Below are 121,896 nucleotides of genomic sequence, written 5' to 3' on the forward strand. Positions count from 1 at the left end.
TGGTGTGCTAGAGATCAGTGTTGGGGCTTCAACTTTTTACTATTTATATAAATGGCTTGAATGAAAGCACTGAAGGTATGGTTGCAAAATTTGCTGATGACACAGATTGGTAGGAAATTAAAGAGACATAATGAGGTTACTGAGGGACATGGATAGGTTAAGTAAGTGGGCAAAGATCTGGCAAATGGAGTATAACGTGGGAAAATGTGAAATGATCTATTTTGGCAGGAAGACTAAATAAGAAACTTATCTAAATGATGAGAAATTACAGAGTTCTGAGATTCAGAGAGACCTGACTTGGGCCTCTTTGAATCTCGGTGCATGAATCACTAAAGGCTGAATTCTGGTACAGCAGGTAATTAGGGAAGCAAATAGATTGCAGTTATTTATTGCAAGTTGAATTGATGACAGAAGTAGAGGTAATCCTTCAGTTGTACAGAGAAATGGTGAGACCACATGTAGAGTACAGCGTGCAGTATTGGTCATCCTATTTAAGGAAGGATGTAAACAGATTAGAAACAGTTGAGAGAAGGTTCATTGGACCAGTGGTTTTGAAGCGGTGTGCTACAGAATGCGGGTGTGCCATGAGATGTGTACTGTAGCTATGGGGTAGACTCCAAGCCCAGGCTGAGGAAATTCAATCAGAGCAATGTCTCAGTGTATCTTTCAATCTTCGCTTTTACCTTGATTTTTGTTTCCCAGAACTGCTGCTCTGCCTTTTCTTTAAAGTGCAGTTTCCCAGCAGCCATATCAGATTCCTGGCAACCAGGGGCAAATCACAAAAAGGTAGTAATCCTGGCAGAGAGAGAGCACAGGACAGAATGCTGTGGTGTGGAGGAGAGGATCAGATGGTAAGCCAAAATTTGCTCGGGGATCCAAGAGAGTCTCCTCCTACTGTCCCATAAACAATGCTCTGCATGACTTGGCTGGTCCGGTACCCCACCTTTTAGGTGCCAGGTTTCCCGCAGCCTCAAAAAGCCATTAAATTTACCACATTTAAAGGCAAGACATGCCATCCCTTACAATGGAGGCAGTTTCCCAGCATTATCAAACTCCAGAAAATCTGGATTTAAGGTGATCCCTTATTGCCCAGCAATGACTAGCTTTACATGGGTGGTGACTCTGGAATTCTCTGCCCATTGAAGTGGTGGAGGCTACCTTGTTGAATATATTTAAGTCACGGGTAGATAGATTTCTGATAGACAAGGGAATTAAGGGTTATGGGGAGAAAGCGGGAAAGTGGAACTGATCCACTTCAGATCAGCCATGATCTTATTGAATGGCGAGGCAGGCTCAAAGGGCTAGATGGCCTACTCCTGCTTCTCTTTCTTATGTTCTTACATACTGTATCTCATCCCTGGTGGCAACAGGATGAAAACTTGCATATATTCACAGAATAGTGGCAAAGCCTTTGCTTTACAGTCAATATGTGCCTTCATATACAAAAGAACACCATGGTAGATGATTGTGTTACAAAGGACAGTTCAGTACAGGAACAAGTCTGTACCCACACAGATGCCTCTCTGATGTTTTTTTGCCTCTGTGGTCCATATCCCTCTAATCCCTGCCTATTCATATATTTATCCAGATGCTTCTTGTACATTGTTATAGAATCTGCTTCCCCCACCTCCTCCAGCAGTAGGTTCCAGGGATTCAACAGCCTCTCTGTGGAAAAGCTTGCACCTTGCAGCTCTTTTAAACTTTCCCACTTTTGCTTTCAACCTACGCCCCTGAATAGTTGACCCTTCAGCCCTGGGGGAAAGATAATTAAAGTCAATTAAATAAATTCTTCTACCGCTTGCTGAAGTCTGAGCACAACCTTTCGGGGCCTCAGGTGCGGCTCTGAATTTTTTCATATATTGCAATTCTTTCTTACATGATTTCACCTTGTAAAATTGACTTTGAGACTTCCAGTCTACCCTTGCGATTTGAGACCTCATTGATGCAGGAGTCAGATTGATTGATATTTTCTTTCTGCTGGTTGTGAAACCCATGCATTGTGGAATTGATTCCCAGATTATTTGTGCCGACTGCTCCTGTCATCCCCTCAAACCTGGCTCACCATCCAGCAACTTCCCTCTTGCTGGCCAGACCTTCCAGTGACTGATAGACTCATGGATCTTTCCTGGGAATGAACACCCCATCCCATTATTGTCAATTGGATATACAACAAACTGGACTTTAAACTCCACAACGTGTGGGGAAAGCCAGATTTTCTGTCCAAAACTCTGGTTCTTGCCGACCTAGGTCACCAGCACCTGATAATATTCAGACTGTTGTCTCAGGTGAAGCCCTCTAATCGATTCTTCCATGAATTAAAAGGCTCTACACACAGCGGCAGCTCCACTAGCCTGGTAAGTTGTTGTTTACTGAGCCACATTTAACTCTGAACCATTGAATTTTAATTATACATTGTGAACCTCTCTAGCAAGTCTGTAATCGTAGTAAACGTAACATTTATGGGGCAATCGATTCAGCTGAAAGAGAAAGTGGATGTGCTGTGGAATTGCCTGTCTCATTGAAGTGAGCAGTGTTACTGAAAATGTTGGGAACTGTGGATCTAGACTAATATCAGGAATAGGTGCAAGACTTTTAAAGGAAGTTTGGTCAGATTAGATTTGTTTTCATTGCAGCTTGAAAGAGTAGGAGGGAACTTGAGTCAAATGTTCAAAATCTGAGTGTTTTAAAAATTAATTAATTCTTACAGGACATGTCAGCACTTATTGTCCATTCCTAACTGCCCTCCATTTGCGAGGGCATTTGAGAGTCAGCCGCATTATTGTGGGCCAGATCAGATAAGGATGGCAGATTTCCTTCCCTAAAGGACATTAGTAAATCAGGTGGGGTTTTCCAACAATCCACAGTGGTTTCATGGCCGTCATTAGACTTCTAATTCCAGATTTTTAGTGAATTAATATTTCACCACCTGCTGTGGTGGGATTCAAACCAGGTCCCCAGAGCATTAAACTGGGTCTCTGTATTGCTAGTTCACTGATAATTCCACTGTGCCCTGCCTCCCCATGAGGTTGGGTGGAGAGCACATTTCCTCTTTGTTAAAGTCTTGTGGGAGAATGTGTGTGATCACTGTTTCAAAATAAGGGTTGCTGATTTAAGATGGAGATGAGAATATTTTTTTCTAAAGGTTGTGATTCTTTGGAACTCCCCCTCAAAAGGGTGTCGAAGCAGAGTCTTTGAATATTTTTTAAGATAGAGTGAGATTCTTGATTTAACAAGGAGGCAAAAGGTTATTGGGGATAGTCAGGAATGTGAGACTGAAACAAAAACAGAAAATGCTGGAAAATCTCTGGTCTGACAGCATCCGTGGAGAGAGAATAGAGCCAACATTTCCAGTCTGGATGATCCTTCATCAGAGCCCCAGCCCATCCCTACTCAAAACATGGGGGCAATTCTCCCCAGAGTGCTGAACTGGTGAGAAAACTGGTTGAGGTCACAACTGTTTTTTCAATGGGAGTTCAGACGCGAATCTCCACACCTTGTGGCAATGCAGAGTTCATAATCGTGAATATCATTAAAAGCTCAGGGGTGGGGCTTACTCACGCCAGAGTCTGACAGTTCTGGAACTCTGCACGTGTGCAGTGGCCTCAAATTGTCAGACTCCCCATTTACTGGGCAGCTCAATCACTGGCCAGCCCAGGACCCTCACAGTGTTACCCCTCGAGCCCTCCCCACTACTGGATTCTGGCCCCCACAAGCATTCCCAGGCCAGCCCCGACCCCCGCCTCCTATCCGAAGTGCCACAATATCTAGCCCTCCACATCCAGCAGTGGTGATCTCACCCCCCCTCCCCTGCTCTGGATGGGAGGCAGATCCCCAACCCACTCACTGGCCTCCCTCCAGCCCAGACCAATCCTTGTGCAGTGTGGCAGTGGGACCCCCATAGCCATCAATTGCTCCCTAGGTCCTGCCCACAATAGGGCCCACCCCCCCTTGGCACTGCCTGATGGGCACAGTGCCAAGGTGCCCTCTGGGCATGGGCATTTTGCCCTTTGGGCAGTGCTGGGGGCACAGGCTGGCACTGCCAAGGTGCCCATGCCCAGAGGGCAACCACCCCTTTGCCACCCAACCCCCTGAGGGGGTCCCGGATTGTCCCCCCTTCAGTCTGGTAGGGTCTCCTGCTAGTTTGCCAAACGTGGAAGCTACTCTAAACCTACTGCAGTGAAATATTCCTGGCAAGGTGGGAGAGGCTATCAGGCCTGGCAAGATCTGTGCGAGGCCCGATAATCAGATTTAAAATACATTTTAAACAGATTTAAATCACATACCTCTCTTCCCGCTGGTTTCCAGACTGCGTCTGTTCTCTGGCTGTGGGAGATGCACTTGCATCAGAAATGCGTGCACAAATCCCGTGAGATGGTCGACATGCAATTCTCCCATGATGTGCCAAAAAGCATGCGCGTCACGATGGGAGAATCTCCCCCTTTGATTCTATTCTCTCCCCACAGATGTTGTCAAACCTGCTGAGATTTTCCAACATTTTCTGGTTTTGCTTCAGATTCCAGCATCTGCAGTATTTTGCCTTTATAATCATAGGCTTAAAGTTATAGTCTGATCAGCAAAGATCTCATTGAATGGCAGAGTAGACTCAAAAGGCCCCCTAAATCACGTACCTTGTGATGCATTGAGTATATTGAGGGATGTCATAACATTATAATTTTTAATATTGTTAGTTTGATTCATGAATGAATTTCCACAAATTCTGCTTCATAACCTCTTAATTGTGAATATCATCTTTAAACTATTCTGAGGATGGGCAATCATGCTGAATTTTCCATCCTTTTTAAAGATGGATCAGGATATGAGACCACAAACATTAGATGTTGCTGTGTTGTCCAATACACTTGCCACCAGCAATAAATGGCTAACTGTGAATCCAGAAACACAATTTTTTTGATTGGTAAATTGAAAATGCATAATTAACACTCCTGTTGGATATAATATCTCAATACTCATATAGGCTTGGTGTAAGCATATACACTTGAATCATTTTGTACATTTGTTGATATAACAAGGCGAAAAGCAAGTGTATGAGTGCTTTTAAATTATTGTATGTGTTTTATTTACTAATGCAATGTGAAACACACTTGTTTGGAATGTCTGAATGCATGTAAGGCATTTTTGTCTATAATTGGTGAATGTTGCTAGATTGGTTTTGCAATAGCCATATCTGTGGCTCTCAGAAATTTCAACTTGGTACACCAACAGCAGCACATATTTTTAGTGCAAGGTTGTCCTCTGGTGGTGAAATAAGAAAACAGCATCATGGATTTCAAAAAGTCTATGAAAACCACTTGCATTTTGAAAATGCTTTTCACTATCAGAACTTCCTCAAAGCACTTTGTAGCCGATGAAATATTTTGAAGTGAATAGCAGTGTTTGACATGCTTTGCTATGATAAAGCTAAGTTGCGTCAGGTTACCTGGCGTTGGTTCATGCTAACAAAAGCATTGTAATGTAGATGAAATTGTCAGCGCTACATCAGAACGCTTATACTCAAATTAGTTTCTTTCAAATGGCTGCGTTGAGGGAATGTTTGGTGGCACAGTGGTTAGCACTGCTGCCTAACAACACCAGGGACCTGGGTTCAATTCTGGCTTTGGGTGACTGTCTTTGTAGAGTCTCCACGCTCTCCCCATGTCTGTGTGGGGTTTCCTCCAGGTGATTGTGTTTCCTTCCACAGTCCGAAAGATGTGCTGGTTGTGGGATTGGTTATGCTAAATTACCCCTTAGTGTCTGAAGATGTGTAAGTTAGGGGGAATTAGCCATGGCAAATGTGTGAGGCTACAGGGATAGAGCCTGGGTGGAATGCTGTGTTGGACAGTAGATGCAGGCATGATGGGCTGAATGGCCTCCTCCTTCGCTGTAGGGATTCTGTTTTTATAGCTGTTATGTAATTCTTATTGAATGGATTGTTAATGGAATGAAATGGATTAAAACATTATTTGTCTATTAGTGGAAGGAAAGGGTCAGATCTGCTGACAATTTGTTAGAATATTTTTTAATGTTGTTAGTTCATGGGTAAAATTACATTTTGTGTTGTGAGTTCAAGGTGCTATTCCCAATGTGCCATCTGTCTGGGTAACTACAGCTTCAGCGGAAGCAATGAGGAGGTGGACTTTGAAAGGCTGCCAGGGTCCCACACCTTGACAGGTTTATTCCTGATGTCCTGACGAGAATGATACTGGAACTTGGAAGCTGAACTGTGAGCACAGGTTGACTTGCCTTTTATCTCTGAGTATAGGGATTGAGGATGATCCTATCAATGTGCTTAAAATATTAAAGGGTAGATCAGAGTTAGGTGCTGTCTGATAGAGTGATTGTTCTCAATTATTGATAACAAGACATTGCATAAGTGAGATCTATGAGCAAAGCATAAGGCAAATTGAAAATCCATTTAAACGTGTGCAAAGGGTGAAACTTCAGGTCAGGGGATTGAAGTCAAGAGCCATATTGATATTGCAACACAGCAGCAGCATCATTCTGTAATCTTTCCTAATTTTTGGAACCAGACTCCTATGTTAGTTGCTGCTCTGCCAGCAGCAGTGACTGTACCTGCAATTATCACTTGAATAGCAGTGCACTCTTTCTAAGTACCAGGAAGTGATTATAAAGACTTCAGCCCATTTTGCTATTGTAAATGCATTCAGTTTAATTCTTCCACTTCCAGGTGGGTAATATTAATACTTTTATTTTTGGGAACTATGGTCCATTACCAAGCTGCTGATAGCAAGCCACAAGCGCATGTCGATTAGAGCTGAGCTTCAAGACCTGCCTGCTCCTTTTATTAGAAATGAAGCAATACTTTTGTTTGTAGTATTCAGTCAGTATAGAAAACATTTTTGTGCATGGACCATATAGGCAGGGCCAAACACCCTGAAATCACTACTGGCCCCATCCCACCTTTGGGTTTTTTTTTTAAACGTTGGCAATCAGAATTAATGGGACAAATGACACTGCTTTTGATGACACACCAAAAAGGTGATGTCTGGTGCTATGTTTAGTCAGTTCCTCCTGTTTTCAGTGTTGAAAACCTGATTTTGCATTTGTTAACACTTGCTGAAAACTTGCCAATGAAACATTTATTGCTGCTCATGCCTATGATGCTTTCCACAACCAAGGGCCAATCAAGTTGTGTAACATCAGGTGAGTGACAGGGTTGAAGGTTCTGGCCTGTTCTCTCCTGTAGTTCATGTGCACGATGTGGAGATGCTGGTACTGGATTGGGGTAAACACAGTAACCTGTTGGACTTTAACCTGGTGTTGTGAGACTTCTTACTGTGTTCGTGTGCATGTCAGAGACCTATGTTATGGACCAGGCTGTGGGCCACCTGGAAGACCTTTGCAGACCAGGCTGTCAAAAGGATTTGACTACAACGGTTCTTGATGATCAATTTTATGAGATCGGCACTGCAAAATTTAGAGTGGGCAGTCTGAAATTCACCAGTGCTGAAGGCAGTTGAAAGGATTTAAATTTTAAACTATCCCCTTCCTTATAACTTAGTGAGAAAATGTTTGTGGGAGAGATTATCCTGGTTTCAGTGGACATTGTGTGGAATAGCAGTGTTTGATGTGCTTTGCTATGATAAAGCTAACTTGCATCAGGTTAACTGGCGTTCGTTCGTGCTAACAAAGGAATTTTAGCAAATACCTCTCGCGCCTCAGTAAGAATAAAGATTGACAGAAAAAAATATAGATTTAGGAAAGTTGTGATTGCTTAAGAACCCTTCGATGTATCTTTGCTTCCATTAAGTCAAGGGCTGGAATCAGTCAAAGAACTTCAGATGTTGGAAATCGGAAATAAGAAGTGTTAGAAATATGCAGCAAGTCTGGCAGCATGTGTGGAGAGAGAAATGGAATTAGCACTGAGTTAGTTAGGTACAGAGATGTCAGGGCTAAGTTTTTCACTGAGGGTGGTGGGTGCGTGGAATCGGTTGCCGGCAGTGGCGGTGGAGATGGATTTGATGGGGTCTTTTAAGAGACTTTTGGAAAAGTACATGGATGTTAGTAAGATAGAGGGTTATAGGTAAGCCTAGTAGGTAGTGACACATTTGGTGCAACTTGTGGGCCGAAGGGCCTGTTTGTGTTGTAGCTTTTCTATGTTTTCTATGTTTCAAATATTACTTCCTCAAATCATTCGACCCAATGCTAATTTGGTTTCTCTCCCCACAAAATGCTGCCAGACAGGTGACCAGCGCTTTTTCATTTCAGATTTAGTGGTTTATATTTTGCTGTCAAAATAATGAGGGGGTTGTACCACAAATGATGCAGCAAGCTCAGGCAAGGGGCAGTGTGTGTTTCTTATTCAAACATGGATGTCAAGAGTTTTGCCAGTTTACTGTCAGCTCTCGTTTCTTTTGATCCTATAAATATTTTGAGGAAAAGACACCTTGTTAATTGCCCCATGAAATGCTGCAAAGTTCCTGCAGATGCACACTGGATCTGGACTAAACTCATTCCAGTCGTCATTTCAACTCAAAGTATGACATTACTGATTCTCTGGCAATTAAAATTAACTGTTACAAATGTGGAACTTCTTTCCTTCAGGTAATTATTATTGGGGATCTTAAGAAATTAATATCTTTGAGTTGTTTTAAAATTCATTTGTGGGACATGGATGTCACTGGCTAGCATTTATTGCCCATCCCAAGGTGAACTGAGTGAATTGCTAGGCAATTTTAGAGGGTATTTGAGATCACATTGGAGTCACATGTAGGCCAAAACAGCTAAAGTTGACAGATTTCTTTCCCTCAAGGATATTAGTGAACTGGATGGGTTTTTTTTTGACAATCTACAATGGTTTCATCATTAAGATTCTTAATTCCAAATTTCTTTATTGAATTCAAATTCCACCATCTGCCATGTGGGATTCGAACCTGAATCCCCAGAACATTAGCTGAGTTTCTGGATTAATAGTCTAGAGGTAATACCTTTGTCTGCCTCAATCTAATCTTACATTAGACATTTGTGTTCCTAGTTTGACAATTAATTCACCCACTAATTTAAAACCTCTTCTAGGTCCCTATGCTGGTAATTTTTGTCATGTTTCAGTTTGTGATACAGTTGCTTTCCCAATTTCCTTTGCTGCAAAGTTATCTGTTTGCACTGAAAACAAATTGACAAATCTAAGTGTGCACCAGGTTAGCCTAACTAACAGTCAACACCATTTGATCTGCTGCAGCTAATGATGTCCCAACATTGATTTCTTCCCTGTTTCAATGTGAATTGAATAACTTTTTTGTTTCGGTCTTCACGGAGGAGGACGTGAATAATTTGCCAGATGTTAGCGATGGAAAGATGGTAGGAGTGGAGGGCCTGAATGACATTATTGTTACTAGAGAGGCAGTGCTCGAAAGACTGGAGGGACTGATTGTGGACAAGTCCCCCAGGACCGGATGGAATGCATCCAAGGGTTCTGAAAGAAATGGCGGAGGTGATAGTGGATGCCTTGATGATTATTTTCCAAACATCGCTGGATTCCGGGGAAGTGCCGGAAGATTGGAAAACGGCTAATGTTACGCTGTTGTTTAAGAAGGGTGGCAGGCAAAAGGCAGGGAATTATAGGCCGGTTAGTTTAACGTCTGTTGTAGGTAAAATGTTAGAATCCGTGATCAAGGAGAAAATAGCGAGGCAGCTTGAGGAGAATTGTTTGATAGAGCAGACGCAGCACGGTTTTGTTAAGGGGAAGTCGTGTCTGACAAATTTATTGGAGTTCTATGAGGATGTGTCTAGGGCGGTGGATGTGGTCTTTCTTGATTTTCAGAAGCGTTTGATAAGGTGCTGCACAAGAGGTTATTACAGAAGGTCAGGGGACATGGAGTTGGGGGTAGGGTGTTAGCGTGGATAGGGGATTGGCTGTCAAATAGGAGGCAGAGAGTGGGGGTCAATGGGTGCTATTCGGATTGGCGGTTGGTGACTAGTGGAGTGCCCCAGGGGTCGGTGCTGGGGCCTCAGCTTTTTACCATTTATATAGATGATCTGGAGGAGGGAACCAAGTGTATGGTGTCGAAATTTGCTGATGACACCAAGATTGGTGGAACGGCAAATTGTGCGGAGGGTGTGGAAAGTTTGCAGAAGGATCTAGATAGGCTGGGCGAATGGGCCAGGAACTGGCAAATGGAATTTAATGTTGGCAACTGTGAAGTTGTCCACTTTGGTAGGAAGGACTATTACTTACATGGCGAAAAACTGCAGCATGCAATGGTGCAGAGGGACCTCGGGGTCCTTGTGCATGAGTCACAAAAACCCAGCCTGCAGGTGGTCAGGAAGGCGAATGGGATGCTGGCCTTCAAAGCAAGGGGGATTGAATATAAAAGTAGGGAGGTCTTGCTGCAACTGTACAGGGCACTGGTGAGGCCGCAGCTGGAGTACTGTGTGCAGTTTTGGTCGCCGCACTTACGCAAGGATATTTTGGCCTTGGAGGGAGTGCAGAGGAGGTTTACTAGGCTGATACCGGAGTTGAGGGGGTTGAACAATGAGGAGAGGCTGAATAAACTAGGCTTGTACTCGTTAGACTTTAGTAGAATGAGGGGAGATCTCATTGAGACATATAAGATGATGAATGGGATGGATAGGATAAAGTTGGAGAGGCTCTTCCTGCTCAGAAAGGAGAGTAGGACTAGAGGGCACAGCCTCAAGATAAAGGGGGGGGACAGTTTAGAACAGAGTTGAGGAGGAACTTCTTCAATCTCTGGAATTCTCTGCCCGTTGAAGTGGTGGAGGCTGCCTCACTAAATATATTTAAGATGCGGGTTGATAGGTTTTTAATAGGCAAGGGGATTAAGGGTTATGGGGAGAGGGCAGGAAGGTGGAACTGAGCCGCAACAGATCAGCCATGATCTTATTGAATGGCAGGGCAGGCTCGAGGGGCTAGATGGCCTACTCCTCCTATTTCTTATGAATCCTTTATTGTTCACAAACACCATTTTGTGATTTAACATCTCACACTCAGGCATCTGATAAAGACTAGATTTTCCACAGGAGGAGAAAGGAAAAATGTTTGTAAATGAGAGGTGGGCTGGAGCAAGGTTTTTTTAAAAAAAATTCAATGTTCTGAAGATTGGCTATTGGTCATTAAGAAGTCTCAATACCAGGTTAAAGTCCAACAGGTTTACTTGGTAGCACAAGCTTTCAGAACACTGCTCCTTCATTATCAACACCTTTAACCTGGTGTTGTGAGATTTCTTACTATGCACACCCCAATCCAACGCTGTTATCTCCACATCATTGTTCATGACCATAGGGGAGGAAAGTGAATCCACATTAGACTGTAATAAACATTTTAAAGACCACATTTCTTAAAAGGTAGAATGTTTTATTTATAGATTAGTTAATACACCATCACCTTTGAGATGTAGTTCACCAGGGCAACACAACAACATAGGGTAGGTGACATGGTGTATTGCGTTGAGGAATATTTTCTCCTGCATCCCCATGTCATCCACTCTAATATTTCTTGTTTAAATTATTATGTAGTTTTTGCCAGTTCTGGCAATATGGCATTGAGCTGAGCAGCTAACCCTTTCACTCTCCACAGATGCCACCAGACCCACTAGTTATTTCCAGCATTTTGTTTTTAACACTAATGTGTGGTGTGGTGTGGTAACCTTTCCCCACTTCCCCTGATGGAACAGCTTCTTAATGAAGGTTGGCACAAATTTGAATACTAAACAAACACAGTATGCTTTTAAAATAAAAACAAAATGCTAGAAATACTTCTGTGGCCACAAACTAGGGTTGTCCAAGAGTGAAGGGGAGATTGCCCAAAACATTTAGGCCTGTGAAGATTTTTTTAAATCCTCAATTTCCCCACAATGATAGCATATATAACAAAAATACATATATAATTAATGTCTTTAACTTAATAGCTGATGCATATGTGCAAGACAAAAATCAAAATGGCACATGATGCAAGCAGGCATTGTAACTTAAGATTTCAAAAAGATACTCAGCTGGTGTACTATAAATCTTAAACTCCTTGAGAGATTATATGGTGAAAATATTAATAGTGCTCAGCTAGTTTTTCCTTTGCAGTCGTAATACAAATGTTTCAGAAACTGAGACTTTGGGATGACAATCTTTAAATTTCACATTAAATAATGCTATTTTTTTACTGATCACAGATAACCCCTCATCGGAATGAGGGGCATTTAGATCTGACGTTACAAGGAGACACTTTTTCGAAGAGTTACAGCACGGGAGCCATCATGTCTGTGCTAGCTCTCCATGTCAGCAATGCCGTTCCCCCACCATCTCCCCATAGCCCTGCACATTTTTTTTGTACTCATATTAAAATCACATGTATGTTTATGGAAAGAATGATAATTTGATGAAAAAGTTGTAGAACGTAAATGTTCACAGCAACTTCAACAATATATATATATATGTTGATTTCCTCACAGAACACACACACTTAAAAATGAAAGGCCGCTCCAGGCAGCAATGGGAAATCTTCAGGCAGCAGAGCGTGAACTCGACATGTCGGGCAGGTACTATTCTCTCTCAGCCATTGTTTGATGCACTGTAGAATATCATAAAATTCTTTAGGACATTGATTATTCTACTAATTTCACATTAGCACAAAAAATTGTTTTTAACATAGTAAGAAGTCTCACAACAACAAGTTAAAGTTCAACAGGTTCATTTCGTAGCACAAGCTCTCGGAGCACTGCTCCTTCATCAGGTGAATGGAGAGCTTAACATAATAAACAGCCCAGGGTGCTTTGCAGGAGTACATTATGGGGCAAAATTTGACACCCTAGCCACAAAGCAGATAGTCAAAGATGTAGGTTTTAAGCACTGTCTTAAAAGGAGAAAAGAGCTTGGGGTCGTGGCTGCCCATGGTGGAGCAATAAGAAGTTGGCATGCTGAAAGAGGTCAGCATGAGATGAGTGCAGATATCTTGGACAGCAGGGAGGGTTTGATTTGGGGCTGGAGGAGACAGAAGGTGAAACCATTAATGGACATGAAACAAGCAATGCTTTGATTTTAATATAGGTCAGTGAACCATAGGAGGCATAGGTGAATGGGACTTCATACAAAAAAGTTTATGGGTCAACATTGCAAGAAATAAACTATTTCTACATTCATTAAGTGCTACAACTGATCACTATGCAGGCAAGTAACAGGCAACAAAAGTTTGAGGTTGGATCATTAAATTTACAATATAATTTGATTAAACAATCTCTTCAGTCACCATTCTTTAAGATCAAGGAACTATTGGACACTAATATAGCTTTGCAGAACGATCCCCTTCTTCCTTTGTCATTCTCCCTTACCTGATTGTAAAAGCAGACCTGGAGTCTGGTTTTCCCCTTCTCTGAAGATGAGCTGCCCTCATCTTGACCACAAACCTACCATCTGGAGAAATTGCAGCAATCGCCCCATTTCTAACCCAACTCACCTGCATTTTCCAGAACTAACGGAGTGGTAAATTTTGCCTTGACATTAATAAATGGCAGCTTTCTAATTACAACATTGTAGCAATTCTTAAAAGAGTATCACACAATATGGACATGAAGGGAGAATCTAGCCTTTTATTGCTTTGTCATTTGTGAGGGGTCTTGCTGTGCATAAACTGGCTGCCACATTTCCTGCATTAAACAGTGACCTCAAAAGCACCTTTGTGACTGTAAGGCACCATTGAAATTCATGCCTGTTATTCATTTTAGATATCAATTACCTTTTCTCTTGAATGATATTTTTATTGTATTAGTAGCTAGTTTCTGCTTTGACCCAGTGCAGAAATGGTCTGGCTGGGTGATCTTTCAACGCTGTTCTTCCTTTCAATCTTGTCATTACCATTTCTGAATGACAAAAATGAGATTAATTGACAGCAATGCTTACCAATTCATGAAAGTGATGTTTGCACTGAAGTACACACGTAGTGTCTGGTGTTAAATCCTCATGACAAATAATACATGGCTCGTCATCAAATGTCTACGATGAGAAATAAGGAAAACTTTTCAACAACCAGCCTTACCAATTACAAACAATCATCTTTACTGCACTTCATTAGCTCTGCTGTGTTCCTTTCCTCATTCTTTCTCTTCACCCAATGCTCCCCCTCCACCAGTTTAGATGCATCTTGCTCAGGGCGACTTCAACATTCTGTCCTATTTGAATGTTCAAAACCGTGAGCTAGAGTTTATTTTTAATGGTCAGAATTTACTGGAATCTAGCATTTCAGGGTATGCCAAGTTAAATCAGTCCCTGTCCTCATCACCTCAAAGATGATTCTTGATCACAGCAGTTGGAGATACAAACAGGTAATAGTGCATTGCGGGGGGAGGGGGTGGAGAACAGGGCATCTGGGACCTTGATGAACCAATGAGATTAACACTGCTGTTAAAGGAATGAGTGAGCTCCCACAATGGTTACAGCACAGAAGATCCACACTGGCTCTCTGCAAGAAGAATCCAGCTATTCTCTCACCAGCCCTGCAACCTTTTCTCTTCAAATAATTATCTAATTCCCCTTTGATAGCCATAAATGATCAGCTTATATCATGCTCTCAGTTAGTGCATTCCAGATCATAACCATGCACTGCATAAAAACTGTTGTCATGTCCATATAAGGTTCTTTGGCTGATCACAAATCGGTGTCTGCTGCTTCTTATTATGTCTGCAAATCAGAATGGTTACTCTGGATGGATGGACCCTTCATAATGTTGAACTTTTATCAAATCTCCTCTGCTCTGAGAACAAACTCAGCTTCTCCAATCTCTCACCCATGGAACTATTCTAGTAAACCTTTATTATCCTCAATACATCCTTCCTAATGTGTGATGCTGAGAATTGGACACAATACTCCATTTATAAGGGGTCATTCCAATTTCTCTCTTGAAGCCTCTCTTTATAAAGAAAACAAAATACAAAAATGCTGGAAACACTTGAGTTAAAATTTCAGGCTGCTGACCTTTCAGCGTTTGCAATAAGGGGTCATCGACCTGATATCTTAGGGGCTTCCCTCTCCACACATGCTGCATTTTGTATCTCTATTTATAACATCCCAGGATCTTTTAAAGAATTTTCTCAACCTGCCCAGCCTTCTTCAACTAGGTATACCCCAAGGTCTCTGTTCCTGAACCTTCTTTAGAATTTATCTTTAGTTTGTATTGCCCTCCTCATTTTTCCTACTAAAATGTGTCACTTTGCACTTCTCTGCATTAAATTTTACTTGCCACATGGTCACCCTTTTCATCTTCTTGCCGCCTCAGTTTCTTAAAACTCACGTCAACAACAGATTTTGAAACGCTGACCTATACACTTAAGTCCAAATGATTAATATACGTGATGAGAAGTGGTTGCCACTAGTGACCTCGGGGAACGCTGCTGTATATTTTCCTCCTGTCTATAAAAGCCATTCGCCACAGCCTTGTTTGCTGTTGCTCAGCCACTTTCATATCCAGGTTCATATCCACTGCTCCTCTCGTCCATGGATCTCAGCTTTACTGGCAAGTCAATTATTGGTACTTCCTTTTAGAAGTCCATCTATGTCACACCAGCCTCATTGAAAAAAATTATTTTCCTTAATTAATCCACATTGGCCAGGCCACTATTTTGACCAGCTTTATCGTTTCCAAAGCCTACCTTCCACTGAGGTTAAATTAACTGGCATGTTGTTGCTGATTTTAATCGTCTCATTATTTTTTGAACAAAGGTATAAATCATGGAATTTCACCCATCCTCAGACACTGCTGTATTAAAGCAGGGTTGGAAGATTACAGCCAATAACGCCACAATTCCCAACCCTTACTTCCCTCAGCTGCCCAGGATCATTCCATCCAAACCTACTACTATATTTATTTTCAAGTACAACTGGCTGTTCCCATACCTCTTCATCAATTTTTAACCTATCCAGTATCTCAACCACCTTCTCCACTGGCATTTTGCCAGCTTCTTCATTGGTAAAGAAGATGCCTAGTATCCATTTGGAAACATAGCCGTGCCCACCATATCCATGCACAGATCTCCCTTTTGGTTCCCAATCAATCCTAACCCTCTTCTTAGCACTCATCTAATGTTCAAAAGACTTTTGGATGCCCTTTTATGTTAACTGCTCATCTATCTTCTGTTTCTGCTCCTCTCCTTTTCATTTTTTAAATTCAGACTGGTTCTCACTTGTGTTGTTTGAGTAACTCTCCCTCTCTTTCACCATTCACAGAGAGCTGTGATTTTTGTTGCCCTGCCTTTCCCCTCATAGGTCAATACCCAGAATATACTCAAACCATTTCTTTAAAGACCACCCATTGTTCAATTACATTTTTGACGGCTCAGAGGAACATAAGAACTATGAGCAGGAGTTTTACAATGAGTTTTACTCATCTTACATTCCAATTTACCTGTGCCAGATCTGTTCTAAACCCACTTATACTGGCACTTAAGTGTGCGCTGAATCAGGTACAGAAAGAGAAATGACGAGAACAGAAGAAAAGAGACAGACATAAAAGGTAGGATTTTTAAATTTGATATTGTCAAATCGCCAACAATTCAAACCTGAAGGAATGAAACTCCACACTTTGAATTATGTGGGCAAGAAGGGTTGATTTGTCATTAACAATTACAATGTTGCTATCAGGATACCTTTGGTGAGTTTAACGGGCAACTTTTGTGAAAATGCAACAATTTCAAAAAAATGAGATGTTATTTTCAAAAAGCAGCAAATCAGCAGGAAACACACGTTGATTTGTAATCCACGCAGTATCTTCCTGTCTCACATTGCTAGTCAATTTGCACATTAACAACTTTGTGCTTCGTTCACACTGTTGTTTTTTCAAAGTTTGGGCAAGATTTTGATAGACTTTGATTCAGTGTGTCAGGGGTCTGTTGTCTTTTCTTATCCCTACCATTATAGTGGAAGGTAGTGAAAAATATACTTGATTGTCACTTACTGCAGGATTGCTTCCATGCCACTGTGAGGCAGTCTGAACTGTGACAGATTTCCAAGGTTGTGCACGGATGTTTCCAGCAGCTGGGGGAGTATTTGGTCTCGAGCTCTCACTCAATGCTCCAGCTGGAGCAGCAAAACCAGAGGCTGGCCTTGGGGAAGCCAGGACTGCAGTCTGTTGAATGTTGGAAGATGGAATCTGTAAGGGCAGGGTAGGGAAAAACAAACATACAACCACCATTAAATCTGTTAAATGCTCTTCATTAAAAATAAGAAATTCTGACAACACTATCTAATTTTGATTTCACTAAACTATCATACATACATTCAGGTTACAATCTCTAAATAGTATTGCAGAATTAAGTTTAATATTTTTCATTGAGTTTATTAATATTTGCCTTCTCTTGCCTAAAACTTACAAGTGAACAGGTTTAGGAAGGGAAATTTCAGAGCCTATCAAATTTTGAATAATAACGTTCCTATGAAACAGCTACAGATATTTTATTATGCTAAAGGTGCCATAGCAATGCAAGCTGTTTTAGCTTTAGAATGATCTGTTACGAATGCCACCCTGTGGATCACAGCACAACTTTATATACCATGCAATATTTCTCCAAGAATCGTGGAGACCAGTGCAGCGACCCTGCTGCAAACCAGCTGAGATTACGGGTGACCCAGTAGCCCAGTGGTTAGCATTTCTGCCTCACAGCGCCAGGGTTCTGGGTTTGATTTCTGGCTTGGGTCACTATGTGGAGCTTGCATGTTCTCCCCGTCTGCATGGGTTTCTTCCGGGCGCTCCAGTTTCCTTCCACAGTCCGAAAGACATGCTAATTAGGTGCACTGATCCAAACAGGTGCTGACATGTAGCGCCTAGGGGAATTTCACTATAACTTCATTGCAGTGTTAATGTAATCCTTACTTGTGACTAATAAATAAAAACTTTATTATCCCCTCCAATGGCTGAAAGTAAAAGTAATGTTGCGATTTATGTTTCGCCTCAGTTAAAACAATACTGAGCACAGCTTTTCCACTGAAGGTGACATTTCAAAAGTTGCTGACAGGCTTTGGAGGAACACGAGCACAATGTCTTCGGCGCTCACCTTTGTAGTTTAAGGAGTTTCAGATCAAATTCAAATCCTCCTACAATGGCAGAGTTTTCTGAAATGGGCACTCTCTGGGAAGTGTCTAAGGTGTTGGAATATAAACTGACATCAGCTGCTGCTACAGCAGCCATTGTGTAATGGAACTGAGCGTTGGAGTGAATGGAGGGAGATTACTGAAGCAATGTCGAGCAATCAACTATCAATAGTGACTTGGGGACTCTTGGATTATGGCTGATCATCAAGCACCTATCTATTCTAATCCTGTTTTCCAGCATTTTGTCCATAACCTTGTATGCTACAGCATTTCAAGTGCTCCTCTCAATGCTTCTTAACTGTTGAGGCTTCCTGCTTCTACCACCCTCTAAATCTCCTGCCCTTACCTTAAATCTATGCTCCCTGGTTATTGACCCCGTTTATCTATGTCCCCTCATATTTGTACACATCAATCAGGTCCTCCTTCAGCTTCTTCTGCTCTAAGGAAAATAACCCCAGCCAAACCAGCCTCTCTTCATTGCTGGAAACACTCCAGCCCAGGCAGCATCCTGGTTTATCTCCTCTGCACCCTTTCTAGTGCAATCATATGCTTCCTGTAGCGTGGTGACCAGAACTGCCACACAGCTCTAGTTGTGGCCTCGTGAGCATTTCAGACAGCTCCATCATAACCTCCCTGCTTTTATAGTCAGTGCCTCGGCTAATAAAAGCAAGTTTCTCATATGCCTTCTTAACATTATTTACCTGTCCTGCTGTCTTCAGGGATCTTTAGGCATCTGTGCTTCCTAGGGTCCTACCATTCATTGTGTACTCCCTTGCCTTGTTAGTCCTCCCAAAGTGCATCACCTCTCACTTTTCAGGGTTAAATTCCATCTGTCACTGTTCTGCCCATCTCTATTATCCTGTAAATTAAGGCTTTCCTCACTATTTAACACACCATCAATTTTCCTGCCATCTGCAAAATTACTGATCATAGCCCCCATATTCACATCCAGATCATAAGTACACTGCAAACAACAAGAGACCAGCACTTATCCCAGTCACCCTTTGCCTCCTGTCACTAAGCCAATTTTGGATCCAATTTACCAAATTGCCCTGAATCCTAGGGATCTTACTTTCCTGACCAGCCTCCATGCGGGATCTTGTCAAAATCCTACTGAAGTCCAATTAACTGCCCTGCCTTCATCTACACACCTAATCACTTCCTTGAAAAATTCAAATAAATTAGTTAGATGTGAACACCCCCCCCCCCCCCCAAAACAAAGCCAAACCCTCGATTAATCCCTGTCTCTCAAAGTGGAGATTAATTACGTCCCTCAGCATTCTTTCCAATAATTTCCCTATCACTGATTTAATACTTAATGGCCTGTAATTCCTGGTTTATCTGTCTTCCCTTCTTGAATAATAGTACCACATTAGCCATCTGCCAGTCCTCTGGCACCTCTCCTGTGGCCTGAGATGATTTGAAAATGGTATGGATGGCATTCAAACTTTTATCTCACCACATTCTTGTTCCATACACACTACAGGAATAAACCTTTAAACTACACAGACCCCTTCTCCATCCTGTTCAACAGTAACGAGGTGCAAGATAGGAATCAACATTTAACATTTGTACGATACACAGTGCGAAACTCTCACCCTTTTGTCTTGATGATCCAAGATGAGTTCTGCCACTCTGTTGATTATTTCATCGTATACTAATCCAGAAAGGGAACCACCGTTTGCATTCCGGACTTCTTTAATGAAGTTTGTCAGACTGGCCCTAAAGAGCAGAATCCAGTATTGGTTACAAAACACTTATTGCTGACCTTATTTATTACTGCACTGCTAAAACCCAGCATACTTTGATTAGCTTTAAACTAACCCAGCTCAGGATAACGGAAATGTTCATGGAAGATCATGTAAACTTTAACTGTGATTAATTTGGCCTCATCCTCACCTTGTATGATGGGGGAACATGGTCACAAGACGGTTCATGATTTTATCAAAGCTGTTCTTGGGTTGCTGTGATGTTGTATTCACAGGTTGGCTTGTAAGAGGCTGAATATCAGCAGAGGTTGTATATTCAGGTAGTAAAGGTTTTGCTGATCTATTACTTATTGGTAACCAGGCAGACTGATGTTTTGCCAAAGACGTGTCATGTTGAATTTGGTTTGCAGAAGACATGTTTTGAAAACTAGGTGTCACAGGTAGAGCTTTAGGCTTTACTTTAGCAGTTCCTTGGGCTGCTTGCATTAGAGAAGGTAGAGGTTTGTGCGTTGTACCAGCTTGTGGAATGGATGGAGTCTCACTTGTAGAAGGGAAAGATGCTATAATAGCAGGATCAACAAAGCTTCCATTCTTCAGTATTATCTGAAATAAATGGCAACAAGATCAAAATTTTTTTTTCTGTATACTATGTTGTTTTCTTTCCAAACTCAGTTGCTTAAGTGGTACATTACTTTATCCACAAGCAGATAGTCAAACACATATTTGGATGCATCACCCAAGATACTTGCTTCCACTTGCAAACATGATTTATGTCATTTAGCTCCCTTTACTGTTGCTGAAACTCATTCAGTCTTTTGATATTTCCAGGCTTTTTAAATGTCCTCTGTGACTTCCTAGGCACTGCCCCACATAATAAATTCTAACTCGCCCTGAACTCTACTACTTATATCCTGCCTCGATTTGTGCTCACTCTCTGGTGCCGCAATTTCAAAATTCTTGTCCCATCTTCAAATCCCTACAGGGCATCATTTCATCCTTGCCACTACAACTTCTCTTAGATTCCTTCATTCCTGGCCACATTCTTTATTCTAACTTGTAGGAGGTGCATTGGCCTAGTGGTACTTTTACTTGATTATGAACCCAGAAACTCAGCTAATGTTCTGGGGACCTAGTTTCAAATCCCGCCACAGCAGACGGTGGAATTTGAATTCAAAACAAAAAAGATCTGGAATTATGAATCTACTGGTGACTATGAAACCATTATCAATTATCAGAAAAACTCATATGGTTCACTAATCTCCTTTTAGGGAACAAAATCTGCTGTCCTTATCTGATCTAGTCTACATGTGACTCTATGGTTTTGTTTGATCAATGTTCAATTCTATCTAATTTGAATTACCTGAAGTATAATTGAAGTCTGATTTAAGCTCTTTGACAGAATGCATCTGTATGGTTTCAAAAATGTAAGCTTGTGTGGAAAAAAGATTTATTTAAATACTTACATTAGAATTTGGCCATGCTGGAAGGCTTGGAATATTCACCATTGGAAGGCTGTTTAGCTGTGTTCCATCTTTCACCAGAGTCATCTGATTATGAAAGAGTATCTGTAAAATTTGAATACTTTGTTTTATTGCTCAAGCTTGAGTTTTCAAACCCTTTTTTGCAAAACATGCTGCTGACAAACACCATAAACACATCCAGAAAATGTGTGGTCTCAGGTCAGTGCAGCATGTCGAGAGAATGTGAACATTATTTGGTACCCAAATGAAAGAAGCACATAAAGACAGCTGACTCCAGAATCATCCCATCTTTGATATTAGGCTGTAAGACTTAGAAGCAAAATTAGACCACTCGGCCATTAAGTTATTCAATGTGTCAGGTAATCTATAGAATTTTAGATAGATTTTTTTAACATTGTCTTTCTCCACAACAAAGACAAAACTTAAAAGTTAAAGTTAGTAAAATGGGCACTGCTCCAATTCATAAGGTGAGGAGTGATTTAGCAAAAGTGGACTGGAAACTACTACTTCAAGATAAATAAGTATCAGAACACTGTGGTTGCCCCCTCAGCAACAAATATACCATGTTGCATACTGTTGAGGGGGCGACCTACTAGTGGTAAGCCAGGCTGACCAGATCTCCAGCACTGAATCCATTTCTGTGCCTCAGAAGGGAAGGTGGAAGAGCAGGAGAGCAATAGTAATTGGGGACGCGATGGTTAGAGGGACAGATAGGAGGTTCTGTGGCAGCAAAAGAAACTCATGGTTGGTACGTTGCCTCCCAGGTGCAAGAGTCCATGATGTCTCGGACCGTTTTTCAGGACCCTTAAGGGGGAAGGGGATCAGTCGCAGGTCGTGGCGCACATTGGTACCAACAATGTAGGTAGGAGAAGGGATGGGGATCTAAAACAGGAATTTAGGGAGCTAGGATGGAAACTGAGCCAGGACAAAGCAGGTTGTCATCTCTGGTTTGTTGCCGGTGCCACGTGCTAGTGGATTGAGGAATAGGGAGAGAGTGCAGATTAACATGTGGCTGCAAGAACGGTGTAGGAGAGAGGACTTCATTTACATGGATAATTGAAGCACCTTCTGGGGAAGGTGGGACCTGTACAAACAGGACGGTTTGCACCTGAACCAGAGGGGTAGCAATATCCTGGGAGGGAAATTTGCTACAGCTCTTCGGGGGAGGGGGGTTTAAACTAATTTGTCAGGGGGATGAGAAAATGAGCTGTAGTCCAATACTGTGTGTCCTTGATAGGTATGTCCCTGGCAGGCAAGGAGGGAGGAAATGGCCGAGTGAGGGAACCATAGTTCACAAAGGAGGTTGAATGTCTTGTCAAGAGGAAAAAGGAAGTGAATGTAAGAATGAAAAAACAAGGTTCAGTTGGATCGCTTGAGGGTTACAAGGTAGCTAGGAATGAGTTTAAAAAAGGGCTTAGGTGAGCTAGGAGGGGGCTTGAGAAGTCCTTGGTGGGTCAGATAAAGGAAAACACCAAGGCTTTTCACTCTTATGTGAGAAATAAATGAATAACCAGGGTGATGTTAGGGCCAGTCAAGGATAGTAGTGGGAACTTGTGCATGGAGTCAGAAGAGGTAGGTGAGGTGTTGAAAGAATACTTTTCTTCAGTGTTCACTAAGGAGAGGGGCCATGTTTTTGGGGATGAGATGTGACACAGGCTGATAGGATGGAGGAGGTAGATGTTCTAAGGGAAAACGTATTAGCAATTTTGAAAAACCTGAGGGTCGATAAGTCCCCTGAGCCAGATGGAACACATCCTAGGTTACTTTGGGAGGCAAGAGATGAGATTGTGGAGAGTTTAACTTTGATCTTTGGATCCTCACTATCAACGGGGATTGTGCCAGAGGACTGGAGAGTGGTGAATGTTGTTCATCTGTTCAAGGAAAGAAATAGGAAAGACCTTGATAATTATAGGCCAGTTAGTCTTACTTCGGTGGTCGGTAAGTTAAATGAAAAGGATCCGAGAGATAGGATTTATGACCATTTGGAAAGGTACAGCTTAATCCAGAATAGTTAGCACGGTTTCATGAGGGGTAAGTCCTGCCTCACAAATTTGATTGAATTCTTTGAGGAGTTAAGTAAGTGTGTAGATGAAGGTAGAACAGTTGATGTCGTATACATGGATTTTAGTAAGGCATTTAATAAAGTTCCCCATGGTATGCTCATGAAGAAAGTGAGGAGGTGTGGGATAGAAGGAAATTTGGCCAATTGGATAAGTAACTGGCTGTCTCAGAGGACAGAGGGTAATGATGGAGGGAAAATTTTCAGACTGGAGGCCAGTTGCCAGCGGTGTACCACAGGGATCAGTGCGGGGTCCTCTGCTACTTGTGATTTTTATCAATGACTTGGAAGAGGGGGCTGAAGGGTGGGTCAGTAAATTTGCTGATGACACCAAGATTGGTGGAGTAGTGGATGAGGTGGAGGGCTTTTGTAGGCTGCAAAGCGACATTGATAGGATGCAGAGCTGAGCAGAAAAGTGGCAGATGGAGTTTAACCCTGATAGGTGCGAGGTGATTCATTTTGTTAAAACAAACTTGAATGCGGATTACAGGGTCAACGGCAGGGTTCTGAGGAATGTGGAGGAACAGAGAGATCTTGGGGTTCATATCCACAGATCTCAGAAGGTTGCCACTCAAGTGGATAGAGCCGTGAAGAAGCATTTATTAACAGGGGGTTTGAGTTTAAGAGCCATGGGGTTATGCTGCAACTATACCAGACCTTGGTGAGACCACGTTTGGAATATTGCGTGCAGTTCTGGTCACCTCATTGTAAGAAGGATGTGGAAGCATTGGACAGAGTGCAGAGGAGATTTACAAGGAGGCTATCTGGTTTGGAGGATAGGTCTTATGAGGAAAGGTTGAGGGAGCTGGGGCTTTTCTCTTTGGAGTGGAGGAGGATGAGAGGCAACTTAGAGGTTTATAAGATGATGAGGGGATAGATAGTCTCTGCACATCCACTCTATCTCCTCGGGTGGATGGTAGTTGTTACTAGAGTGCATAATGATAAGATTCATGGTAGGAGATATAGGTGGGATATCCGAGATAGATTCTTCACTCAGAGAGTAGTTGGGATGTGGAATGCACTGCCTGCTGTGATAGACACTTTAAGAACTTTCAAGCGGGTATTGGATAGGCACATGGAGCATACCAGAGTGGCTCACCTTGATCTTGGTTTTGGACTTAGCTCGGCACAACAGAGGGCCTGTACTGTGCTGTACTGTTCTATGTTCTAACAGTGGGAAGTAATCAAGGGGTGGAGGGGTGGGGGGAGGATTCAAAAAATTGGGAGAAAACATGTTCCTGCAAAAAAAAGGGTGGAGTGGCTAAATCTAGGGCCCCCTATATGTCAAGGTGCTGGTTGAGGAGCTCACAGGATAAGTTTTCTTTTTATGCTTTATGTCAGACAGTGAACGAAATGCCAAGAGGACAAGAGAAAGGAGGGTTGAAATCAAAAGGGAAATCAGAAAAGCAAAGAAAGGGCATGAAAGAATACTGACAAGCAAAATCAAGGAGAACCCAAAGATGTTTCATCAATACATTGAGAAAGGAAAACTAAACAAAGAGCAGGGCCAAAGTCCATAAAAGTTACTGATGTATGGTGATAAAGAATATGGTTCTTAATCCTTTGTGAGAGGGACAATACAGACATTGTAACTGGGGACAAATATGAAGGATTGGATGTGATAAACATGGAGATAGGGGAAATATCAAGTGGATTAGCATCCTTGAATCATAGAATCCCTTCAATGCAGATGGAGGCCATTCAACCCATCAAATCTGCACTGGCTCTCTGACAGAGCATTTTACCCACACCCACCTCCCTTGCTCCATTCCCTTAACTCCATGCATTGGTCCACTAATCCCCCTAACCTACACATCTTGAGACACTAAGGGGCAATTTAGCATGACCTAACCTGCACATCTTTAGACTGTGGAAGGAAATCAGAGCACTCAGAGGAAACCCACACAGACATGGGGAGAACATGCAGACTCCACACAGACAATGACCCAAGGCCAGAACTGAACCCGAGTGTCTGGTGCTGTGAGGCAGCAGTGCTAACTGGATAAATCATCAGTGGATAAATCACCAGGGCCAGATAAAATGTATCCCAAGTTCTTAAAGAAACCAGGGAGGAAACTGTACAGGTTATGGCCATCATTTTCCGATCCTCATTAGATATAGGTGAGGTGATGAACGATTGCTAATGTTGTACTTTATTTAAACAGGGAGCAAGGGGTAGATTGAATAATTGCACACCAGTCCACTTGACCTCGGTAGTGGCAAAAATACTGGAATCAATTCTGAGATTCTGGATAAACCGTCATTTAGAAGGCACAGATTAATCAAGGGTCATCAACATGGATTGGTTAAGAGAAGGTTGTGTCTGACTAATTTGATTACTTTCTTGAAGAGGTAACAGGGAGAATTGATGAGGATAGTGCAGTTGATGTTGTCTGCATGGATTTTAGCAAGGCTTTTACTGGTTAAAAAAATAAAAGCCCATGGAATCCATGGGTGTAGCACTCTAGATACAAAATTGGGTCAGTGGCAGGAAACAAACGGTAATGTTTTTGTGACTGGACAGTCTTTTCCAGTAGGCTTCTGCAGCTCAGCACTAGGTCCCCTGATTTTTATAGTACATATTAAATGATTTGGACTTAATCCGAAGGGGAACATCTTGAAGTTTGCAGATTACAAAAATTGGCTGTGAAATAGATAGCAAGGAGGACGATCTTAATAGATTGGTAAGAACATAGAATGGTAAGGTGGGCAGAAAAATAGCAATTAGAATTTAACACAGAGAAATATGAGGTTATGTATTTAGGGAGGTCAAACAAAGCAAAGGATTACACAATAAAGGGGATACCGAGAGATGTAGAGGAAGTAGGAACCTTCGAGCGAATGTCCACAGATCCCTGAAGGTAGTAGGACAAGGTTAAGAAAGCATTTGCAATCCTATTTATTAGGCATAAAATATAAAAGCAGGGAGGTTTTGCTGGAACTACATAAAACATTTGTTAGGCCACAACTTGAGTACTGTGGGCAGATCTGGTCACTTTAGTGCAATTATATCCTTTCTATTAGAGAGAGGGTACAGAGGAGATTTAAGAGGATGTTTCCAGGACTGGAAAATTGCAGCTGAGGAAAGGATGGGTAGGCTGGGCTGTTCTCCTTGGAACAGAGGCAGCAGATGAGAATTGATCGAGATGCCCAAAATTGAGAGACATATGGGAATCATCTATTTATTTAGCAGAGAGCTCAGTGACAAGATTTAAAGTGATTGCTAGATAGATTACAGTGGAGATGAAGAAAAGAATTTTCACCCTGAGGTGGTAGAGGTCTGGAACTCTGCCTGAAAGGGTAGTTGGGGCAGAAACCAAATACTGGAAAGTTGAATTTAGGCTGGGTGCTTTTTTTTTGGTTGCAGCAGCCACGATAGATGCTGTTAACTTTCCACAATGCTAAACCCAGTAAACATTCTTTTTCAATTAGCTATTTTGTTTTGGCAATGGTGTTGATGAAGGTAGCAGTACACCCTGGAACAGAAGGCAATTGCCACACAATTGTGCCAAATCCAAAACAAACTCACCTCAGTTTGACGGATTTGCTGCTTGATTGCAGATAGAAAAGACTCCCAAGATGAAATTGAGCTCTGCAGTTGTGGCATGGCTGAGATGGAGCTGCTGCATAAAGACAGACTATTCAGATATCAGAAGATCTTTCTTAGAAATGCAAGCACTGTTGCTTTAACACTTACACTGATACGGGTCTTGTCAGGCCTTTCCTTCAAGCTCATTATTTGTGTGCACATCTTTGTCATATTTTGGGAATATGTTTCTCACTGGAAAGAATTATACTTTGATCCCTGCATATATTAATTTCATGATGTAGTTATTTATGGCAGAGCTGAATTTATAACCCACTCTTAATTGCCTGTGAAGAGCCCTCTTTGCAAAGCATTTTTAAATCCAAATGATTTACTAGTCTAACTCAGGGGGTGTTAAGTCATACCCAGATTAAGACATGAATGATTGTGGTGAATAATAATGAGGTGTTTGGAAAAAAAATATACAAAAACATGGTCATATACAAACAAAAGTTGTCATTGTCTTCTGATGTGAGTCGACAAGTTACCAAATTTAGTGATTTTAATTTTCATTTTGTGTTACCAGAATGGAATTTAAACTCTCCACCACTGAGCTCCCAGTACCACTGCCAGCGAGCTAATGTGCCCTTGAAACTGGCACATGTTAGACAAGGTCAAGATGAGGGTCAAATGTAGTAAGGACACAAAAATAACTACGTGGAGTTGCAAAACAGGGCAAGAACAGGGAGTGCAAATGGATCAAATTTGATTATACCAAAAAGAGTACACGGCTAATGAATTTGGAAGAGATAGCCTAGAAATTAATAAATGGGCTTAATAAAATACTTAAATGGACAGGACAATGGTAGATAAAACGGAATGGATACAAGATTGGATGTGCTGCACAGCAAAGCACAAGGCAAGAGATCTAGGAGTTTTAACAGAATCAACATGCTCAACTAGTGCAGAAGAAGTGTCATTTCCACATTCAAGGTCAACATCTATTAAACAAATAGACCTCTGAAATGTCCTGCACATTTCCCACATTTCTGCTCTCATCCCTGCCCCGGAGAACCACATTAACACTCTCTTGTCCTCACCTCCCACCCCACTGGCCTCTGTATTCAACGTCTTTTCTGGCCAATTCTGTTACCTCCAGCGTGATGCTATCTTTCAGTTGGGACCATTCCATCGTGATCCATTGCTCAGTCACCCCCAAGACACCACTTTTCCATGAAAATACAGGAGATGGCAGACCTGCCCTTTTGCTTCCTCTCTCATCATCCAAGGCCTCAAACATTCCTCCCAGGTGAAGCTGTGATTTAAGAATGCTTTTTCAATCTAGTTTACTGCATTCCTTGCCCACAGTGTGGTCTCCTCTACACTGCCAAGACTAAGCACACATTGTTTCATGTAATACTGTGCAAGGTTACTAATTAACCCTGCCTCATTGCACAATGACCTACAAGGAGTCAAGGGTTATAGCTGACAGACAGGAAAGTGGAGTCAAGGTCACAATCAGATCAGCCATGTCACCGAATGGTGGAGCAGAATTAAAGGGCTGAACAGCATACTCCTACTTTTATTTCTTATTCATGAGTTTGTTGTTCATCATACTGAATTTATAAATTATCTAACATGCATTCTATGAACTAATCCTGTATACTGTTACAAATCTGATTAGGCCAATCTATGTGAAGATTAAAGACATCCATGATTACCATATTACCCTTCTTACAATGCACTTCTAATTTCTTGATTTATACTCTGCTCTTCACTATGCTGTTAACAGGCTTATAAACAACTTCTTCCAGTGTTTGTTGCCCTTTTTTCTTTTAATTGGTAACTTCTGGTAATTTGAATTGGCTTTTTTTTAAATTAGAAGTAAAGTCCAATCATGAGCTGGTCCCCACATGAGGGACAAACAAGATCCAAGCTGACAAGACAAGAGCTTACGTTCCAACTTGGGCTCAAGATCCAAACTGACAGGATGGGGCATTGCACCCCCTCCCGGGCTTGATCTAATGCTTCATCTTAGCCAAAATGCCAAGATGGCTTTGAAAAATTGCATCAAGTAAAGCCTCAGTTTAACCCTATTGACTACCTGGAGCCTTTACTCCACCCCAGCCAGGGCAAACCACAATCGCAGGTGTCAGCACACACCGCCAGTGCAATAGGCTAGCCTCGTCCCTGCCTTATCATGATTTCACCCCTGCCAGGTATTCTACATTTTGATTTTCTGAACTAAGCTCCTTTCTCATTACTGCCTTTAGCCCATCTTTGATTATCATGGTGACCCCTCTTTTCCCATTTTTTTTTTTAACCTCTTCTAAATGTAAAAATCTTGCAATATTTAATCAGTCTTGATGAGCAAAAAACAGTTTTGACAGTTTGGTTCTTTTTTCAGCAACACTAAACTCTGTGCTGCCAAGTGAATACTTGAATAATTATTTCCCAAAACTGGTCACTTTGCAACCAAATCTCTGTATTGGCTAATTAATCAAAACCATTTATTTCTATCCGTGATATTCATTCACTTTTTGATTGTGAATTATTTTTTAAATTATAAGTAGGATAAATTAAGTATTTGTTTAAAGTGCAGCCCAAGTGCCCCTCCTTGTTGCTGTGACATCACATTGCAAGGTGAAAATCCAGTATTTGTTTAACAACCGAATGCCAGAGTAATTGGGGAACTTGAGGATTTTGTTTGCCTGGATAAAGAGAAATGGTCTAAAAGGCCTTCCTTACCGCTAATTAACTTGTGCGAAACTGGCACCAGGTGGCAGGGGTAGCCCCTAACCAGAGCACTATAGATCAGACTACACCAGTCTCACCTGGCAGCAGCAGCTTTCATTTTATCCAGAAAACCTTTTGCATCTTCAGCTGCTCTGTAATGGAAAAACAACTGTGTATTCCGCCAGCTTTCCAGTGCAGACACCTAAGCAAAGATGAGGGAGAGATAATATAATTAATATAAATGAGGGGTCAAAAACTGTAGAAGTGTAACAGGTACTGCTTCAATTGAATAAAGATTTCAGTTGCCTTTAAGAACAAAACACCAACTTCCATAAAAGAATAATAAGACAAACTTCAAAACTATGTTCAAGATGTGGTCAAATTATTTTCAGGTTCTTGCTAATTAAAGATCATCCTTTGTTCCCAACTTCAATAATAACGTCTGAATGAAACTAGGTCCTGTGAGGATTGCCAACATTTGTTGAGATTGAACAAAAGAACTGTAATGTTTGAACTGAAGATCTATATTGGCTCCTCCGATAACTTAATGGACAAATACAATATGGAGCAGGTTTGAACTCTGGAGATCAAGGCGAACCTGGTTCAGACTCTGATTTATTGTGAGTTAAGTACATTGAGGGCACTGCAACTAATTTTGCTGAAAATGGAGATTGTTGGGGAAAGCAGCAAATCAGTTCTTCACATAGAAATATTCCTGGCTGAAAGACAGGGTAGAGAGGACTGGGTTCATAACGTTAAATGAGAAAAGGCGGCAATGGTATGGGAAGAGAGAAAGATCCCACTGGGCAAACTGCAATTCTTAAATTATTAAACCATAGAAAATAGAAAATTTACAGCTCAGAAACAGGCCTTTTGGCCCTTCTTGTCTGTGCTGAACCATTTTTTGCCTGGTCCCACTGACCTGCACTTGGACCATAGCCCTCCACACCCCTCTCATCCATGAACCTGTCCAAGTTTTTCTTAAATGTTAAGTGACCCCGCATTTACCACTTTATCCGGCAGCTCATTCCACACTCCCACCACTCTCTGCGTGAAGAAGCTCCCCCTAATATTCCCTTTAAACTTTTCTCTTTTCACCCTTAACCCATGCCCTCTGGTTTTTTTTCTCCCCTAGCCTCAGTGGAAAAAGCCTGCTTGCATTCACTCTATCTATACCCATCAAAATCTTATACACCTCTATCAAATCTCCCCTCGTTCTTCTACGCTCCAGGGAATAAAGTCCTAACCTATTCAATCTCTCTCTGTAACTTAGCTTCTTAAGTCCCGGCAACATCCTCGTGAACCTTCTCTGCACTCCTTCAATCTTATTTACATCCTTCCTGTAACTAGGTGACCAGAACTGTACACAATACTCTAAATTCAGCCTCACCAATGCCTTATATAACCTTACCATAACACTCCAACTTTTATACTCAATACTCTGATTTATAAAGGCCAGTGTACAAAAAGCACATTTTATGACCCTATCCACCTGTGACGTCACTTTTAGGGAATTCTGTACCTGTATTCCCAGGTCTCTCTGTTCAACTACACTCTTCAGAGTCCTACCATTTACCCTGTACCTTCTACTTTTGTTTATCCTTCCAAAGTGCAATACCTCAAATTTGTCTGCGTTAAATTCCATTGCTGAACTGCAGGCAAAGTAAAATTGCCATAGTCCTAGATAACCACAGGCTGCTCGCCCCTTTGAGGGGGGGAGAGCCAACTGGTGGTGATTTTAATCTGAGGATCACCACACTTCAGGCGAAGGGCAAGGTTGAGAAGGCAGGGCCTTCATGCTGAACAGCAAGCAGGTGGAAGTGCTACTCAGGCACTGCTGTGTCCTCTTTTCAAGACATGGTACAAATTTAGTTATCAAGGAAGGTTGAAAGGCTGAATGAATACTGCTGAAAGTCAAATGAATCTGGCTTCAAGTGCAGTGGTTAGTCAGTTAAGCTGCTCATTTGTCCTCATCTACCTCTCCCACATGAATGGGTTGTTGAAGTCCACTGTCCAGACTTGCACTAGGAAACAGTACCAGTGGGTTCCTGGGGCTGTGCAGGCACAAATCACTGGCTTCAGCAGAGGAGTAAAAACCAGATAAAATTGAAAATTATCTTTAAATCTCTACCTCTGCATCATTGGCTCTTTTCTTAGTATCTTGGTATACATCTTCACTCTTCTTAATGGCATCTTCCAGTTTTTTCTTTTCCCTCAATGACTGATTACTAAGGATTCAGCAAATATAATCATGGTTTTTAAGTGACAAACGAAAGTTCAAGCATTTTCTATTAGAACTTATTTTTATATACATGTTGGGTAACAAAACACACATTTCAATAAATTTTTGTTAGAAGTCCAAAAATAGGCTTGCCTCATTTCCTTAAATTCTTGAGACCGCTTTTCATAAAGTTGTTCATTTGCCTGAATATGCTCAGTGTGCCTTCAGGAGAAATAAGGAAAAGGACATTATAAGTTTAAGAAAAACATCAGGCTTGTTCCAATAGCAGCATAGGACACAAATTAGTTTCTCCCTCACGAGTTTTGGGTCATGAAGCGGACCACTTCTAAGCGGCACCAAATAAGTGGCCGACCAGACAGAAGTCTGTTAATCAAAGAAAGACAAGTGCTGAAAGAGTGTAAAAACGGGAGAGAATCATGTCCATTTTTTGGGCAGGCTCCCAGATGCAATCGTTTGGCACTTAAAAAAAGAGGTAAAATGCAATTTTCATCAGTAGGGAGAGTGAGTGGAGCCTATTCATGCTAGGAGGTCGGTTGCTGAGCTGCAAGGATGCCATTGTGTAGGTAGCCCGATCTGCCAGTGGCACTGTGTAGAAGATCTGTCACTCCCCCACTGGGCATCACATACATTCCTCCTCCTCTTCCACACCACCCCGCCACCCCCGCCCCCCCCCCCCCCCAAACCAGACAAAAAACTTGGCGCAAATCCAATTTTTTTGTCTCTCGCATGATCTTACAAGCTCGTCATGCTGATCAACCAGTGTAGCAAACCAGTAAGATCGCTTCCATAGTGATCTGAACATCTGCATCAAGTCTAAACCTCCTCTGGATTTTCCTGCCATTGACTGCTGAACAGACCAAGGGATAAATTTTCCCATTCCACCCACCGTGGGAATCTTTTGGGTCGGGGCAGACCATGCAAAGGTCCACTAACCTTGGGCGGAATTTTCCGGTTTTGGGGCGTATGCGGCTGGAAAATAAAGTTTGTTAGTCACAAGTAAGGCTTATATTAATACTGCAATTAAGTTACTGTGAAATACCCTTAGTTGTTCCACTTTGGCACCTAGAACATAGAACATAGAACATTACAGCGCAGAACAGGCCCTTCGGCCCATGATGTTGCGCCGACCAGTTAAAAAACAATGACCCTCTAACCTAAACCAATCCCTTTCCATCCATAAACCTGTTCAGATCAATGTAACTAACCAGCACGTCTTTCAAATTGTTGGAGGGAACTGGAACACCTGGGAGGACATCCACACAGACAGTGACCCAAGCTGGGAATCGAACCTGGGCCCCTGACGCTGTGAGGCAGCAGTGCTAACCACTGTGCCACCCCAAGTCTCCGTATATAAATCTCATCTCATTACATCATTATTATAGGAATTCTGCAATTCTTTTTTCAGCTGGCTGAACCTGCTGGAACTAAAACAGTTCTGTGAAGGATGCTCACCGAACTCTTTCTGGGTTCTGGCAATCACGTGGACTGACATTCATTTCTGCAGTTCCTTTTGTCATTCATAGTTGTAAAAACTCCTCTTCTAATCTTATTGTGAGCTTATTTGTGTGTGCGCAAGAAGGTGCAATTGTTTCCCTGGGCTCAATGTATGAATAAACTATACTTCTGATGTGACCCTAAATGAAGTTTACTGCAAGTTACTTTAAAGATGGACCACGCAGAAGGTTTGGGGGAAACATGCCACAACTGCTTTCAAAATTAACACAACCTTGGTTTATGGTGAGAAAATAAGGGAGTTCAGATTTGCCTCTCCCCTGTCCATAACATTATTATTTCAAAGGCCTACGGAAAATAATTCCATCTTCCTCTTTAAGATCTTCTATTTATATCTTTACTTTTAATGATGTCTTGTGAGGCATTTTGAAGAGCTGACAAAGATAATTGCTGAGGGAAGAGCTGTGGATGTAGTTTATGTGGACTTAAGTAAGGTGTTTGACATAGTCCCACATAGCCGACTGGTACCAAAACTAAAATCACATGAGATTCGGGGTGGACTGGCTAGATGGATACAGAACTGACTTGGTTACAGAAGGCACAGAGTAGCTGTGGAAGAGTTTTTCAGAATGGAAGTCGGTAGCTAGTGGTGTTCTACAGGTATCAGTGGTGAACCTCTTGTTTGTGATACATGTAAATGAACTGGAAGAAAATGTGGGTGGTCTGATTAGTAAGTTTACAGATTGATGGAGTTACTGATAGTGCCAGGGATTGTCAGAGGATACAATAGCATAAATATAGATTGGAAACTTGGGCACAGAAATGGCAGATAGAATTTTACCTGGACAAACGCGAGGTGATACATTTTGGAGAATCAAATTTAGGTGCATATTGTACTGTAAATGGCAGAAATTTTAGGAACATTAACATCCAGAGGGATCTGGGCAAGTAGGTCTATAGTTTCCTAAAATGGTAACGCAGGTGGCCAAGGTGATTAAGGCGGCATCTGGCACGCTTGCCTTCATCAGCTGGGGTATTGAGTGCAAGAGTTGGGAAATTATGTTGCAGCCATATAAAACCTTGATTAGGCTGCATTTGGAGTATTGCATGCTGTTCTGGTCACCACATTACCAGAAGGACATGGAAGCTTTGGAGAGAGTGCAAAGAACGTTAATCAGGGTGTTGCCTGGTCTCAAGGGTGTTGACTATGAGAAGAGGTTTAATAAATTAGGATTGTTTTCACTGGAAAAATGGAGGTTGAGGGGAGACCTGATAGAGATCTACAAAATTATGAGAGGCATAGACAGGGTAGATAATCAGAGGCATTTTCCAAGGGTAGAAGTGTCAGTTACAAGGGTGCACAGTTCAAGGTAAGAGGGGGAAAGATTAAGGGAGATGTGCGGGAGAAGTTTGTCATGTGGAAAGTGGTAGGTGCCTGCAACTTGCTGCCACAGGAGGTGGTGGAAGCAGACACACCAACAACATTTAAGAGGCATCTAGATGGGTACATAAATAAGGGGGAATAGAGGGATAAGGACCGAGTAAGGGCAGAAAATTTTGTTTAGTTCAGTTAGGGAATCATGATTGGCACAGGATTGGAGGTCAGAAGGGCTGTTCCTGTGCTGTACTTTTCTTTGTGGCAATCAAGCATTATTCAGATTTCCGAGGCTTAATCATTACAGATAAAAAGAATGTCTTGAAACAACAAAGGACACTCAGTCCAACAATTCTGTTCATTGCACTTAATGCAATTCAATATAATTTCGCTCGGCTCCACAAAGAGATCTAATTGACCCTCGAAATACTGTAATATCCATTGTAATAACTTTCTCTGAAAAATTCTTCAAATGTGTTACTCTTTCCATTAAGACCTTCTGCCCGACTATCAATCTTAGATTTAATTTTTAAACTTATTTCTGATGAGACTAGAACGTTTCACTTTAGTGAATAATTTGCTTGAAGCAACTTTGTAATTCATTTCAATCGTTTTGAAGATTTTTTATTAGATCTAAATGCTTGTGTGGAAGACTAAATGGGTTATCCTCATCTAGAAAGTTTGAAAGCTACAAAATGAAGGGCTCTTCCCTCTTAATGCTGGGAGAGAATACCAGTTTCAATCAAATGCGCAATTTGTTCATGCAGGTACGGATAAATCAGCTAACTTCATTATGCCACAAATTGACATAATGCTGGCAATTATTCTCACAATGTAAATATTGGATCCAGATTACTTACATTTGATTCAGATCAGCAAGAGATTTAACTTTTGATTTGAGTATCTTTAAGTTTTCATTGTTTTCTCGCTTTTCTTGTTGACTCTTCTTGATTTCACTCTCCAAGTCTTGGCGTAGCAAGTCAAGCTCAGATTTTAGCAACTGTGGAGAGATTTTATAAATGAACACATTTCCAAAATGCTTTGACTACCAAGTGCTTTAAATTGACACGTGACACATAACAGTTCAATCTATGGGCAAAACTTTTATACTTTGCTATTTGACTCCTCATGGTGCTGCACACAAGGGTAGACTTTAACCACTATGTGAGTGTAACATGGGTGACAACAAATTTACAGCTCACTTTTAATTGCTTAGCCATTTTTAAATTTCTGCTGACTTTAATAGTAACAAAAATTGGGAGACATAAAAGCAGGTTGCTTTATATGATCATGTTTAAAAGCTACCTCAGGGAATCAAGATCTATAGCCAGGCTTGAGGTAAATAATGTCAAAGGCAGAGGGATATTTTCAGCCCAGTCTGCAGATATAATTCAGACCCCAATATTCAAATGACCCATGATCACTTCTGATGCAATTTTGGGCAGCATGGTGGCACTGCTACCTTGCAGCACCAGGGATCTGGGTTTGATTCCTGGCTGGGTCACTGTCTGTGTGGAGTCTGCATGTTCTTCCCATGTTTGCATGGGTTTCCTTCCACAGTTCGAAAGATGTGCTGATTGGGTGCATTGGCCATGCTAAATTCACCCTCAGTGTATCCGAACAGGCTCTGGAATGTGGCAGCTTGGGGATTTTCACAGTAATTTCAATGCAGTGTTAATATCAGCATTGTGACACTAACAAATAAACTTGAAAACTTATTTTAAGCTAAAATTGAACCTAAAAGAAAGGACAATTTAAAAAACAGAAATAAAACTCATTAGTCTCATTTCTATTTCCTAAATTCAGCACAGGTCAAGGAGCTGAGATGCAAAACTGAGGCATCATGATGATACAGCAGGCAGGAAGCAGCAACTTTGTTTACTGTGAGAAGTTTACAGAGTTTCCAGCATAGATTTGCTAATGATGTGACTGCAGATCTGACTTTTAATCTCCAAATTCTACGTGGAAAAATTCTGCAAGTACCTCATTTTTTTCTGTGAATTCGGACATCTTTTCTTCAAGTGCAGTAATTTCATTTTTGCTGCGAACTACAAGCTGATTGTACTTTTCTTCTGCTTCTTGCAACTGTTTCTGCAGCACGTTATACTCTTTTTCAATCCGCAAAATATCACCCTATTGATGACACCAAGCAACAAAGTATTAGATCTATTATCAAGATTATTTAACAGTTCACAGGGTATATTATTGGAATCTTGCAACTTGTAGTTACACTCACCTCAAGCTCAAGAGATCATGGTTTCAGTTAAGCCTTACCCAGAGACTTGAGCTATCATCCAGGCTAATACTTCAGTGTGGTACTGAGGCAGTGCTACTGTCAGAGAGTTTGCCTTTAGATGATGCATTAAACCAATAAACGGAATGTAGATTTCAGACCACAATCAGATCAGGCAAGATCGCACTGAATCATAGAATCCCTACAGTACAGGAGGACGACATTCGGTCCATTGAGTCTGTACCAACCACAATCCCACCCAGGCTCTATTCCCGTAACTCCACATATTTACCCTGCTAATCCCCCTGACACTCGGATCAATTTTAGCATGGCCAATCAACCTAATCTGCACATCTTTGGACTGAATGGTGGAGCAGGTTCAAGGGGTTGAATGGCCTATCCCTGCTTCTAATTCATACGCTCATTTAGACCGAAAGAAAAATCTCTTACAGCCATTTGAAAAGCAGGGTTTTTCCCTCAACTAACACCAACAAAACAGGTTATCTAGGCCTTTGTCACATTGCTATTTCTGAGATCACGTTCATCTGCAAATTGGCCATGATCAGAAGCTTTTGGAATTGTCCAAATCTGTGAAAAGAAACTATATAAATGCAAATTTTTCTCATTACTCACCTGTTGATTTTCAAATGGTTGAAAAGGATCAGTATTGATTTTGACATTACATAAAGATTCCTGATGAACCTGCAACAAAATCAGACAAAATAATTTTCAGAAATTGCCAAACTCCATCAAAACCCTATTAGAAAATTTTTCCCTAATTTCCATCCAACCAACGTTGGCTAAAAACGATTAATTTATTTCCTGGGGCTTCAAAACTGTGGAATTCCTGACTTCTCTCAATCTGCAGGATTTTAAAATTCAAGATTTACAACAGCACATCACCATTTCTTGATTTCATTCATGTTTTCTCCTACTCAAGCTCAATGGCATGACCAATGTTGGTTCGGCAATATTTAGAAAGTATAATCTCTGCCTCTGGAAGTGGTGGAACTGGGGTCACTGGATATTTTTAAGGCAGAGGTAAATTGATTCCCTTGCCGATCAAGAATCTTAAGGTTATTGGAGGTAGATGGGAAACTAGAACTCGAACCACAGGCAGATCTGCCATGAACTTATTGTAAAAAGTCTGACAACACCAGGTTTTAGTCCAACCAACTTATTTGATAGTAAACGCTCAAGCTTTCGGGGTTAGTTCCTTCGTCAGGTGAATGGAGAGTTCTGGCCTCAGACAGAGCATATAAAGCACAGACTGTTTAGAGATTACTGATTAGAATGCAAATCCTTACACCTAACCTGCTGTTCAAGACCTGAAGTGGCTGACAATGTGAGTGGAAGGAGCACTGATCACAGGTTACAGAGATGTGTATTGTCTCCAGACAGTACAGTAAGTGAGGTTTTGCAAACCCAGGCAAGTCACAGGGGTTACAGATAGTGCGACATGAACCCAAGATCCCTGTTGAGACCGTCCTCATGTGTGCGGAACTTGGCTATTATTGGACTTCGGAGCAGGCTCAAGAGGCCAAATGGCCTACTTCTGTTCCGCTTTCATATGTATGCATGCATGCATGTATGGCACAGAGACAGGCCACTTGACCCAATAAATCCATATCAGTATTCATGTTGTGCATCAGCCTCAACCTATTCTGTTTCATCTAACACCATCAGCACATCCTTCTTTTCTTTTCTCCATTGTGGTTATCTAGCTTATCCTGAATGCATCAATATAGTTTACTTCAAATATTCCTAATGGTAATAAGTTCCACATTCTAATCACTCTGGGTAAAGGAGTTTCTCTTGAATTTTCTATTAACCCTACCTATTAACTCTATTCCTGTCCATCCTTTAGTTCATGACTTCTTGTTTGTTCTGCTTTCATTTACAAATGGAAATATCTTCTCTATGTGTACTCCATTCTTCTCTATATGTCCTTTCATAATCTTAAAATCCTCCATCAGACTAGCCCTCAGTCTTCTCATTTTTAGAGAAAAGTATTATAGTCTGTGCAGTCTTTCTGATGGATACTGCTGTTATGGTACCATTCTAGTAATTTTTTTTGTCCTTTTCCAGAGACACTATGCCCTGTTCATAATACGAATGCAAAAGTCGCTATGCAAGGTATCTCAAGCGTGGTCTAACCAAAGTTCTATACAAGCTTAACATAACTCTACTGCTTTTCAATTCCATCCTTCTAATCATGAACTCCAGCACTTAAAAAAAATGGCTTTATAAACTTGCAATGCTATTTTTAGTCAATTCAATAAATGTCTGCAGATCCTCTCTATCATTTAGACGTTTTCCAAGTAGCAAATAGCCTCCTTATTCCACTGAGCAAAATATACTGCGTCACTCGTGGTGCTGAAGCAAGAAGCCAGCATCATGAGACATATTGATCTGCATACAGCGTATTAGCTATTAAAAAAGATAAATGTTCTTTTCATTTGGGAAGGTATGTATTTAAACTAAAGATTTCTAATCTTTGCTTATTGCTGATTGCCTTTGCATTTGGAGCCAGTCTTATTTCTCTTCTGTGTACAATGTCCAAAATTTTTTTTTTGTATTAAGGTGACCTGAACTAACCAATGCACTTCAAATAAAGGCTTACCAACTTTCAAGCAGACTTCTGTAGACATCTAGGGGTGAATTACATGAGAAAAATTCGAAGTGTTCAGCTAGCATGAACACAGGCGAGTTTCAGACCTGTTTTTTGGGCAAGTCTTTACTCCCAATCTTATGGATTTAGACATTGAGAAATGGGCTAGGCTGTTTCCAGCCACTAGAGGTGGTGAGGGGGGGAGAGGGGGCTTAATTTGCCCCTCGACTTGCTATAACCGCAGAGGGAGCTACTGTGCATGTGCAAGTCTCTGTAGTTAATAACATGTAAATCACCATTTAAATAAATTTAAATATGTTCAGCCTCTTGCCAGAAGTGGCCGAGAGGCTGATTGTGCCGGATATTCGGTATTGATAAGTTTGCGGGAGCCAAGAAATCAGCTGCATACCTGATTTCTCAGATCTCAGGAGTGATTTTACTGGCTCACCCTGTGCATCGTAGAGCGAGTCAGTAAAATTACGACTAGTTTCTTAACTGTTTTATCATTACCTAGATGATGTAAATTACTGTCACCCTTCCTATTTACTTCATCAAGTACTTAATGAATGATCCAGTCGACATTTTATTTAAGTTGCTATGTTTGTCCAATTGCACTGCTCATTTAACTCCCAGCCACCACCATCTCCCCCTTGCCCCCACCTCCACCAACCTCCTATCAGTCCTCTCACCACACACATTGGTCTCAATAAAGTCAGTGAAGTTGCTATAGCCATGATATGTAATGGCATCTCCCTGTAGATAATAGATAGTCAGGGGGAGATATAATTATAATTAGTAATAGGCCCAATTCTGCCTTTCTCCTGTAAACGTCTAGGAAATGTTGGCTCCAGAATTATAACGAAGTGATCAGTATTTGATTTCTGTTCTATATTATAATCATTTATTTTGGAATACCAAGTTAGAACTCAACAGGGATTTTATCACTATTCCTAAAAATAACGTTTGAAAAAAAAAAGCAACATGATTAAAACCAAAAACAAAATAAAATGCACTGCTTAAAAATTAGGCTTTCTTTCAGAGTAATTATCTTATTGGCCCTGGATCTGGTATAGAAATGGGATGTTTATTTTCTTACCCCTACCCCTCATTTCTCTTTTAATGAACGCTGACTGATGATTTCAGAATAAATAAGATCATTGTTATTTAGGCTGACATATCAATTCCCAACATTCCCTTTTCTCCCAAGTGTTTGTAAGTGGTTGAACCAGAACAGGCACAGTAACCCATGACAAAATCTACAAATGATTCTCCTTACCTGTACTGCAATAGTCCTTAATAATGGACCTCGTTTATTTTCACACTTATTGTTACTTGTATTATGGGACTTCTTGGTGCTTATCTTGTTCGATACACCTTTAGCATCTTCAGGCTTAAAACTGCTGTGAGGCGTTTCTTCAAGTGCACCCACTACTATTGTATTAGCACTGGTAGATGAAAGTCTCATATTTTCCATTCCATTTGTCATGAGGTTAAGTTCACCATCAGAATTGAGGGAATTAAACTGATAATTGTAATTAGTAATAGGAGGATTTGACAAAGCAAGTATTCCTTGCTGTATATCAGAATGCATAGGACTAGATGATACATCACTATAGAATGTTGGATTGAAAATTGATGAAGATTGAGAGGCACAAGCAACAGCACTTAAGTAACACTCTGCCAATGAATCATTAGTCTTCAACTTATTATCCAATACGCTGCTGTCTGAGTTATGACTACCTAGTATGGATTCATCAGAGTATGGATTAATATTCATATACATATTATCTGTTGAAATATTAATTCCTAGTTCAGTATCGTAATGTAAATGCTGATTAAGATTTTGTGTTTCATTTAGTGAGTTTGTAACTGATGGACACGATAAAGATGATGGATGAAGAGATACAGGTTTAAATTCTTTAGCAGTAGGATTGAGATGAGCGACTGGGCGCAAGTTTGCACTAGAAACTTCATCGGAGTTGTTCTTGGATTCCTCGTTGCCTATGGACGCTGCGTTTTCATTTAAAGGCAAGTTCTTCAACTGTACTGCATGCTTCATCAGTCCTATCAGACTGTTGATCACCACAAACCGTAGTGATTCCATAAGGAACGATTTCAAACCACCTGCATTTCGCACCAACTCTTGAGCCTCTGGTGGGAAGTTTTCAAACTCGCCAACTAACATCGGGTCGTCAATTTCCATTGGACCATGCTCATTCAGAATTTGGGCAAAGTAACTAGGAGAAATGAGAACGGGGGTTTTGGGGGTGGGGAGGGAGAAAAGATGCAGGAAAATAAGCCATCATAGTACTGCTATACATGAAGCATTAATGCTGGTCAAGTGCTATTAGCATAAAGATCTGCTTTACAAATGACAAAAAGCTGAAAATACTGGAACTGCATTAAGTTGCCAAAAAGTAGGGTACTGTTTCAATGGGAATCCATTAGAACCCAGCCCCAACTATTTTAGTTTTGTATTAACTGATCAATTGTGCACTTCTGGTATTTTCTAGTTTGTTTTAGATTTTCAACATTTCATGCTTTCATTCCCCTATTTATTTAGCACTACAATCTAAATACACATCATAACATATCCTATGTTGTTCTCAAATGGAGACTTGTAGGATGCAAACACGATCTAATGTACGAACTTTATAACTTAAAATAGATTAATTGTATTCTTTTTAGGATATACATTAAGAAGTTGAGAAACAAGACCCGGTGCTGCAGTGAAGCAAACCAATGAATATCCTTTTGTATCTAGCATCAATTAAATAGATAATGTTAGAGTATTACATTGACCACTGAATGAGAATTGTTTGCCACTCATTTCAAGTGTTATTAACTATTTATTTTAGATGCTGCAGCCAGTGCTCAATTTGCAGAATTCAAATTACTTTTACAAAAGTAAGCTAGTTTAATGCATTTCTTTGTAATTTTAAAGGTATTCTTTTCCTTATTGCATGGAGTCCTGTTGAGGTATTGTTCCATGTGTATTGAATGCCCTTCACTACCTCACCATGATCATAGACTATAGAATCCTTACAGTTCAGAAGGGGGCCATTTGGCCCATCCAATCTGCAACGAGTCTTAACTAGCTTTACCCTGTAACTACATATTTACCCCACTAATCTTCCTAATCTACACATGTTGGGTCACTAAGGGGCGATTTATCATGGCCACGTAACCTGCACATGTTTGGAGTATGGGAGGAAACCAAAGCACCCAGAGGAAACTCACGCAACATGCGGCCTGATTTTACCATCATATTGCGCCCGTTTTTGGGCGCAAAAACTAGGTGAAACCAGGTGTGAGGTGAGTAGTGTGATCCATGCCAGCTTCCTCGCTGGTTCCCACTTCACCAAGGTATGAAAATGGCCGCTATTGGGACTGCATCCAAAACGGGCAGGACGGCCAATTGCATGCAGTTAAATTGACTTAACGGACTGCATGCCCTACCGTACCAGCACTTCCCCCCTTTAGCATCACGTTCGCCCATCCGGAATCAGTGTGAAATGGACATGCTACACAAAAGTCTGATTCAGACGCTCCATCAGTGAGAGTTAGTGAGGAGGTAAGTGCCAAGCATCCGAGTGAAGGGCGGGTGGTGTGAAATGGTGGGTCCAACAGTGCTCTGCTTAAGATTGGTGGAGGAAGAGGAAAGGTGGGTCCACTGCACTCTGCCTGTGATTAGTGGGGGGGAAGAGACCCGCGAACAATCTGGGTGGTGGGTGAGTGGGGGTATAAAGGGGGTCAGTGGTGTTGTGGGGATGGGAAAATATTTGTGGGGAGCAGGGGAGGCATTATCCGGACCAGGAGCGTGTGATAGGGGAGCAGTGTTCTATAATTTATTTCTGCGCATCTGCAGTTGGAGGCACCAATTGGAGCTGCAGGGTTTTGGCAGCTCACAGGCTTGTGCAGTGTGATTCGGATTCACTGATATTTTTGCAGGCGGAGTGCGCATGGGGGAGCCTTAGAATAGGTCTAAAAGTCGGATCTGAAATACTCCCAGTTTCAAGTCCGCTCAGTATTTGGAATCAAAATGGTAAAGCGAGGCCATAGAAAATGTGTAAACTCCACACAGTCACCGGAATTGAACTGGAGTCTTGGCAAACGAATATGAAACAGATATTTGACAGGGCCAACCTTTGACCCAACATTCGTACTTAAACACGTTACAGCAGATGCTGCTGGAGAACAATCGACATGGGATTAGCCAGAACTTTATAAAGAACTTTTTCACACAAAGCATGAACTCTTTCCTCAAAAAGCTCTGGAAATTGAGTCAACTGAAATTTCTAAGTTACTTATAATAATGCAGAACATACTAATATGGATTTTGGAAACAGGGGGAGATTCTCCCACCCACCGGGTTATTTTCTAGCACTGTGGTGGGAGAGTCTCACATTTGGGCATGCACGGGATTCGTGCATGCGTTCCAGCTGGCACCATCAGGTAAGTACTTTACATCTTATTTAATGTGATTAGCAAGCCCGGGACTGAATTCTCCGGGCCCACTAGCATCTCCCACCCACCAGGAATATTTCACTCCAGTGGGGTTCAGACTAGCTGTCCATTTTTGGGGAACTAGCAGCCTGACATCACTGCAGTGAAGGGGGAGCAATCAGACCCCCCAGGGGGTTGGGCAGCGGTGCCTCCTGGGCATGGGCAGCCTGACAGTGCCAGCCTGTGCCTCCTGGCACTACCCAAGGGACAATGTCCATGCCCAGGGAGCACCACCAGGAAGTGAGCCTATAGGAGAAGAGGGGGTCCTGTTGCCACTCTGCGTGGATGTTACGAGACTTATTCTGCTTGGGGATCAGAAAGGAACAAGAAGGGAAGAGAGCAATCGGGGTGGGGAATCGGGACTGTTTGTGGGGGGTGGAGGGCACTTGCTGGGGTGGGATCTGCCAGAAGAAGGAGGGATTGTCCCTGCTTTTAGAGGGTGAAATATGGGTGCTGGAGAGGCAGCACTGTAGTGGGTCCTGAGCTGGCCTGCAAATGGAGAGCTGACAGTTTGGGGTCATTGCGCATGTGCAGATACCTGCTAATTTTAGTCTCTCCATTGTAAATAGGTCCCACCTCCTGAAATTTAATGATAATCTGCACTGCATAGCATGTGGGAGATTCTAGTGTGAACTTCCACTGAAAAAAAACCAGCATGATTTACTCCAGTTTTTCCACAAATTCAACCCAAAATATCAGCGAACATGATACCATTTCACATTTTGCATTCATCTCGAAATGTATACTTACTCGTATAGACTTTCACGTGTTGGGTCTGGGTTATTGTCTAGGACCCGCTGGTAATGATTGCTGTATAGTTGAGGATCATAAATATCTTCAAACTCCTCAAGCTGACTGCGAAGATATTCTGGTACCATAAAAGGAACTGTAGAGTTCATTTGGGAACTACTGGAGAGAATCACCAGGAAGATCAATGTATCAATCATACTGTCAATCGAATATCAGAAGAGTCAAAGTTTCATTGTGGATTAACACACTGCAACCTTCATTTCTGCAAAATCATTAAAGTTAGCCTGAACTTAAAGAACTTTTTCCACACAAAGCATGAACTCTTTCCCCAAAAAGCTCTGGAAATTGAGTCAACTGAAATTTCTAAGTTAACCTATAATATTAATACAGAACATATTAATATGGATTTTGGAAACACGGGGAGAGATTCTCCCACCCACAGGGTTAATTTTCTAGTACAGCGTGGGGGGAGAATCTCACGTCTGGTCTTGCACAGGATTCATGCATGCATTCCCACTGGCACTGTCTGATTCGTGCTGGAAACCGGCAGCAACACCAGGTAAGTACTTTACATCTTATTTAATGTGATTAGCAGGCCCGGGACTGAATTCTTTGGGCCCACTCGCATCTCCCACCCACCAGGAATATTTCACTCCAGTGGGGTTCAGACTAGCTCTCCATTTTTGGGGAACTAGCGGCCTGACCCCACTGCAGTGAAGGGGGAGCAATCAGGCCCCCCGCGTGTTGGGTGGCAGAGCCTCCTGGGCATGGGCAGCCTGGCATATCCATATTATCTCCAGCTGATCTTCCCCTGCTAGCCACAAGTCAGCTGGAAGTGATATTTTGAGTTGAACACCTAGGGTGAGGTGATGCTGCTGTGGGTAACTTCAGCTGGTGAATTAAGATCACAATACCTAGCACATTACAACTGCACAGAAAACTCAAGCTGACTGCGAAGATATTCTGGTACCATAAAAGGAACTGTAGAGTTCACTTGGGAACTATTGGAGAGAATCACCAGAAAGATCAATGTATCAACAATATTGTTAATCGAATATCAGAAGAGTCAAAGTTTCATTGTGGATTAACACACTGCAACCTTTGTTTCTGCAAAATCATTAAAGTTAGCCTGAACTTTAAAAAGAACTTGTTCCACACAAAGTATGAACTATTTCTCTGCTGCAAGTTCTTCCCCCTTTTGCTTGGTTGGTTTTCTCCATTCCAGTTGCAGAGGCAACATTAAATCGTAAAAGCATCAAGGATTACCAATCTTCAAATCCTCATGTTGTCCATGCTTTTCACTGAAGATCACTGAACTCAGTACATGAGCACAATCAGCTATTTTCAAACAGTTTACAAATATACAATTTAAAAAATAAAGTAATCAATTTTTTCTAAATAGTTAATGAAATTGGGAGATCTTCAAACCATGGACAAGGTGTGCCGTAGAATATACATTCTTTTGCTGCAGAAATTGGTGAAGTTTCTGCAGAAACTGGTCTTGAACTGCCACAGAATTCTGATAAAGTCCAACCAATGACATCTGTCAATCTCTGAAGATGATGGGCCGCACCCAGAGTGTATGTTAATTTCTGGACAGAATATCCTCTGTTGTGGCTCCAGAGGCTGATTTATGAGTGGCAGTCCCTTCCACAACTGGCACAAATTAATAGCATTGGCCCAGGGTCGACAGATGTTTTTGCGTTCAATTTATTTTCTGTCATTAGGTTATTTATCGCTTTTGTCCTCTGCTTTTTCCACATCCTTCCTGACTACTCGTCTCCAGGCACTCAGATCAGCAGCGAGAGCTTCTCAAAGTATTGATTCAGATCCTCGTTAATTTGAGGTCCACAATAAACTTCTCAACTTTGACACAACAGCTGTGGCCACAGGAATCCTGGTGCTGATTTCAGCATCAATGGCCAAGTTGCTAATGAATAATTGATCCAAGGTACATGAAGTTGTCAATGTTGATGGAAGGTGGATTCTCTACATCCTGGCCCATAATTTTATTATGTGTGTGACAAGATGGCTTAGGTTAACACTGCACTAAAGTTACTGTGAGACTCCCCTAGTCGCCATACTCTGGCACCTGTTTGGGTACACTGAGGAAGGATTTAACATGACCAATGCACCTAACCAGCACATCTTTGGGATTATGGGAGGAAACTGGAGCATCCAGAGGAAACCCACATAGACATGGGGACAACATGCAGAAGTCAGGAATTGAAACCGGATTCCTGGCACTGTGAGACAGCAGTGCAATCTACTGTGCCACTGTATTGCCCCATTCTTTTTTATTCATTTGTAGGACATGCACGTTGCTGGCTGGCCAGCATTTATTGAACATCACCCTCCCTTTAAATTGTGATTGTTTAAAATTTGGCATTCTTGTGTTTGTCCTGATGAGTTCAAAATGGACAGCTTTGGCAACATGCCTCTATTACTTGCAGGTGTGCTGTTTTAGTGCATAAGAAGGAATACTTACAAGATGCCATCATCTGAGAATATTTCATCATCCTCCTCCTCACGGGTTCCAGTTCCAACCGTCCCAGACAGAAGTAGAAAAGGCTGAGAAGCAAAATTTAAGAAAAAGCATGGATGAAAATAGGATTTAAAATGGCATAATCACAAAGGACTCAGCAAGATCAGCCCATGTTCTTACATGCACCCAGTCCCATTCACCCATCATCTCTATGCTCAGTAACCAATATTGTGTCCAATATGTTAAGCACTGTCTTGTTTTTTAAATGCCTTCATTTTCTTGCTGCTTCCGATCTCTGCAATCTCCTCAAAAACCAGAACACTCAGGAATATCTGCTTTTCTGTAATCTTGAACATAGGTGTACCTTCGGATGCCAAGGCTCTAAAGTTTTGGAAATCCCTGTCTAATCCTCTCTATCCCACTCTCCTTAAAATCAATTTCTTTAATCAAGTTTCAGCCCAGTCCATCATGCAAACCAGCCTCCCATCTGTCTACACTTCCCACTGCCTCTGAAAAACAACCAAGTAATCAAGGATCCCACACACCCCAGACATACTTTCTTCCACCTTCTTCTGTCAGGAAAAAGATACAAAAGTCTGTGGACATGTCCCAACTGACTCAAGAGCAGCTTCTTCCCTGCTGCCAACAGACTTTTGAAAGGACCAATCTTTTAAGTTGATCCTTCTCGACACCCTAGCTATGACTGTAACACTACATTCTGCACTCTCTCCTTTCCTTCTCTATGTATGGTCTGCATAGCAGGCAAGAAACAATATTTTTCACTTTTGTTAATACATGTGACAATAATAAATCAAATCAAATACATCACAAATGTTGCTATCAGAATAAACCAGTGGAAGTTAGATAGCCATTTATTATTTCAACATACTAACCTTGGAATCCTTTGGTTTCTTTTTTCTGTTTCTAATTTTACTTTTAAGACTAGTATTCTGCAAGAAAATCAGAACAATCAACCACTAGTTGAACAGCATTGAAACCAAGAATGGTTAATTCTCAAGAAATATGTATTTTTAATTGTATCTTATTGAATTAGTTACTTGCAGCCTAATGTCTTTTTATATTTAGGTATACAAAATACCTTCCTGAATTACCTTACCTTCCAGATGTTCCTAACATTTTGAATATTTTCTGATTTAAAATCCAGTTATTCTTCAGCTGGATGATGGAATTGCAATAATGCAGTAAACGTTCCAATTCGGAATGTATTGCATGGACTTGTAGATTTAATTGAAGAGTCACTCAATCATGCCTGGAGTTAAATTTTCAGCAAGCTAGGAAGGAAAGTGCCATAAAATCCACAAGATCAAACTAAAGAGCTGGAGATAATTTGTTTGTGTCACTTTTTCTGAAGGTGTTGAGTCAGGCTTCCTTTCCAGTCTTGCTAAAATCTAAGTCCAGGCATGACTGATTGAATGTTCAGTGATAGCTACAGGCCTTTTTCATACATTGGATAAAAGCAAATTACTGCAGATGCTGGAATCTGAAACTAAAAGGGAAAATGCTGGAAAATCTCAACAGGTCTGGCAGCATTTGTAAGGAGAGAAAGTCAAGTTGAAATGTCAACTCTTTTCTCTCCTTACAGATGCTTCCAGACCAGCTGATATTTTCCAGCATTTTCTCTTTTAGTTTCTGTGTGATACATTCTTGTTGCATTACTGTAATTCCATAATCCTTAACAATTTATATGGTTTCAGATGCAAGATGATGATGCATTGCGATATGAGTTCTAATCGTAGCTTGGTGAAACAATGGTTAGCACTGCTGTCTCATAGCGACAGCAACCCTGGGTTCGATTCTCAGCTTGGGTGACTGTGCGGAATCTACACTTTCTCCCCATGTCTGCATGGGTTTCCTCTGGGTGCTCCGGTGTCTACCCACTGCCCACACAGTCCAAAACACGTGCTGGTTAGTTGCATTGACCATGCTAAATTCTCCCTCAGTGTACCCGAACAGGCACTGGATTGAGGCAATTAGGGGGTTTTCACAGTAACTTCATCGCAGCGTTAACATAACCTACTTGTGCCATTAATAAAGAAATTTTTTAAAATCTCATGCTACCATTTTACTCAAATGCTTCATTGTTTTCCGGTGATATTTTACAGTACAACAGAATATTGAAAAAAAAATCATTGCCGTCTATCTGGTCAGTTTCAACGTCTAGCAAATGTCACATCCAATGGTAAATCTCATTTCTCGCTGGGAAACTTTTCTTAACACCTATCTAATCTGCTTCAATTTGTTAATACACTGCCTCATCGGAGGTCCATACAACACAATTCACTTAAATAATTAAATATAAGTGGTCTTTTCTTCTTCTAAGTTAAAACCCACAAACTTTTGAAGAATCCACAGCAGTGCTGAACACATTAAAGTCCATCTCACCTATGCCCTTTAGGGTTTAACAAGTGTCAGCCTAGTTTCAGTGTATTTGTCAGAAGGTCATGGATTCCAGTCTCACTTCAGAAGCTGAAGCACCTAATCTAGGATTACATTTAAGTGCACTGTTGAGGGAATGCTGCATTGTTCATGATACCACTGTTTGGCTCAGACCTTTTTGCTGCATGTGGATTATGACAACATTTTAAGAGGCGCATACTCCTGGTCAACATAAATTCCACAAACAACACTGAAAACAGATCATCTGGTTATTATTTTGATGTTACTTGTGATTCTTGTTGCGCACAAGTCGATTGCTGCTTTCCCCTGGAGTCCAACAATGATTGCACTCTATGTGTACAAGATTGGCTGTGAAGCACCTTGGAAGGCTTTGAAGTGTGATGTACAAGTGTAATTTTTGAGAATATTGCCCAGTCTCCTACTAGTGTAAACATTCCAGCTGATTGAAAGCACCCTCCAAACTCAGGTGCCTTAACTTAACTTTGAATCTAGTTGCATGTCACTGCATTACTTCCAACGACTGGATTTATTTCTCACAAGCAGTTGGCCATAGTTTACTCTAAGTAGAGCCAGACAACAATGTTTGACAGTCAGCTATGCTCTCAATATACAAACACTGATAATGTGGGATGCGAGTGTTATGTGAATTATTAGATTCTGACTTTTCATTTGGAAATTAATCTGAAATTAAAGGTTTGCACAGAATGCAAGCACAACTTACAGATAATTCTTCATTTTCCTGTTTCTTTAGTACAGTACAAGGAGCATCTACAGAGGAAGGAATGATGTTTTTAACAAATTCATCTCAAATGAATCAAAGAAGTACACAACATAATTACGATGAATGACTAAATAGACAATATATCAACTATACAAAGATTTATCAATTACACAAAGAACAATACATCCTGGTTAGAAGTTCTATATGGCATGCTTACATTCACAATTGGAAACTTTTCTTTCACCCACAGTAATAAAAATAACAGAGTAAGTTTTGTTTCCATCTGTTTTGCTCACACGCCGTTAGATTCTGGAGATAAATAAGCCAGTGTAACATGGTTTGGAAATGGTAATGATTAATGTACACGGCAAGCTTCCCCTGCACCAGGGAAAGTGTGATTTTAAATCACAAACTTTTGATGGTTTTAATTCAGTTATATCAATAGTTACCCAGAGAAGTTAGGATTAAAACCACTTCCAACTGCTGGGCAACTATTGTACGTATCCACATTGATCTCTCCACAGGATCCAATCCCGCCCCCGCATCTCCCAGGGACTGCCCCCATCCCCGATTTCCCTGACTAGGGATAACCACTGAAATTGGTAAAAGTTAAATTTAAGATTGATATGAGGAACAGATTAACAGATGAACAACAGATTATTTTAACAGAATAATCAACAGATTGATGAGTTAGTGGGTACAGCAGTAATTTAAGAAACAAGACAAATTAAGAAAGATTACTTTGTTCATCTGTAAATGGCTCGTGTAATTAGCATATTTTCACTATCTGTATAGTCACCCTCCTATTATTGAAAATGGAATATTCTAACTAATTTGAAGAGTCAATACTAATTAGCTTTGGTTCTTTGCTGTTTAATGACACCCCATTACTTAAAATACATACCCATTGCATTAAAATATTCATCTAAAGGATTTTGTAGAGAAGGGAATTGTTCTCTCTTCTCTTCCAACATCCATATAAAACTGCGGGTTTTTGTAGGTGATTCCTGTTTCAAATGTTCTACAATTTCTTTACTGCTATCAGACAGTGGTAGATCAATCTTAGATGCATCCAGCAATTCCAGAAGAGAGCTCAAGTCCAACTGCTCTATGCAGTTTGAGTAACGAGACAAGAACAGCTCTGCTGCTTCACGACCTGCAATTAATTAAATCATTATATCAGGAACAACAATAACAGTATAAAAATTATTTATATACTAAATAACCATATGGTCTGCAATCTCCATGGAGTGGCAATCATTGGCAGGTTGGCAATACAGAGTGGGAAGGGACTTACCTCCGCTGTAATCCCAAAGCCTCTGACTCGCCCAACTTCCCTTACTCAGGATGGGAGACAGACTGGGAGGTGAGTGGGTGCATGGTCATGGTTGGACTGCGAGGAAGGGTTGGGGGGAGCGGGGGTATCCAATGTACGGCTCATCTGGGTCTTTAAAATAGTCACCCTAAAGTTAAAGGTGCTTGTTTTCCTTCTGATTCTTTCAGAGTAACTGAGGGTAAATCTGGCAGAACCATCCAAAGTTAGAGATTTATAATCGCTTTGTTGGATGGTTCTTGTACCAGCCCAGTTGTCCAAGGGGAGTTAGCCCAATTGCATAATTGCCAGGTAAACCCATACATGGGAACTTCCAAGAGGAACTCCCTCTCCCATCATTAGAAGTTATGGCCCAATTTACTTTTCTTAAACTTTGTCCTCTTGAACATCTTGCTGAAACTGAAACAATTCCAAAAGATTTGGAATTATATTCCCGTATTGGGAACTGTGACCTTAGCCCTGCAAACATCACATTAAACTTTCCCTTGTTTTAACATTCAATAGATCTTTCTTCACTTATTTATAGTTCTCCCACTATTCCCACATTCTGAAGTTAATTATTTGGGCATTTTTCAATTTCATAGAATGTAGTATCACAGCCTGTGTGCATATAAATTCATGTTTGCTTGCATTGTAACAATTACCTGCGTCATTTAACCAATTGATCCAATCTAACAGCTTGTTGTCAACCTCTTCGCACTTGCTAAGGATGTAGAGGAATTCCCTGGTCTTTATTCTGTTATTTTTCTGCACAATGAGGTCAAGAAGTTGGCCCATAACCTGGCATGGTTTGGAGGCACCTGTGGAAAGCATGTCATAGTCCTGCTCACTTAGAACATGAAAGGAAAGCAATTCTTGAAGTAAGTTTGGAACATTTTGCACGCCAGTTTTTATTTGTTCCTTGTTCTCAGTTATCAGCTGCAACATTCGATCACCAAGAGGATCCCAGGAATTGCCTGTGTAAATAAGGAAGCCAAGGTATAAAATGAAACATGTAATATGCACTTGAAATCTATACAACCTCATCAAAAATACTGTATGCACTAAACCAGATTACACGCAAACTATGCTTGTGTAAAAACATTCTGCACTATATTTCTAACCTCTTCCTTACTTCTTTTTTGCAATGCTCATAAGTTTTGCCCCCCTTCCTAGTCGATCTCATCATAACTTGACTTAGTTAAAAAAAAAGACATGCTAACTCGAAGATCATTAGGTTAAACAATCACTATAAATCAGTCAATTCATTTTTACTGGATTTAGAAGTGGCATCTTCCATGCTGTTATTCTTTTCAACTTTCTCTTTCATTTGTTTTTCAGCATGGTGTCTTGATGCTTCTTTTCTTAACTGTTTCCTGGCTTGCTTACGGTCTTCTTTCATCTTCAGCTTTGAGGCACTATTAGGGAACAAAGAAAATAATTGAATCAGTGACAGATGTAGATCATGGCTGAAAAGGTGAAAAACAGTGAACAAGAGATGATTGCAGCAAGAAAAATACTAAAAATAAGAACTGAGGAGTAACAATGAGGACAAGTGCTAACCTAGTTAAGGGGAAGATGGAGACCCAGCAAGCATTGTAATAATGATAGCAACGTAGACTGCAGTGTGTGCGAGAGAGAACTAGACCACCTTCTTAAAAGAAGAAATAGCTGCAGGTTCCGAAGTGCCAGATACCAACTGTTCAAAAGTGCATGCAATTTAAGTATTCAAATATAAATTGATGTGAAAAGTAAAAACTATTGAGAAGACATGCAGCTAAAATGAAATATTAATGTCAGATCAGATGTGGCAACAACCTGTTGAATTCAAGCTTTTTACTAAGCAGAGAAAAATAAACTAACAGGAATTCCTCTTGTAAATACAATGATGGAAATCGACAAATATTCAAAATGTTCCAGCCATATTATATAGTTTACAACACGAAAAGTCATTCCCGTTCAACACAACGTAAAAATCATTTTAGGTAAGCAGCAAAAAATCATCTTTAAGATGAAGTTTTAAAACCATGAACATCTTTTCTAAATATTGGAAGGCATAACATATGGATGCCTCTTTAGCATCAACCATTTCGTTGCTGGAGGCTGTGTTTACATGCATGTATAGGGCCTCTTCTCTCTGCCCAGAACAAAACAGAAAGGCAGCACCACTCATGTTTGTCTGATTCAACATCAAACCGGGGTTTGTGGTCTAATCCTTAAAAACTTGTGACAGATAAAAAAAATCTTTTACCTTGAACATTTCTGTTTCACAACTGTTTTTGAAGGGTCTTTGCTTTTTACTATTTTAGCCTCAAACTGAAAAACAACGCAATTCACATTTAATGAGGTTAAAGATGGACTATCCAATGCTTAAGAAGTGAAACAAAGTACATGGGTCATTAACAAAGCATTCTTTGATCCTTACCCATTATATCTTAAAATTGCTAGGTAGGTTGCAACATTCTATTTCAAAATGTATTAAAAAAAACACCATCAGGTAATTTGTATGGACATCTCTTCAAAACCAAATAGGTGGCACTATCGATCAGACTGCCAAATGCAATTCAGGGTGGAATCATCCCAGTTTCAGGTCAAGTAGACAATTCACTGTTGCAATGTCAGCCATGCCCCATCACTGAGTTTAATAGTCATGGTTAACCCAAAGCCCTCACTGAAACAGCTTTAAATTTCATGATGCAGAGCCCAAAAGACTGCAGTTCGGAGAGGTTTGGCTGCTTGCCTGTTTCTGGTGCCTAGAGACAGTTTGCCACTACCTCTGCCTTGGAAATCACTTCTGAAGGAAGTTCCCTTCTCTTGGTCCTAAAGCTCCTGCACAGAGTTCCCCCTGCTTTCACACTTCCCATTCACCTGAACTTTCCCATCCCATCCCTAACTGTCCCCCTCTCCTCAATGACCTGTCGCAGTCCCCCTCTCCTTGTTCTCATGTAACTGTCATCATTCCCTCCCTAGCTATGACATAAATAATACACTTGAGTCTTCATTCCCAATGTACACCACGAGAGATCAATATAAAATTCTGAAACACAACGATCGTGAAGAAAAGCAATTGTTTTGCTGTAGTGATGTTATTAGAGAAGATTCTTACCTCACATTTCACAAGACCCTTAGAATTAAAGATGACAATTTTTGAAATTTGCCCTCCACAGTCGGGTGTAAAACACGGACTTCTGAGAAAATCCTTCAAGACAAAAAAAAAAATTGATCTGGCTAGTTTTAATTTTAAATAAAAATAAATGTTGATCTATTACAATCTACCAGGAGTCCAATCAGGGTGAATTCCTTAAAACACATTTCAAATTTATACTAGGATTGCCTACCATGATCAGTCAATAGCATTCCTGTCTCTGATTCAGAAGGCTGAGGTTTGAAGTCCCATTACAGGACTTAAGTACAAAAATTAAGGTTCACACTAAAGTATAGCACCAAGGTGCCATCTTTCCAACGAGTTATTAAACTGAGACCCTGTGCACCCTCTCAGATGGTTGGCATTATTTTACAGAGTTATCCCTGGGGTCATTATTATGTTATATTGATGAGGTCAGTTAGCTCCATTGGCTGGATACCTGGTTAGTGGCATAAAGTCACGTCAATAGCGTCGGTTCAATTCCCGTACCAGCTGAGGTTATTCATGAAGGCCCCGCCTTTTCAACCTTGTCCCTCACGTGAGGTGTGATGATCTTCAGGTTAAATTAAGACTAGTCAGCTTAAAGGGGAAAGTAGCCTGCGATCAATTGAGACTAAGGCAATAATTATTAAGGGTTGGTTTAGCTCATTTGGCTGTAGTTATACACAGCTGGTAGTGATACACAGCAATGCCAACAGTGTGGGTTCAAATCCCATACCAGCTGAGGTTATTCATGAAGGCCCCACCTTCTCAACCTTGCCCCTTGACTAAAGTGTGATTATCCTCAGTTAAATTACCACCAGTCAGCTCTCTCCCCCTCAAAATGGCACAGCAGCCTTAGGTCATCAGGGACTACGGCAACTTTAGCTATATATGTGGTATTTTGCTGCACACAAATTGGTCATTGCTATTCTTACACTGAAAGCAGTGACCACAATTAAAAATAAATCCTTCAGTGGCTATAACGTGCGTTGGGTTACCCTGGCACTGTGAAATGCACTATATAAATATAATTCTTTCCAATCTTTCAAGTGGTCAACAATTTGCATTTATATAATATCATTGTAGCCAAACTTTCAAATTGAGTTTATAATTCACAAAGAACAACTGGCATATCTCCATTGAGACAAGAGAACTGGTTATATAGCTTCCCTCACAGTGCCAGAGACATGGATTCAATTCCCGATTTGTATACTGTCTGTGTGGAGTTTGCATATTCTCCCCATGCCTGCGTGGGTTTCCTCCGGGTGCGTCAGTTTCCTTCCACAATCCAAGGATGTGTGGGTTAGGTGAATTGGCCATGCTAAATTGTCCTTTAGTGTCAGGAGGGCTAGCTAGGGAAAATGCATGGGGTTATGGAAATAGGGCTTGGGTGGGACTTTGGTCGACCAACCTCGATGGGCCAAATGGCCTCCTGCACTGTAGGGATTTTATGATTGAAGGAAACTCACTCATCATGGGACACATGCCGCTCAGTCAAAATCCTGGAATTCCCTCCCTAATAGCACTATGGGTGTACCTACACCTCAGTTCAAGAAGACAGCTCACTATCACCTTCTTGAGGGCAACCTGGGATGGCCTAGCCAGCGATGTCCACGTCCTATTAATTAATATTTTTAAAAAGGCAGAGGCACGCCTCCATGAATTACCACAGCTTGTGTAGTGATTGAACACACATTATAATTATCCTATTCTACACTCTAGCCAGCACAGCTAAAGAAATCCCACTATAAATTAACTAACTTTTCAATAATTAGCTATGTAACTGAAAAGTTCCATATTATTAACATTGCAATTTCCATGCAAACGGTTTTCCGATGCTATGCAAACAATCGAATTCACATGGTCTGTATTTTAAAATCCACTGACCCATCCATCTTGAAAAGTGACTAACATAATGTTAGGCTGCAAAGTGGTGTAGGGGGCAGATGTTGCTTTTCAATCCTTAGTGACATTTGATTTGATTTATTATCATCACATGTATTAACATACAGTGAAAAGTATTGTTAGTTGTGCGCTATCCAAAGCATACCGTTCATAGAGAAGGAAATGAGAGAATGCAGAATGTAGTGTTACAGTCATAGCTAGGATCAGAATTGAGTCCATCATCAAGTCTTTTGCATCAATGACTTGGACTCAAACTTGTTGCAAATTATTCAAATATATAGGTGACACCAGAATAAGAGTGGAGCTGGAGGAGGCAGCTTAGAAATTACATGTGGGTAGCAGCAACTTAAGAAATATACTACAAAGCACTGCTCATTGTTAGAAAATGAGAAACGTACATACTCCTAGATTAGTGTTGATGCTGTTGAGAACAACAAAATAAAACCTTGAAACCTCATAATTTTGATAACCAGTATGTCTAACCCATGCAGGACAATCAACAAAGCCCACAGAATATTCAAGTGCATAGCCAAATTAGAAAAAATAATAATCAAACTACATGGAGGAGTTTTGGTCAGACCAGATTTTAGGATGGATTTCCAATTTGCAACCCTACTGTAGAACAATTCTCATCTTTAAGCCATGGAGCACGAAGGTTGTGGTGAACCTGGTCAGGAAGAAAAGAAAGGTGTATAAAAGGTTCAGAGAGCTAAGAGATGTTAAGGATCCAGAGGAGTATAAGGCTTGTAGAAAGGAGCTTAAAAAGGAAATTAGGAGAGCCAGAAGGGGACATGAGAAGGCCTTGGCGGGTAAAATTAAGGAGAATCCCAAGGCGTTCTACAAATATTTGAAGAGTAAAAGGATGAGAAAAGAAGGGATGGGACCTATAAAAGGTGAAGGGGGAAAAGTCTGTGTGGAACCGGAAGACATGGCAGAGGTGCTTAATGAGTACTTTGCCTCGGTATTCACGGTGGAAAGTGATCTGGGAGGTTGTACTACAGGTTTACGGCAGACTGAAAAGATTGAGTATGTGGATATTAAGAGAGAGCATGTGTTGGAACTTTTAAATTCTATCAAGATAGATAAGTCGCTGGGACCAGATGGGATGTACCCCAGGTTATTGTGGGAGGTGAGGGAAGTGATTGCAGAGCCCCTGGCGATGATCTTTGCATCGTCAATGGAGACGGGAGAGGTTCCGGAGGATTGCAGATGTGGTTCCTATTTTCAAGAAAGGGAACAGGGATAGCCCAGGAAATTACCGACCGGTGAGTCTGACCTCAGTGGTTGGTAAATTGATGGAGAGGATTCTGAGGGACAAGATTTATGAGCATTTAGAGAATGATCAGGAATAGCCAGCACAGCTTTGTCAAGGGCAGGTCGTGCCTCATGAGCCTAGTTGAGTTCTTTGAAAATGTGACTGAACACATTGATGAAGGAAGAGCGGTGGACGTGGTTTACATGGACTTCAGCAAAGCGTTTGATAAGGTCCCCCATGCAAGACTTCTTGAGAAGGTGAGAGGGCATGGGATCCAAGGGGCTTTGGCCTTGTGGATCCAGAACTGGCTTGCCTGCAGAAGGCAGAGAGTGGTTGTGGGTGGGTCTTTTTCTGCATGGAGGTCGGTCACCAGTGGAGTGCCCCAGGGATCTGTTCTAGGACCTTTGCTGTTTGTCATTTTCATAAATGACCTAGATGAGGAAGTGGAGGGATGGGTTAGTAAGTTCGCCAACGATACGAAGGTTGGTGGTGTTGTGGACAGTCTGGAGGGATGTCAGAAGTTGCAGCGTGACATAGATAGGATGCAAGACTGGGCGGAGAAGTGGCAGATGGACTTCAACGCAGATAAACGTGCAGCGGTCCATTTTGGCAGGACCAACGGGATGCAGGAGTACAATATCAAGGGTAGGAGTCTTAGCTGGGTTGAAGAGCAGGAGGATCTTGGGGTCCGGGTCCATAGGACTCTTAAATTGGCCTCGCAGGTGGAGGATGTGGTCAAGAAGGCGTATGGTGTACTGGCCTTCACTAATCGAGGGAATGAGTTTAGGAGTCAGGAGGTAATGCTGCAACTTTATAGGACCCTTGTCAGACCCCACTTGGAGTACTGTGCGCAGTTCTGGTCACCTCACTACAGGAAGGGTGTGGAAGCTATTGAGAGGGTGCAGAGGAGATTTACAAGGACATTGCCTGGATTGGGAGGCATGCCTTATGAAGATAGGTTGAGGGAGCTAGGTCTCTTCTCCCGGGAGAGACGAAGGTTGAGAGGCGACCTGATAAGAGGTTTATAAAATGTTGAGAGGAATAGATAGGGTGGATTCTCGGAGGCTATTTCCCAGGGCTGAAATGGTTGCTACGAGAGGATACAGGTTTAAGATGCTGGGAAGCAAGTACAGAGGAGATGTTAGAGGTAAGTTTTTCACTTAGAGGGTGGTGAGTGAGTGGAATCGGCTGCCATCGGTGGTGGTAGAGGCGAACTCACTAGGGTCTTTTAAAAGACTTCTGGATGAGTATATGGGATCTAATGGCATTGGAAGTTACAGATAGTTCTATGGCGTGGTAGGCATAGATGTGATCGGCGCAACTTGTGGGCCGAAGGGCCTGTTTGTGCTGTAGTGTTCTACGTTTAAGATACAAAGGAAATAATCATACAGGAAGCAATGCAGGGCAAAGGTGTTTGGCTAATTTCCTTGTGTTAGACCCTGTTATGAGAAAAGACTGAAGAATCTGTGGTTTGCAGTCTTGAAAGTGATGATCTAAGAGTCATAAAAGATAGCAAACAGAATAGAAAAATTAAATCCCATAAACTAAATTCCAAGAGCTGACACTGGTTCAAATTAGTAAATACATTTTCAGGACTGATTTGAAAGCAGTTCTTCATAAAATTTTGATTGATAGATAGATCCACTTCCAGATAAATTAGGGGTGAGAAAATTTAGAATCATTTAAGTACTAATTGGATATTTCAATGCTAGTACTTCTAGATTTGAATGTCTGAACTAAAATGTGCACAGAATCTTTCCTCATTTATATTTGTGATAAAAATTGCATTGTCACTAAAACAAAAGTAGATTTTGGAATATGGGCTGTGCAATAATTGCCTGTAAAAGTGTGAGATATACATTCTACTTGGTACAATTTGAAGTTCATGAGTAAATTCAATTTAGATCACATCACTCAAAATAAATATATCATTTGCCTTGGTGCTTTCCAAGTTGAACATCAAAAACAAACTACATTTTAATGATAGAATCTCTACAATGCATAGCAGACCATTAGGACCATCAAGTCTGTGCTGACTCTCTAACAAAGTATTTTACCTAGCCCCTCTGCCCACCCTATTCTTGTAACCCCACATATTTACCATGGCCAATCCATCTAGCCTACACGCCCTAGGATACTAAGGAGAATTTAGTATGGCCAATCCGCCAAACCTGCACATCTTTGGACTGTGGGAAGAAACCAGAGCATCAGGAGGAAACCCACGTAGACACAGGGAGAATGTGCAAACTGCACACAAACCAGAGCACCCAGAGGAAACCCACACAGACATGGAGAAAATGTGCAAACTCCACACAGACCAGAAATGAACCCTGGAGCTGTGAGGTCACAGTGCTAACCACTGTGCCACCATGCCGTCCATTTCTGCATATCAACCATATCTGCAAAAATAAATTACATTCAGCTAATGTACTTTGTCAAAAGTGATTACCATCGTTTTATCTTTATTTTGTTTTTATAGAGGTATCACCTGCCTATCAATCTTGAAACGGGATTGATGGAGCTACCACACACACCAGATTATTTAGCAGTACTTGGATGGGAACAAGCAAAATTATATAATTTGTGTTCTATAAATGATAATGGACTGACAAAGAATCAATGTAAATGCTGCAAGCGTTTTGATTGTGAATGCAGTTTCATTTCAGGTTACTGTAAAACTCAGCCACTCATCTATTCATTTTGTGCACAATCACATCCATGCTCACATTATTATTGAAATATCATAAATATGTATCAACCTCCATTTATAAAGGGAACTAACCTTGTCATTTTTATCTTCAAAGGATGTTGCCTTCAATTTCTTCCAACAGTTGATATGGTATTCCACACGGCACTGTAGATAGCACATCACTTGAATAAAACCCTGACATGCAAGAATCAAAATGTTCAAGTGGTATGTATTGCCTAGTTAGAAAAAGTACTTAATTTCTTCCAGATACAATGGACGTTTTATTGACTAAGCTGAATACAAAATCAGAGGTAATTGTGACTGGCAAAGAAACTAGTAAAAGTCCAACTTACTTTTTTTTTAAGTTTACTTTTTCATAAGACGCCAGTGGCGCTAGCCAGGCCAGCATTAACTGCCCAACCCAAGTGAATTTCTCTATTAAAATTGCTTTGCATGTGCTATTTACATTTAAAAAAATCATTACCTTAAAATCTGGGTCTGAGAAGTATATTTGGACCTTAGAATGTCCTTGGCAATGTTGATAGCGGCAGGTTGCATCAGATTCTGGAGGGAATCGGCACTTCCCTATGTATTCTTCCAACATTGCCTGGAAGTTACATAAATAAGGAGCAAATTTACATTGAAAGTTTTCAATCAAACAGAATAATACATTTGTTTTCATTAAGAAATCTAGATGTTGGACTAAGGTCTATACTGCAGGATACCAGCAAGATTGAGGAATGAGACAGGTGAATCAAGTTGTCATAAATGAAAGAAAACTTTTTAAAATGCTGAAGAATCTAGGGATGGCAGAGGTTTAAATTTCACAGCAGAGCACCTGGAAAAGAACAAGTCAGCCCAAGAGACTGACCTACAATGGGTACATTTTTTCCTCTTGAAATATATTAGCACACACTTATCTGCATGAACATACATTTGCCGGAATAAGTCAAAAAATTGTAATCGACAATATTGAAGCTAGATAAATATCTAGGCGTGGGCTTATCTAAAAGTATTAGATGAAATAGTTCAGGAAGGTGGAATATAATAGACATAAATCTTCTAAAGCTTGAATAAATTTGGAGGTAGTATCGGAAGGAAGCAACATTATACTAAAAGATACGTAGTTATATGTCCGATGAGTTTCATTGGTGCTAGGAAATTTCAACTGAAAATCAGTCAGGGACAAAGTAAATGAGAACACAGAGTACATGTTGTTTACAGTAGGTCAGCACTTGTGAAAATAAATGTGTAAAATTCTTCAATAGCTCCTGATGAAGTGGATACAGAAGAATCAATGGATTTTAAATATATAGATTTTAGAATATATTTGGAAGGTTTCCTCAGCTTATTACTCACTCACTGAGGCACCTGCAGTTGGAGCCAACGTCGCAGTGAAGATAGGAAACAGTTTGAGAGATAAGGTAAGAAGCAGATTCTAGTCACATAGGAGAACTTTGCAAATGATTTATTTTCACAAATGCTGACCTGCTCTTAACAACATGTACTCTGTATTCTCACTTACTCTGTCCCTGACTGATTTCTGTTGAAATTTCCTAGTACCGATGAAACTCATTGGACCTTTAGCTACCTACCTTTTACTTTGGTATAATGTTGCTTCCTTCCAATATTACCCCAAATCTATTCAAGCTTTAGAAGATTTATATCCATTATATAGGAGATATTCCCTCCAGTCCTAGAACATTGTCAAATATCTGCACCTCTTGAAAATCCCAAATTTTTATCTTTCCAGCATTGGTGGCCGCACCAGCATTAATTCTTTTTAAATTCATTCGTGGATCATGGGTATCACTGGCTGGCCAACATATATTACCCATCCCTTGTCGTCCTTGAACTGAATGGTTTGCTCGGCCATTTCAGAGGGCAGTTGAGAATCAATTACATTGCTGTGGCTCTGGAGTCACGTGTAGGTCAGACCGCGTAAGGAAGGCAGATTTCCTTCCCTAAAGGACATTATTGAACCAGATGGGCTTTTCCAACAATCAACAATAGTTTCATGGTCATCAGTAGATTCTTAATTCCAGATATTTTTTATTGAATTCAAATTCCACCATCTGCCATGGAAGGATTCGAAAACCCGGGCCCCCAGAACATTAGATGAGTTTCTGGATTAATAGTCTAGTGATAATACCACTAGGGCATTGCCTCTCGTAAAGCTGAGTGGCAGCAGATGCCATTTAAAGTGAAGTAGAATACCTTTGACACCAGAAAAGAAGTTGAAAGAGCAACCAAAACATGGGAACACAAGGTTGGGTCAATAAATGTAGTACACAGGTCTAAGTACTAAGTCATTAAAACCCAGTTAACAAGTGCAAAATGCAATCAAAAAGAGGGGTGGGATGCTCATCATCATAGATACAAAACATAGAAGCAAGCAAGTGTGATTGTAGTTACATAGAATACTACAGTGCAGAACAGGCCACTTGGCCCATCGATTCTGCATGAACGCATGAAATGCCCTGACACTTGTAATATTGGATGCCCTGCCCAAAGAAATGTAAATGTTAACATAATATACATTTAATGTAGCTAAACATACCAAGTCATTTCACAGCAGCATTAATAAAATTTGACACCAGCTTTGAGATAAATGTAAGTGTGAAAGGAAAGAGGCAGAGAGAGATAATGGAGCGAATTTCAGAGCTTAAAGGTCTGGCAGCTGAAGGTACAATTATCAGTAATATGATTAAAAATCAATGTTGTACAGAGGCCAAAAGTGGATGAATGCAGAGATCTTGCGGGTTATGAGACTGGAGAAGTCACAAGGTTTATTTTAGAATATTATAGAGAATTTACAAGGTAGACATTGGGCAGGATTTTCCCATCCTGCCAAAGGTGACCTCAGACCACCCCGCAATGGGTTTCCCCAGTGATGGGGCAGACAAGCCATGCAAAATGCTGTAAACATTGGCAGGACTGGGAGATCCCACAGGCGGAAAATTGTGAGTTGTCTCTGCCACGGGAAAATATGTTGTGTGGGGACCTGGAAAATCCCACTCACCAAATCCATGATAGCCTTCACAAAGAGAAAATGTAGAAAATAGAAGTTTACAAATTCAATTCAGGTGTTTCAAAGGGTGGTAGAGACTTAGAAAGTTGATACAGCTTATGACAAAATGATATATGAGGTTCAATGGCCCAACAAGGCCTACTCTTCGCCCTATAAGTTTAATTAATTGTTAGAAGAGTAAATAAAAAGCATGGCCAGAATTCTCCAGCCGTTCGCACCAGCAGGATTTTCTGGTCCCGCCGGTAGTGCACCCTCACCTGCGGATTTCAACCAGAATGGGGTGATGTCAAGTGGCGGCACCACAGAATCCCGTCACTATCAGACAACACGCCAGCTCCTGCTAGCGGGAAACATGCAGCTGGGAGGCTGGAGAATCTCGCCCCATATCATTAAAACAGTTACCTTTAATTTTTCATCCTGTGTTTCTTCAATAACAACAGTTGTTGTGGGCCATGTTAGTATGCCTGGAACAATCTTATGGTTTACCATAGTTAAGGATTTCATGAATGGGTCTAAAGCATCAGCAAATCTGGAGGGAAAACCACAATAGAAAATGGAGAAGAATCAGAAGAAACAAAAACCAACACTGTGGGTGGCATTTTACGACCTCACTCAATCCGTGACCAGAAAATCTCGCCTGAGGTCAACGGTCATTTCATTTGTCCCTCCCTCGTCCGCTCCGGTTCCATGACGGGCAGGGCAGTAGAATTCTGATGCGTTTCAATCAGTTGCAGCTGTATTCTAGGCAGCAGATTGAGGGAGCAGTGGGATAGGGAATGTTGTGGGGGAAGAGGAGGGAGTTGGGAAGAGTAGACAATCACAGTATGATCCAGCTCAGAATAAGCTATCTAATGGGACCAAAGCTGTAACTGTACAAGGCTCTGACGTGGAGATACCGGCGTTGGACTGGGGTGGGCACAGTAAGAAGTCTCACAACACCAGGTTAAAGTCCAACAGGTTTATTTGGCAGCAAGAGCTTTTGGAGTGCTGCTCCTTCATCAGATGAGTGATGGTGTTGTGAGACTTCTTACTGTGCCCACCCCAGTCCAACGCCAGCATCTCCACATCATTAATTACTGAAGGAAACTGCTACACAAATTGTTACTAGTTCCTGAAAGGGAACAAAGCAGAACTTATCATAACCACTGACCCTGGATAACACAGGAAAGTGGAGTCAGAAATAGGTTATTCATTTCCTCAGATTCGTTTCTGGGATGAGGGTCCTCATGACCCCTAATTTTCGACCCTTGAAAGAATATAGAGCAATTTCATTAGGCACACCCTTGTAACTTAACCCTTTAAGCTATGATACCACTCTGGTGAATTTGCATTATGGCCCCGAGCCCGAAATGTAGTGCCCAAAACCGAACACACAATCCAGATGAAGTGTAACCAAGGCCCAACTTAAGTATTACTTCCTGACTTTCGTAATGCACATCCTTGGAAATAAAAGGCCACATTTCATTGGTCTTTTTGGTCACTTTTTTGTATCTCTGCATTACATTTTAGTAATTGTGCACAAAGATACCTCAATCACATTGCTCTTCAACAACACCTAGTTTCTCCTCATACCTGAATTTGCCTTTATCTGATCTGAAGTAGATTACCCCCCCACCAATGAAATCAAACCAATGTTCACCCACTTAATTCATGTCCCTTTACAATTTTCTATTCCAATCTACACAATTTACTGTCAACTGCAACTTTGAACATATTAATTCAATGACCATAATTCGGTCATGAATAGTGGAAACCAGTGGTTCCGTACAGATCTCCGAAGAACACCACTTGTTATATTTTGCCAATTCAAGAGAGCTTCCCACTTTGCCACTTTCCACGTTTGCACTTTTATTTTCTTTGACACGAACCTGTTCTGCCGGAAATACACTCTGCCAAGGCCGTAGAATGCCAAACAGTCAAGCCGCTGTTGTGAGAACTGTTCCAAGATTTTATTAAATTGATTTTCCGCTTCATTCAGCTCCTAGTCAGACAAGTTAGGAATTAATGACTCCAGAACAACAAAGTATGCACGGTAAATACCTACCAAGCATAAACTACAAATACCCATAAGGAAGATAATACTTAAGGTTTGCTGTCAACAGTTAACTTACATGCTGGGGCAAGTTCATATGTAGGGATCTGTTTTACTTGGTCCTTAGGTCATGAATTTGCAATTGGGGCTAGAGTATCTTAAAATAGCAATTGATTTGGTTGGCTGGGGATCCACAGTGTAGTTTTTACTTGTTCCTTATTCACTGGATGTGGGCATTGTTGACGGGGCCAACATTTATTACCCATCCTTAATTATACTGGGTGGTTTGTTTTAAAGAAGGCATTTAAGAACCAACTACATTGCTGAGTCACATGTAAGACAGACTGGGTAGTGATAACAGACTTCCTTAGTCAACCAGATTGGTCTTTATCACAGTTGACAATGGCATCATGGTGATCATTGGATTCAAATTTCACCATCTGTCATGGTGGAATGCAAACCCAGGTTGGGAGAACATTACACTGGGTCTCTGGATTGCTAGTCTAGTAACCACACCACTATGCCACTACCCCCCCCATAAGTTAGTTTATTGGAATGGTAAACAAAATGATACATTGTAAGTTCTGCTAATTAAAAACGTGTGTGCACATTTAGCTTAGATTTGAATAAGGATTTCTCATTGTATTGTGTTCTTCAGGATTGTACAATGTATTAGACGTACAGTCCTCCTGAAGGAGGCAGCTTAGAAAGAACGATCAGTATTCTGGTGAGAAAAAACCCACCTAATGCCTTAATTACTAGTGTCACACGGAGAACACTTTTTTCTATCAGTCAGGAAACATTTTAATTTCCTTTTCAAATATATAGTAGGTACACCTCAGTAGGGAAAAATGCAAACCAAATGGTGTTGCTATTATTTGATATTGCTGTGTACGCAACAATATATACTGTTTAAGATTTTGCAAGTGCATGCAATGCATGAAAATCATGTAATGATAAACCACCAAGCAGTCATGCTCGAGGTAGCATGCATGTTTATCTGCTACTGCAAACATAAGTGCCATTTAATGATTTTTTTTCTACAAAGTGAAATGTTCATCTTTACAATTGCTTAGCAAGTTAAACTAAAATTTTCTAAGTGGATTAATTTTTTATTGTAGGGACACCCAAAACCATTTGGCTTCTTCCTGTACAATGGCTTTGTTATATGTTACATTCACTTATGCATGTTGCATCTTTGACTTCATCCAGCATGCTGCAAATTATTCCCTGCAGTTTGTTAAAACATACCATAACATTCTGTACCTGTTTTGGTCTGTTTTTTTAATGGGGGATTGGAAGAAGTGCTCATTATTTTTTCAGATGGTGGTGATCCTAGGTATAGGTAGAAAATGCTTTACGTGCATAGGGTTCCCAGTGTTAAATGCATTATGTTACACAAGGGTCAGCGGGCGTCCTAGGGTATGGAGGCAGAGGCCCCAAATTTTATCCCTGGTTTGGTTAAGCTGATCTGATTAGCCATGGAGAAAATGCAATTCACCTCAATACCGTCTGCATAAGAGGAGAAAACTACCCTGGATTCCTGCTCCTCACTGGCACCCAAAGGTTGAGTGTAAAAAAGAAGCCCTTGAGAGAATATTGGTTGAAAGCACTTGACAAGGAACATTCCCAGAATTCAATAACACACTAACATTCAATGTCAAGATTCAAAAGGGAAAAACTTGCACTGATGGCAAATGACGGGAATTATACGTCAGCGCAACCATCAGGAGGAGGTAAAGATTACCGAATATCACCAATGAGTCCACTGATTAGGTCATGATAATTTACTTCATACAAAATACATTCCAAACATACTCACATATTAATAACTGACAACTCACAGAAAAACTTAGAAAATGATGGGTCCTACCTCAGGTAGTCCAATGCCAAGGAGGGCACAGGCATGACCATAAGTAATTATCACATAATCATTAGTGGACAAAGATGCTTCCTAGAAAAGGCAAAAATGATTAACATTTAGATATGCAGTAACTATTCACCACCTTGGCATAAGTAACTGATTAGAATCCAGGGATTTGCCCTTTACTTAAAACAGGACATTCTTGGAAATTATAGGCTGGATTTTACACTCAGCATATTGTCCCATGGACTGAAGTGGGCATAACATCTGCTGCTGCCCAATCCCATTGTCCTGCAGTGATTTAACATCTGTTGGGACATTAACTACTTTTGACCCGATCTGGGGAAGCAGCCCCATCTCCAAGAGCTAACGGCCATCCTGGAGGAATAGCCACTGCACAGACTGCTGAAGCTGGATGCAAGGTAAGAAGGGAGGGGATGTGGGGTAGTGTGCACTGGGGCCAGGCAGCCAGGCTTGGCAAAGGAGTGATTGGGACTCAGTGGAGACAGCGTAAAAGCAGGGTTGTTTCCAGCTTTGAGGGGACTTCTTATCGAAAGAGGAAGTCCATAAAGGAGCTCTTTCCCTGCTTGGACAGCATTACCTATGGGCTTCCAGCCTCCCAGCGGCATCAGCCCATCACCTGTAAAACAGAAGCCGTATTTTAATTGGCCAACCCCTCTTTGCCATTAGTAAAATGATTGTGCTGCAGAGAAAAGGGTCTACGGCATTTTACATGCCCCTGTTCAGCAAACTTGCCTGCTTAGGAAGGTGAAATGCTGCCCACCATTCACTGAAACTGATTTGAGTAAGGTCTCCCCAAAGAAGGTCAAACATGTTGAAAAATGGGAGTTCAGTTATAACTAAGCAGTTATCAGCCCTAAAATCTCCTTAGGTGGTTTGATGTCAACTTTATCTGATTGCTGTAGATTTTTTAAATTTGTAACTAAATTATAAGATTTTGTCAGTAAATTGTCAAGACTTGACACTAAGACTTCAGCTGATAAAATAGTAAAAAAGTTCATTTAAAAGAGAAAATAATAATGATATAGAAGTTCTTTTTTTATTTTATCAGTATCAGGCTTATATTAGCACTGCAATGATGTTACTGTGAAATTCCCCTAGTCGTCACAATCCAGCACCTGTTAGGTACACTGAGGGAAAATTTAGCACGGCCAATAAACCTAACCAGCATGTCCTTCAGACTGTGGGAGGAAACCAGAGCCATCCAGAGGAAACCCATGCAGATATATCTCTAGTGGGGGAGCAGTGGGGGGGGCAATTGCTCACTGGTGGGTTGGGGTGGGGGGGGGGGAACAGATGGATCTTTGGTGGGGTGGGTGGAGAAAGGGGGGGGGGGTTCATTGCCACTCTGCGGGCGATTGGTGGAGGGGTAAGGAGGCAGTAGTTCGTGATCGTTCTAGGTAGCAGGGGAGAGGGTGGATAAGGAGGACAGTGATGTCTGTGGGGGCCATCACTCCTGCTTTTCGCTCCCAGGCCATTTTCTGTGGCTCGGGAGCGATCTGACACGGATGCACTTTTTCAAATCTTTTCTAACTGCGCGTTTGCAGTTCAGAGCTCCAATCGTTTTGGGCACACTGAGCCCCACCCAGAGCTCGATTCAGACCCGTGATTTTTCAGGCTGAGTGCCAACGGGGGCGCTTGAGAACAGGTTTCTAAGTCGGATCTGAATTACACCCAGAATCAGCACTTAGAATGAAAATGCTAAAATCATAGTTGCTACTGAGTACCGGCTGCTTTGCCAAGTTCAAGATTGTCCTCAAAGTCATGTGTTAATTTCATTAGATGGCTGCTTTAGCTTTGTTAACTCACGTGGGGTAAACTGATAGGCAAGTGGTAGGTTTTAATAAAAACCGCTATTCAGAATGATTTACATAATGCTTCTGTGAAACGACTTGAGATATTTTATTACATTAAAAGATGCTATATAAATGTTGGACAGCACAAAACAGAAAATATGGAAAAACGGAGCAGGTCTGTGGCTCGAGGAAAAGGCATTCCGTTACTTTGGATGAGAACCTCCTTCAGAATCTGTCCTTTAGACACTAGCCATGTGTGTTTTACAGTCATTGTCTCTTTATTTCAAACTTCTGGCATTTGTACTTATCTTATTAACTCTGCAGTTGCTTTCCAGGTAACTAAACAAAAAGGTCTCTCTCACTGGTAGCTGTAGATCGCATTGAAAACCCAACATAACTTGATAATGTGTCACTAGATTAATATCACCAATTTCTGTATATGAAGGCACCAGTCCAGGAATTTATATTGCGGATCCCCATACTCTATGATGAAGTCCAGCAGTATTAAAGAAGGTGGCTCCAAAGTATTTTGTTAAAAAAGGGGAATCTGGGGCTAAGATAAGCTTACCCAGAACAAAGTCAATTACCTACAACTGTCTGAAGAGGGTACTTGACTGGGGGTTCACTGGCGCTGTTCAGCATTTCAATGCTCAAAGACAGACTGCAACTAAACAGTAAATGCACAATGATAAGAACAGTAAGGGGAATATTAAACCATTCATTAATTTAAGTGCTACGAGTGTATCATAATTACCAGCCTCCACTAGCAGCTTTTGTTGGGATCAGTTGGGTGAGGAAATTCATTATATTAGAATTGGTAATATCAAGCTTCCACATGAAATTAAAAGCTGCTAAATGGGAACACTGATTTTCTATATATTTAATATTATTTTGTTCACGACAGAAGTAGAGATGAAAGGGCAGGCCTCGTACTCAAGTTCGTTGTTTAGCATGCAAAAACAAATTCCAAAATTAGATCATGGGCAGAATAATCGTAAACATACCTCAAGCTGTTCTGGATCCACTAGCTTCAGCACTTTTAAAAAAGCATTTTTGGCGTTGTGGGCACGTTTGTCCAGTAAGGCGATATATCCGTCATGAATCAGAGACTTCAATTTGTTCATTATGTTGTCTGGATCATTTATTGGCATCAGAGCCTAACAAAACAAAGTAATCCGAGGTTACCAGTTTTGTTTGCATCTTCAAAAGTTAAAAAGTTTTCCAATTTCTGAATGGCCATGCCTCTCCCTATCCCTGTAATCTCCTTCCCAGTCCTACAGCCCTGAAAGTTATCTGTGCTCATCTAACTATAGTCTTCAGCATCCCCAATTTTAATTTCTCCATTATTCTCCAGGCAGCCTTCAGCTGTCCTTTAGACACTAGCTATGTGTGTTTTTCAGTAATTGTCTCTTTATTTCAAATTTCTGGCATTTGTACTTATCTTGTTAACTTCAGCTGCCTGGAGTCTAAGCTCTCGGGTTCTCTTCCTAAAGCTTTGCTGAGCTATCACTCTTTCTTCCTCCAAGACGCTGCTTAAAACGTAAGGGGGTGATTCTCCCAAAAAATTTCTAAGTGTAGAATATGTGGGAAAACTGGAATAGTTCATGCTGTTTTTTGTCAGTGAGAGTTCACACTAGAATCTCTCTCACTCTGTGCAATGCAGAGGCCACCAGCGTGAATCTCATTAGATTTCAGGGGATGGGGCCTATTCCCGCTGGCGGGGTTGAAATCAGCGGGATTCTGCGCATGCTTAGTGGCCCCCAAAGTGTCAGTCTATCGATTGCCAGCCCGGAACCTCCCGTAGTGCTGCTCCCTCAAACCTCCTCAAGGCCCAGCCGCAGCCCCCCATCCATTCGCAGGCCAGGCCCGAACACCTACTGAGCAGCCCCCCCACCCCCACAGCCCACCCCAATCGCTGACCTCCCTCCAACCCCAACTAGACCCCAATGCAAAGTGAGACTCCCACCCCCACCCCCCAAGCCGCACCTCAATAGATCCCACTCCCTGGCATTGCCCCATGCCGAGAGCAGTGTCAAGGTGCCCTCCGGACATGGGCACTTTGCCCTTTTGGTAGTACTGGGGCACATGCCTAGTGGACACCAATACCAGGCCACCTGACCCCTTATGGGTACTGAATGCACCCCCCTTCACTCCTGCTGGGTCATCTCGCTAGTCCCCCAAAATTGGGGAGCTATGGTAATTCCCACTGGAGTGAAACATTGTGGCGGGGTGAGAGATGCTAGCGGGCCCAGAGAATTCAGTCCTAGGCCTGCTAATAGAATTTAAATGGTATGTAAAATACTATTTAAATGCTAGTCCCACCTCACAGCCAGTTTCCAGGCGTGGGAGGCACAAGCATGGCGCGAACACTCACAGGAATCCTGTGAATCAGCCCATGTGTGATTCTCCCGGCCCACTGTGCCAAAATATTAGTGCAGCGGGATGGGAGAATTGTCCCCTAAATCTTTGACCAAGTTTTGGCTGTGCTCTTTATGCATCGTGTCTAATTTTGTTTTCTAACACTATGTGAAATGCTTTGGAATATTTTATTAAGGCAAAAGACACGCTGTTGATTGTCCCTCAACAAAATTCATCCTTTAGTTCATCAGAAATCAAAGCTGCAATCAACACGTACCAGGTATGTTGGAAACGCAAGGGTCCTGCTGGAGGACGGTGGAGGAGAACGTGCATTATGATTTCCTCGAAAGCAGGTAACACACATCACCCCATTCTTTAACCAAGTGTCAACTCAACCAGTGAAACCTGCTGGACTACACATTTTGAGTGGGCCAATCTGACCATAGGTAAAATCCCAGCAATGCTTCTTAACAGCCTCAATCATCACACAGGCTGGCAAACCTCCCAACACCTTCAGTCACCGGTAAAATTACAGCAGGTGCAAGTAGGTTGGCACTCTTTACAGGCTGTCTCATTTAGATTCTTGGCTTGAACCTAATGTTATAAATATGTAATATACATGTTTAGCCATGCAACAGTTAAATATCTTGTTGTCACCTTTTCAGGGTACTGAGGAAGACGGGTCTTTAATCCATTTCTTTCCTGGTTTCTCTTGGAATCATTTTTATGGCTTTCATATAATGGCTTAGTTGGTAACTTTGACTGTTCCCTGCAGCTCACAAAACAAAAACAAAACATTATAAAAAGTTGCGGCTCCTTTTGTGTTTAAAGGGGCCAATTCTTGTATATTTATATGCAATGGGATAGGCACATGTTAGAAAAGTAAAGTTAAGATAAAAAGCTTAACTCATTCACATAACAAGCGAGCATTTTGGATCTCCACTCAACAGGCAGCCAGGTAAGTGCATAACAAAATGTTGGCCTGTCCTACATCTAATCAATTACGATACACAGTTTAATTTTAAAAAATGATAGGTACTTGCATCAGCAATTCTGCTTGGTAACATTTATTCTTCCTATGAGCAGTTGCAACATATCATTAACAATATTTCAGGAACTGCATTCCAAAATGATCCAGCGATTGAATAAGCAATACCTGCACAGCTCAAGTAATTCAATGGCATTGCCATTGAATCCTCTGCCATCAACTTGCTGAGGGTTGATGTCAACCAGTAACTGAACCGGACCAGCTACAAATATTATGGCTACAAGATTAGGTCACAGGCTGGGATTCTGTGGTGAGCAACTCACCTTCTGACTCCCCAAAGCCATTACCTATCAGGAGTATGATGGAATACTTGAGGAATGCAGTTCCTATTACATCCAAACAGCTAGACACCACCCAAGACAAAGCAGCCCACTTGATCGATCTCTCATCCACCAGCTTAAACCTTCACTCCTCCACTATTAGTGCATAGTGGCAGCAAGGTGTACCATCTCCAAGATGCATTGCAGCACTTCAAGCCTCTTTTGACAGAACTTCCTAAACCTGGAACATCTACCACCTTGAAGAACAAAGGTAGCAGATGCATGGGAACACAAGTTCCCTTCCAATTCATTTGGAACTATATCGCATTTCCTTCACTTTTGTTGGACCAAAAACCTGGAACTCTGCTTGAAAATCAAACAGCACCAAAAGTTTAACTGCAAAAGAAGGACTGCAGTCATTCAAAAGGACGCTCACCACCATCTTCTCAAGGGCAATTAGGAAAGGGCAACAAATGCTAATCTTGCGAGCAATACTTAATCCTATGAAAGAAAAAAACTACTAAAGGCTCAATGCACTTCGAGTTTGGTACTCTGTGGAAGTAAAATTCTGCAGAACTGAACTCTGCTGCTTACTCCATGCATTAGCAAAAATCTCCTGTATTTATACTACCAAAAGTTCCAAAGGCCATAGTCACCACCTGCTAACAACAGTTACCAGTTCTAACAAGCCACTTAACTGTGCAACTGCCACAAGCAGGCAGCTCGTGTACCACTAACATTGTGAAATAAACTTTAACAGTAGCCTGTAGTTAAAATGGTAAAACGGTAAACACAAAACTTAACTGAATCTTTGACATCAAGAGATCTGGATCAGATGAAGCTAAGTTTTAAAGTTTATTTATTAGTGTTACAAGTAGACTTACAATAACACTGCAATGAAGTTACTGTGGAAAAACCCCTAGTTTCCTCACTCTGGCGCCTGTTCGGGTACACTGAGGGAGAATTTAGCATGGCCAACGCACCTAACCAGCACGTCTTTTGAATTGTGGGAGGAAACCCACCCAGACACGAGGAGAATGTGCAAACTCCACACAGACAAAGACCCAAGCCAGGAATTGAACCCGGGTCCCTGGCATTGTAAGGCAACAGTGCTAACTGTGCCACCATGCTGCCCATATCTTTATCATACAAGTAGACTTACTTTTTGGTATTTAGTTCTTCCTTTAATCCCTCAGTCTTTGTTCTTCCACGATCTGAAGAAAAACAAATTTAAACAATAATGAATATAAAAAGATGAAAGTTGGGATTCCCCGATACGTTCGCTGCTGCGAATGGAGATTTGACCATGTGTCAAATTCTCCGCTCTCGCTGGCAGCTGTAGTGCGGCATGTGACACTGGAGATTTCCGGCCAAAAGGTTTAACAATACAAATTAAAATAAGTTCCTTGATTACTGCCTGGTTAGTCACTGACTCAATCTTGGAACTGAATTACAGGAACAAATAAGTATAATTCAGCACTGAGTTCAATATTTCAGAACTACAAAAATAAAAACTACAATGACTTAGTTTACATTAAAATGGTGCAGCAGTAATGATTGAAAATATTTACATTTATTCAGTGCAGCGTGATAAAAGGAGACCAATGTGGCAAGAAGGATGGTGGACAAGTAGGAAACTGAATTCATATTACTATCAATGCATATTGTTCAAAGAAATATTCTTGAAATTGCACAGCACACTGATAAAACATGTAGCACCATAGAAATATGACTGTTTCATGGTCTATCATGAGGAGCTTCTGATTTCAAATGGGTTGTCTCTGTCACAAAGTTTCAACTGCGGGGAGACACAGGCAAAAGCTTAGAAAGCAGATGCAGAAGAATGCTAGGTATAGGCACAAGCAAGGTGGTCCCAGTGCAGAAAGAGAAAAAAAATCAGGGTATTGCTCTAACAACTTTCTTTTCACAACAATTTATTTTCCTTTTGAACATGAATGAAGGGCAAAATATACTAAAAATCTGAGTAGGGGCAGTAGAGAATATCAGAGCTCTGATGAACGGTCATCCTGACTTGAAACGTTGGCTGTAATCTCTCTCCACAGATGCTGTCAGTCCTGCTGAGTTTCTTCAGCATTTTCTGTTTTTGTTTCAGATTTCAGCATCTTGCCTTTATATCAGTAGAAAATGCAGTTGGTGCACGTCAAGAAATTATGCATAGATCAAATTTGAAGAGTGCAAGCACTAGATAAGATAAAACACTGCCAAAAACAAGCATGATCTTCATTAAACTGCAATACAAATGATAATTGGACTTCAAAATGATAAATAGACCATTTAAATCTGATTGAGATACATAAATTTAATTTTAATCTTCATTTCTTTTGTCAAATTAAATTCTTACATATAAACACACATACCAATTCATTTCCAATAATTGATGGAGGATTATCATTGGATAGACATGCAGTGACTCCAACACCAGTGCTGTGCACCATTCATTAATGCAAACAGTGTGTCTTGCTAAAGTTAAGGAAGAAAATTTAACAATAGACTTTTAAAGGTAGGATTGACCAAATTTGGAACTTTTTGTAAATCTAAAAGGTGTGTATGCATAAATAAAAGTGCTGTTACTTTCATCTCGCTGCTTTTTAAGGAATCTTTCTTTCTGCTGAATTAAATCCCGAATTCCATCTGAAACATCCTTGCACAACTCTTGAGCTTTGGTGTTAGCATCAATAGCTCGTTTGTGTTCTCCCATCAAGAACAAGGCATCACACAGGCGATAATGACCCTGGCAAATTAAAGTTAAGCATCAAAACAAGAAATTGGAGCTACATTCCTTTCACAAGATATCAGGAGTGTGTACAAGTGTGTACAAAATTCATTTACACTTTCAAACACATGGGTACATTAACTTGCCATTTATTCTAACCAAAAAAAAACTAACATGCTATTCCGAATTACTTTGTACACAAATGTATGAAGTAGCGCATGCTCACACACAGAAATACCTAGTCAACAGGCTGTGGCTGATATGTGGCATTTGTACCACACACACACCTGGCTATAATCATCTTCAGTGAGAGACAGGCAACTCGCCTAAGCAAACCCTATTGTTGAATCCCCCATTTGGGATTACCACTGACCACAAACAAAATGCACATTCAAGAAAAAGTTAAGCCATTGGGTACTCTGCAGCAAATAACTTCACCTCTTGATTTTTCGAAGCCTTTCCACTATCCATAAGTCAGGAAAGGGTGTGATGAAATACTCTCCATTTACTTGGCGTACATGACATTCAGGAAGTTTGACAACCATTCTATCCACAGCAACCTATTTGATTGCAGACCACCCCCCACACAAGCTTAAACATTCTTTCATTACTTTCACACCCACGATTGGATTTTGTATCATCTATAAGATGCACTGCAGCAATTTGCCAAGGCTACTTTAATAACACAGGCCGATGAACTCTATCGCCTACAAAAGCAAGGTCAGCACGCTGATGGGAACATCGTCAGCTGCAAGTTCCATTCCATGCCATCGCCACCCTTGCTTTGGAAATATACTGGTGCTGCCTCATCATGCCTGTATCAAAATCCTGGAATTCCCTATTAAATAGCAGTGTGGATGTGTCTACACCTCACGGAGTGCAATAATTCAAAAAGGTAACTCGCTCACCTTCGAATGCAATTCAGGACAGGCAATAAATGTTGGCTTTGTCAATGATGCCCATATTCCATGAATAAGAAAAAAATCTTTTGCTCCGTTATCCAATAATATCTGTGCTGGATCAAGTAAACAAACATCTAACAGACCTTTTGCAGCCAACCAAAGGGAATGGTGTGCAAGACCCTCCAAGTGCTTTAAGAACATCTGCAGAAGGATCACTTATAATTTATTTCCTCAAACAGGCGCTAGCCTCTACAAAAAGGAAATGAAAATATCTACTGGAGGGAGACAGTAAGTGGATACAGGGTTTCCAAATTATTCAAATGGGAGGGTCATGGGTGATCTAGATCAGCTTGACATGGTTACCTACTTCATAAGTTCATTGAAACAAAATCTTGCAGCTGGTCTTGAACAAACATGGACTAACTAGGATTAGTTCATATTCTAATATTGAAAAGAATGAGATATTTGCAATATTAAGATTACCATGACAGAGCTACTGGATACAACAAAATAATCCTGAAAACCATAAAATGTTAACAATCGAACCATGACCAAGTTATGATAAATGCTTGAGATCACATCCCTCCATAATGTTTTTTATTCATAGCATCCTTACGACCTATATCAATTGAATAAGATTTGGGATGCAAATGCCCTCAAAATTTGCATTTTCCAGTATGGGTTGCAGGCTGATTCGAGGTAACAGCGTAAGTGATTAGTTTCGGTAGAAGTTTATCCTCTGTGCGTCATATGTTAAAATGGCAGCGCGGGCTCGTTGGGCCAAAGGGCCTGTTTCCCGTGCTGTGTTGTTCTTTGTTCTTCCTTATATCCAGGAAATTTGAAAACAGCATTATTAAGAGGGATATAATGGTGAAGGTACGACTGCGCATAGGGCAGTGGGGGGAGAGAACAGTAAAAACTAACCTTGGGCCAATGAGGTTTCAAGACTATGGCTCGTTTTCCGTCACCAAGTGCTTTCCTTTAAAGAAAAATAATATTCTCAAATGAACACTGATAAACAGATTGACAACTAAAGTGCAAATCTTTCTGGTGATACTTAGTAAAAATAATGCGACAAATTCAGTTTAAGTTAAAGATACTGGAGGGTTGCTGCTGCCATTTACAACGTGTCTCAACAAACAATCAACACCTTCAGCAAAGGGTTTACAATGTGCTTAGCACAATACGGATGCCTTGTGCACAGATTTCATCATCCAACTATTGCATGTTAAGCAACCTGTTGTGTGGAACAGGTTTAAAATGTGGTCACACCCAACCCAAAACTGGTTTGGTAGCTGTCTGGTTGCCCTAGTGAAACTCTAAAGTCATACCGTCTATTACGATTTAATTTTTGTGCAAGTCAGAACTGACATTACACTAACCATTTGCTCATCACTTATTACAAAAATGTTGACTTGTGCAGGACCCTTTCTCCAGAGTGTCTTACTCAACTCTGGGTTTTAATCTGGAGAAGCAAGTACCCTCAATGAAATCTTTGTATTTTGCAAGAAGTGTGCTGCAAAAAGTGTGCCAGAAATGACTCAAAGAATTGACCAAAATTAAGGTAAAAAGAACCAATTTGGCAATTTTCTATAAAGCCCAAAGGAATGGTCAAGATTTGGTCCTCAGCTATCTCTCCCAAGTACATGTTCAATTAAAAAATTTTTTTTTTGAAATCCCTTTATAATATCTGCCTCCTGAGTACAGCAACTACCGAGTTCAGTTTTCTGCACACCTTCCACCTCTGCTGAAGTGCAATGCACTGGAGTTTAGACTACAGAGCATCATATTTTAGCAACTCATTCTTGGAGAAACTGAGGAAATGGTCAACCTATCACAAAGTTTATCACTGTAGAGATTTTATTTAAAAAGAAATATAGAGGAATGTTGGAATTTACTATATAAGGACAGAAAAAAAACGCCAGCGTCAGCAAATGGTTAAGTGGCCTGATCTGTGTTGCAACATTCTATGAAAACCTCAACCCACTTCCAACTAGGGTTGCTGGATTTCTAAGAGAAACAGGATCCTCAAGTTGAGTTTCTTCTCCATCACCCAAAGGTTGTGAGACACAACAGCATCCCAACTACTGTCCCAGCTCAAATCACCTGAAAGGCATAAACTGGACATGGAATTTAGAGCTTTTTGATCAGAATGCACAAGTGAACGCTGGATGAATATGCTAACCCATCAGGGGAACATGGTCCAACAAATCCACATATAACAAGATTCTAAAGCATGGAATGTGAGAATTTTCCAAGCAACATGCAACAAATTATATAAATTGAAGAGAGCTTGTGGCTGGACTTTCGAAGTGCTTATGTGATACCTTGCAGCTGTGTTTCCTCCATGACAACAATGAACTACAAAGCATTTTAGGACCTCCTGGGGCTGACAGGTGTAATACAAATTCAAGTCTTTTTTTAATAAGGTATAGCAGAGCAAGATATACAAATTTCCATTAAGAGACAAGGTGCGTCTAGTTTAATCACTTTTTCAATCATCTTGCTATATCTTTTTGAAACTTCAATGAAGATCTAAAGTGAGACTTTATGCTTCCCAGACCTAATTGAAATAAATCTTAGGTTTAGAATGATGTTTTTTATTGCAATATCACTTAGCATCTGAAGAAAATACTTAGTTATTATAAATTTTTCAAACTTACGTGTAATTTTCAATTCGTAAAAAGCAAAGAGCTCGGTTTCCATAAAGAAGTTCATTGTCAGGTCTGAAAGAGATTGAAAATTAATATAATCATTATTCCACAACTTACCTTCAGCTAAGAAAACCAGAGCTTCAAAAACCATAAATTTCTACACAGTTTTTACATTAACTTACATTAACTTGGGATCATTTAATTATCATGAGAAAATGGCTTATAAAAATGAAGTAACACTCTTCACCTGTAAAGTGAAAAGGACATTGGAGAAGCTAATGCTGAAAGCATGGGGTACAGTTAGTAATTTGTAATAAAGATTGGCCACAGGAGATCAATTAACAATTAATCCTCGAAATGCTGCACTGCATCAGACTGTAATCATTTTGAAAGTGGAAGCTAAAAACAGAATTAAAATGAACTCATGCTCTATGTTCTTAGGATGAATAGTCAGACTGCTACATATCTTCAAACCGATAGAGTATTTTCTATTGTTATTAAAGCATTTTATTTTGTTCAAACAGTTTAAAGTTTATTTATTGATCACAAGTGGGCTTACATTAACACTGCAATGAAGTTACTGTGAAAATCCCCTTGTCGCCACATTCCAGCGCCTGTTCGGGCACACTGAGGGAGAATTTAGCATGGCCAATGTGCCTAATCAGCACATCTTTCTGAATGCAGGAGGAAACCAGAGCACCTGGAGAAAACCCACGCAGATACAGGGAGAACATTCTAACTCCACAGACAGTGACCCAAGCTGGGAATTGAACCCATGTCCCTGACACTGTGAAGCAGCAGTGCTAACCACTGTGTTACTGTGCCTCTCCAGTTTGAACAGCACAGAGCAAAACGGCTTGCAAAGCAACTAGTGCAAATTTCAGTCTGCACAAGCGAACAAGTGAAGTTCTATGCTCTTGGCTCAAATACCTTAACTCAATCGCCTTGGAGTACCAGTTTACAGCAGCTTCATAGTTTTCATTTCTAAATTCTTCATTGCCTCTATTTCTATGTTCTTCACTTTTCTGAAACGGTGAAAGAAGAATTGAGGCATCAAAATATGTTGCAGACTCTTCACTCACTGTGGTTTTTAATATCAATGAATCAAAGTCTAACGGAGTTAAATGTTTTTCTATAAAAAACATTGCTTAAAAGATTATAGATGTTCCTTCCACATGCAGGTATAAACTCCAGATTTATTGGCTCTGATTTATTTCAAGATGCAATACAAATGCATTATTTAATGTATAAACGGCACCTGAAAAAGTCAGGAATGGGAAATCCAGAAGTGCACCTCAACAAAGGTTTTGATGAATTCCTTCCCACTTCCTCTGCATGCCCAAAGAGCAAGTTCAATAAATGTTGGAAATGCATAATCATTTTGTACTTTATCATATACTCAGTGTGGCTCACTTATGAATGCTAGAAGTTATATATATGCACACCCACAGGGCTCTGTAATTTGCGAACTGAAAGATGTCGAGACATTGCACCCTTTCAACCAAATAAAAGCTTGGGAGAAATGTTTTCTCATGCTTTCCCCACTGCAGTGCCTCTGCCAATTGGAATTCACTTGCCAACCAATCATCACCTTTTCTCATACAGGGTAAATTGTTCCCAATGAAATTTGGTATCCTTGAAGTCTGTCCTGATAAATACAAGACAGAAAACTTCAACAACATGTCTCTTTCTTCAGCAATACAGGAACAAAGGAGGTTAACTCAATGTTAAGAACTGTGAAGAAAAAAAATACGAATCTTCATGGCAACGGTCATTGAAAAGTGAGGTAATATTTTTACCTGAAGAAAATGTTGGAGAATATTTCAGTTGAAAACTTTGTAGTTTGGCATTCTGCAACACAAAACCTTGTAACAGAATTCTTTATCTTTTATCCACATACCTGGTCCTCTCTCTTTGGCATTAAATTAGGAATATTCTCACCACCCAGATACATCTTTACAAAACATGCATCTGCAAGAAGAAAAAAAAATTGAAAGTAAACATTGTTCCTTAACAATTTGCATAAACTTGGGTTTCTCACTGTCCAACTGGGAACAGTGATCTACAGATCTGAAGATGCCAAGTTTGCTTTACAGTCAATGTTATGTAAGCTGATGTTGAAGGTGGCTACAGGGACAGCTATGCCACTACTTTATGACCTTGCTCGGGCAAAGCTTGTAAATCCCACCCAAGGCCAACGGAGAATTCTGTCTGAGAGGCGGTAAAATTCCAGCCCCTGTTTCAGTATCCCCAGATCAAGAGAAGCTCCTACTCACTACCAATACCCTCTACTACGGCACAATTTTGCATGCATGTGACTGCACCCAGCTACAGTGCTTTCCACGTGAAACACATGCTCCACCGCTCACACACAAGTAGCCATTTATATGAAGCACGAGAGCAGGCTTGACATACGTCTGACCATGACCGGCAAGAATCAAAGCTTTCAAGAGAGGATGAGAAAGGAACACAGAAAATTGGAACTAAATTTTAATTTCAAACAGATCCCAAACTAAAATCACAGTTAGCTTACACAAACAAACATTGGAGCAGAAATGATCCACAGCGGTCAACAACCAAGAAACGAATTTCAAATCTCAAGTATGAAAAATACTGTATAGAGATCTGGTAGCTACTGTATTGTAGGGGTTGGGACTAGAAGACAAATTTATGAAAGACAAGAGTTGCCAACGGCTGTTATGAAGCAGACATATGTCGTGTCACCAAGTGAAACAATGATGCACGTTCCTATCAATATTTCTGAGATAAAATTGGAATGGAGGGGAGAAAGTGAGACTGGGGAGGAACAGTACAAGAGGTCAACAGATAAAGATGGGAGAAACAGCAACAAGAGTCAGTGAGCACAGAAGGTGAGTGCAAGGAGTAACAGTTTGAGAAGCCAACAGATAAAAATAGGAGAACAAATGGCAGAGAGTCAGTAAAAGCGGTATGTCAAAGTCACAACACATAAATAAATAAAATGTAAATGCTCGAAAATCTCAGCACGTCTGACAGCATCTGTAGAAAGAGAATAGAGCAAATGTGGAGTAGGTCATCCAGACTAGAAACGTTATCCGTGATTCTCCTATTCCGGCCCGCTAATTTTTTGGCAGGTCGAGCGGGAGAATCGCACCTGCACCGCTTCATGGGATTCGCATGCAATCTCCCACTGATGGATATTTGGTGCAGTCAGGACCACACTGGAAACCAATGGAAACAGCGGGTAAGTAATTTTAGTTACATTTTAATGTTATTCGCATCGATTATGGGGCCCGGGACTGAAGCCTCCGGGCCTGATAGCATCTCCCACCCTGCCAGTATAATTTCGCTTTGGCAGGGTTTACAGTAGCTCCCCAGTTTTGGGGAACCAGTGGCTTGACCCCGCTGGAGTGAAGAGGAGACAATCTGGGCCTCCCAGAGGGTCATGCAGCAAAGGGTGGTACTCCCTGAGCATGGGTATCTTGGCAGTGCTAGACTGTGTCCCTTAGCAGTGCCCAAGCGAAGTGCCCATGCCCAAGGGCAACTTGACACTGCCCATTAGGCAATCAGGCAGTGCCAAGGGAGCAGAGCCTGGGGTGGGGCTTGGGGGGGGGGGGGCGAGGGGTCCTGCAGCCACCGCATTGGGGTCCAGTTGGGACTGAAGGGAGGCCAATGATCAAGGCAGGTTGGCGGGGGGGGGGAAGCAGGGGGGAATCATCACTGCTGAGGGGTGGGGGTGTTCTGGAGACCAGTGTGTTCTTGGTCCGGAGGGTGGTCGGAGTTGGCCAGGGAATGCTTATGGGGGCTGCAGACAGGCCGGGGGAGGGGAAAGGGCAGCACTGCGGGGTCCCAGGCTGGCCAGCAAACCAGAGGCTGACAGCTCGGGCCACTGCGCATGTGTGCAGTTCTGGAACCATCAGGTTCCGGTGTGAAAGGCTCCGCCCATCCAAGCTCTTAATAACAGTCATGATTGCGACCTCTGCATTGTACACAGTGGGAGATTTGAGTCTGAACTCTCACTGAAAAAATAAATCAGTTTTCCTGTGAATTCAGCACTTAGAATGTTTTTGGTAAAATCACCCCTGTTGATATTTTACTCTCCATAGATGCTGTCAGACCTGCTGAGACTTTCCAGCGTTTTCTGGTTTTGTTAAATAAAATGTAATGGGTGGCTAGGGGAAAGGTTATGTTTATTGGGATTTAACTTACAGTCACCCTCCTATGTTAGTCATAACAAAGGATTAAGTTCCTTTTTCGTGAGGATTTGCCTGTTCAAAATCACAGTTGATTGAACTATTTAAGCTGTGAGCAATTAGGAGAAGGTTTTGTTGTGTCAATGAAAGAACAAATTTATTAACCACTTACATCAAGAGAAATAATAAAAGTACAACATCAAATATTTGGCCTTTATGCAGTTATTTGGATGTGTACCCACATGCACAGAGGAATCAGCATTTAGGGGAGCTGGAGTCCAATTTAAAAAAAGTAAACAAATATACGGATAAGTATTCTGTTATTATCCTTAAATATTTTAAAATGCTGTGACTGATTTGGGTTAGCTAGTTTCTTGGATGCAAACAGATGTAGATGCTGCAATTATTATGAGATCTTGGTTCTCTGTAGGTTTCTGGTAGTGTTAGCTTCCCAAAACAGGTGCCACACTTATGCACGAGTGAGAGAGGGAGAGAGGAGCCTTCAGCTCGTTTCCACTGTTGAAGGCCTACTTGACAATGCCTACATCATTTGCAATCTCTCTAGTGGACATGATTTGTCTTGAACAAATCTGTTCTGATTCAACTCGATTAGCCTTCACCTTTCCAAGTGAAATGTTATTTTGTCCCTGATAAAACTTCTGATAAGGGGCGGCACGGTGGTTAGCACTGCTGTCTCACAGCTCCAGGGACCCAGGTTTGATTCCCAGCTTGGGTCACTGAGTGGAGTTTGCACATTCTCCCCTTGTCTGCGTGAATTTCCTCTGGATGCTCCAGTTTCCTCCCACAGTCCAAAGACGTGCAGGTTAGGTGTATTGGCCAGGCTAAATTGCCCCTTGGTGTTCTGGGATGCATAGGTTAGAGGGATTAGTGGGGTAAATACATGGGATTACGTGGATACAGTCTGGGTGGATTGCTGTTGGTGCAGACCCGATGGGCCGAATGGCCTCTCTGCACCATGAGGTTTCTATGAACTTACTCACCATTATTATTACACTGACTGATCTGTAGTTGCCTGATTTATCCTTTTTCGATTTCTTGTGTATTACTACATTGAATAACATTAACAACCCTGAAATCCCCTGGTTCTACTCATGAATTCAGTGAGGTAATCAAGGATGTGTTTCATTTGAAATAGATGACTTACCAACTCTCAGTAATGCTAGCCTTTTTGATGCCTTTCTTCTATTGCCATCTTGTAAATAGCTTCCCCTTTCTCTTTCATCCCATAAATGATTGTTTTTTTTTAAAAAGTGCCCCATCGAAAGCTTACTAATATGATGAAAAGCCATGGAATTAAGCGGAAAGCAATGACATGCTTACAGAATCAGTGCTGTGAAAAAGAAACAGGGTGATTGATGGTGGATGGATACTTTTCAGACAGGGTGATGGTTTGCACTGGTGTCCCCCAAAGGTCAGTTTTGGAACAATTATTCTTCAATATTTATACGAACCTAGACTCGGATGGAAGGAGGAAGATTATAAAGTTAATAGAAGACACAAAACATAACAAATGGTAGTGATCAAGATAGATGTAGGCTTTAAGATGACATGACAGCATAATTAAATGGGCTGAAACATAGAAAATGGAAAGATGTGAAGGCTGCACATTGGAACGATGAATACGGAAAGACCATACAATATAAATAACACAATTCTGAATAGTGTGGACGAGCAGAGAGATCGTGTTCATATACACAAATCTTTAAAGTGTGGTAGAGTAAATGATAAGACAGTTTAAAAGAAAATACATAGATTACTTTGCTTTATTTTCTAAATCATGCTAGAATTTTATAAATCACTAGTTAGGCCTCTGCTACAGTAATGTGCACATTTCTGGGCATCATTCTTCAGGAAATATATACTGTGAATGCCTAGGGGTACAGGCGGAGTTTGACTGGATGTACGAGGAATGACAAATTCAGTTACAGGAAGATTGGAAAAAATAGGATTATTGTGAACAGCTCAATTTCATCATCCATCACTACAAACCTTTCCTACTGTGACTCACATTTATGAAATTCTGATCCTTTCATAACTTCATTGCTGTAAATGCCTATATCCATCCTATATCCTTCTCTACTCCTCTGCATTAGTAATATGCCTCCTCCTGCTCCAACAGAAGCACAGCAACCAGTCTTCATGACCCTACACCCTGTAGATTTCTTTACCTCACGCTCTTCCACTTTGAAACATCCTGCTGTGCTTTCAAAAGCCTCAAACACACCAACATGTGTACAACTCCTGCTTGTGGTCCACTTACCCCCAGCCTGTCATAAAGCCCCTTGGAGCTTTCATTAAACTCGGAGTGACCACATGCACACAACTGCAACTTTCTTCATTAATAATATTAGCATCCTTCTCCAATTTTTTATACTTAAATGTACTTAAAAAGAATAACAAAATAATACACCATATTACAAGAGGGTCATCAGACTGGTGTAAATAGGATAGGATATTTAACTTACAGATGCCACAAACAATGCTCCAGATTTCACCACCTGCCATATTGTCAGGCTGACTTGCAGCTCAAGAGTGAGCATACCAACATCAGTTTGGATATTCTATATTAATGCTGTACAGTTCTGAGACTACTTACACTGAAAACAGGTAATTGCAATAGCTGCCATTCGTGACCGTTTTGTTCCAGAGTTCAGCTCCCCACGCAGGGAGTTAAATTCCCCTGTCTTTTCTATCATGTCAATGGCATCATCAAGGTCACAATTAACCTGCGTAAGGGAAATAAAAAGAACTGTGCAGAAATTACAATTTCCTTTTCAGTCCACCTTCAGCGAGCATGATCCTTCGAGCAAATAAATGCAAAATTAAATATCAAACTGTATTACAAATAAAAGCAGAAATTATTGAAAACACTTGGCAGGTGAGGCAGAATCTGTTAAGAGAAAGAAAGCTAAAGAATGGAAGAATTAGAAGGTGAAATTTCAACTCCACCCACCTCACCCCACATTCCCAAAGGTGGGTTTGGAGGGAGTAGGGGCAGTGCGATCAAGCAGGAAGATAGATTGACGACCCACTGCCTTCCCTCCAATTTACTCCAGGGCAGAAAAATTGAAGGACAGCTTTCATGGCCGGAGATCAAGAGAGACCCTTAAGTGACCATTAAAGGGCCTCAACCTGCTGCTCTAATATTTAACCAACTGCAGGTGTGAGCCCCATTTTATGCAGGTTTTCAATAGCTTTCAAAACTCAGTTTGTGATTTTCGCATGCAGTCAATATACTGGTTAGATTCCTTTCGTACAATTGTTATTTGGTAGCCCACTAGATTCTCTGCTACATTTCTGATTGTGAGCAACATAAAATATACAATATATAAAATATCTGGACATTTTATCGAGCAGTAGCTCTCAAAAGTGTGATTTGCAAGGGTCCTTCAGTTGATGCATGGGCTGGTCCAAAGTGCACGTCACTCAGTGCAACATCTCAGGCAAGGCTATTTGGGAGAATACGGCAGAACGCTCACCCTTGCCACTTCCATGATGTCACACAACTAGTCCAGCTCCCTCACGCTGAGCATGAGTTGTTATAAGCATCAGCCACAGCAATGCCATTTTCTAAGCATGATATAGGTTCCTGCAGCAGATTTGATTTTCAACAGTGAGGCTGAACATGGAACCAGCACAACATGGAACAGAAGCTTTCCAGTCTGGAAACGGATATCACCCCTTTGGTGCATCACCAAAAGCAGTGCCATGCTTCCTACTAATTCTGTTGAGTATTTTTGCAGTGGTAAGCAAAAAAGCACGTGGGATAGGACTGGGTAGGTGATTTTGCTGGGTCTTTCTGCTACCAAAGTTATTTGTGAATAAAAGTTTCAGAAGCACCGTCACTGAGGCAATTGTGTCAGTGCCAATTTGTGTATTAGAAACAAATGAGAAGCAAAAGACAGGAAAAACTCACTGACCCTTTCCTTAGCAAAGAAAAAATACATTGGTTATCCATTAAATTGACATTTCTGACGCCACAACGGCATCTTGAAGACATGTCAAAAATTCATAACCTTCAGTTGATTTATCTTTTACCCACTAGGATTCAGATCAAATAATATTACTATAACTCCATGCAAGTTCTTTGCAACAACTACTTAAGAGTTATAACTGTTTCACAAAGTCAATGTTTCGTTATATTACTTACCCCATTCACTTTATCCCATAAGTCCAGTAAACAGGACAGAAATTTTGTGGAGTGCTGCAAAAGAAAAGTTGAAGCATAACTGAAGCGCTCAATATACCTGCAATTCCCTTTTAAAAAGGGAGAAAGTTGAATTCAGCACATTTCAGTACACATAAATATCTTTGTTTAATTCAAATGAATTGTCAGCCTTGGTTGAATGGTAGTGCCCAGGTCTCTGAATCAACAGGTCATGGGCTCAAGATTTACTCTAGAAACTTGAGCATCTAATTTTTCACCCAGTAGGAGATCAACACCTGGAATAAACTGCCTAGCAGATGGTGGAAGCAAATTCAATCATGGTTTTCAAGATATAATTGAATGGGAAGCTGCAGGAAAAATATTTGTAATGCTACAGTGGAAAGGATGAGGACTGGGATGAGCCAAATTGCTTTTGCAGAAAGCCAAGACTGGCTCAATAGGCTGAATGAACTCCCTCTGTGCTGTACTACCATCCCTTCCCCTCCACGTTGTTCCTTGCTAGACCCTTTTCCACTGAAGCCCCAGAAGCAAATGTTTCTGATTCAACAGCATGGCACAATAAACGATTCTGTTCCTAATTACTGACTCAACTTTAAACATAAGGACAAAACATTTCACCAACTATCAAATGCCCAATTTATAAAATGTACTTACATCATGTTTTCCTATTGCATCAAGCACCATTTCCAGGAGTTCAATAGTTTGAAGCTTTATCACATTAATTTCAAAGACATCGTAATTCCTGGAAAAAAATAAAAACTGAACATTGAAGTTTCTGCAACCCTTACACATTAAGTTATTTTTGCACTTAATGTGAATATTCACCAGTCACTTACTAAAACATTTAACTGAAATTTTAGGACTCATCGCCCTTTCCTAAAAACTCATCGAAGAGATGGTTGTGGAGTACTGTTCCCTTACAGCTATGCCTACATATGTCACATCCTACTTCTCTGAAGAATACCAGCATCAATTTTCCTATTCTCATCAGCATCCCTTATATCTTCCAGTAGTGAACTGAGCAATTAGTGTTAAATTTGGCTCAGCACCCAATAGAAACCCAACGGAGAACTGGTCAAACTCACATCACTTACAACAAGAGTTAAGCATGGGAACTGAAGTTCTGTATTTCCACGCATGTCACAAATTCTTACACCCATGGTAAGAAACTGGTTAACACAATTACAACCCAGTCTGTAGAAAAGATGATGGATGTAAAAGATTCTATGTACTCTTTTAAGATGGCTAGTATACTTCTCCAAGTATCCTAGCTCACACCCATCCCTCAATCACCACCATAAAGATATGACATTACTGTTTGTGGCAGCTTGCTGAGTACAAATTGACAGCTGCATTTACTTATATTAAGCAATGTCATCGCTTCTCTGCCTTTTGGCTAAGATCAAGTGTAGTATCGGCATGCTATGCTTGGTTGAAGTAATTAGATTACATTTCAGCTTCATTTGAAGCAATTTTTAAAGCAGCATCTCGGCCTTTTGGCTAAGATGCAAATGAGATCAAGCCCTGGAGGAGGAGCTATGCCTACTCCAATCAGCTTGGATCATGCAGATCAAGCCCAAGACGAGAGGTGAGACTCCTGTCTTGTCAGCTGGTATCGGGAATGTCTCAACTTATTGAGACTCTGAATTGGACTTGATTTGATTGAATTGGAATAAAAACAAAAAAAAAGCAATGTCAACATAATAAAAGGTAATTTATTGCAACTTTGGACATTTTGAGGATACTTAACGTACTAGATAAATACAAAGTTACTTTACTCCTTTCATTCCCATTTTAAAGCACAGGAATAGTTGTGTTAAACTGCCATCTACTAGCCTGTGCAACATCCACTGCAAACTGCAAGGACAATTTCTACAGGTCCACTCAAAAGCAAGTTTGGAATTCATGTTATCAACCACAATGCTAACTAGGTCATTGTGGGGCAGCAAGGTCAAATAAACTATCCTGCAAAAAAAATCAAACTTACTCTGCATCTATGAACTTGGCTGCAAAGGCCCACTCTAGGTATAGATCAGCCTTTTTTTTCTGAGCAAATAAATATGGCCATAGTATGTATATGGATATCCAATGTTTCCGCTTGCAAAACACTTGATGATTTTTCGCATTGTCAGAATGCCACATTTCAGCTGCTTCCACTGAAAGAGGGGGGAGAAAAAGGAATTATTTAAAAAAAAACAAATGTTATCAAAAAAACATTTTTCCCTGTCATAATACCTCAGAATGCTTGGCACATACCAGAATATAGTCTCATGACCAATAGTAGCTTTCCCTCGTTAATTTAATCTGAGGATGATTAGACCTCAGGCGAGAGACAAGTTTGAGAAGGAGCGACCCTTCACGAATAACCTCAGCCAGTACAGGAACTGAACCCACGCTGTTGGCATTACTCTACATCAGTTGTCCAGACAATTGAGCTTTACCAGAGTATATAGTTTCACAGCCACTGATAAAATTCTAACACATTACCCAAATAAACTTCTGTCACATGGAGGTCTAAGCTGTGAGGTGTGCATATGGCATGCAATTTACTTCTGGGGAGACATTACAGCTCATTCACTCTTGTTCTCAAAAGATTATCCAGACATATAAACTGCTGAGCAGGGAGGCCTTTTGTTGGACATCCCACTAGCCTGAAACTGGGTAATCAAGTATCTTTGGGGATACATCTAGGCAAGAGTGATAATTGTACATAAGGTTTAAATTAATAATAGTAAAAAGCAAGGAATGATATCAAATGGACTGCCTAGATTAGAAGAGGGTTAATTTCAATGTATTGAGAAGTCTATGTAATGGAACCAAAGATTGACAGAAATAACTGTAAGGGAACAATTGGTGATTTTTAAGGAAGAGATATTTCAGGTACAAGCTAGGTACATTCGAACAAAACGAAAGGTAGGGGAACCAAAAATAAGGATTCTTGGATGACTAATGAGTTAAAGGTTATGATGAAACACAAAAAGAGGGTTATGATGCATGTCAAATGAATTCTTCAAGTGAGAACCAGGTTCAACATAATAAAAGAACAAAGAACAGTACAGCACAGAAAACATGCCCTTCGGCCCTCCAAGCCTGCACCATTCATTGGTCCAAGTAGACCATTAGTTTGTATCCCTCCATTCCCAGTCTGCTCATGTGACTATCCAGATAAGTCTTAAACGATCCCAGCATGTCCACCTCCGCCACCCTACTTGGCAGTGCATTCCAGGCCCCCACCACCCCCTGTGTAAAAAACGTCCCTCTGATATCTGAGTTAAACCTCACCTCTCTCACCTTGAGCCTGTGACCTCTCGTGATCATCACCTCTGACCTGGGGAAAAAGCTTCCCACTGTTCACCCTATCTTGGGTTATGAGGAAAGTTTGAACAAATTGGGGCTGTTTTCCCTTGAAAGACGGCGACTGAGGGGGGATCTAATAGAGGTATATAAGATTATGAAGGGTATAGATAGGAAATAGCTTACCTCTGTTTACTCTATGTTAGAGACACACAGTACGGGGGGCCACGGGCTTAAGGTGAGGGGGGGGAAGAGGTATAACACGGATATTAGAGGGAGGTTTTTCACAGAGGGTAGTGGGGATATGGAATGCTCTGCCAAGTAAGGTGGTGGAGGCAGGCATGCTGGAGTTGTTTAAGAGTAACTTAGACAGGCACATGAGCGGGTTGGAGATGGCAGGATATAGGAAATTGTTTTAAATAAGGTTCATTAGCATTGGGACGTCCTTGGTAATGTAAAAGGATATGGTATGATAATAATGTTTTTTCTCTTTTAATGTACAGCTTTAAGTCGGTCCGCCTTGTTGTCCAACGAGGGGCATACACACGATGGGTCGTACTAGGGCTGCTCTTGAATGTTCGAGATTGGCCTAGTGCTTCATGTCGTTAGTGTGTGCTTAAACTGGACCAGGTGCTGGGCAACACGACAGCTCAGTGACTATCACTGTTTGCTGTGCAGACACATGGATTTGGGCCAGTGTCTGTGGGAGTTTGCGCATTCTCCCTGTGCTTGTGTCGGTTTTCTCCAGGTGCTCCGGTTTCCTCCCACACCCCAAAGATGTGCTATTAGGCTGATTGGAAGTAATAAATTGTCCCTAACTTAGTTTCCCTCAATGTGGATTGCCATTGAAACAATAGATAAGGGTCATGGGTGGAGGGGGGACTGGTAGTATTAAAATGGCGGTGTGGGCTCGTTGGGCTGAAGGGCCTGTTTCCTGGGCTGTTTTTGTTCTTTGTATCTATACCGTTCATAATTTTATACACCTCTATTAGGTCTCCCCCCATTCTCCGTCTTTCCAGGGAGAACGACCCCAGTTTACTCAATCTCTCCTCATAGCTAAGACCCTCCATACCAGGCAACATCCTGGTAAACCTCCTCTGCACTCTCTCCAAAGCCTCCACGTCCATCTGGTAGTGTGGCAACCAGGACTGGACGCAGTACTCCAAATGTGGCCTAACCAATGTTCTATACAGCTTTAACATCAGACTCCAGTTTTTATACTCTATACCCCGTCCTATAAAGGCAAGCATGCCATATGCCTTCTTCACCACCTTCTCCACCTGTGCTGCCACCTTCAAGGACCTGTGGACTTTCACACCCAGGTCCCTTTGTGTGTCTATACTCTTGATGGTTCTGCCATTTATTGTGTAACTACCCCCTACATTAGTTCTACCAAAATGCATCACTTTGCATTTATCTGGATTAAATTCCATCTGCCATTTGTCCACCCAATTTTCCAGCCTTTATCCTGCTGTATTGTCCGACAATGCTCATCGCTATCAGCAAGTCCAGCCATCTTTGTGTCATCTGCAAACTTACTGATCACACCAGTTACACCTTCTTCCAAATCATTTATATATATCACTAATAGCAGAGGTCCTAGAACAGAGCCCTGTGGAACACCACTGGTCACATACTTCCAGCCAGAAAAAGACCCTTCGACTGCTACCCTTTGTCTCCTGTGGCCAAGCCTGTTCTCTACCCATCTAGCCACCTCTCCTTGCATCCCATGAGATTTAACCTTTTGCACCAACCTGCCATGAGGGACCTTGTCAAACGCCTTACTAAAATCCACATAGACGACATCCACGCCCTTCCCTCTTCAACTGTTTTTGTCACCTCCTCAAAAAACTCCACCAAATTTGTGAGGCACTACCTCCCTCTTACAAAACCATGCTGTCTGTCACTAATGAGATTATTCTGTGCTAAATGTGCATGCATCCTATCTCTAAGAATCCTCTCCAACAACTTCCCTACCACAGACGTCAAGCTCACCAGCCTATAATTACACGAGTTATCCCTGCTACCCTTCTTAAATAACAGTACCACATTCGCTATCCTCCAATCCTCTGGGACCTCACCTGTGTCCAATGAAGAGACAAAGGTTTCTATCGGAGGCCCAGCAATTTCATCTCGTCTCCCTGAGCAGTCAAGGATAGATGCCATCAGGCCCTGGGGATTTGTCAGTTTTAATGTTCCCTAAAAAACCTAACACTTCCTTCCTTGCAATGGAGATTTTCTCTATCGGGTCAACACTTCCCTCTGAGACACTCCCAGTCAACACGTCCCTCTCCTTTGTGAATACTGATGCAAAGTATTCATTTAGGATCTTCCCTACTCCCTTGAGTTCTAAGCATAATTCACCTCCTTTGTCCCTGAGAGGTCCGATTTTTTCCCTGACAACTCTTTTGTTCCTAACATATGAATAAAATGCCTTAGGATTGTCCTTAATCCTGTCTGCCACGAACATTTCATGACCCCTTTTATGCCCTTCTAATTCCCCATTTGAGTTCTTTCCAACATTCTCTGTATTCCTCCAGTGCTCCATCTGTTTTTATTTGCCTGGACCTAACGTACGCCTCTCTTTTCTTTTTGATCAGATTCTCACTTTCCCTGGTTATCCACGGCTCCCGAATCCTACCTTTCCTATCCTCCCTTTTTACAGGCACATGTCTGTCCTGCAGTCTTATCAACTGTCCCTTAAAAGACTCCCATACGCCAGATGTGGATTTACCCTCGAACAGCCTCTCCCAATCAACAGCCACCAATTCCTGTCTAATCCGGCTATAGTTAGCCTTTCCCCAATTCAGCACCCTACCTGTAAGACAACACTCATCCTTTTCCATTACTATCCTAAAGTTAACAGAATTGTGTTCACTATTTGCCACATGTTCCCATACTGAAACTTTGACAAGGTGACCGGGCTCATTTCCCAGTACTAGGTCCAGTATAATAGGTTAAGAGCAGCTGTCAAGATCAAAAGAAGATTGGCAAGGACAGAATATGAGAATAGAACAGTGGTGAACATGAAAGGGAACCCAAAAATCTTCTAGTATGAAAATAGTAAGCACAAAGTAAGAGGTGAATCTATTAGGAACAATGAAGATGATATATGCTTTGAGGCACGTGACAAGGCTAGAATACTTAGTAAACACTTTTACAAAGTACTTATTAAGGAGAAATACAACAAAATATCTGTAAAAGTGAAGACAGAAGCAAAAGTGAAGATAAAAGTAAAAGAGACAACAACATCTGTTGTTGGAAAAGTGTTAGAATCAATTTTCAAGGAAGCAATATCAGGACATTTAGAAAGTCAAAATGCTATCTATCAAAGTCACCATTGTTTTATGAAGGGCAATTCACGTTTGATTAATTCGCTAGAGTTCTTCGAGGATGTAACAAGCAAAGTGGATAATGGAGATCCTGTAGATGTAGTATATCTGGATTTCTGGCAGGCTTTTGATAAGGTGCCGCACAAAAGGTTAATTCACAAGCTTAGATCATATGGGATTAGGAGTAATGTATTATCTTGGATAGGTGACAGGCTAATGCACAGAAGACAAAAAGTCAGGATGAATTTTTTTTTTCTGGATGGCAAGAAGTAACTAGTGGGGCGCCACAGGGTTTGGTCCTTGGACCCCAGCTATTTACAATCTATATTAAGTGACTCGGATACAGGGATAGAAGGCTCGATAGTCAAATTTGCAGATGACACAAAAATAGGCGGGACAGTAGTTGCAATGAGGAAATAAGAACCTTACAAATGGATACAGAAAGGTTAGGAGGTTGGGTCAAAACTAGCAGATGGAGTTCAACGTGGGTAAGTGTGAGATTATGCACCTTAGTCAGAAAAATGGGAAGCAATTTATTACGTAAACGGGGACAGACTTCAGAATGCTCCGGTGCAAAGGGATCTTGGTGTCCTTGTTAATGAGTCAGAGAAATCTAGCATGCAGGTACAGCAGATAATAAAGAAAGTGAATGGAATATTGGCATTTATAGCTAAAGGAATAGAATACAAAGGTAAGAAAGTGTTGTTGCAACTATTCAAGGCATTAGTGAGGCCACACCTGGAGTATTGTGCACAGTTCTGGTCCCCTTATTTGAGGAAAGATGTAGTGGCGTTGGAGGCAGTTCAGAGGAAGTTCACTTAGATTGATTCCAGAGATGAGGGGTTCATTGTATGAAGAGAGATTGAACAGTTTAGGCCTATACTCTTTGGAATTTACAAGAATGAGGGGAGATCAAATTGAGGTACACAAGATGATATGGATAAAAGGTATGGATAAAGTAGATATAGAGTGGATGCTTCGCCTTGTGGGGCATTCTAGGATGAGAGGTCATAGGCTTAGGATAAGGGACAGCAAATTTAAAACAGTTGAGGAGAAACTACTTCTCCAAAAGGGTTGTAAATCTGTGGAATTCACTTCCCCACAGGGATAGTGGTGTTGGATTTCTAGGACCACGGCCTCTTTCGTCATAAATAAATAATTTGGATCTTGGAATACAGGTTAGATGCATTGACCCAAACAGGCGCTGGAGTGTGGCAACTAGGGGAATTTCACAGTAACTTCATTGCAGTGTTAATGTAAGCCTTACTTGTGACTAATAAGAGTAGAATTTCAAAATTTGATGGTGATACCAAACTTGGAGGAATGGACTGAATTATGTTTTAGTATTGAAAGTAAAGGAGCAAAAAGAAAAGATTGAGGGTAGAACATATCCTGTTTTAAACCACAAACAGAACCCTTCCCTACCTATATCCCCGCCATTACAGCAGTTTGATGCACTTACTATTATTTTTTGGCTTAACTTGATTGTCTCTTTCAAATATTGGTTCAGTCTGAAAGTAAACAAGTAATAATTACTGCTTTGTCACTGTTCAAGTCTAACTCAAGCAAACAGAAATCAGCCAACAAAATCTTGTAAAAGAAGCTGGTCATTGAGGATAACATTATAGTGCTTCTTGACAGCAGTTGGCCATCTACAGCAGGTTGCATCATTTATCAACAGTGGTCTATTTACATTTACTACTGCAAATAATAAGTCACTTGCAAGAGAATTACTGAATCAAGGAAGAATTCAAACAACTCATTAATTTAGCATGGCATTCCAAGCAAATTTAATGAAAAAGAATGCCTTGCTATCCAAGAAATATTGGAACGCATTTAAAATAAAAGATTTGTTTTTAACATCAATATATTCTCCACTGATTTAATGGTGGTCATTATCAATAAGAAAGTGCAGAGATTTCACAAACTTTAAATAGTATACAAACGCTGTAAAACATTTACACATGCATGCACTTTGGCAAATACATTCATCACACACAAATACGACAGTGGTTTATCTACATTCGACATTAACTTGTACTTTACATTCCAGCATAAAAAGTAAATATAGTAAAGTTCTTAGCATAGTCTCTTCACAGAAAATGTTATATGTACATATTACCTATAAAAAGAATGAAGGGATTACAAATTTAAATTAATTCCTCAAGAAGCTACAAAAGTTGATTTGTACAGTTATGCTCATAGGTCAATTTAACAATATATCAGAATAAATGACCGTAGGGAAGCAAAATACAAATTTAGATACAATTAACAGTTTGGCAGTTTATTTCCATCCATATTTCATGTCTCGCATGTGTCCTCTACTCCACCAAAACTTTTTCATCTGTCACTGATCATCTTCACCATCCGTTCTTCCAGTATAAAATATCATTCCCTCTTTGAACCCCTGAAACGTTACCATCTTCTGTCCCGTCTTCCAATAAAGCTTCTGCTCAACTATAGGCGTAAAAAAACTCTCTGCTCCCCAATTCCTGTTGTTTGATGTTAAAATTTACATTGAAGCTGTCTGTGACATTTTAATGTACTAACTAAAGGAATTTAGATGAGCTAGTCTCATCTGAGTTGATGCTTGCTTCAGGATTTCAGCACTGATGCTAGGTGCTTGATGAAATGTATAAAATTCTGTGGTGGTTTGACACAGTAGATGTTGAAAGGTTGCTTCCTCTTTCTCTACTGTGCAGAACTAGGAACCAAAGTTTCAGGATAAGGGGTCAGTCACTTAGGATGAGAATGGAGAGAGTTGTGAATTTTTGGAATTTGTTTCAAAGGTCAGGCATTGATAAGGGTTATCATGTGAAACAGTAGCCTTCACTGATGCAAAATACAATTGGGATACTGGCAATGTGGCTGGCAGCAGATACAATGCTCACTTGACTGGCAGCATCCCAGTTGTAAATGAGCAAATGTTGAGGGAGCTTACAGAAAAGCACATGCATAAAAATGTGCAAAGCAACTTGGAGTTAATTTTTAATTAGGTTGCAAGCTGATAACTCAACAATCTCCACAATGGATGAGTGAATATCTTTGCAATTTAAGCAGGATATATGTTTAAACAAAATAGTTAACATTAAGGCAATGAAAAAAAATAAAAACTTTAGAAAAGTAATACAGATTTTATTAATATGGTGTTTACTCTGTTAACATTCAAAATACGTAGAATACGTATATAAAATAAATAAATATATATAATACATATATATATACACGCATAAATATATAGAATCTATATAAAGTATATAGAATAAAATAAATAGAATATATAAGCTTCAATTCAAATTCAATCAATATCAATATTGTGAACTGATAGGACACAGGTTCTCCCCAGTTTCTTCATATATTAAGTAGGGGCAAAGTATTAAAGAAATTAGGCAAAGTGGCTTCCAGAAAGAAAATGGAACAAAAATATATAATGATGAAATCAGAAGGTTAACGGTCTTGCATTAAGCATAGAGGGACCTTGAAAGGTCCAACACAGATTGTCACCAGTCCATTGTCAGGAAATCTGTATCTAATCTATGAAATTAAGACAGGCTGGGAAAAACACATACACAAAGCACTGCTTGGAAGGGGATGGGGATTAAAAAGTCATAAGACAAAAAGTCAAGGTACACAAAACATTGGAAAGAGAACCAAAAGTGAAGTAGCACTGGCAAAATATTTCCCATCTGATGAAGAATTCATACTTCCAAGGTCTTTTTTGTCTTCTGACTTTACAGATGAGTGATTGATCCACTGTGCATTTCTGACATTTTATTTCAGATTTCCAGAATTTGTAATTTTCTATGTTTGCTGTGCTAATGTTAACATTTGTATGCTTGGTGATTAATAAACTTTCAGAATCGCCTATTAAATGATACCTACCTTGATGGTAACTAATGGCCAATAATTTGTTTCCCTTCACAAAGGGAAATTCCTGGATTTAAATTTCCTGATTTCCATAAATTCTTAAAATGTAACAGGAATAAACTGTAACAATACAGCTGGGTTTTCTTAATTCCAAAATCTGCTACTTTTTTGCTTAGACATGGTACATAATAAGGACCACCTTCTTATTTTGAATAGCTGTAAACAAATTCCTCCCCTTTTCATAAGAACATACCAGAAAGCTGTTTTGATTATAAACGTTCAGTTTACTGTCATCGGAGTCTGAACTGGAACCATCCATGGCTGTGGAACCTGAAACAATATTCATCATATTAATTCAAAATCTTCAGCAAAAGAGATTCCAAGATTCCCTAAAGCATTCCTTCCAGTACACAACATTACTCACTAGTGGCAAGGAGAACTGAAATCAGTTTCCCGGAGCACTCGGCAGAAGCCCACGCAGACACAGAGAGAACGTGCAAACTCCACACAGACCGGAGTTGAACCTGGTCCCTGGTGCTGTGAGGCAGCAGTGCTAACCACTGTGCCACTGCACTGCAAACAAAGTTTATTTAAGAATATAGTTAACGTGTATAGTAAGAATATTAGCAATCACTGTCATCAAAAATAAACAACGCGAGACAACCACAATAATGTATAATTCTTAACAAATGTATCCAAGGTGTTCCAATCAAACCAATCCCTTAAACAAAAAAGCTCTCCCACGGGTTTAAGCAAGACGAATGCTCACGTGATAATGGAATTGAGTTCTTTGGATGAATGCTGCAGGTGTATTAATACAGTCAGAACAACTTCCCAGAATACCAGGGAGACACTCTGGTCAAGACACTAACAGTATATTTTCAACTGCAGGAAGGCAATTCAAGAAGAACCCGCAGAATATCACAGACACAGACACAGACCTTTCAGTCTGATGTCCACTCTAAAACCAAAAACTTGCAGCTCAGAACCGAAAATGAAATAGCTCTGTCACCGGACCTGCAAACATTCTTCCTCCTGACAATGCAGGGTCGTAAAACTAATTCGCAAAGTATAAATAAACAACCCCCATTTAAGCCACCTAAGGAGCAAAATAAAAGGACTCCTAGTAGACAACCCAGTGTCAATGACATCAGCTAAGGCTGTGAGCTGCAGAGAGCATGATTTAAAAAAAAACTCATAAAAGTACATTAACATCACAGTAAGGCAGACTTCTTTCCATAAGACATTAATGAATTAATGATTGCTTACAACAATCTAGTTGCTTCATTGCCATCATTACTGATTTTCACTTAAATGACTATTTTAAACTTAAAGGGGATTTTAAACCAAATGGTGAGATTTGAATTGATGGCTCTGGATCAGTAAGATTCAGACCTCTGCGTTACACATCCAGTAACACGATCACTATTTTATCATAGGTTGTATTGATAAGAAATGAGGGGATTGTCCAGCAAATTGATATTTTGAATGATGTGCAGACAGCCACCATTTTACCATGTTGATATCACTGAACGCAAATACTGCTGAGTCATTTTTTCACAATCTCCTCACAGAAGGTTAAGGATTCTATGGTACATCTAGTTTCCCCAAATTCTGATCTTCTCCAACTTGATCAATTAAGATGTAGTCTGACAAAGGCATTTGGCATTGGAAAAGGAACATTCTAGCAATCCTGTTATGCAATTTGGCTTTTCTGGCATGTCTGGATTTCTTGGCATTATACCAGGAACTTTGATTCAATGATAGCATGTTGAAATGCACAATTTTATTCTAACTCCTTCCTCACATTACACAATTCTTTGTACCACGAAGTGTTGATTTCATTGAGTAACTGAGAAACATGTAACAAAGTGAAAACTGGAAATAGGTTCCATCTTTATCTTCAATGTCATGACTGGCAGGTGACGTACAAGTTTAATGCACTACCCAATATCCAGATGAGTTTCTGTTTTTATTGTCAATACCTTTTCGGCTGCTTCAGTCACAAGATATCAATAACACTAAGGCGGATACAAAGTTTTCTACCAGCCATGAAAAAATACAATGGTCACAGTGACTCTGCATTGACCACAGACTCATTTCCTAGTCTGCATTAAGAACATAAGAAATAGGAGCAGGAGTAGGCCATCTAGCCCTTCGAGCCTGCCCCGCCATTCAATAAGATCATGGCTGATCTGTCGTGGCTCAGTTCCACATTCCCGCCCTCTCCCCATAACCCTTAATCCCTTCTCTTATCAAAAACCCATCAACCCGCGTCTTAAAAATATTTAGCGAGGCAGCCTCCACCACTTCAACGGGCAGAGAATTCCAGAGATTCACCACCCTTTGAGTGAAGAAGTTCCTGCTCAACTCCGTTCTAAACCGCCCCCCCTTTATCTTGAGGCTGTGCCCCCTAGTCCTACTATCCTTTCTGAGCGGGAAGAGTCTCTCCACCTCTATCCTATCCATCCCATTCATCATCTTATACATCTCAATGAGATCTCCCCTCATTCTTCTAAACTCTAACGAGTACAAGCCTAGTTTATTCAGCCTCTCCTCATAGCTCAACCCCCTCAACTCCGGTATCAGCCTAGTAAACCTCCTCTGCACTCCCTCCAAGGCCAAAATATCCTTGCGTAAGTACGGTGCCCAAAACTGCACACTGTACTCCAGCTGCAGCCTCACCAATGCCCTATACAGCTGCAGCAAGACCTCCCTACTTTTATATTCAATCCCCCTCGCTATGAAGGCCAGCATCCCATTCGCCTTCCTGACCACCTGCTGCACCTGCAAGCTGGGTTTTTGCGACTCATGCACAAGGACCCCAAGGTCCCTCTGCACCGCTGCCTGCTGCAGTTTTTCCCCACGTAAGTAATAATCCTTCCTACCATTATTCCTACCAAAGTGGACCACCTCGCACTTGCCAACATTAAATTCCATTTGCCATTTCCTGGCCCATTCGCCCAGCCTATCCAGATCCTTCTGTGGACTCTCCACACCCTCTGCACAATTTGCCGTTCCACCAATCTTGGTGTCATCAGCAAATTTCGACACCCTACACTCGGTTCCCTCCTCCAGATCATCTATATAAATGGTAAATAGCTGAGGCCCCAGCACCGACCCCGGGGCACTCCACTAGTCACCAACCGCCAATCCGAATAGCACCCATTGACCCCCACTCTCTGCCTCCTATTTGACAACCAATCCTCTATCCACGCTAACACCCTACCCCCAACTCCATGTCCCCTGACCTTCTGCAATAACCTCTTGTGAGGTACCTTGTCAAACGCCTTCTGAAAATCAAGAAACACCACATCCACCAGCTCTCCTCTATCCACCGCCCTAGACACATCCTCATAGAACTCCAGTAAATTTGTCAGACATGACTTCCCTTTAACGAAACCGTGCTGCGTCTGCTCTATCAAGCAATTCCTCTCAAGATGCCTCGCTATTTCCTCCTTGATGACGGATTCTAACATTTTACCTACAACAGACGTTAAACTAACCGGCCTATAATTCCCTGCCTTTTGCCTGGCACTCTTCTTAAACAACGGCGTAACATTAGCCGCTTTCCAATCTTCCGGCACTTCCCCGGAATCCAGCGACGTCTGGAAAATAACCACCAAGGCATCCACTATCACCTCCGCCATTTCTTTCAGAACCCTCGGATGCATTCCATCCGGTCCTGGCGACTTGTCCACAATCAGCCCCTCCAGTCTGTCGAGCACCGCCTCTCTCGTATAATTCAATGATAGTACATCTGTCTGAATGGCTCCAGATCTAAACTTCAGAAAAGACAAAATATTGATGGCAGAGCCCCAAAATTTTATGAACTCAAATTAAGGCATATAATCGGTCAAAAATGTGTTTTCTTTATTTGTACATGGGATGTGGGCGTCACTGGCTGGGCCAGCATTTATTGCCCATCCTGAGGGCAATTAAAAGTCAACCACTTAGCAATGGATCTGAAGTCACAGATAGGGCAGACCAAGCAATGACAGATTTCCCTCCCTACAAGCCACCAGTGAACCAAACAGGTTTTTACGACAATCAGCTTTTAATTGAATGAATTCAAATTTCACTATCTGTTGGATTCAAACCTGGGACTCCAGAGTATAACCTTGGATCTCTGGGTTACTAGTCCAGTGACAATACCACTATGCCACTGCCTCCCCTATATGGGAATTCAAATGAACGATCATTGTCCAATGTTCAGAGCAAAGTTGAAAAGTGAGTAATGAATCTTCGGAATTCTCTACCCTAGCAAGCTGTGGAAACTCAACCTGGATCGTGTTCAAGACAGAAATTGATAGATTTTTGGATACTAACGACATCAAGGAATATGGGGTTAGTGTGAGAAAGTGGCATTGCAGTAGCTGATCAGCTATGATCTAATTGAAAGGTGGAGAGGCCCACAGGGCTGAATGGCCTCCTGCTGCTACATTCCTCTATAGTAGGACAAATGTTAAGATAAAATACAATTATATACAAAGATCTTAAAAGCACACATCAGTTACAGAAAGAAGGAACCAGTGAAGGTGACAAAAAAAATCCAATGTTGAGGGAAAGCTTCAAGTCAGTAAGTAGAACAGATCTGACACAAACTACATGGAAGAAACAGTCATTTACTAGGATGCTACCCAGACTTGATGGTTTGAGCTACAAGGAGAGGCTGGATAGACTTGGACTTTTTCTCTGGAGATTAGGAGGCTGAGGGGTGATCTTACAGAGGTCTACAAAATAATGAGGGGCACAGATCAGCTTGATAGTCAATATCTTTTCCCAAAAGTAGGGGAATCTAAAACTAGAGGGCACAGGTTTAAGGGGAGAGATACAAGTGTCCAGGGGGGCAACTTTTTTTGCAGAGAGGGTGGTTAGTGTCTGGAACAAGTGCCAGAGGTAGTGGTAGAGGCAGGTCCAATTTTGTCTTTTAAAAAGCATTTAGAAAGTTACATGGGTAAGTTGGGTATTGAGGGATATGAGCCAAATGCAGGCAATTGGGATTAGCTTAGGGGTTTAAAAAATAAAGGCAGCATGAACAAGTTGGGCTACAGGGCCTGTTTCCATACTGCAAACCTCTATGACTGATTTTGAATAGTAAGTATAATGCTTAGGTGCAACAAGAAAAACATGATCGCTTAAAGATTTCCAATTTAACTGAACCCAACTTCACCAGGATTGTTGCTTCATGCACAAAAAAAAGACAAGAAAAAGAGACAAGAGTCTCCTATGACATGAAAATTAGGGATGGGCAAAATACTGGCCTTGTTAGCAACACCCACATCCCATGAAGGGATAAGAAAAAAAATCCTTCCTCTGCAGTAAGAAATGATAGATACAAATAGTTCGATATAAATAGTTCAGACAATATTAGAATAAAAAATATATAGTTTAAGCCCATTTAGCTTTGTCACGATACCAAAGAATCCTCAAGGAAATAATTAAATGGTATGGGTGAGCAATCCCCAAAATAACACAATCGTCATTGCCATGAATGAAACATGATTTGTCACTCATGAGTCATTAGAACAATCAAATTTAGGAATAATTTTCTGATGGTTGAAAATTCCACACTACCTAGTCACAGGACATTCACATAGCTCAGAACAGGAGTGACCAAGTCACATTGTGACTTCATGTAATTGGAATATAATTGCCTGAACCCAATCTGTGCACAATCAGGACTTGTGACAGGTCAGCTGAATGACAGGAAGAGCCTTCATCAACATACTATCCTGGTCTAATATTTTCAGCATTCTTCTGCATAACAATTAGAATCCAGGACTCTGGATAATTTTTCCTGTCTTGTGTTTAGGGTATCAACCTGAGTAAAAACAACCTTAACTCTACCCCATTTGAATTCAGGATCCCAACACAAGAGTAAGAGACAAGGCTGAAGTATTCAAACTATCTTCAGCCAAAAGTGCTGAGTGGATGGTTTATTGTAACCTCCTCTCTAATGTCTGCAGTCAATTAGATTCATTCTACTTGATATTGAGAAATGGCTGATGGCAGTACATATATCAGAGATAATGGGCTTTGAGTACATTGCAGCTGTAGTACTGAAGACGTGCTCCAGAATTAGCTGTGCCTCTAGCCAACCTGTTTTAGTGCAGTACACTAACATCCACCAGACAAAGTGGAAAATTGCCCAGGTGTCTACTGTCCACAAGAATGAGGAGCAATTAAATCTGGCCAATCACCATTCTATCAGTCTGTTTTCAATCACCAGCAAAGTGATGGAGGAGGTCTCACCAATGTTCAATACAAATTCCACCAGGACCACTCAACTAACTTCAGATCTCATCACAACTTTGGTCTAAATATAGTTCGTTAAAAGAGCTGAATAAAGTGAGAGGGGAGTGACTGCCCTTGACATAAAAGCAGCATCTCATCAAGTGTGGCACAAAGGAACATGAGTGAAAGTGAAGTTAATAGAAATGGGGGCTGGAGGAAGGAACTCAACTGGTTGGAGTCATAGCCAGTATGAAGGAAGATGGTTGTGGTAGTTGGTAGTCAATTATCACAGCCACAGGGCAGTCTCCTAGGCCTAACCATCTTCAGCTACTTCACAAATGACCTTCATTCAATCATAAGGTCAGAAGTGGGAACATTTGCTTTATGATTGCATCAGGTTCCATTCTATTCAAAACCTTTACAGTAGTTCATGTTCACATGCAGTAAGAACTGGTTTGGGTTGATAAGCAACAAGTAACATTTGTAGCACGTAAGCGCCAGGCAGTGATCCTCCCCAACAAGGGAGCGTCTAATCGCTTCTGCTTGACATTCAATTGTATACCAAGATTAATTCACCCGTTGTTAACTTACTGGAAGGTTATTAATAACCAATAAAATAACTGGACCGGCCACATAAATACTGTGCCTATCGCAGCAGATTAGAGAAACATCTGTAATGACTGACTTATCATCAGATCATCCAAAGCATTTTCATCACCTTTAACGCACGTCAGGAATAATGGAATACCCTCCACTCGTCTGAGTGAATGGAGATCCAACAACACTCAAGGAGCTCAACGTCATCCAAAACAAAAAAGCCCTCTTGACCATAACCACATCCACCACTTTACCCATTTATACACCACTGGTGCACCATGTAAGCAGTGCATACTATGTAGAATACGCACAGCAGCAACTCACCAAGGCTTCCTTTACAGCATCTCCCAACTCATAACTTCTACCCCGGGAATGGCATTCGATACAAGAGGACACCACCTTCTCTAAGTCTCTCCCCGCCACCCTCCCTGGTCAAATACTATCCTGACTTGAAGATATATTGCTGTTCCTTCATTGTTGCTAGGTCAAAATTCTGAAACTGCTTAATTAACAGCACATGAACTGCAGTCAGGATGGCTGAGTGGTCTAAGGTGTTGTATTCAGATTGCAGTGTCCACGGGAGCTGTGAGCTCATATCCCACTTCTGACAAATCTTCACTATTGAACTTACTCAACACAGGAGCTACGACAGAATTTTGTGCATTAAGGTCCATGGGGGCAGGCATGACAGTGCAGCTCAAACTACAAACAGGACAGCTATGATCTTTTTCAAAAGGCAGAGCAGATTCGCAGAGCCAAATATACATTGTCCTGTTTCTTGGGTAAAGGAGGACAGGTTACTGAGTTGGATGATCAGCTATGATTGTAATGAATGATGGAGAAGACACAAAGGGCCAAATGGCTGACTCGAGCTCCTATTTTCTATGTTTTTCTGCAATGATTCAAAAAACCACTTATTCCAAGGGTATTTACAGATGAGCAAGTACACCCTCAACCCCATTAATGAATAAAAATAGATTCAAACCCAAAACCTCCTTAGCTCATTTGGCTGTATCAGTTATGATACAAGGAGCTAAAACTAAACATTAAATTTAACCAAAACATAGAATGCTGGAAAACCTCAACAAGTCTGGCCACATCTGTAGGGAGACAAAAGAGTTAACATTTCAATTCCATTTGACCAAACAGATGCTGCCAGGCCTGCTGAGTTTTTCCCAGCATTCTTTGTTTTTGTTTCAGATTCTAGCATCTACAGTATTTTGCTTTTATTAAATGTAACAAATTCATGAAAATTAGTCTAACCAGAACCAAGTTCATTCATGCCTTTCCAACGATACTCCCTCTCCACAAAACATTTCAGAATCATTACCCAAAAGCTCTAAGGTTATCCAGACTCAAAACATTGGCTCTATTCTCTCTTCACAGATGTTGTCAGACTTGACGAAGTTTTCCAGTACTTTTTGTTTTTGTTTCAGATTCCATATTATTGAATTCATAGAGTGACAGAGGCCCAACTTGTCCATGTCACCCTTTTTTCTTAAAAAACCCTAATCTAATCCCAGTTGCCCACATTTGGCCCATACCCCTCTATACCCATTGTACCTATGTAACTATCTAAATGCTTTTTAAAAGACAAAACTGTACCCGCCTCTACTACTACTACCTCTGGCAGCTTGTTCCAGACACTCACCACACTGAGGAAAAACTGCCCCTCTGGACACTTTTGTATCTCTCCCTCTCACCTTAAACCTATGCCCTGTAGTTTTAGACTACCCTACCCTTGGGAAAAGATACTGACTATCAAGCTGATCTGTGCCCCTCATTATTTTATAGACCACTATAAGATCACCCCTCAGCCTTCTACACTCCAGAGGAAAAAAGTCACAGTCTATCCAGCCTCTCCTTATAACTCAATCCTTCAAATCCCAGAAGCATCCTAGTAAATCATTTCTGCACTCTTTCTAGTTTAATAATATCCTTTCCGTGATAGGGTGATCACAACTGCACACCGTATTCCAAGCGTGGCCTTACCAACGTCTTGTACAACTTCAACAAAACATTCCAACTCCTGTATTGAATGTTCTGACCAATGAAACCAAGCATACCAAATGCCTTCTTCACCACTCTGTCCATCTGTGACTCCACTTTCAAAGAGCAATGAACACGTACCCCTAGATCTCTTTGTTCTGTAACTCTCCTCAATGCCCTACCATTAACTGAGTAAGTCCTGTCCTGGTTCAATCTACATTTACCCCAGTAAAACAGCCCAAGGGGCTTCCAGCCAAATCTGACATCATAAACCATATCAGGAGCTTTTAGGCGAGTTACTGAAATTTTATTTAAAGGGTTAGGTTTATAAGGAGTTAGTTATCTTACAGAAGAAAAGAGAGATGTAGAACCATAGAATCCTTAAAGTGCATGAACAGGTCATCCTGCCTATCAAGTCTGCATCAATTCTCTGAAAGAACATACTACCCAGACCCTCCCCTCTACCCTATCCCTGAAACCCCATGTATCTACCATGACTAATTAATCAAACCTACACATCTTTGAACTGTGGGAGGAAACCACAGCCCAATGGGGAAACCAACACAGACATAAGGAGAATGTGCAAGTTCTGCACAGTCACCCAAGGCTGGAATTGATCTCAGATCTCTGGCATTGTGACGCAGCAATGCTGACCACTGTGCCACCCGTTAGAATAGGGGAGAGGTTTGCAGAGGGAATTCCAGGAAAATCAAATCATACAAATGTACTATTTTATCCATCAAGTTTGTGGTGGCATTGATCTCTCTCCCAACCATGCACAAACCACCTCATTTAGTTCATTCTGCTTAATACCCCTTTTTTGACAGAAACTGAATTTCTTTTAAAAGGAACTATGCACTCTATGTAAACAAGAATTTTGGCAAAGAATTTGTCATTTGAAGTGTGTGAAGGGTGTAAGTTACCAATTAGAAGTGTCAGCTGATATTCTCCATCCATTAGGTCATACCCATGCCTCGAAGTGACTAGATTCATAGAATCCCTACAGTGCAGAAGCAGGCCATTTGGCCCATCAAATTTGCAGCAACCACAATCCTACCAAGCCTCGATCCCCACAGCCCCATGTATCTACACTGATAGTCCCCCTGACACTAAGAAGCAATTTAGCATAACCAATCAACTTAACCCACACATCTTTGAACTGTGGGAAGAAACTGGAGCGCACAGGGGAAACCCATGCAGGCATGAGGAGAACGTGCAAACAATGCACAAACAGTCACCCAAGCCGGGAATCAAACCCAGGTCCCTGACACTATGAGGCAACAGTGCTAACCACTGTGCCACCCTGGGATTGTGGGGTTCAAGCCCAAATACAGAGACTTGACGACATAATCTACGTCAGTAATTCATTGGAGTATTGAGGGAGTGCTACACCATCACAAGCATCATCTTTCAGATAACATAAGAACATAAGAAATAGGAGCAGGAGTAGGCCATCCAGCCCTTCGAGCCTGCCCCGCCATTCAATAAGATCATGGCTGATCTGTAGTGGCTCAGTTCCACATTCCCGCCCTCTCCCCATAACCCTTAATCCCCTCGCTTATCAAAAACCCATCAACCCGCGTCTTAAAAATATTTAGCGAGGCAGCCTCCACCACTTCAACCGGCAGAGAATTCCAGAGATTCACCACCCTTTGAGTGAAGAAGAACCTTCTGCCTTGTTATGTAGGAATAAAAGATCCCAAGGCACTAAAGGAAGAACTGGGGAATTCTCCTGGAAGTACAATTCAATATTTATCACTTATCCAACACCACCAAAGGTACAAGACCCATTTATGCAACAAATGGCTGTTTTGGAGACTGTACACAAATATTCCACTCCACATTCCCTGCCTTGTCCCATCTGTGAAATGCAATCCCCCCTCCTTCTATCAGATTTCCCTTCAAAACTGACATGTTGAAATGAGGACAGGATAGGCTGCAAAATTACAAGTCAAGCTCTGACGAAGGGTCATTCAGACTCGAAATGATGGCTCTAATCTCTCTCCACAGATGCTTCCAGACCTGCTGAGATTTACCAGCATTTTCTGTTTTTATTTTAGATCCCAGCATCCGTAATAATTTGCCTTATTTACAAGAATGGAACTTTGTCTAGGATGGTGAGCAGAGCAGAGCAGAAACTGCAGACACGGCAAAAAGCTTCACAAGGAGGTTTCAGCCAAATCTGACACCATAAACAATAAGGAGCTATGAGAGAGGAGTGGGAGGAATCGGACAGCTCTTTCAAAGAGGCAGCACGAACACCTTGGGCCGAATGTATGTTGTCATTCTCAACACAATGGAAGAAGAGTGGGGAGGCAGGCAGACAGATCACACAGAGCAGAGGGAGGGAGGCTACGTTTCAGGTCGGGTGGGCCCGGGATCTCGGCAACTCCGGCCGCTGCAAAGAGCAGGGAGCTCGAACGTGGCTCCTTCCCTGACATGTATTTCCTCCCTTTCCATCCCCACCCACCTCCCCCCCATCCCCGTTCACCTCCCTCCTCTTCCCCCTCATATCCCACTCATCTTTCCCTCCCTTTCCCCCTCTATCTCCGCTCCCCCCATCCCACTCACCTTCCTCCCTTCCCCCCACCGCTCTATCTCTCTCTCTCTCTCTCATCCCCATCCCCACTCACCTCTGTCACTCTTTCTCTCCCTCTGTCACTGACAATCCGCACCCACAACTAACCGTCAGCACCAGCCTCACGTCACTTCCGACCCACAACCCTCTGCGCCCTCCCCATTGTGATCATCCGTTCCCACCGCGGCGGCTCGCGTTGGATCTGGCCCCGCCCATGGTGGCGGTGATGTCATCGGACGCGTAACTCAGCCCGCGGCGGGTTCTGACAAGCCCCCTGTCGTTATGACTGGCCCCCGTCCCCCGCCCGGCTATTGTGACGTCATCGGTTCCCACCTTGCACGAAGACGGACAGAATCGAAGTTAAAACGCTGCAGACGTCGGAAACCTGAAACAAAATCAGAGCGTGCTGGAAATGCAAAGAAAGTTACCGTGCAGGAACAGGCCATTCGGCCCTCCAAGCTTGCACCGACCGAAATGGTCAGATTAGCATGTTTGGAAAAGCTATGGAAAAGTTCAGAGACAAAGAAAGGGAGGAAAGGGCGAGGAAAGAACAAAGGAGAAGGGCTGAGATAGGGTGCTGGGTGATGAGATAGATGGAAAAAGGAGATGGCAATTGTTCAATGAAAGAAATTGGATGAAAAATTTTTAAAAACTGGTAAGGTGCATTAGACATAGGGGCATATGCAGACCATTCTGCCTTTCAGGCCAACTCTGCTATTCAATAAATTTGAAACTGATCTGGCTGTGGAACCAACTCAATTTTACTGTTAGCACACCATAATCCTTGACTCACTTGTCTTTCCAAGATCAATTTAACTCCGCCTTGAGAAAATTCAATGACCAGGCCATCACTACATTCTGAGGAAGAGAACCTTTGAGAGAAAAACTGTTCTCCTCATCCTCATCTTTAGGGCGGCACAGTGGGTAGCACTGTTGCCTCACAGTGCCAGGGATCCGGATTCAATTCCAGCCTTGGGTCACTGCGGACTTTGCGCGTTCTCCCTGTGTCTGCGTACCATTAGAATCTTGTTTTATTGGGTTGTTAATAGTAAAATTGTTCGTTGTTAGATAAATAAATTATGTGTTGATTTTTTGAGTGAGCGTCAGGGATTTATTTTGTATTTAACCACTGGAAGTTGAGGGAAGTGCAGGTCACACCACTTCACACACGTTTTATACATTATAAGGCGAGTTACTCCTCTTTGGGTGTTTTGGTGTTTGTCCTCCGGGGGAGGTGGCAGTGGGGAAGGGAGGTGATAAGAATCAACATCTGCTTTATAACAGGTCGAGGGCTCGGGTCTGGGATTTGAATGGTCCTAGATCTTCAAATAAATTTTAAGTAAGAAGTGGAAAATCTGTTTAACCTCAGTGGCTTCTTGTCAATTCAATCAAAAATGGGGAAACGGCTGAACATTGCTACAAAGGTTCTGGGGGGTTGAAGATGCTTCCCCAATTTGCCAAGAAAGCTTAGAAAAACAGAAAAATATGACATTTGTAAAATTAGCAAACAGGGTAAAAATGGGTTTAACCAGGGATAACAAGAAAGCCAAAATTGTAATTGTGTTAGCCTAGCATTTAGATATATCAGAGAAACAGTCAGGGGCAGTGGAGTTAAAAAAAAATTGCAAACAAGACAATTGGAGTTAGAAAGTGAACTTAAAAGGCTGGAATTAGAAGAAAGAGAAAAGGAGAGGGAGGTCCCAGCAAAAAGAGGGAGGGAAAAAGAGAGAGAGGAAAGTGAGGAAGGCCCCAGCAGAAGATGAAGAAAGAGAAATATTGTTTGAGTTGGAAAAGATGAAAGTAAAGTTTATTTTTAGTCACAAGTATGCGTACATTAACACTGCAATGAAGTTACTGTGAAAATCCCCTAGTCGCCACACTCCGGTGCCTGCTCTGGTACACTGAGGGAGAATTTAGCATGGCCAATGCCCCTAGCCAGCACATCTTTCGGACTATGGGAGGAAAGCAGAGCACCCAGAGGAAACCCACACAAACATGTGAAGAAGGGAATGGGTTAATGAACTTTATAACACTTAAAGATTTGTGCAAAGCATTGCAAGACTTGTTTTTGCACCCTTGTAACCTTGTATGCCAGTTGATGTGTTTGTCCAAGCTTGTAACCTTGTATGCTGGCTAAACAAACCACAGGTGTCGAAATGCAATAACGGCTAATCACACTAGAGGAATAGAACGGAGACAGTCGCGGCTTTGAGACAACTATGATTACAACGGACTACACAAAGGACGAAACCACTGAGGCAGCAATAACCACATGATGGATGACGAACCATGACAGACGTCCTGGAGAACTGCAGACATGACTGGGGTGGGAACTGAGATGTATAAAGATCTATTCTTACTTATGTTCGGAGAGAAGTCTGGTGAACCGTTTTAGGAACTGGGCTTCTCCCAAAAGCTTTTGTACTTTGACTCAGGACTAGTCTTAGAGGTATCATTTACCGACAACAAATTGGTGCCGAAACCCGGGATCTGTTTATGGGTCCTGTTGAATGGCCACGACCAGCACTCTGAAGTAGATCACCGAACTTAAAGCGGTGGGTCAAACTACAGTAGGTGATCATCTGTGGTGAGAGAGTGTGTGAATGAAAGACATCTGAATTGAACACATACGGATAAGGAGGCATCCGTCTCTAACACCCAGCCTTAGACCGGTTGTTAAGAGGGATACCCCCCCCTATGCTTAGGTCAGGATTTTGAAGTGGATGTGGAGACTAGAGAAAGAGATGCCTGGGGTGTGATGTTCATATGTGAGTGAGAAAGAGACTGTTTGAGTGATCGCCAAAGTAGAAGGAAAAGCTGGCTTAAATAGTATAAGTGATGGTACAGAGAGATCTGATCACCCCTGAAAAGTATCACCAGACTCTGATAAAAGCGACCTAGGAGGGGGAGAGCGAGAAGGGAGAATAGAAGACTCTAGGTGGTGAGTATAAACTTATCTGTATTATGGCAGTATCACAAGGACAGTGAGGACCCCCAAAATCCCTGATAAACGAATATATGACTTAGGGGGACAAATTCATTAAACAGATGAGAAAAGGGCGGTGGGATCCATCCCACCCCTAAACCAACAATGGAAATGGTTGGAAAGGGGAAAAAAGGACAAAAGAAAATTGGAGTTCTCTTAGTTCACCAATCGGCCGGATTAATTGAACAGGTCTCAGCCTCGGGTAAGAAATGGGCTGACGACAAAGCAAAAATCAAAATGATGGAAGCACGCAATAAAGAATTAGAAAAGAAAAACCAAATTTTAGAGGATCAAACCCTTGAGGAACCCCTGGTGGGCAGGAAAGTTATGGTAAAAACATTACCCAGAAAACCTGGGTTCACTCCAAATGGAATGGCCCCTATGAGGTTATCATCAGTGGAGACACCTGTGCCTGCACTGATATGCAAGGCAGGGCCGTCTGGAAACATTGGGCTCAGTTGAAAGAATACACTCTAATGTGCTCAATTCACAGATACGCGAGACGGCTGACCTCCAAGCACGCTGAATGGGTGCACAGGAAGTTGCGTGGGGACGAATGGGTGCGCGGGAAGTTGCTTGTGGACGAATGGGTGCGCGGGAAGTTGCACGTAGTTGATATAATCTTTGGTCCATTGTATAACGGTCGCGTGGGTTATAGTTAAATGATAGAATGATTCTCTTGCTGCTTCTCACGATCCTTGCCCTGTCAGCCACAGAGGGAAGGTACAAATGGAATTGTGCAGACTTGGGGATAGAGCATCGCAAGCATCTCTGTAATGATGACTCTGTCTGTTGTAATCATCCGACACATGGAATAGGCCCCTGGGAGGTAACCCGTAGCGACTGTTGCTCAGGATGCCTTAACCATATCACATTGCCAACCCTGTTGGATGGGCAAGATGAGTGGGAACTTCCATGCAAAGTAACCTGGTGCAGCTGGAGTTTTCAGTGCTTAATTGAAGAACAGGGGAGGGGCTGTGCCCACAAAGGTGGAGGATTCAGGAGGCTGAGTACTTCAGCAAGAGACTTGGCCGACACAAGCGGTCATTGCACCTGTCCTCTAGAAACAGCTTTGTGTATATGTCTTACCTGTATGCATCACAATCAAATCTGAACAATGCTGGGCCTGCTCGCACATCCCCATGCACGGAGGCAGGGGAGGAAATCCTTTATTCCCCATCGCTTTAAATGAGAACCCTCTACCCCATTTCCTTCTCATAAACAGCCAGAAAGGATCTACATGCATCACCAGGAGTGGTGCTAAATCAGTGGGCTGGAGTAATTGTACCCAGGCTCTGAATATAACCACACCTACCATGTCCAACTAACTGATACTCAAACTGCTCAGGAAAGTCTATTAATGCCACCGCGTCATGTCAGTACAACATCCTATTGCATATAATGGAACAGACTTTGTCTGTGGAAATAAAGCCTATCCGTGGCTTCCCCAGAATTGGTTTGGTTCACGTGACCTACCATATGTGATGCCCTACCTTCACCATTACACTGATTTAAGAGACCACCCCGAGATATACCTGCTCAGGGCCAAGCGAGACATTAGTGAGACAGAACAGTTCTTCATTATAGCCTACCCACTGTATGGGGTGGCAAAAGCAGCACGAGAACTTATACGCATGTCTGCGACCTTAGAGAGAATAGCAAATGGGAGGTGAGCACAGTCACCTCTGAGGTATCAGCAGAGGTCATAGCTATTCGGACTGTTGTGTTACAGAACCGATTGACACTCGATTATGTGCTAGCCTCCCAAGGAGGGACGTGCATTATAGTTGGCTCCGAATGCTGTACATATATTCCAGATGCTTCGGAGAATATAACTCACTTGGCAAATCATATCAAACGTGTAGCGAAAACAATACAGTGTGAGGGGAACCAACATCACAATTATAACCCTCTGGGCTGGCTGGGGCAATGGTTTGGGTCGTGGGGTTCATACCTGATACATGGATTGATTGTATTAACTGTCATTGTTATTGCTTGCTGTGTTTGTATGACATTATTGACCACCTGTTGTAAAACTGTAACAGCCCAGGTTAAACCAGGCAATAGTGTGCAGGCAGAGGGGGCAAAGGCCCATATGCTGGTAATTTTTGGTTCTAAATTGGTCATGGGGCCATGCTTTGGTATGGCCCCGACCAAAAGGGGGGAATGAAGAAGGGACAGGTAAATGAACTTTGTAACACTTAAAGATTTGTGCAAAGCATTGCAAAACTTGTTTTTGCACCCCTGTAACCTTGTATGCCAGTTGATGTGTTTGTGCGAGCTTGTATCATAAGAACATAAGAAATAGGAGCAGGAGTAGGCCATCTAGCCCTTTGAGCCTGCCCCGCCATTCAATAAGATCATGGCTGATCTGTTGTGTCTCAGTTCCACCTTCCCGCCCTCTCCCCATAACCCTTAAGCCACTCGCCTATCAAAAACCTATCAACCCGCGTCTTAAATATATTTAGCGAGGCAGCCTCCATCACTTCAACGGGCAGAGAATTCCAGAGATTCACCACCCTTTGAGTGAAGAAGTTCCTCCTCAACTCCGTTCTAAACCGCCCCCCCCTTATCTTGAGGCTGTGCCCTCTAGTCCTACTGTCCTTTCTGAGCGGGAAGAGCCTCTCCACCTCTATCCTATCCATCCCATTCATCATCTTATATGTCTCAATGAGATCTCCCCTCATTCTTCTAAACTCGAAAGAGTACAAGCCTAGTTTATTCAGCCTCTCCTCATAGTTCAACCCCCTCACCTCCGGTATCAGCCTAGTAAACCTCCTCTGCACTCCCTCCAAGGCCAAAATATCCTTGCGTAAGTGTGGTGACCAAAACTGTACACAGTACTCCAGCTGCAGCAAGACCTCCCTACTTTTATATTCAATCCCCCTTGCTATGAAGGCCAGCATCCCTTTCGCCTTCCTGACCACCTGCAGGCTGGGTTTTTGCGACTCATGCACAAGGACCCCGAGGTCCCTCTGCACAGTTGCATGCTGCAGTTTTTCGCAATGTAAGTAATAGCCCTTCCTACCATTATTCCTACCAAAGTGGACAACTTCACACTTGCCAACATTAAATTCCATTTGCCAGTTCCTGGCCCAATCACCCAGCCTATCTAGATCCTTCTGCAGACTCTCCACACCCTCCGCACAATTTGCCGTTCCACCAATTGTGGTGTCATCAGCAAATTTCGACACCATACACTCGGTTCCCTCCTCCAGATCATCTATATAAATGGTAAATAGCTGAGGCCCCAGCACCGATCCCTGGGGCACTCCACTAGTCACCAACCGCCAATCCAAATAGCACCCATTGACCCCCACTCTCTGCCTCCTATTTGACAGCCAATCCTCTATCCACGCTAACACCCTACCCCCAACTCCATGCCCCCTGACCTTCTGTAATAACCTCTTGTGCGGCACCTTATCAAACGCCTTCTGAAAATCAAGAAAGACCACATCCACCGGCTCTCCTCTATTCACCGCCCTAGACACATCCTCATAGAATTCCAATAAATTCGTCAGACACGACTTCCCCTTAACGAAACCGTGCTGCGTCTGCTCTATCAAACGATTCTCCTCAAGATGCCTCGCTATTTTCTCCTTGATCACAGATTCTAACATTTTACCTACAACAGACGTTAAACTAACCGGCCTATAATTCCCTGTTTTTTGCCTGCCACCCTTGCGATGACAGCTGATCACACTAGAGGAACAGAATGGAGACAGTTGCAGCCTTGGGACAGCTACGATTACAATGGACTATGCAAAGGATGAAACCGCTGAGACAGCAATAACCACATGATGAATGACAAACTATGGCAGACATCCTGGAGAACTGTGGATGTGACTAGGGGCGGGAACCGGGATGTATAAAGATCTTCTCTTACTTGTGTTCGGAGAGAAGTCTGGTGAACTGTTTTAGGAACTGGGTTTCTCCCAAAAGCTTTTGTAATAAATGTACTTTGACTCACGACAAGTCTCAGAGACATTATTTACCAACAACACATGGGATGATGTAGGGGAGCTAATCAGGCTAATAAAGACCTTACTATATATTATAAAGATTTACGAACATTAACACAATACTCACCTTAGAATGAATGATTTTGGTCTATGGGAACGTAAACCAGCTAGGGCTGTTGCCATAGATGCCAGCTCTGTATGATTAATAAATATTCCTCATTTAAAACATGTATTTTCAATTTATAAAATGGATGTGTTTTGCTTTTGGTTACATTTTTTGAAACTTCAGTCAGTGACAAAATACAGGGAGAGGGAAGGAACAATAGATTCACTGAAAGCAGTAATGCTATCAGCAGTGGTTAGGAATAAGATGGCTACCAATGGTAGCCTTGTGAATAAGTTGATACAAATCCAAGAGAAAATGCAGGTAGTGAGCAGACATGAGAATCACGTGGGTTCAATTCAGTGCGAATCATTCTCCCATTTCTCTGTCCAGCGTCCCATATTGCTGGGCCACAAAAGGGAGGTAATGTCCGTAATTAATGACAAATGAAATCCCATGAGGTCAGGATGTGTATTGTTATTGGCTGGAATTAAGGACAGGATGGTTATTGACTCGTTTATGTTTAGTGGATAATGTCCACTGGAAAGGTGGGCAATATGATTTGGTAAATGTATAATTACCTTCATGGGGAGTTTGTTTTCCAGACTGTTATCTGGCTGCCCACATGCTATACCTTGAGTGCAGGGCTTCCTCATATCATTCTCCCATTCAATTGTTTGGTTAAATAAAGTCACTTCTTCAAAATCAGTACACTGCATTTTGAGTGTTTGTATTTAGCTTAAGTCTGAGCAAATATATAGTCTCAAGAGGAAACCCCCTTCTACAATTTGGCGCTGCAAGCAGGGTCATGTCACTGGCTCCAGGCAGCAGGACAGGATTCCTAAGTGGGGTGAGTATGTTTTTATATTGACCACCCCAATTAGTTAGAGGAGCCACTGTCAGGCTATCAAGACCATAAGTTGACTTACCTGGATTAATATGAGGCGTTATGGGGCCAGTGTTACTGAAGGGTTAACTGAAGGGTTGGAGACGATTTTGGAGTTTGGGGCACTTAATACAGAGGACTAGGGATGATAAAGACCCCGGATTGGTCTGGGAGTGGAGTTAGAGAGAGCCTTGCCTGCTGAGAGCAGCACCATGAGGTGACGCAATTCAAGCAAAAAGTTGGCACAACAGTGAAGTTGTGCTTAGGGGTGTTAAAAAATAAAAAAAGTGAGAAGTCCTGGGTTGGGGGGGGGGGGGGGGGGTGGTGTGGGGGAAGGAGAGAGCATGATTCAAGAGGTTACCAGATAGAGAGAGAGAGAGACAAACAGACTGCGATCTGGCAGCCTGTGGAGAGGACAGAGGAGAATGATGTAGGGTTAATAGAGAGATTAAAAAAAAGCCAGTGAGAACTTCTCAGTGAGGGAAGTAATGGGTTAAAAAATAAGTAAGAAGTCTCAACACCAGGTTAAAGTCCAACAGGTTTATTTGGTAGCAAAAGCCACTAGCTTTCAAATTGCTCGCTGCTCCTTTGTCAGGTAAGTGGGAGTTCTGTTCACAAACAGGGCATATAAAGACACAAACTCAATTTTCAAAATAATTATTTTTGCTCCCAAATAAACCTGTTGGATTTTAACCTGGTGTTGTGAGACTTGTCACTGTGTTTACCCCAGTCCAATGTCGGCATCTCCACATTAAAAAATAAGAGCAGAGGGATCTGGTTTGTAGAGAGAGAGAGAGCGGTGGACAGACTGCGGGTGAGAGCAAAAGCACCCCTGTGTGGATGCTTGGGAATTGCAGGTGACAGCAGAATTAAGACTAATACAGAAATTTTAAAAATCAAAGTAAGATATTAAAGTCTTGAATTTCTCAATTTTTGGGGGGGCGATCAATGACCAAGGCCTTCGTTAAAAAAGACAAGAATTTGACAGAGTTTGTGCGTTTTGTGTCTGCATTTGTCTAAAAATGGCAAAAAGTAGTAAGAAGGTAAAGACAGTGTGATAGTCTTTAGCACGTATGATTGAGAATCGGGATATTTAAAAGTGATTATGCTAAGTCTTGTTTTGGATTAATCTTAACAATGGAAAGATAGGGATTAGTCTTTGATTCACGAGTACAGGGTTTTGACATGATGACGTTCAGTTGAGAAACTGTACTCTGTATGCCCCACTTTGAAAAAGTGGAGAGTTAACCCATTCTGTCCCACACAGAATGGATCTTTGTATTTTAAGATTTTGTGGTAGCTTTTAAATAGTAACGTCATTAGTTTAAATCAAAACATAGCAGAGGGGAGATGCAATCAGGCATTTAGTGAAGAGTTACATAAAGTAGAATGAGAGTGTGAGGTTAATGATTGGCAGATCGGTAATAAGAAAGGTGAGAGAAATAATCCAATGGAATAAATGAACACTTAAAGGAGAGTACAGATGAGATGTGGGAAGTGAACAGGATAATAAAAAGAGACATTAGGAAAGAGATGACAGTAGACAGATGAAAGGTGAGATTCATCTGGTGAATACAGAGAACAACAATGGTAATAAAGAGAGACATTTAAAGGGATTCTAAGAAGTAAAATGCAGTTTAAGAGATAGCCAAGGATGAGGGAGCAAGCTTTTTAAAAGAAGATAAAATAGACAGTAATGGACAGTTGAAAGCTCACAATACTGTTTTCTGAGCTTGGGATAATTCTTCACAAATGATGTTGTTATTTAAGAAGATGAACAAGCAACCAAAATAAGTTACTGCCCAGAAATCAAAATGAAAGGTTTGATTTCTGTTTCAAAGATGTGACGATGTTGTAGAAGTCGGTAAGGAAAAGAGGAATTCCAGAGGACTGCAAGAAAATTATGTTTTATGTGCAAAGGTTTCCCATCAGCAAGGGGTAAGACAAATACTGGAACCTTTTAACTATTGCAGGAATTATGTGGAGGATTATGCTGTACCTTTACAGAACATGGTTAAAGGAGGAAAGGCTAGTAGTGAGGAAGTAGTATAGGGAGACATGAAAGCACAAACCTTTTCAGATTTAAAGCAAGCCACAGCAGAGCTCCCACCCTGCGTCTAGCGGATCTTACCAAGCTATGTCACATTTTTTGTCAGGAGAGTGACAGAGTGCAAGCTGCAGTAGTAACCCAACGGCATGGGGATAGGTAGATTCGGTAACTAGGGGAATGTATCCATGTGTAAGGGCTTTAGCATGTGCCTCCTGGGCCATGAGAGTGTCCAAGCCACTTACCCTGATGGGAAAAATAGTTCTCTATAGCCCGTACAATCATTCAGCTTTTAGAAGCAGGGAGGTTAAAAAGAGTTTCTAATAGAAGTCATTCAAAGTGGGAAGCAAGTCTTTTGCCAGGAGATAAACATGTAGAGATCAGCAGAGGTGCAAGAGAAAATCCTGCAGGACGATTAACAGTGCAAGGAACAGAGCATGAATATACTGCTAAAGTGACAGAAAGAGCAAGTGAAGGGCGAGCAGAGGGACCACTCACTGGGGAGGGAGTGATTAATTTCTATCTAGGTGGAGCCAGGCCATCTCCGCCCAGCATAGGCCGTGGTGAATGACGAAGGAACAGTGATTGCAGGACAACAAACCCCAGGGAGCAATTCAGCACAAGTAGCAGAGTTGCTTGCTTTGACCAATGCTTTAGAATGGGGTAAAGGAAAACAAATAAATCTGTTCACAGACAGCTGATATGCCTTTGGCGTAGTCGATGACTACATGACAGCTTGGGGAAGAAGGGGGTTTGTAACATCTAGCGAGGGGCATATCCAGCATGAACATCTAATCAGGAATTTACTTCGGGCAGTTCACACTCCCTTAGAAGCTGCAGTAATAAAAATACATCAAAGGATTTCCACCCAGGCCCAAGAAGAACACAGTAGAGCAGATAAGGCAGCTAAAAACCTGCTAGAACAGAATTTGGAAGGAATCCAAACAGCAAGTGCGGCACCAGCACAAGCCAGGGAAGTGAGAGACTTTGATGTGAAACAGATACAGGAACAGGCTTCAGAGGAAGAGAAGCAGGAATGGGAATAACATGGAGGACAGAGAGGTCAAGACGACGTATGGAAAAGGGAAGGTAGAATAGCCCCACAAGTAATACAGTAGAGCTTATTGGAGGCATATCATGAATTAACTCACAGGAGCAGGGACCACATGTATGATCTTGTCAATGGTGCCTACGGTGCACCCTAGTGCAACCAGGTCATCCCTGCAAGGCCAAGATGGGTGATCAACCACAGCCTAAAGCACCATGGGAAAAGTTACAGATGGATTTTATAGGGCCGTTACCCAGACTGCAAGGAAAGACTTTTTGCCTGGTAATTATTAGTCAGTTTACTTGGTGGGTAGAGGCTTTTCCATGCAGAGATGTTAATCAAAACAGTCCCTCTGATATTAGTAAATGGGGTAATACATAGGAGGGGTATGCCTCTTCAGTTAGACTCGGATCAGGGAACCCATTTCACAGGGAAAGTTTTAAGAGAAGCCTGTAAAATATTGGGAATAAAACAAATATTTGACATACTATACCACCCTCCAGGTATTGTAGATGAAGAGGATATTAAAGAACAGTCTAGCCAAGGCTATTTTATAGGAAGGAAACAATTGGGTGCAGTCTTTGCCTGCAATATCGTTATGACAGAGAGCTACTCCTCGATGAACAGGATTACCTCTTTTCAAACTGATGATGGGAAGAGCAATACACCTCCCAGAGGATGTGATATTGGGCGGAGGAGAACTTACGTGCATGTAATTTTAAATTTATTATCTACAGTATTTAAATATTCCAGCCTGTATAATGTTCATATTAAAGCCATATGACTCAGGAAGTTGACAGGTGCTTACTATAGTTTTCTATATGGTTTTCTGTAATAACGACATATTTTGTTATCAATGAACAGTTTTATAAGATGTTTACGTTGTAAACTCTTTTCGTTCCAGCTAAACTAAACCAATGGAAAGGGGCTTGTGACTTCCTACTAGTCCTCCTAATGGTATGCCAATTTGATCTTGTTTCCATGTGCCCAAATCAAGCCCTATTGAAAGCAAGCCAAATTTTAACATCAAGAGATGAAGGGCCCGATTTTTACCATAGTGTTGTGCCTGTTTTCAGGCATGAAAACTTGGTAAAGTCAGGCATGAGACAAGTAGTGTGATCCGTGCCTGCCTCTGTATCAGTTCCCCCTTTACCAAAGCCCGAAAATGACTGCAATTGGGACGGCTATTTAAATGCATTTGCATGTACTTAAATTGACTTAATGGGCTGCACATCAAACTTTACTGGCACTCCCCCCTTTACCCCTGCATTTGCCAAT

The 121,896-nt window shown here is 41.4% G+C and overlaps 1 protein-coding gene and 1 pseudogene across 4 annotated transcripts; one reads left to right on the forward strand and one right to left on the reverse strand.

Moving 5' to 3' along the window:
- Window positions 1-11,308: 11,308 nt before the first annotated feature.
- On the reverse strand, window positions 11,309-109,700 carry ttc3 (tetratricopeptide repeat domain 3). Of its 4 annotated transcripts, none has more exons than XM_080203733.1 (43): window positions 109,642-109,700; window positions 98,439-98,515; window positions 95,781-95,829; window positions 89,680-89,848; window positions 88,347-88,434; window positions 87,675-87,728; window positions 86,121-86,250; window positions 81,232-81,302; window positions 80,262-80,356; window positions 79,341-79,403; window positions 77,602-77,656; window positions 75,634-75,793; window positions 74,204-74,255; window positions 72,391-72,502; window positions 70,380-70,532; window positions 67,568-67,648; window positions 65,531-65,643; window positions 64,065-64,191; window positions 61,116-61,238; window positions 60,725-60,826; window positions 54,762-54,854; window positions 53,907-53,971; window positions 52,931-53,073; window positions 52,321-52,632; window positions 51,248-51,499; window positions 50,344-50,390; window positions 48,098-48,154; window positions 47,208-47,290; window positions 44,720-44,875; window positions 40,740-41,700; window positions 37,486-37,554; window positions 36,603-36,752; window positions 35,480-35,619; window positions 31,925-31,993; window positions 31,682-31,778; window positions 29,649-29,752; window positions 26,818-26,911; window positions 21,212-21,313; window positions 19,939-20,351; window positions 19,638-19,761; window positions 16,907-17,101; window positions 13,861-13,953; window positions 11,309-12,535 (listed from the first exon to the last, which is right to left on the reverse strand). In XM_080203733.1, exons 2-43 carry the CDS (start codon window positions 98,502-98,504, stop codon window positions 12,428-12,430), a joined length of 5,790 nt encoding a protein of 1,929 aa, XP_080059859.1. In that variant the 5' UTR covers window positions 98,505-98,515; window positions 109,642-109,700; the 3' UTR covers window positions 11,309-12,427. The 4 variants fall into 4 exon arrangements, with proteins under 4 accessions (XP_080059859.1, XP_080059857.1, XP_080059858.1 ...); XM_080203731.1 differs by having other exon boundaries at window positions 44,720-44,878; XM_080203732.1 differs by lacking the exon at window positions 109,642-109,700 and adding an exon at window positions 106,350-106,475 and having other exon boundaries at window positions 44,720-44,878.
- Window positions 89,069-89,209, forward strand: LOC145353546 (U2 spliceosomal RNA; annotated as a pseudogene).
- Window positions 109,701-121,896: the final 12,196 nt, after the last annotated feature.

Source organism: Carcharhinus amblyrhynchos, chromosome 15, assembly GCF_965287045.1.
Source record: "Carcharhinus amblyrhynchos chromosome 15, sCarAmb.v2.hapA, whole genome shotgun sequence".
Classification (NCBI taxonomy): Eukaryota; Metazoa; Chordata; class Chondrichthyes; order Carcharhiniformes; family Carcharhinidae; genus Carcharhinus; species Carcharhinus amblyrhynchos.

Excerpts from the sequence above, each read along its gene's own strand:
- ttc3 (XM_080203731.1), bottom strand. The coding sequence starts at position 98,504 with ATGGATGGTTCCAGTTCAGACTCCGATGACAGTAAACTGAACGTTTAT. Across the intron at positions 89,849-95,780 it reads AGTTAAGCCAAAAAATAATA|TGGAAGCAGCTGAAATGTGG; the intron begins GTAAGTGCATCA and ends CCCCTCTTTCAG. Across the intron at positions 65,644-67,567 it reads TTGGCATTGGACTACCTGAG|GAGCTGAATGAAGCGGAAAA; the intron begins GTAGGACCCATC and ends TTGTCTGACTAG.